The 144,179-nt window shown below is 44.5% G+C and overlaps 4 protein-coding genes across 4 annotated transcripts; 2 read left to right on the top strand and 2 right to left on the bottom strand.

Moving 5' to 3' along the window:
• Positions 1–23,876: 23,876 nt before the first annotated feature.
• Positions 23,877–112,522, top strand: LOC131264326 (kinesin-like protein CG14535). Its single transcript, XM_058266625.1, has 13 exons — positions 23,877–23,890; positions 27,941–28,025; positions 28,224–29,701; positions 61,200–61,383; positions 94,469–94,735; positions 96,799–96,892; positions 98,786–98,992; positions 108,954–109,148; positions 109,225–109,445; positions 109,526–109,895; positions 110,067–111,402; positions 111,483–111,587; positions 111,730–112,522. Exons 1-13 carry the CDS (start codon positions 23,877–23,879, stop codon positions 112,520–112,522), a joined length of 5,349 nt encoding a protein of 1,782 aa, XP_058122608.1.
• Positions 57,966–59,722, bottom strand: LOC131265737 (probable cytochrome P450 4d14). The gene is made up of 4 exons (XM_058268042.1): positions 59,560–59,722; positions 59,107–59,490; positions 58,398–59,030; positions 57,966–58,306 (listed from the first exon to the last, which is right to left on the bottom strand). Exons 1-4 carry the CDS (start codon positions 59,720–59,722, stop codon positions 57,966–57,968), a joined length of 1,521 nt encoding a protein of 506 aa, XP_058124025.1.
• On the bottom strand, positions 72,358–74,105 carry LOC131265736 (cytochrome P450 4c3-like). Its single transcript, XM_058268041.1, has 4 exons — positions 73,943–74,105; positions 73,479–73,862; positions 72,776–73,408; positions 72,358–72,698 (listed from the first exon to the last, which is right to left on the bottom strand). Exons 1-4 carry the CDS (start codon positions 74,103–74,105, stop codon positions 72,358–72,360), a joined length of 1,521 nt encoding a protein of 506 aa, XP_058124024.1.
• Positions 112,523–120,567: 8,045 nt separating the features above from the next.
• Positions 120,568–122,308, top strand: LOC131267249 (cytochrome P450 4d1-like). Its single transcript, XM_058270072.1, has 4 exons — positions 120,568–120,730; positions 120,806–121,189; positions 121,266–121,898; positions 121,968–122,308. Exons 1-4 carry the CDS (start codon positions 120,568–120,570, stop codon positions 122,306–122,308), a joined length of 1,521 nt encoding a protein of 506 aa, XP_058126055.1.
• The last annotated feature ends 21,871 nt before the right edge of the window (positions 122,309–144,179 follow it).

Genomic DNA, 144,179 nt, shown 5'->3' with positions numbered 1-144,179 from the left:
AAATAGCATATTTTTCAGTTCTAATATTGTCATTTATTAATTGAAGAAAAAAAAACACAGATTACAATCGTTTTTAAAACAAAAAAAACACCAAACATAAAAAATGAACATAACAACTTTTTGTGTCTAACACCATATAACAATACCGTAAAATGTATATACTTCCATTTCCTACAGAAATTTATATTGTATTTGCTCATGAAATTATTCTTCAAATAATCGTTAACAACATTACACTTGAGAAGCTAGATAAACTTAAACGTAACGTATTCCTGCACTCTAAAATCGCTAGTTATATCGATTGCTATTTTCCATGAAAATCAATGAATGATTGTAGGACTAAGGAAGGCAAAAACCATGCCGAAAACATAGCAGAAGATAAAGGGAAAAGTTATAATTTGAACAGATTCATCTTAATCTGGAAAAATCACAACCGGGCGGTGAACATGATCGATCGTCGTTTATCTGAGGTTTCACCCAACTAATAGGAGCGATAATGATGATGCATAAGAGCATAATTGATGCCGGATTGAATGGTTCCAGTTTTGCACAGCACCTCCCACCCAGTATTTCTTTGGATGATGTCATACTTGACAAAGGAAGAAACAACTACTTCCTTTTAGTGCGGGTGTGCGAGGGAAAACATAGATACTTTTGAAGCAGCGAAAAATGACCATCATTTGTGAGTTGTATCTTCGGTGACCGCGCGGGAGGAGGGCAAGCAATCCATCCGTAAAGTGCACAAACCACAGATTGGAGGGTGGAAACGGATTTTCCCGGTTCCGCTGGCGATTTTGGACGAATTCGGCCGAGGTAGGTTTCGCAGTACGGGGCAACTCAATAAGTTAAAGTGCACAACGTCTCGGTGTCGGTGTTTGTCTGTTTGTCTCCAATGCTTGCTTCGTTGTCAAGCCCACCGTCGTTTTGCGGCTGAAAGTGGTTGAGCAATTTGTTGGCATACCCGAAGAAGAAGAATTGCTTTCCGGCCCCTCCTGCGCTCGAGCCCATCAGCGCCCCGAGGAGTGGCTGAAAAATGGCCCCCGAAGGTGATTGGGATGGGGGAGGTCGTTTTGCCGGGAGATAAACCGGCCGAAAACGATGGCTGCAGACAAATTTAATAGATAAATGCTCCGCTGCACTTGTCTGTTTACTTACCCACCTCCACGAGCCACGTCAACGTTGGCGAATGGCGACGTTTCTTCCAATTCCAAGAGACACGTTCGTTCGCGGCTCAAGCGTCCCGGTCGCTTTAGTGCAGCCTTGGCAGAAGATTTTTCTTCAGGGGTGATGGACATTTGTTTACTGCACCCCGGACCAACACAGCAGCCGCAAACGCCGGCCCGACCTGAGCCCAAACAACACCCAAAACAACATTCGAACGACGCTCAAACACGTGACTTTCGTCGATGCGGCGTCACGCTAAGCCCTTCTTTCTTCTCGCGTGCTCGATGAAGATTAAATAAAGTACATACAGCATTGCTCCTCCATACCTCAGCCCACCCGGCCACAACGCTTTTCTTGCCCACCGTCGCTGCTCGTCGGATTCAAAATGGCGAATTACAGATCATTTCAATTACTTCCAATGGCAACGGTCTACAGCGGGAGGGCAAGTGTTTGCCAAAGTGTTTGGACAATGGTTTCCGACACGACACAGACACCGGAGTTCGAGAGTTTTCCGATCGGCGTGTGCACGGGATTAGTGCGTGAGTGCACGAGGAAAAAGCTACAAAGGCAAGCAATGTTTGTCGCAGTTTTTTCGAATGGAGTATGAGAAGTAATTTTTCAACATTCGCTTCCTTTATTGGATTATAAGATCAAATGCAAATAGCATTGAAAGAGATCAATGGAAATACATAACAAAAGGACTCCGACACACCGTCGGCCGGAAAAAAGGGGTTGGTGCAGTTGAAAAGAAATTAAATTTGAAAATTTTCCAAGAGTGGCGTTATTCGTTGAAAATTTAACCTGTACATCAGCAAACAAGTTCTTTTGAAATGTTGTGTATCACATCAAACCATGGAATACCATTCGGAAAGATGAAGCACCAATTAATTATCACTCTTGGCCTGTTTGGAGTCTTTGATGCCACACTTAATGCGTGTCCGATCATTTCGATTTGAAATTTATATCCCCCCCCCCCCCCCCCCCCCCCTCCTGATTCCCGTGGCCGGAATTCCAGGCTTCAAACCTCCATCTTATTTGGGCCCTTTTCGGCGTGGAGAAAGTTTTTAATTAATTCTATTAGACTTCCAACGCCATGCCGCGATGCCGGTTCCGACAGACCATACGTCATACGTTGTTTTGACCCAAATAGCATGTCACAGATATCGTTCTTTTGCAATCTGTTCCGTTGCGCGAGGAGTTGTTGCCGGAAAAAACTTCAGCACGCAGGAGCAGCTCGGAAGGAGTATGTTTTTAATGTGTGCGCAACGGGAAGCACGAGATCGATCTGAGTGCCAGCTGTGTAAGGCTATCAGCGCATTAAAAGGTATGAATTAAAACACCCCGCCACGAGGCGCAACCGGTCGCGACTCGCTTGGCAAACTATGCTTCACATACCGAGCGTCCGATCGCGTCAGCAACATCTCGCGATCAGCGAACCATGAATCGCGCTATCGCGGTTTCATCGACACCTTCTTTCTTTGAGGGGGGGATATGCGTCACGCTTACTGACCATCACTTGAGACGATCGAAGCAGCGGAATCTTTAATGCCCCGTGAGTGCTTGCACACATACAAGCGTCGCAAACGGCTTGCGAGCGAGTGGGGCAGTTTTGTTGCGGTGTGGGAGCTTGTATTTGCGTGCATGAATCTATGCTGCCAACGAGAACGGCTACATCTGTTGAGTGACTCGCAGCATACACAGCATACGATAATGGACCAAATGAACAGTGGGCAATGGGCAGTATGGCAATGTCAAAAAGAGACAATTTTTAATATAGGAATGAAATACTACAGAACTATAAGTAGTGTTTTCAAGTAAGAAATTTATTCAAATTAACATACAATTTCTAGATTTAATTCCATTAATATCAAATTAACAATTCTTTGTTCAAAAATTATTAACCTTTACGTTCAGAATTAGAAAAACACTTCAAACTTTGCAAATCTGATAAAGTCTTCCTCTAAATCTTCCAGACCCGTGTGTTGACACTTATCCTTGCTTGACCATTCCTCCGCGGTGCCAACCGGTTGCAAAACTAAGGTCAACCCATACCGAAACCCGGACCTGGCCACAGAGCAAACCTTGGTCCGAGATTTGCGATTCTCTCCTACTTCGGAAGGTGACACCGTCACAGCTGGGGCTGAATGAAGCTGCCTGCAAGCGAACATGCTCGACGTAGCGGCGTCAAGTCTTCTCCCCATCCCTTAAGAGTGCCGTAAACAAATTCTCTGAAACCTCCAGGAAACGGGAGGGTTTTCATGCCATGGTGTTAGTGAGTGCGACACACGAGGAACATTACGAACCTGCTGCCCGAAAAGAGGGGGAGTAAATAAAGGATTGTAGGGTGGCATAGACCATACAGACGAAAGATTTAGCTCTTCAAACAAATGATGTTTTGATGGGAAGGCCCTGATTTCAAGAAAATAAACAACATAAAAATATCGCAAGCAACGAAATAAATATTTTCAAAACAATCCATGTGTTGGTAAGAAAATTTGAATAACTTTTTTTTCTTTGAATTGATGTGTCTCGTAGAAATTTATGATAAACCAAAAATGCTTAAGCTCATTTGAATTCCCCAGTATCCAGTAAGTTGTCATGTTCATCTGAAGCCTAGAATTTTATATGAATTCGTAAAAAATATTGTTGCAAATTTTATTTGATTGAATTATAAGCAACTTTTCGTAACGCAAAAAGGAGTTAGATTTTTACAATTGGTCACCAACAAATCACCAAAGCAGCGTATATGGCGTATCAGCGTAATCACCAAATCAGCTGCACAACAGCAACATCCTACACCCGATATCCTAGTTCTAAGACTGTTTTGCTCTCCTGAAAATCCTTCACGTGTCTGAATGAGCCTCGCGATGGTCCATAATTCCTCGTTCTCTCCTATCTGGCCAGAACTGAATACCGACCGAAACCGGCATTTCTATGCTGCATGCTGCTGCTGCTGCTGCTGCCTCTGTTCGGAGTCGACGGGGTGACGGAGCATAAAACCATCATCAACGCAATCCCAGAAGGGGGAAACCGAGTGACTGGGTCGCGACGAGACGCGCCGAGAGGGAGTGAGCGCGGTCTCGGGAGGGAGTGGTAAATCTTTAAAAAGTCTGGCGAATGCATTTTAAATTAATCGCTCCGGCTCCGGCTTCGACAGTCTCCGTTCGACGGGCCGCCGGGTCGGGTTGTAAAAGCGAGTGTGCGTACCGTGCGTGTTTGTTGTGTGCGCCGAACAACGCGTGTTGTTATCGAAAGATCGTGATTTTGCGTCGTGCGTGCGTGCGTTGGTGATCGTAGTTTTGTGGGAATGGATGTATTTGAGGCGCGTTAGGGGGAAACACTTGTAGGTTTTGTTTAGTTTTGTTTTCATTTTGCTTCTGCGCACGCCAATTTCTGCCACCATGCGACATGTCTGTTGGCGCGAAAAGGTTTACGTACGAAGCGATCGGTGGAATGTCATCTGCAGCCGTTGATTATTGATCACGATGAGTTGGAGGACGACCGGGGAAGCGAAGGAGCAACAGGAGATGTTATGTGAATGCTCAACAGTGATTGTGCCGATGGAAAATATTGTTAAAAACCGATGATGGTTATGCTAATAAAAATGAAAAGATGAATAAAAGTGCCTTTGATGAGGATGATTACAAAATTGATTTTTGTCAAACGTGCCGCGTTCATAAAATTGGCGCGCCAGTGACGTGGTGATGGTGCAATGTGATTGGTGAAATTGATGTTGGCATTTAACTTTACGACGGCCATCGTTATTACAAATTTTTCTTCGTTTTATTACCGATATTATTTTTGTTCTTTTCATAGCACCGATCGGTCAGTGTCGTTTCTTTTCATTTGCGGTTTCATACTATATGCACACTAGTTGACCTCGCAGGCGTTTCGGTGAGGGCTGGAATTGGCGTGATTTTGTGAGTGATTGTGAGTCGGGAAGGGAGCTTCTACCATCCCCTATCCCCTTTCCTAAATGGGAGGTCCGAAAACGGGAGCCCAATAATTAGTGTACTATTTTATGTGAACGCTGCGATCCTTATCAGCAGCCGGATGGTAGTTTGGTGTTTCACCCAAATTAGTGGTTTTATGTTAGTTTGGGTTGCCTCTCCTGCTCGATATTCGTTTCACTGGTTCGAAGCCTTAGAGTGTGAGGAAGAAAAAAAGTGTGTGAAAAATAAAAGCAAGAAGTTGCACTGCAACTTACAGTCCTCGTTCAGCCAGAGCCAGAAGTTTATGCGAGTGGAGATAATACAGAGCGATAAGTAAAGTTTCTTGCGCGATAAAACTACTCGTAAATTGAGCAACGAAAGACGGTCGAAAAACCGACCCAATCCGGGGGAGAGACAATTTAAGACGGTCCGGATGCACTTTTATGTTTTCTCCGCTCCGTGCAGCGAAGTGGGATTGCATCCTTTTGAATATTTTACAAAAGGCGAGCTACAGCTCACACCCGTCTGCAACTGGCCAGCCCCAGATTGGTGCATTTGTTTGCATTACGAGACGACCAGAAAAGGAAAAGAAATTCGGAGCCGGCATGTGCCCAGCGCGCACGGACGATAGCTAACTCGGTGAGCAACGGGTACGTTTGTTGAAATTAATTAATTTTACTTCTTCGCGACAGTTCTGCAATCTGAACCTGAACTTGGTGCGAACACAAAAGGGAAAAGAAGAAGAAGAAAAGAAAAATACAATCCAACATCGGACGACAATTTGACGCAAGTTAGGGCGAGCGAACGTGGCGTGCAAAAACTGAACTGCATTCCTTTTCTTAGAAGCAAAGACGGTGCGGAATTATTAATTTTATGCTTTTGCGCAGAAGCTTTGTTTTAAACCCCCCCTCGCAGCCCGGTAGCTGCCCTTTGGCTCCAACGCTGGCGATCTTTTGCATAATATAGTGCTTCGGGCGAAGGAGCGAATGGCTGGACAACAACGCGTGTTATGTGTCCCTAGGGATCCGGCGGGCGATGGACAATTCCGTATGCATAGCTATGGAAACGGTTGATGCACGAACGAAGGATAAAGGACTGTTTGGAGGAGTTCCTGGAAGAGTTATTTGAAACGAATTCAATGTGGTTTCAAAAAAGAAATGATAGCCTTGGGATGCTTCATTGATAATTTACGTGATTCTATGTCGGTTTTGTTGATGTTAAACTACCGAGCTATTAAACATTGGCATTTAAACCACACTTCTGATGGAGGTTGTCGCATATTTTCAGAGTTGGAGGTAGTTAAAAATATTAAACTGACCAAATGTGGCTTGCATATCAGATATCAGGTAAGCGCACCAAAAAGATTTATGTTTGCTGTGGCACATATTCTGCAACCTGACAAGCTGATGCATTTCATTCCTGTGCCACTTTCTCACAGTCTTACACTGTGGGGACGTTTGAAAAAAAAGGCACCAAACCATAAGCTGTTACTGCCGAGCGTTTGCGAAGTGGATATGCCACGAATGTGAAAATATGTTCCCGAGGTTGCGATACATTATCGGCCAGTTGTGGAAGGCAGGTGCCAACTTGTCCAAGAAAGTAAGTGATACGGAGCCTTCTTACAGGCTCGTTAACAAGTTTCTGCAGCAGCCATCGAATCGGGCACCGTGGAGGGGCGGGTGGCCTCGGCGGTGGATTTCCCAGATGACCGACCTGAACACGGATACCGCCTCCGCAATAATAATGGCTAAACGAGAGAGAAAGAGAGAGAGGGAACCATGGAAGAAACGAACAAGTGCCTGTCCGTCATATCATATTCTATGCGCAAACGATGTTTATTTCCATGTGTATGACAACAGCCCCGTGCAGTGGCTATCGTGACGATCCGATCTAGTTGGACCGCTCCTCGCAAGACTCCATTCTTTGGGTTACCTTTCGGATCGACTGGACCGTGTGTGAGTGTGTGTATGCGCCATTCATGCACCAAAGTTCTTCTATAATACAACGGACGGGTTCTATCGAGGCAAGTCATGTGCTGCCCCGTTGCAGGTTGCTTTCTTTTTGCACCAGCCTGCACCAAAGGAATGCAAATGCATCCCGGCATGTCCCGGTGCAACCACACACACACAAACAAAAACACAGATCGGACTCGCACGACGCCGGTCGTAGTTGTTCGTAGATGAAGTTGGTAGTTAAATTGAATAAAATATGCACTCCAGGCCCGGGCGACGGTATAAATTTCATTCACAGCCCCACGAGGTCGAACCGAAGGGCCGATGGGAAGGAAAATTATTTTTTGCAGCATACTGTACCACGGGGGGCGGAGTGTGCTGGCCGGGGGAAACTATGCGAATGTTTGGACAGTGCAGTCGGATGGGTTTTGTGTGGCATTTGATTTAGCTTTAATAGCTTTAAATGCTCGCCATCAAGCCGGCGTGCCATTATTTCCGTCCGTTACGTCCGGGGCGAGTGTTTAAATATGCATATGCGTTATTGCCACTAGCACTGCACCGCAATGCACTATTTCAATCGATTGTTTACCTTCGGGGCTTCATGAATTCGTGTGGCGGGAGGAAAAAATCTTTTTAAAAAATCAACCCAATTCTAAATTCTTCAAAAACCCCTCAATGTATGCAATCTACATAAAAATACTTGTATTTCTGCAAAGCATATTTATTGGGAGACTCAGAATTGAATCAACCATATCTAGTTGAAATGAAATGATCGTGTTTGTGTTGGAATACGTTCTCTAGCACTTTTCAGCCGTCTGTGCGGCGTCATTAAAATATTTAAAAGGCATGCAGTCAGACAGTTCATTTAGGCTGAATGTAATCCTCTCATAAAAGGCTGCGAAATACAAATGAAAATCATGCTATCAATGCTCATATCGTACACCATTGGCCCCAGGTGTTTTCACCGTACTGTCAACTCCGTTTTGCCGAACCGACAGATGATTTCTTTAGTGCCGAACGAGCATTAATGGATTAATTTTGTGCAACTGGCTGGCTGTCGGATGCGAAACATTGACATTTCAGGCCCTTTACAAACGTTCAGTCCATGAACCCGGCGGTACCAATTCTTAGCGATACTCGTGGAAAAGGCCGGTCACAAAAACAAAAATGGCCGCTTAGTTCTCCAAACAGCCCCGGGGTCAGAGATAGTCCTTGACTCATAGCCCATTTTGCAACGCAGTGTAATCTCGCTCGATCGGGAGTCAAAGCAGATGGTATTGCTTTTCAGCGTGTGACAGGAGGGAGGAAAGTGGAAAACCCGAAGGACACGGTAGCGACGGGTTGCACCGCAAAACCCGGTCAAAGAACTCCCCTTCGGCTCAGCCGTGGGTCGGGGTAATGAGCTGGCGTCCCACTGCTCTGGTGGCGGATCCCGAGTGGCGCACGTATTTAAAACGGAACCACCGAAGCGAACGCCAGCGCACTATCTCTCATGCACCATTTCCCGATGTCGTACGGTTCTGCACCGGACAGAAGCGATCCTGAAAGGGCATAAGCAGGTGAACCTCAACCTCTGGTTCGATAAAAAGAAAGAAAGAAACGGAAGCTCATTTCAGATGTCAATCTTTTATCAGATGGCACCGGCACAATTTCCCGATGCCGGAAGCTATTTTCCTTCCATTTGTCCGGAACGGGAGCGGTGGCTGTCCCGCATCAGCTCGGCGTGTCGTGCGATGGCAAAACGTAGGCGCATTCAGATGGAAATTAATCCTTCCCTTTGTTGCGCGTGTGTGTTTGTGTGTGTGTGTGTGTGTTTGAGAGGGAACAAGAGATAGGGAGTGTGTATTTTTCACCGGTTGCTCGAGAACCGGTCCAATTCGTCCTGCGGCGGAACAGATAAGACTCGGAGTCGGGACAGCATCCATTTGTGGGCCGGTGTTATCGCGATGACGCCCGCTATCGCTTGTCGACGTGCCTAACGACATGCGTATAAGACCTGTCGGTGAGCTGCGGAAGGACAGTACCCACCGAAAAGCATGAAGGGAAGGACCGTGTTACGACATTTATCGTTGCCAAACTCGACATAAGTGAGCATGTGGGATCATTGCGAGGAATTAAACTGCAACTGAACTTTTGGTGACTGTTCATAAGGGTGTTAAACGATAAACAATTTAGCAAGGAACTGCTTGCTTAAAAGCATCTTTTGGTTTAAAATTGTTTGAAATCGATGGGGGTTGGTTTCATTATCTTTTGCCGTTTTGATCATATCATCATCATCAATCATATTACAATAGAAAAAAGTGATGATAGAAATTATAATACTCGTGTTTTGTTTTTCAGTAATAGCTCTACGTTAATTTTATGCAACTTATTTGGTATAATTCTAAATTTTCCACTATCTTTCCATCTTGAGAAAACATTCCCCCCTGAAAGGTACTTATCAGAGCATCTTGGACATCAAAACACATCATCTGACTGGCTTCATTAAGATCGTCATTTCCGCTCCGGTGCGCAATGGCGAACAGTTGAAAAATCGTGTGAATTTTCAAAGTCCAGAAGTCCTTCACAAAAGCCTCCTGGGAAGACATGTTCTGCTTCAACTTGTTCGAGCCCCGTTTTGACTTTTTGCTATCAAAATCATTCGATCGAAACCACAGAGCTTGACTTCGCAGGCCACAACATAAGTCAATCTTCAACAGGTTTTGCTTATTAGTTGCGGATTCGGTTCGGTTCGGTTGGGCATTTGACTTTTTGCCCTCCAGAATGGAAGCACACCAAGAACCAGCAGCATTAATGGAGTGATCATATTTTTCCCACAAAAATAAACCATTCAAAACAAACCACAACCGACGGAGGTGGTCCGTGTCGTTAATGTACTGTTGCGATGCTGAGCGGGTGGATGGATTTCATCACAGTGAATGTCCAGCTCATTTATTTGATGAATAAAAGATAGCTAAATGTAGCACCGGTCAGAACAATAGCGATGGATGCGTTGCTGATGGGATTTAGAATGGGGGTGAAGACTGAAATAAGGTTTCATAAATCATACATTAAATAGTATGCATAGCTGAAGAATTTTTTTACAATCGTAAGGGAAAGAAATTTGAGAAAAATGTGGCCTATTCCTAAATTACGCCTCCTGCTGTTCGTTTAGCATATTTTCTACATGTTGTTTTGAGACTAATTAGTAAATATTGTAGCTGAAAACATTCATGCATAAATTCAACCTGAAACATTCAGCGACAATACGGTTTCCATGGAAAAAGAGTGCAGGTTTTCACATTGCCCTACGCCTGCTTTTAATGTCCTCCGAAGCCTCCGTTTCCCCACAGCTCTCAGATGGCATCTTGTTGGCGAGTGTTAACAACTTTACGGCGCATAATGGAAAGCATGATTGCATTCGGCCCGGTTGATATAACACGTTCGATAACACGCAGCGACGGAGCTGGTGTCATCTGCCCCGGCCGTGTCTGGATTCCTCCGGTCCGTTTTAGCATACAAAGCGTGTGGATCATTAGAAAACAAATAAAATGACATAAAATGAAAAAAAGCAACCACATTCCCTTGGTCGTTAAATAACAATCGCTTCGCAGAAGGTTTTATGAGCTTCCGAAACAAGACGTTGATAAAGGTTCAACAAACAGTGGCCTCCCACCCCCGCGACAGGTGGCTTTGCTATCATTGTTGGACAAAAAAAGGTGTGAGAGAAAAAGGAAAAAAACCCCAAAAATGATTGGTCGTAAACTGGAAATGAAATAAAAGCTGCTGCAACTTTGTTCAACAACCAAAATAACCGTCGCTCATTATCGTTTGTACTACATCGCGCATTTCATGTTTTTCCGCGCAGATTAAGTCGTTCGGGGGAAAAAGGTATGCAGATCGATTCGGTTAACCGAAAGGTGTTGCGTTTTTCCATTGCACTGGCGAAACGATGGCGTCTTTTCTGCCACCACAACGATGGGACAACACATTTCATTATTTTATTCATTACCTAATTACGAATTTTCCATGCTTACACATTCCAAGGCGAGCGCCCATAAACGATCATGAGAAGTAACTAGTAGTCCACGGAAATGTCACGAGAAAAATGCACTCAATCATGGGGGAAAAATCACCCGACCGAAAATTGACACCCCCATTTGACGTTCTTTTGCTCTGGGAGGTGATAGTGTACTATTTCTCACCTTCATTTCATAATTGATGTTTTCCTTGCGTGCGATTTTCCCCCCACCAAGGGAATGAGGCGCATGGAATTCGAGGTGGGGAAGTCTTGTTGGGGATTTCCGACGACTTTTGAACTCAACTTGGACTCATTAGCGAGGTTGAATCAGAATTTCAGAGGAGGGTTTCTGTAGCACTAACACTAATTAGGAAAGTTTTCAACCTACGGTCGAGTTTTCCCAGTCGAGTGGGGGTAGGTTACGTTGGTTACTTGTGTGTGTGTTGATTAATTCAATTAAGAATGCAATTTTCTTCGAAGGTGTTGCAGGTTGATTCTATTAATTTTGCTGAAGGGGAACTTTTTCTATACATTTTGCTTCAGTAATCAGCAATATTGAAGGGTTAATAAAAACATCGCATCGGGACTGTAAAAAAAACTTCAAGTTCATTTAGTACTTCCAAGCCAAAAAATCGAAGCTTATCCTTCAGCACTTTGAGAACACGTTATCACGAAGAAAATCCTTACCGTAAATTGTGGAATCTCCCGTGGAACGGACCCATCTTCAACCGGCGGTAGCAGGATTTTATGCTAATGCAATGCAACACCGAAAGAGAAGCTGTTTTCCACTCTTTCTCGATTAACCCTGTCCACTGTCGATATCAATAAGCCATAAATAACTACAAATCAACCTTCCCGAACCCTTGGAGGCAGCGTTCGCGACAATATCCAACTGGAGTCGTTTCGTTCGCCGAGAGGGTTGAATTCCTTCTTTGCCCAACCAAAGTTTTCCACACTCAGCTTCCCCGGACAGCTTAAAAAAGGCCTCGCCACTGACCTAGACCACGCAGTAATGCCAGTAAATTTAGCTGTCACCGGACAGGTTACGCCGAAGGCGCCAGGGCGGTGCAAAAACCCGATGCCATGAAGCAATTTCCCATCCTTTTTGCTTTCCATCTTCCCAGCCGTTTCCTTTAATCGATACGATACAGACCGCCTGCTTCTGGGGCAATGTTTATGGCGGCATTATGTCCAATTTCATCCAGTTAACGGGCGCAAGCGTGAAATACGGTCGAGTGCGACGTGGCGGTCGCCCCGATAAAGGTGATTGTTTATGAGATGAACACGTTTATCGGGATAACACACTTTAACGGGGCCGAAGGGCTCGAGGGCACAACCGCTAGGCTGCTTGGGAAAGGGAAGAGATTGCGATAACCAGTTTTGGTTGTAAATAATTTTTCATCGAAATGAATTCCATTAATCGTACAAAAGTGTTCCTTAAAAAATTGAAATAAAACCTCCTCCGTGAAATCCCTTGTTCGGAAACAAAGGTTCCCTCTCCGTTTTGGCTCGCGAGAAGGGTCGACGATGTCTTCATCATGCGATTAAAATAATCATCCCTCGTCGGATCGGTGTGGCACAATTATTCGCCCCCTCAAAATGTGTGAATTTGTGTTCCTTCGGTCTAAACCCTCACCGATCAAATGCTTCAAAAGGGCTGCGAATGGGTTCTCGAGTCGCTAATAATAATTTATTTAATCTCGCTCACAACGTTCCGCGCGGTTCCGATTTTCCCTCTTGACCCTGACCCACCTCAAGATGGAATTGTGACGTTCGTCGTTGGTGCCAGTGCCGAAGGTGCGGTGCTCGCGTATAATAATCTTGTTAAAGCTTCCTTCTACTGGAATTGCTTACGTTCGATTATGTGCGCGGATGGAGGGAAAAAAATAAACCCTGCTTATGCGAAGAAACGGCAAAGAATCGACGGGATTGCCGGTTTCGTTGATGGAAAAGATTAATTGGATCGTTATCGATGATTGTATGATTGCACTCGAGCGAGGAAGGACGGGTTGTTTTTCATTCGAAGCTGAGGGCAGGCACATCAATGTGGAGACGGCGCGGGCTGCGGATTAGAATTAGTTTAATGATATTTTTATTCATAGCGACCCTTTATCCAATGTTGCGCGAGGTTTTAGGGAATTTATTTCGCCTTCCTCATTCCCTGAGAACTGTACACGTAGGCATTTCTCAACCGCCATGGACGGCGTTGAAAATTTATCGCGAATAAAATGCTCTCATATCGCACACAATAAATCCGTCAACAGCCACTTAGTCCTCGAGAGACCGCCATCCGAAAAAGGGCTGGCGTACTTCACCACGTTCAAAAGAAAGACTCCGGCAAGGAGGGAACTATTTCCTTTGTTTGAAAAGAACGCTTATTTAAACAGAATTTTTTAATGGAAAAGAATTACCTCTTGTGCGTTAAAAATTGGATTATTGTTCGATTTCGTCCTTTTCTTTCAATTTGATCGCTCTCTCTCTCTCTCTCTCTCTCTCTCTCTCTCGCCACGTCCATTTGCTCAGGTCCAAGCCTTTCCCGTTTTGACACCATCAAGTGACAACTTCCGCCGCCAGCTAATTGGCCTGCATCGAGCGCTCTCAAGCACTTCTAGCATTCGAACTCGCTTTCGTTTTTCGACTTCAGCAATTTAACAGCGTTCTCGCTTGGGAGGAAATGTGCATTAATAAACACGGCAAGAGACATGGCACCAACATCAATCGTTTGAACCTGAGGCAAAGGAAGGTTGTATGTGGAAACTTTTTGCCACTCGAAATATTTACCCGGTTCCATTTCCCCGACTTCGGCAAATACGTCCGCAAACCTGCGCAACACATGGTTACGATTGTCGGTGAGGCAGAAAGCGAACGGAAATAGAGGCGAACCCGTCCTCATTCTGATTCATCTCTCGCCGGATGCTTTCGCCATTGCGCTGCACTTACTCGAAGTAACGCCGAGTGGCATAAGGAACGTTGGTCGCAAGTGGTGCCACTTCCACTTGAAAACCAGCACCTTGAGGGCGGACGGAAGAATACCGTCCGGCCATATGTTTACTGTTAACGGAGACAAACCGTTCATCGAACCAAGGGTCGGTCGGAGTCAGCCGGCTTCGATAGATACTAAATTGGCGAGCCGAGAAGCTGGAAACGTGGAAAAAGAAAACCGTTCGCACGTATGCATAGACCGTCCGGTGCGTCTTGGGAGTGTTGCGCCACAAACACTAGGCTCTTTGTCCTCACCCGCACGACCGCATCCGTACCGACAATTAGTCACTGCATAATTGGTGATAAATTAAGCATGTAAGTGCTGGACGGGCGATTGCTGGAGCGCGCTGAAAGATCTCCGGACGGGCGAGGTAAAAGCGGTTCGGGATAATCATAGATTTCGGTTACAATGGTTGTGGTCGGTCGGGCCGCAGCTATTCATTATTTGTGTTGGTGGATAAACATAGGCGAGACACGGTTGGTTAGCAGGATATCGATGGTTAACCGATGTGCAACCATGCATCCTTTCCATTAGTGAGTGATTTCTTGCAACTATGCAATGTAAAGGAACCTTTGATGGCAAGTAACAAACCCTTCGACAAGTTTCAACGGAAAATGCATGGAATAATTTTTAACTTTTGTTTGCTTTACTGAGCTGTTTTGTTGAGTGTTCTCTTTGCTCAAGTTATCTGCATACAAAGGTTGATTTTATAACCCCTGGGAAAATCTTCTGTTACATACTTACCATGTTGCCATTTTTAGTGCGAAAACACCTTCGAAGAACGCTTTCTCCTTCAGCTGGGCTTGCTGACCGTTTGTGTCATTAATTTCTCTGCGGTGCATTTTATCCCATAATTTTACGCCATAAAAAAAACAGTGAGAATCCGTCATTTTATTGCCTCCGGTGTGGTGGGCGTAACGTGTTCGGTTCCCATTGGACATTCGCCACGCTTCGCAAATCCGGACGGGCACAACCGTTTGCGCACGAAACGTCATTCAAAAACCCGGCGCCGCAGCGGACAGGACTCAATTAAAGTGCAATAAAGTAAAGCTGAGTACCAGCCTTACGGATAGTTTTTTTTTAGTTTATGTCGAAGAAAACATCTCTTCGTATGCACACCACTACCGATAGGTTTTAACGATCGAAGGATTGAGTGCAGGAATCACTCGTTGGAGGATTATCGTAGCGATTTGCAGTCGTCGGTTTGAGATTGCTCAGTAGGAGACGAGGACGTCTTTTGCGAGGATTTCATTTTTTGTACATTGTATTAAAATGGAAGAAATTACTTACGATCAAACCGAAGGTACGGCACTGTAACGCCTTTTTTGGCAACCGAATGTTCAACCCCGTTTTTGGCAAGAAATAATTCTTACAAATCGTCTTCCTGGAGTGCACTTTATAAAAGCAATCCTGATCTGGTAATAAGCAAATATATATGTTTTAAAATAAACCAACCATTACCGAAGACCCTGAAAACTCCAAACTCCGTGAAGCGAATCCAAAGGTCGTGCCGTTAACTCCTTTCCCTTTGGGGCACATTCCACTCAAAGCATCTCCTCGGCGACAGGCATGAAAATTGCATTTCGATCAACGCGCTATCGACGATGCTTAACGATAAAGGTTAATCCACTTCACGATTGACGTGACGGGTGGCAAAGGAAGGGGGTTGGTTTGAATCGAGTTAAAAAAACCTGTCAGTTGGAGATCATTTGCTTGAAACAGGATTTTGCTGAACCCAATCGCAAGCAGCGGAATGGATGGAGCTTGATTGGGTTGCACAATGTCACATGTTTTACATCGAAACCGAAATGAGCAAAGTGAATAGCCATAATGTGAGTGAGTTACCCGCATGGGCAGTTACCGAAAACTTGTGGCAGATTGTACATTTTACTTTAATTTGTAAACAGATATGTTGGTGAAGTTAATCTTCTAGGAGAATCATTTACACAGAAACCTGATATGAAGCAGAAGGACATCTTCATTAATGTATGCTAAAGTCAGTGGTGGATCTACCTGTGAGCGGACTGAGCGGCCGCGGAAGCCCCGAAGTTTAGGAGGCCCCGTGATGAAGACCCCAGACCTCAAAAGTGACTACCGATTTTATTTATTCTCGCAGTGGTATACATACTTTGACCAAAGGTTTTGTAGATATACTTTAATATTACTTAACCTTTGTTAATTTTCACCGAAAGCCTTTGCAGAATAAGTTTTCATCAATCTTCTTTCCATCTTATATTTCCGTTTGACTTAAAATGCTCTTAATTTACGGGCCACCTGCAAAAGTTTGCAACCTTTATTAAATCATATGAGAGTGATTTAAAAATCCTTGAAAAATGAAATTATCACACGGTACCTATTTGCACCTATAAAAAAATCTGTTTACAGTAAACTACATTTGTTTTCACTTGAAAAAAGAAAAACATGAAATTTATTGCAGAAAAATATTATAATTAGTAGTTTTCAAAAGCTAAAACACAGAAAGAAAGGAATTTTATTAACTTGGTTAATGAAGTTTTAATATCTGATTTCCTAAAACATGCAAATTGTACAAAAGGATATGTAAGTTACCTATCACATTTTATTGTTGATCAATTTATTTATTTATTTTAGATTCTTTGTGTGAATTAAAAATTTACTATAAGCTATTTAACGAAGTTATGGATCGTACCGGAAAGATGTGTAGAATTTATTCCTATTGAAAAGCATGAAGCATATAGTCTACATATATGCTGAAAACATGTATAAAGGATTAAATGCTGTTTTAAAAAATAAGTCCAATTTTGACCATAGGAATAGAAACGATAAGAGCAATGGAAATGTCTGGAGGGCCCCGATTATCCAACCACTTGGGGCCCCAAACGGATTGATCCGCTTCCGGGAAAAGAAAATTTGGATTTGAAAGAATCCTATTCCTTTCATATGCGTCTGGATTTGCAAATGATGGATTATGGGAAATAAATGGTGCGTAAAACTGATCAAAAAGATGTGAAATGTTTAATACTAAGGAAACGTTATTGGAAATGGCATACACACTTATGAATAAAAAGCTTGCTGAAAAATACGATTCAATGTAAAACATAAATGGAGAAAAACCTTTGACTAACAATGATCAGATCGGTGCGCCAGGAAGCGATTGATGGCTCATGATTAGTTCACCCTTGTCCCTAGCGTCAATTGCCAACTGCATCCATCGGCACGTCGATAAACGATGACTCCGCACCAAAGATCCAATTAAGACGCATCCGCTGGGAAATCGAAATCTGGTACACGCACCCCGCCGTGGCTCGTCACTATTCTGTCGGCGTCTGTCCCACTTTCGCCACGAGCTTGCCTCAACGACATTAATATTGGAGTGTCCTGAGCGGAGTTGAATGGATTTGGACTCGAAAACGACACCCGATGGACACGTGCACGTGAAGATTAAGGTCCCGCTTCCCCGAAGGGAAGTGATTTCAATACCAATCGCTTGCGGTTGGTCCGTGTCATGGACTGACCTTACCATGACAGTTACGCTGACTGACGGACTGTCGAAGAAATGGTGCCAGAGGTTGCCCGAGAGCCTCGACCGAAGAGTGCAAAGCGCGGAAAGCGATACGCAGGAGCATAATTAGAATAATGATAAATGATCGCGATGCGTTTTCTTCGGAGAAGCGTTCCAAGAATCTCGCTCGAGTGCAGCAGTGTCGAGTGCTTCATTCTCCCGAGTCCGAATCTCCATCGGGCGCAACACTACAGCTCGTCCAGATTCGCATATCCACTGATTGATCAATCGTGCAACCGTTGAACGGTGGATTGATAAATTATCGTTCCGGATCGGTCGATAAGGAGGAAGCAATTCTAGGGTGGATGGGAAAAAAGACCCATGCTGCTGTCCGTTCGGTTGGAAGACAAATCGGAATCTGTTACTAATTGTTTTCGGTGGCATTCTTCTTCCAACTTTGGCAGCATCTTGAGTTCGCCTTGAGGTCGACGGGAGTAGGAGTTGGAAGGGAGGATGACGTTGAATTTGTTCGATAATTACTGCATCATGGCAAAGCTAATTTGAGTCAGATGGGGATCATTAGCGTGAACGATTAGCAGACTGACATAGATTTGTCTTCAACTCGTTTCCATTTCGATTGAATTGTACGAGACTATTAAATGGTCTCAGTTTGATTTAGCAATACGTTTTAACTTGACGAGGGTCTGGAGTGATTTACCGATTATGTATTACTTGAGCTGGCTGTTTTTTACATCTCAGAAAAAAATCTCAATTTATGAATAATGTAAGTTTAAAAAAATATGTTTTCATTTATTTAATGGCATAATTAAACCGATTAATACTCAGACTAGTTTTTCCAGAAAAACAAAAACGAAACCAAAGCTAATATCCTTCCTAATCCTCCTGCTTGCATTAGCGGATGGGGCGTGTCACGGTGTCATGGAAATGATGTTTGATAACAAGCAACGCTCTAATCGCTTTCCGGGTGTGACCCGACATTATCGGTACTTCTACTTCGGGAGCGGGCTGTCTGGGGCAGGAAATGAGCTGACTGGTTTTCGCACACCCATCATATCCCGCTTTGCGGTGCGCGTTTGTCAGTTGGAAAAGGTTGATAATACCATTTAATGAGGCCACCGGTTGGCATTAACTAGTTCCACCCATTATCCCCTCCACTGCCTGGTGCTTTTTACCCTGTCAGCGATTAGCGACTATTTGCCACAGTGTTTACGCGTTCAAGCTGATCTCCTGTAAAGCTCGTAAGGGCTTCGGAAGGGTGTAAAATTATTTTCCCGCCCCACCCGACGGAGGCGATGGATGATTAACTTTCCCGAATTAAAACCACCGGCAAGTGAGTGGATGTAAATCACTCGACACTGTGCGAACTGCACGTGACCGTCCCGGAACGGCCATTCATGCGTCCCATGCCATCCTGGCCCCATCAAGTCAATGGTTGCAGCAAAGTTGATGAACTTAATTTGCGGTCACAAGCGTACCTGCTGTGTGCGAAGTGTGCTTCGATGTTGTTTTTTTTGTCACAGCAAATGTTCAATTTGGTTGCAAATGTTTTCTCATAAATTCCGTTTTAATGTCCCCGACCGGGGTGGCGAAGGTATGCGCCGGTGTGGGGAAACAACCGAGGACACAAGCGTTCATCCTTGGTCAACCCGGGTTCCACTTCGGAGCTGATCCCATTTTTCCCCCCCAGTGAGACCAAACGGTAACGAGGGTTATGCAAAATGAACGCCGTTTGCCGAGAATTGGCTACGATTTGTAGATGGTTGCGTAAGTGGCCAAGCAATAACTGTGAAGTGGTTCGATTGGTGTATGCCCGACATCGATGGATTGGCAACAATGTAATTTTTTCAAATCGATTTTTAATCAGCAGGTTGGCAATCAGTTTTATGCCTATTTGAGCGGGTTTTAACGGTCGATTAACCTGAATACCAACTTGATTTTTAATTAAGTTGTTTGCTGAATCATTTTTTTCGAAGTATTACGCAGTTTCGTCCGTAGTTTGGCTAGCGAGATGCCTTATCACTATGTAACTTTTTATTTATGGTCACAAATTGTCGTGATTAGAGCACTCCCCTTTTTTTCAAACATCTCAACTCTTCCGCAAAAGCTTCACTGTTACGGATGAACGAAATGAATCATAAATCAAAAACAGTGACACTTATTTATGCTCAAATCATGCAGCAAAACTGTTATAACCTCGAAACCCGGGAGCATATCCATAAATTCTTCACCATCACCATCGTCTTGCGACAGTGCGAACAAATTGAGACATTTGCCAACAGTAGCGAGCCATATTCCGAGAAGACAGAGTTTATTTATCTGCGACTTCATCTTTGGCACAGGCCGTCAATTTCCACAACCACCCAGAACGACACGACAGTGTCCGACGAGGCGTCATTTTTCCACACCCCAAAATCTGTCTCTGTCAAATCAAACAAATGAGCCACCAGCCACGAACCACATGCGAGGAAAAAGGAACCACGCGTGGAAATAAAGCGACATAAATTTTACGAATAATTTTAATAACAATCCTGTCGTTATTTATCCACCAGTAACCAGCACAATCCCAACCAATAACGACCGTCGGCGTCATTTCGTATTCATTTCGGTGCGTTTTCCTTCCTTTTTGTTTTCCGTATTCGGCGATCTCCGCATTGCGATAAGATGGAGAGTGTCTTTTTGCGGTAATTTAAACTACTCGCATCGCCCAGCGCATCTGCATGGTAATATCAATTCTGCAATTCATTCAGAGGAACCTCCCAAAACAAGATCGATTTGTTCTGTTATTCCGTTGCCTTATGTTTATGTGTTTTTTTTACTTATTCAATACATCTTTTGCATAGTGTTCGATAAACAATCCGCTTTCTTGGCAATTTTTGGGACGTTCTACATTTCTGTCAGATGAAATTGATACAGTTCACTTCACCACAACACGTGCTTGTGCTTCGCCATCGAACACCAAGTCAAAACAACTTTAAAAAATACGAGTTTCCCATAAATTTGCATCGACGATTCGCGCGATCACACCATTCGGGCCGATCCGTGTAATCCATTAGCGCCCTAAAAAGCGCACTTCCACAAACCAAGAAACCCCACACCAACCATCGCTTCCCAGCGCCAATCAATCCTAACTGGTTTACGCGGGGGGTGGTGGATAAAGGAAAAGGTAAAACAACTCCGCGAACACCAGGACTTAACCCAGATTTCCAGCTTGACGGATGACTGTTTTGCGCCCTGGGATTCCATTTGGGCAAAGTTTTCCGTGCATTTATTTTGTATTCCATTTATTTCTTTTTATGTTTGTAAATGCGCCTTCCTCCCATTGAGCGTATTCGGTTTCGTGTCAAATATTCATTTAAATCGTCATTTTGGCCAAAGGAAAGAAAATATGGGAACAGGGCCGGGAATAGGCTGCAAGGTGACACAGTTTTCGTTTTCTGCGCGGACTTTTCGGAAGGCAATTAAAGTGTAATAAATACACATTAATCATGATAATGGTATGGTTTCCGCTGGACCATAAATAGAACGTCTGTCGGAAGAGAAATGAAAGGCGTATGCATTCGAGGGTGGTGTTGTTAATTGACGGGAAAACAAAACAAGCAAACATTCGTCTGTCGTGAATGACTGTTTAAGTGGGGCAAATGGTGAAATATACCCTAAAACTCAAGTAAAACACGACTTTGCGGGGATTGAATTGAACTGATTCTCTTATGTGCACGTTTGCTGAACTCATCTAATCCAAGGGCACTTGCAACTCCGCACACATTCCGCTGCAATTGACAGTCATCAAACATTCCACGAGCCTTCAATTGAAGCCGGTCCTAAATGGAACGGGCCGCGTTTGAAGGATGCCGCCGGATACCGCCAGATTCGATTATTGAGTCATTTGTCGAACGCCACCGGGGTCAACTTGCACATGAACTTACCCGACAGCCACCTCATTCCACCCGCCAGCCCGCCCCGACAGACTTCCAAACGCCCCGGGGAAAAGAAGTGCCGAAGCAAGTGATTTCACAGCTGGCAGATTACGTTTACGAGGCGTTAGAGAGTCTCGAGTCGAAAAGTTGGCCCAAAAAATCTCGGTCAACTTCTTCGCGTGTAACACCGACGGGTTGACCACTTGCCCGGCTCGACGATTCTCACGATTCGCCCGAATATTCGTGACCCGAAACCGGAATCTGGGCGGGGTTCGGTTCGAGGCTTCGTTCCCTTTTTGAGCGTTTTTTCCCTTCTTCAGACAAACTCAAACCTCGGTTTTCGCTCTCCTCCCGCTAATCGGATTACGTCTAAACATTTTAATTGACTCATAAACGTCCACTTTTGCCCGGCAGGAGATCACGCCGGGGATTAGCTATCGGTGGGGTCGTGTTGAACTGTTTCGAGGACCGGAGTAATCGGACGGATTTGTTCGATTGGAGTCGGCCCTCGAATCGAATAGTGTGATAAGATCTCGTTGGCTCGGTCGGAACATTGTCCGTTGTCTCGGGCCCGTCCGCTGGGAGGTCGAAATTAGACTGCAAGGGGACGGAACGTTCCCCCGAGGAGGGGCAGGGGAGCACGGAACCGGCAGTAGGAAACGCGCGTTTTAGAGTCGTCTAAATTGTGTTTGTTTATTTTACGGATGTTCGGATCGCTGTTTGGGCGGCCGAACACGCGCGCCAGCCTTTTGGTGTTTGGTGTTTTGGCGATCGGCCAGTGCAGCATAACGCACCATCACCAAACACACACAAACACATGCGCGCGCGAGATGCCAGTGCCCATTTATGCCGAAATGCGGTCGATGCAACGAAATCGAAACGCGAGTCTGGCATGTTTGCGGCCGCACGGACGATGTTGCAATCGCACAGAGAGATTCAAACGAGGGAGGCAACATAACAAAAATAATAAAAGATGACCAAACACTCTGGCACTGCTCGTGAAGCAGCGGTTTTGTGATTTCCCCTTTGGTGGCGGGATGCGATTTTCCATCTTGGGTGCTGGGGGGCATCGTTTCGGTGCGCATAAACTTTTGCCCTGCTACCCTCCCTCGGGAACGGAAACCGTTCGACGGCGTTGCGAAGGAAGAAAGCATAAAATGCAAACATCTCTTACTTTTCTTCTACGTTTATTGCACGCTCCCGGTTGCGTTTCATGCTTCGAATTTCCATATTTCTTCTGTTTGCTATTGCGCCTACGGCCCCGGTGGCTTACTGAAGGGGCACAGTGATTGTGTTCCGAGGGTTGGTAGTCCATTAATTGGTTCTTCTGAAAAGGATTTTTTAAAATTTTAAATAAGTTTAAAAGATTTTTTATGAATTTTAAGAAAATTCACAATTTTTTGTAAGTTTATATATTTCACCTTTCTCAGTACATTAGTTTTTCATTCATTAATATCTTTAAAAGGCGGAAATTGGTTTGTATGGTATCAGATTCCAATGGAGTTTCTTTTATTTTCCAGTTTTTCCAGTAACCGTGCACGATGTTAATTAATACAAGTTTTGCAAGATTTGCAAGTAGTTCTTGGTGCAACTTGCAATACCGAATCTGTTTATTAAGTTTCAATTGATGTCTGCACTAATTTTATGACGGTCAAAATTGAACGTTAATTATTATCTCCATCAAAACCAAAAATACTCCATCTTTCTTGTTCAACTGTTACTTTTGCTGTGCAAAAAATGCTGGCTTTTAATGATTATAGAATGTGACGTTTACTAACTACTCCTAACAAGTTTACAATAAATATATCTCTCCTGTTCAACTGTGTCAAATTAAATACTGTATGTGTTCTTCAACTAAACTTGTTCGTTTGGTTGCTCACAAAAGTCAGTATAATGGATTATCTAAAAGTTTTATTTACTAACAGGTGAAATAATTCAGCTTAAAAAATACTTCTGTCCGACGGTTGCGAGGCAGCGTGCAAGACAGTCTGTGTGTGATATGGGAAATAAACCGCTAAAAACAAATAACACATGCTCGGGCTAGCTTCTCGCGCGGTCCGATCGCGAAACCATCGAACTCGTCGAAGTGAGATGTAAATCACTGTCTGCCTAAATTAGGCCACCATCCGTAAACAGCCAGGCACGACCCCAACGGAGGACAGGAGAAACAGGGGCACCAAACAGCGGGAGGTTGGGAGTCCAGCGAAAAATTCCCAAAAGCGGCTTAACCCCAAGAGCGCGGGAACGCGGCGCATTTGTGCATTGTGCATTCGAAATGCACCGGTTACGGTATTGGGCAACACTCTTTCGACTCTGGCCATTCGCTTGCTAACCTCCGATTGCGGTCCTCCGGTAGGATTTAGGACTCGTTACCGATCGGTTTTCAACCACACTGCCCGGAACCCCGCTGAGATGCGCGTCAAAGCAAAATGACACTAATGCGGTGAGTGCGAAAAAGGACAGACCTTACGCGTATATTCATAATTTATCGCTCCGATTGGGCCCTCGGGGGAGATGCCCTTCGGTTTTTCGCAAACATTCACCACCATCCGAGACAGTTTGAAATCGAAGGGCGCCTGGATAACGCGCCGTGCATAGGTGAAGACGAATGGACGTCCCTTTCATTTCGATTAGCTTGATCCACCGAGCCTCCGATGGATGATAGTAGCAGAGTGCCAGCAAAAGACCGGAGGAGGTGATGCAACGCACCTTAGAAGGACTTCAGTGATCATTAAAATGGTTCTCGGCTCGGTTCGCAACATTGTAAAACCTATTCCAGTGTGAAGTGGAACCGGGACCGTCAAGGGTTGGCTGGACAGGACAAGCTTCTTCATTGTTGAAATCGTTGCTCGACAGCTTGAATGAACGATGGTGGCAGTAATGAGCGTTTTTCGTTGGAATGGTCTAATAAAATTAAAATTGATGACTGGACGGATCACGCTGCCGTAAATTGGCTTTGACGTAAGCGATACGGTGTGCTTCTTGTTCATTTAATAAATGCTTCATTTAATGTCGGAAAAGATAGCTTTGCTTATTTACTTGAATCATCGAACCAATTTCGGATTTTGTTCAGGTATATTAACTCAAGTAACACAGTTTTGTTAACAATATTTTATTGATTCTCTGAATTTAAAAGAAAAAAGTACACTAATCAACTTATTATGATTTAAAATAAAAAAGTTAATAGGTGTGACCCTTAACGATTTCATTTCATACTGAAATTGTGCAACTAGGTCATTAGTATAATTTAAATTTTTTGAAAAACGTGTTATGATATGTAAAAACCTAGCAGAGACCGAAGAAACCAACATAAATAACTTTAAAAAATATTAAGCAACAACATAATTTATCTGTCTCTGTTTCTGATTGAGCATTATGTACGGAAACAAAAATATCAAACGACATCGATTTCTCTTCCCACAAGGTTTCTATCCGTCTGTGTACAAGAAATGTTTTTCTGAAACGTTCGTGTTTGATAAAGAGAGTATAAGATTGGATCCATCATCAGCACAGTTTTCAACCCGAGGATTTACATTACTCGATTCTTCCTCTTCCAGAACCAGGAAATGCCACGGCCTAGCGGTCGCACAGACATGATTAAATAAATGCAATAATTCCCCGAATATGGGCAAAGAAAAATGATGATGAACTCCTTTGAATCATTCACGCGCCCAGGAAGCCCAGCCCGCGGAAAGTCCGGTCGATGTGATGGTGATTGATTTGTTTACTCGACAGAGAAGCAAACTACCATCCCGTCGGCAGCTCATCCTCCAGCTCCAACACGGTCGATCGTCGTCCGTTTGATCTGGCTGTATCGGGAATGTTTATTTACCATTCCTCTGCAGCCCCCGGCGAGATGCTTCAGGAGGTTCGCTGGCTTCGGTAGCGAATCGAGCTACTGGAGTCACGTGAGCTGTGAATTGAATGTTGTTTTTCGTGTCTGTGGTGTTCACTGTTAAAAAATTACGTCTACTCAAATCATGCTTTTTTTTCTTTCAACTGTCCATACCAGAGTGAACCGTTTGTTCATTTGTCATATCAACCCTACAGCGTGTCTGTTGGTGCAAAATACAAATCGCTAAAATGTTTAATAAGACATCATCATGCCGAGCGTAAAAAAAGCGAATATTAATTCTTCTATTTGTTGCCCCTAGGGTTTAGACCCCGTTGTAAGCGTGAAGTGATCTTTTGCAATAATATCGAGCAACCTTCGATGCGAGCCAATCCGGAATGGAGGTCATGTTGAGCCCAGGGGTGTCATGTTGCCACATCAGGGGAGGACAGCCCAGCATCGACTAGGGAACGCCCCTTTGCTTAGGGTTCACCATAAAATTGGACTTTTTATTGATGGAGAAGTATTTGAAGTGAAAAGTAAACGGACATCTTATTGTGTTTGAATAGCAGTCGAGTGTGTATTGAAGAGTTTGTTTTAGAAAGTACTTTATTTGATTTTTGATAATCAAACTTTAATTATATTTTTCTTTTCGGTTTTCGTTTTCACTGTTTATGTGAACCCCCATTGCCAGTCCTTCCTCAACAAAAATCCTGTTGCAAACCAAGCAGTGTCTTAATTTTATCACCAACATCTCAAACCGTGTCACAAGTAAGGCGCGAACGATTCCCAACCATCGTCACTCGGCGTTGCGCATTAGGGAAAACATATGGCACTTAGGCCACATAAACGGCTGATCGCTAAACCACCTCCATTAGCCAACGACCCCCCCGACCGAGTAGAATCCGTCGTCCCGCCATCGGACGACGGGCGGGATACATTTGGACGGCAGCAGACACCCGAGACGGAAGACGGGCTTCCAACACTTCAGCACTTGTCAAGATCGTTGTCTTTGGCGTCTGCTTCGTGACGGCGAGGGTCGACCAGGGAGCACGGTTATTCGATATAGTTCCGTGAACGTAGTGGCGCGGTGCTATTTTCCGAAGGAAAGCGGACACAACTCGAAATGGAACAGAAGACACGATAAACTTGAAGCCCTGTGAATGGGCAAAACGTTTTGGTCGATGATTGATTTCTTGACATCCAGTCCAGACCAGGGAGGTCAGGACCTGTAAGTCTCCCTCGCCAGTCGAAAGAGGTCGGAAGGTTTCTCACCGATCATTCGTTTTAGTTTTTCGTTCGCGCCTCCATTCCCTTTCAACAACGGATCTGATCGGTCACGCTTTGCATCGTCGGGGGACGTTGAGCCGGGAAACAGTGAAATTTGAGTAGCACGATCGGGTCTAAGGAAGAAAATAGGGAAGGGTGTTCGAGTAGCTGGGAAAATGGGAAAAATTGGGAAATCCTTTACCCAACACGACCCGCGTCTTTTGAAATAGAAGATAATAAAATAGTATTCCCGGTCAACGGTCTTTTTTGTCTACTCGGATGATTCATGCTCCGTTCACGGCACGAGACGTAACGCGACGGAGTTAATCAAAAGCACGTACCGTGCCAGTTGCTCCATAAATCAGAACACGATATGGTAGAGTTTCTTAGTGCCAGGTCTCTGCTTAGCATCACTCTCTGTCCGTTTGCATACGAATCGCAAGCAGCGAACGAACATACTGTAGACTATTGCATGTGTCTCTGTTCCAGAATAGGCAATAACGCACCCCTTCTCCTGGCAACTAGATGTTGGAAATTGCTCAACGGGAGAATGGTTGGGGAACTAATTGAAAAACCACTCGAAACATTCCCGACCTCTTCCTTCAAAGATCGCTTCGAACGAGGGTAGGCTCGAGTGTGATCGAGAATTCTGCCTGATGAAAGTGACAATCGTCCTCTACGAGATCTGGAGAGGGTGTCTCGTATGTGAGGAAAACACAGTGTGAAGCAATCGAGTTCTGTGAATCGAATCATCAAACTAGTGCTAATCTGGTTTTTGTCAATCACGATAGACCGAGCGTGGCTTAATCTTTGAAAGAATGAGGAAAATTTAAATCAAGCTACAAAAAGAAGACAAGGAACAATTGTTTCTTCGTAATAAATATTTATTTATTAATATAATAATAAAATTTCCTTAATTTTTATCGAATCAACAACAAATAATGTTGACCTAAGTTTTAAGTTATTGGAAAGATTACTTTATGTTACCCTTTTTGTTTACTCTTTTCAGAATACCTACAACTCTTTTCATTAATTGAAATGGACCGAAAAAATGGTCCAAAACATTCGGCTTGTAACAGCAACAGAAGGAAGCAGTCAACCAAAACGAACACAGGATTGCTTGCAACCGAATCAAAAGAGTAAGTTTGTAAATGTTATAAAACACGCAGTTTTAAAGTCTGTTCTAACTGTGTTGTTTTGTTAGTCTAATTTTAAAATCTAATGTTCAGTAATTCGTCTTCAAAGCAACGATAAAAAATGGCCCGCACTCGAAATGTTGAAAATCAAACGTTACCGAACTCACGTTGTAGATTCAAATTTCGGTGCGCGTCAATTGCATACCTTGCAGGCGCAACGATTTTCCTCGCTCTCAATACGTTTCTTTCACTCCAGCTCGAAAACGGGAGGAAAAATCGACTGGAACAGCAATGTATCGCAGCAGCAGCAGCACCAGCAACAGCAGCATCCGTCCAACTTTGTGAGTATGCATATTTGTCAGGCGTTATTGTTCGACGCATCAAATAATGTCGACCCGTCTCTTGCGAGTCGGACTGCATTCTTGGTGTACTCGAGCCGTCCGAGGCACGGCACGGTCGTGATTCCTTGCCACCGTAGGCCTTTGACACGCCGCTTTCCCACATCCCGGTCGTTTTTAATTAAACTAAATTCTTTCCAGGCCTCCGTACACCGACCCCGGCAGCTTAGCAGCATTGCGGCCATCAAAAGAACGGCCAGTCAGAATGCAGCCGATGGTGGAGAGCCGTCGCAGTTCGCCATCTACGGAACCGAGACGGATCGGACGCAGCTGCATCATCAGCAGCAGCGTCCTCAGCAGCCGAAGGGAGGAAAAGCCTTGCGCTGCGAACCGTACGGAATTAACCTGCTGGCGCGATCGAATGCTAAAGTAGCCGGGCTACCGTCGTCCGGCAAGGACCCGACGGCGTTCGGTAGAATTCAGCGTCCGCTTGACTCCGGTGTCACCGGTGAAAACAATGGCAGAATATTTAATCAACCTTCGCTTCCGCTGCCGGTGCAGATTCCGAATCCTCCTTACGCTCACGCGGCCCAAGCGTCATCGGTAACGACCGCTGGTCTGGCAGCTTCGTCACATTACGGACACCATCACCAGCAGCAGCAACATCAGCTACAGAGGTTCCCAGCAGCGCCACAGCAACAGCAGACACCGGTATCACAAAAGACTGATTATCCGCTGCAGTCTGGCGCCATCAGACAGGGCGTAAATCAAAAGTGCTCGAGTTCGGCTGCTGGTCCGCTTCCTCCCGCGCCCACGGAATGGCTTGTAGATTCAACCCGACGGTCGGCCTTACCTGCAGCGGTCGGTTCCAGCTCCGGCAGCCTTCGATTCGCTGGCGGTAAACTAACTCCAAAACTGCTGAATGACATCTACGAGAAACACTTGTTGAGCCAGACCACTTTCGAGGTGGGCTCGGCTGGGACGAACGGTGCACTTTCGAACAACTCGCCGGCCAAACACGGTTCCTCCGAAACGGCGAGCCGAACGCTAACGAAGAGTGACACCTGGTTGCGTGCAGTTGCTGCCACCTTCGGAGGCTCACCTCAGACAGGTTCCATCACGAAGGATGGCTGCGCGTCGACAGCGGCGGTCGCTCATAATTACGATCATGCCCGCAACACTCCACCAACCACCACCACCACCATCAACACCCGACCAACCGAGGATAATTTGTATGAGTCCGTGCGAAGCAATTATCATATCTACGAAAAGATTGACTCGCGAAGATCCTCCCACAGTGGGCTTCCTTCCGATGGGGCCACCCTCGAGCAATACGTTCGTCCCGTCGCACCTCAGCCCACGGGCCCGTTGCCACCGCCCTTGCACCCGCGCCCGAAATCACATCCAGCCGGAGGAATCGATCCGCATGCAAATGATGAACCGACCGGTCGGATTCCGCCCGCTCCACCCGTCCGACAAAATGCGACTCCGGTGAAGATGATTGCATCGGGCGGACTTGGAAATTCAACCCTATCGCCGATTCAGGAAAGGCCACCGTTGCCTCCAACGTCGACGAATCGGGCGCCTCCACCAACACGCAGTGGAAGCACACGAACCGACCGAGTCAACATTGCGCTCGAGACGGCCAAAGCCATCGCAACGGCAGCATACATCGAAAGGTAAGTGGATGCTTTTTACTCTTGTACCTTTCACTTTTTCTATAAACTCCATGGTTAAGATTTTTGGATTTTCAAACATTGCTGATTGACAGTTTCAAACGTTTGCTTCTTGGTGTCTCAAATGAAAAAATATTTTACTCGGATTGCAAAGTTTGGGGATCTTTTCTTCATCTTCTATTTTTATAACGCTTCTATACCTCAAAGTAGAATAAATTCCTGAAGGAAAAATTTAAAAATTTTAACTAGTTATTGATGCTAAATAAATTTTCTTTTGCTTCATTTAACTTAACAGCAACAAAGACAAAATATTGAAAGTGTATGAATTTACTTTGTTTATTATTTCAAACAATCTGTTGAATTAAACAAGAAACTTTAATTTAAGTTCAAGTTACCATAGTTTTTGGAGTTATCAGTTGCTTATTGAATAACTGTTCATTTGCGAAGAGTTAAAAAGCGTGTTTATGGTGGAAAGTAAAAATTTAAATTAGAAAATTATATTTTAAGTTTATCTGTTGTTTAAGTAAAAGAAGTAAGAAAGTTTCTTAAATTAATCCTGATTCACCAGCTCTATGCAGAGAACGTTTCGTTCCATGTCATAAATCTTCTTCTGTTTTATACTGCTCCCGACAAGCTTATGGGCAATTCGCGGTAAGAAAATCTGACAACCCGACCACACTAAATGCGCCATCAGAAAGCCGTAACGATGGCAACACCGGCCTAAACCATCATCGCGCGTAAATGAATGCGTTTCGATGTTTGAAAGCACATAATCATGTTACACCGCCGAAAAATCCGCCGCCCACGGAGCGCGACTTTTCCACGAAACACGACAAAACGCGCTAAAGCGGAAGCCCATAACTCAGTTGCGATTAGTTTCGGAAAATTGAAAATCGGTATGCAGGAGAGAAGGGACAAGGAGAAGGTATTCTTCCAAAACTAGAAACAGAGGGCTATGGTATACAATCGATCCGCGGTAAGGGCGTGATACCTTTCACCGAGAGAGGTGAAAAATACTCCCCGGGAAACTCCCCGACTCCGTTTCGGGAAACAAAGAGACGACTGCTTAAGCAGTCCAAATAAATAACGGCTAATGTCGGCTCATAATGCTGTGACACTTCAACTCCGATACAGATTTGTAACCGCCCAACCGTGACGGTTCGAGATTGCCCACTGTTTTCCCAGCTTCGACACGCGCTTCCAGCAGGCAATCGTGACGACTTTTCCGAGCGCCCTCCCTTCCATTACCTTTGAGGAGGACGAAGCTGTGCGTCCGAGTGACAAACCACAAACAGAATTTCCCGCGTCGTCCCCTTCCTCCCGACCAGCTTCACGCTAACAAGGTTCTAATTTCGGAAAAAGGCTACATTAGTGTCACTTTTCCTGCCCGACACGACCCGATGTTCCGCCCGGCGACCAACAAACAGCACAATAAATTTACACACTGTTCGATTCAATTAGTTGCACCGGTGGTGGCGGCTTTCCCGAGCGTCGGGGAAAACCGTTTCCAGATTTTCCAGCCATGCGCTCGGCTGGGTAAGAATGAGACGCCTTCTGAAACGAGCGCTAGCAGGTGGAAAGTGAAAATTGCTTTACCACTCCAACCATTTTCTTGCACCCTCTTTCGGGTCGTAGATCCAGATTGGTTGCACTTCGTCGGTCGGCTGCAGTGAAGGAGTCATAAATCCGTCGCGATGGCACATATTTCATGACGTCGGTGGATATGTTTTGTCATCGGGCCGTCACCGTTTTTCACAATTCTTGTCACAATGCGGGTCGGAATCGGGTGGCTACGGCCTGGCAGGGTTAGTACAAACAATCCATTCGACCCGACCAAACGTTGACTAGCTGAAGGGTTTCCGTTTCAGAGCGAGCTGGAGCTTCGAAGGAGAATATTTTCTGCATTTCAAAAAAATATTACTTTTTGCCTTTATTGTGACTTAAATCTTGTAAAATAATTTTAACTTAAAAATTAGTATCTATATTTTCTAGGTCCATAAAAAACTTACCAATTTTATGAATAAAAAATATAAGTTTTATTCCACCGCATAATACCTCATTTATGTGATGAAACATAGAAATGCAGCATTTTTCTGCTTGCAAAAGAAAAACGATGCTCAGAAGCAAATTCTCTCCGTTTAAGCAAAGGAGATCCAATTTTTAAAGCGACTTTCTTGTCATATTCAAAAGGACTACAGAAACGAAAAAAAACATAACACAAAGAGGACATCTATCCTTGCGAGACATCACGGTACGCAAAACGCACCGGCACATCCTGACAAATGGCGACGTCAGGACCGGTTTCGCGGTCACCGGTCCCGTTTCGTCCGTTGGTGGTCGTAAAAATTGTTTCATGAACGTCAAAACAAACTGTTTGCTGGACAAATTTATGGCGATGACGATTTTCTTTAGAATAGCTCGGAGGAACCAAAAAAAAATTAACAAAAACCAAAAAGAGTCTGAAAGGAGCCCAACGAATGATCTGATAAAAGTTTGCCATTTACACATCTCGGTTTTCATGGTCGTTTTTTGCATTTACCGTTGGCTACCGGCAACGTAAAATTCGTTTAATCTGTAATGTGCACGTTCATCCGTTCGGCGTGGTTTATGGTACAGTTTTTTTTCGGAAAGAAATCCCTTTTTGAAGCGTCCCCGAGGCAAGCCGGTATGAGTTATGCTGCGGCGACAGCATTGTTTATTGTGATGTCATCCGTGGTGTGCATAGTTTCATGACCGCAAGGCCATATTCCTCTGCTTGGAAATATTTATTTTATCGCTGGTGTATAAAAATATTTGGATTACAGCTGGATTACCGGATTTTTATGTGATATTTGTAATAAAAGCGACATTGTTCGTACGGTCGCTTAAAAAATGATCAGACTCCAAATGAGTCACCCGAATGCAAATACGTTGGAATATAATTTCTATAAATAGAAAGCGCATACAATTTATCGCATGTCCTTAACCACTCGAGTAGTGCACTTTAAACTTCTTCCTGGAATGTGCCGCACTTCCTTTCGATTAATACATTTTCGGTGTTCGGTGTTCCATGAAATGAAGAAATAACCCCCACTTCCGCCTACGCTTTTCCCACTGCATTACCCTCGTCCCCGGTGGAAAAATGATGAATGTTGTTAATTGTATATTTTATGGGCACTCAAGATGAGTTTGTTTTGTGTGCACACATCTCGAACGACGGGGTGGGTCGATAGTTGGTCGAAAGGTCGGGTGACAGAGTCCCGCGCGAATGATTTACGATCCCGCGCCGCATTTGGCATATTTGTTTTGATGTTGTCTTTTCCACAAACGCGCTGGATGGCTGTGTCTGTTCGGGAAAAACATGTGGTGCGCATTCGGGACGTGTGCGACCAGTGTTAAAAATTAATTACGGCCGCGTGGCGCTAGTCGATCGCACCATGTTAACATAGCGCGAATTAAGCCATCCGAGCAATGGGTTGAGCTGCGCATTGTCAGTGGCGCCTTTTTCATTTGAAATGCCTGAAGAAGATACGCAGGAGATAAATATTCCGTGATCAAGACAGCGATACCAAATATTAGACCTTATTAAAGCTGACATTGTTGTTGTATCATGCTTTCGCTTGGAGTTTCTTTCGTTAAAGAAAATGTTATTCCAAACGTGGTCGAAAAAAATCAAAGAAATTTTATTTTGTTTTTGTCGTCAATAAGCGTACACATATTTGACTCCTTTAAAACAGACTTCAAATGGAAATACTGCCTGCCTGAAATCGATAAAAGTGGGAAAATATCGCCTTACAAATGCTCATGTAATTCTTTTGTTTTGTATGTTTTACAGCGTACACTAATCAACAACATAAGGGGAAATAAAGTACATTTGAACCCGCTACACTTTTCTATCGTCACTCGTAAGACCCCAATCAACATTTTACCAAGAAACCTGAACTCCCATATTGTCCCATGTTGTCTCATTGCGTGAGACTTGCCTGGATGTTGGGGTACCTATTTCCAATTAACTACCCAAAACATGACACCTACACCTACGATAACATGCTGCAGCGCATGATCCCCTTCGAGTTTTACGGGTTTCCGAAATTAACCGGTAATCAATACTTTACACCCTTTTCATGAGAGTTAGCATTTGCCGGCGTACGTGTTAGAAACATTTGTTTTACAACCGCTCCAAAAACAGGAACAATAAAAGTAGCTCCTGGGTTTTCCCTCGCTTTCGATGTTGATCAACATTTCGGCATTCGATTTTTCCCGAACCCTTCTCGTGCGTTGTTTTTTTTCTCGGCTCTCCGGTTGTGATGTCAAAAGACGGGAAGCAAATGGTTGCACACCGGAACGGAAAACCGATACCGTTCATGCGTGCCGCCCGGAGCGGTGGGGGAAATGTTTGGAAACTGCATTCACCATTGCACCGCAATCCGTTTCAAAGTGCCGCACAAAGTACATATATGTCCTTCCTGGCACTTCTGCGGCAGGGGTTAACGGTTGTTTTGCTGTGTTTCGTCTAACAGTGAAGAAGTTTTCCATCGACGAATGAGAGGGTGTAAAAAAGTTCACCACCTTCGCTACGAATTCCTTTTCCACCATCAACCGGTGCGGGATCAGGCTTCGATGCGAGAGCGAAAAAAGAGTTATATTTTCCGGCCGGTGTGGGGCAGAAGTAGAAGTAAAAGAGAAAAAGCAACACATAACGGAACCCATAAATCCGAATTATCGCTGTGGTGAAAATTTATGGTACACTTTTGCTTCAAAAGTACCACCCGAATAGGTGTTCGGCAGCATATGGAGGAGGAAGTTTGCTTTGGAAACCCATCGGGAAGAAGAGATGCCACACAGTGTATGTGTGTGTGGTGGAGAGAGAGGGAGGGATAAATACAAAAAAAAAAAATGGGAAAGAACCCGTCGATTCAAACGAATAAACAAATTTACGGCAAACAGTTGTTTTTGTCAAACTGATTTCGAATTTATATTTTTCCTACTCAGAGGTTTAGCGCGATCGTTTTTTCGTCTATCCTATGCCTCACTTATTGACCCTGTGTGTGTGCGTGTTTTTATTTCACCTCTTTTTTACACATTCCAATGGTGCTTGTCGAACGGTTTTATCTACTTGACAGGTGCAATCGTGCAGGTTGTGGCAAGGGGTTTTCCCGACGGTCCCGACGGTGAACGATGGTTTTATCCGCTTTTCATCTGCGGTTGTCCCAGCAGCAAACAACACGATGGGGGATGGGAGGTAAAACACCATCGTTAAGGTCAGCGTAAAGTGGCACTTTCTTGCAGCGACTTAGAAGTGGACAAACGTGACTGTATGCGGATGTTTTTGGAGAGTGTAGCACTTTCTCATCTTGGAAGTACTTTTCGAATCTAATGATACGTAAAAGTAGCTCTGATTTTCTGTTACCAACTTACGCAACATGCCACTATTTTGAAGTGGTGTTATAGTTTAAGGCCGAAATAACATGAATAAGGGTTTGAAAAATCGATTTTATCTTTCTACACGTATTCCAAACCATTCTCGATCGAACAATGTTCGTTCCCTATTCTCATCATCGTAATTCGAAGGCACTCTTTTCCATTGATGGGCAATCCGTTCGAAACGACCGCAAGCGGTTCTACACTCCCACGGGTGGCTGTATCGGAAAATCGGGCTTTTCAGTGCGATGTAAAAGTGGAAAAATAATTTAATGCCCAACCATCACCATCATTCGTTTCCCAGCGTTGCATCATAAACACAAATTCCCGTACGTGCCCAAAACGCGCGCTACTAACAGGAAACCCAACTCCGAATCTCCCAAGGTGGTGGAAAATCCGTGCCCTTCCGAGTGAGTCACGTCGGCCTCCCGTTTCTTAGGGTGAGAGGTTTTTTTTCTCGTTCCATTTCTTGCGTTTTAAAATTGACACGTTTCCTTTTATAGCATCATTTTTTAAAACCGTACACCATATGTGCGTGCGGTGTGTGATTTTCCCTTTTTGTCCCTCGAAATCATCTCACTTTGGGGCGGCTTCCGAAAAGCGCTAAAGCCGGGCTCGTAAATCATGTCACGGGGTTGCCTTGGAGAGCCTGCAACTGCTTGCAGGCATTGCGAATGGGTTCCGGTTACCTCCTGGCGGCTTTAAGCAGTCGCTTGGAAACGCCGAAAAGTAGTAGAAGTGGTTCAACGAAGTATTTTTATGGGTAACTCTTTAGATTCTTAAACTAACTTCCAGTTGCAGCTCATGTTTTCGTTGGAGTTTGAAGGTAGATAAATCTATTTTCACATTTAAAACAGTGAAGTGCAGTTGGACACGTGTTATTGCTGATGACTTTTCGTTGTCAACATCATTCCATCATTGATGGGTCTTTAAAATCGCAAATCGATATTATTTTATATATCCTTGAGAAACTGAGACAGTACATGATGCACCAGAATGAAAATCATTTCGACAACACTACTCGGTAAGATAAAAGATCAGTTCCATCCGTACAATTAGCTGCAGTAATAAATTTTTCTGCAGCGCAATAAAGGAGGCACGTGAGCCGTTGGTTAAAATCGATTTTTAAATAAATACTAGCCCAGTGTCCCCAAACCTTTTCGTAAGCAGATCCAAACACGGCATAAAAATAATAGTACCACTACAATACTGATTCCGAAAAAGCGATAAAATTCAAGGTGCAGTAGATTATTGATTGAAGAACAATACCATTTGTCTTCCAGCTAACCAAACAGCCGATTCCGTTCGAAAACCGCAAACGTTCGCGTCTTTACCAAGCTGTGAGTTTCCGTACCATCTAGACAAACCTTATACCGACAAATCTTCTGCCGACTACACCTTATGATTTGGAAAACAACTCGTACTCTGGCTTTTGCAGTGGTACAGTAGACTGGTTCGCAGACGAATCGCTATTGCCCAAGGCAAAGGTGACCGATTCGGATGGTATTAATTTAGCAACAATTAAGCTCAGATTTATGACTTCCCAAAAGGGAAGAAATGAACTGCCACACGTTGACCGTCTGCGTCCCGTCCCGAGTGTCGTTTTGAGATTCTTTCTATTGCATTTTTTTGGTTTTAAGATGGTGTTTGTGGTAAACCCGTACGGTAGCGGAATGCCCTTCATCGCTCTGGCCGAAGAATGGTCACTAATCCTCTCCGAACCAAATGAGAAAAATAAAACAAAAAGTGGTGGGATGCATTTTCTTCTACCGAGTTCAAGTGCCTGTAGGAAACGAAAGACTCAGGTTGAAGTGTAAATATTTACGCCGCACGCAACAATGCACGGCCGGCTGCAAGAAATCGCATCGGGTGGCAAAAGGTGGCCTATGTTGGCGTCCACGTCGGACAGGTTGCCAACGAGTCGAGGGGAGAAGAGAGCTCGGAGTTTTTAAGGCCCTCATCAATTATGGTATTTGGTGTTCCTAAGCAGCCCTTTTCCGGGGGTTTCTCATTCCGACCAAAGTAGGTCATTGTGATCCGGTTGTTTGTGAGCTGCCTGCGAATGGTTTCGTAAAGATGCTTCACCCGGGATGCTCACGGATGATGGCAAATGCAACTCTTCGCCTGGCGTTCGTCGGATTTTCGCCATTTTTCTTCGCGCCCCCAAACGAAAGATAATTATCCGGCGATCATCTTTTTTTTTATTTGCCGAGCGTTTGTCATCCTGTGTATTTTTGTATGTTTCAGTTCACGTGCAGCTTCCGCGGTACGGTTCAGAGCCCACCCGAGGACCACACTCGTTAGTCTCATTTTTCTTCATTAATTAGTGATATAATTAATAGTAGCTTCTCGCATGGTGTACCCTAATGTGGCGTCTGGCTTTTTTCACCTACCGAAACGCATTATTCTACCATGTTCCACGGACGAGAGTTTTTCACGACGCATCTTCTTTGAGCTCTTGCAAGCAAAGAGTTGCGAAGTTGTATAAATTTCCCGCTAGCAAATGAAACGTAGCAACGAAGATTAACGGGCCCTTAAGGGAAAACGAAACGAGTGATTAAATGTGACCAGCGATGAAAATACGTTTCCGACCAATGTTGCCGAGTTGGTGATAAAAATTAAATGCGTAATCTTACAGAGAAAAACAATCTGTTGTCTGTACGTCTTGGTTTTAAGATGTAAATTCATTGTTTTTATTCTTCTAGCTACGTCAAATATTATCCGGCTTTAGTAGATCTTCCAAGAATTTTCATTGTTTATTTATGTTCCATCGATGCCAGCAAGTGTAATCTCTCCTTCTCTGTAAAGTGCGATCCAGTCCTTAAGTATGAAGGATGAGGTATAAACTCTCCATGTAAAGCAGCCTGCCACACGCCAACGCAAATGATGATGACCGGGGTAAAACAATGCGGGCCACTTTTGCGCTGATTGCTCGTAAGAGGGTGTTCGCCGGTGGAAACGCTTTTCCACGGAATTTCTCTATTCCTTCGAGTGCGCATTTTATCTGACCAATTACGGGCACGAGTTGTACGGGAGTCATTCTTGCGCATTCTTCCATTTTCCGCCTGTTCCGGCCCGTCCAGCTTTTCGAATCCCTTCTTAGCCGACATTCCAAGAGCGCATTCCGTCCGGAATGGCGAAGGGGATGTGGGAGGCGTAATAATCCATCACCGGTGGTGCCATTTCCAAGGACTTCCAGTGAGTGGTAGATTCGGGATTTGTTCCCTGTTCCGGGAGTTCCTCTGTTGACGTTAGCGACTTCGATGGATGTTTACAGTTTTTCCTGCTACTCTCCGCGCATCACGTGGGTTTGTTTTGCTTTGCGAACAATAGAAGTTTTCTCGCCACCACTGGGCAACACATTCCATCGGACATCGGCTTTCGGTTGCATTCGTTCTAACGGGAGAGAAAATACATTTTTCCGAAGACGAAGTTGTCGCGTGCACAGATTTCCCTTAAATGTTCGTGAGAGAGATTTTCCACCCTGCAACACATTCCTTCGGCAGACTGAAGCATCGCGCAACATGAGATGGCGAAGGAAAATGTATCGCGATTTTCCGAACAGAATTCCCCTAACCGTAAGGGTACGCTTGGTTGTAGGGAACGTATCCCAACGATACGTTTTCCTGCTCTTTTTCTCACTATCTCTCTCTCATTCGCGCGTACTGCTCGTGACAAACCGAGCGAAGGATCGCACCCATCGACGGGCGTCGTAGGGTCGGAAAAACCGGAACCGGTTTGGTGTCACCGCTTCAGTTGCATTCGAGACGCGCTCGTCGTAGCATTCGTCCTGGAGCTCGGGTTTCTGCCAGGCATCGCGAGTGTCGTATTTTTCGTTCCGTTTCCGTTTACGGCATTACACGGGGACGTTTACTAGTGCAAGTTTGAATGTTTATTAGGAAAACCTAGTGCAGTAAACAGTTGGTGCAGTGTTTGAAGAAAGTGTACGAAAGCATGAAGTAAAACTGGGAGTGGAAATCAGTGAAGAAATTGCCACCAAATTACAGCCGGAAAGGAGGATAATAATTCACCGCTCGTTCGAAACCGTACGGTCGGAAAACGTGACCAACGTGCTTTCCGACGAAAAGTTACATTTGATTTCCGCTCGGGACTCGCACGAACGATTTTTCGGTAAGAGTATCCTTTCCCCACCAGACGCCGGTTCCCTCGAACCGTTGAATAAACCGTTGTGGAACGAAAGTCGAAAGATAGTTCCGAATCTATCTTGAACCCATCCCGTAATCCCTTTTCGTGAATGTAAACGTAACACTCACCCTACCGATTTATGTGTTCCTGCTTGTGTCTATGAGTGTTTGTGCGTCTGTTTGCACGGATGAGAAAAGGTGAAATTTTGGCGAACCAAATCGATCACATAATTCCAACCGTCTCGTGTGTTCCTCTTTTCTTTTTCGGAAACCAGTTTCCACCCAGTGAAGCTTTCCCTCCCGGAGAAGTTTACAGAACGTGACCCAAGAGGGGGTGTGTGTGTGTGTGTTTGTGTGTCGAAAAGGAGGGAAAAGTTGCAAAAATTTTCGTTAGCAAATGATTTCCATCCGACTGTGGGAAGCAGGGAACCGACCTCTCCCCATGCAATCGGTTCCGAACGTGAAAGCCGGTATAAATTCCGACGTGCGGGTTTAGGTTTATCTCGCCATTCGCCGGCCGTGGCAGTAGTTCTGGTGTAGCTTTCCGGTGAGTTCAAGCTTGAGGCAAGGCACATCCGGATGAACCCGGAAACAACCGGAAGGAAGCAGCAGCAGCAGAAGCAGACGAACCGGAGTAAGCTCGAAATTCGCTACGTTTGATGAAACGCTTCAGAGAGTGACGATGACGATGGTGATGATGGTGATGTTGATGGTGTTGGTAGAGTTGACGATTTGCTACCACTTCCCGGTAGCGCTCGAGGACGCTGGCAGAGGCACTGCGGACACGGCCGCCGCGCCACAAGGATAACGATGATAACGACGCGCCGACCTACGAGGACCTCGATTACAGCGACGTCGATGATGATGTCGATGATAATACCGTGTCGTGAACGAGTGGAACCCCCTCATCCCGAGTGCTGATTACGTTGGCGGGTTTTAAAGTCGTGCCCTCGTGGAAAACGCTACAAGCTCGCCGCTTTCCCGAGGCTCCATGTGCTCCCGGGTGATTGTGCGGGTGTGTTAAAGTGCGATCGCAGAGGTTCAATCTGCGTTTTGTTTTGTTTTTTGGAAAGGAAAATTTACCACCAACCGGTGAAAACAGTGGAAGTGATTTGCCCATCTCTCGTGTCAGTACCAGCCACAAAGGCAAATGAGAAGCCTCTGGGAGAATATATAAAGTTACCGAAAAAAAAGGAAATCAACCTAAACCCATTTCAATCGATTGGCTCGAAGCAAGCTTTAGCCCAAGCCCAAGTTCGTTGTGGTTGGAAGAACGCTCGCGGAAAAACGAGCGTCTGTTCTCGGCACGTGCTTGAGTCAGTGTGCTGCTGCTGTGTTTGTTCACTCTCCACCGTATGTTGTTGTTACAGTATCCATCCTGGACCGGCCCTGGACTCAATTAAAATCATTAAATTGAAGATAAACGGAAAAAACCCGCGCGGCTCACGGGATCGCAGATTGGTGCCCGGAAAAACCGGTAAACCGGTACCCGCTGGAATGTGGAAACGGTGTAGAAAAAGTTAGAAAATCATTATCTACGGAAGAGAGCCGAGGGGTAAAAACACAACCAACAACCAACCTCTGGTCGGGGCTTAAAAGCGAAAGCGGACCCGCGCCCGGATTCAAGTATAGATAGCAAAAACGATCGACAAGAATCTCGGGTCGGTGAAAAAATAACTAACCGGGAGATTAAGCCACCGGCAGCCAGCGTGAACCAGCGAGCAACGTGTGTTTTGTAGTCAAGTGCAGCTTTCGGGAAAGCAGTAAGTCAGAAAGAGCTTGATTTTGGTTCTTTTTTATTCAAATTTGTTAGCTTTTCGCTACATTTTCTACCCCCACTTGGTTGGAGTTCAGTTCGTTTTTCCGTACGTCGAGAAGTGAATTTTCTTGTACTTGCAGTTGCTAGATTTACAATGGTGTTTTTGCAACATTCAAAAATTCGGAGATTTGTGCGACTGTTCGGGAAAATACTTTCGGTGGCCTTCTTAAGCGAGTATTACTTGTGCATATTCATCACGGACGGATTCAAGAAGATGGAAATGGCGTTTTTGTTTTGCATTCGATTTTACATTTTATCCAGAGCTAAAGCTCGTCCGAAAAAAACTGGTTTTAATTTTCGTTCTGCCATTCCATTTTTTGACCAACTAACCCTAAGCCCCCGGAGATGGCCCACTCTCGGGGCGAACTGTTGGAAAACTTTTTGCCCATTCAGACACAGTCGGATGTAACATTCGGGGTCCAGTGAAGGGTGCTTCAATCCGACAGAGGGTGAGGAAAATGAAATCATTTCCGTTGGTTCGTTTGTTCGGTTTTTCTCCGGTTGCCGGCCGGCATCTTTCATTTCAACGGATGCCAAAAGGTTGAGCAACAAGGATCGTCGCGCGGAGGACGTTGCCAGATGATGATGATGATGATTATGTTGATGATGACTATGGCAACAGGGTCCGGCAAACAATGCATTAAAAATAGCATTATTGATTTTTATGTCTACATCGGGGAAATCGTTTCCATCATGGTTTGTGGTAAAATAAGTGATTTCACTTGCAACTGGCTGAGATGGGAATATAAAAATCCATTTGAGGGAAATTTAATCCCAAGTAAATTAATTTTTCAGGTCCACGTTGCTGAAAAATTGTTTTATTTATCACATAACTTGGTATTGATGCCACTATGTTGCCTCAATAAATATAGAAAACTTGAAACTATCATTTTAAGACTTCAAAGCCAAAGTCATCTTTCTTTTATATTATTGTCAGCATATAATATTTTCTTTTTGTAATATATTTCAAGAGAAATTATAAACAAAACGCTATCAGTGATTGAGATTATGAAAGTATTTAAAAAAATTAATTACATAATATTTGATTACGAAAGAGATGTGAGTAAATAAGGTAAATGTAATACAACTGTAACATTAAGCACGATTTTGAAATCATCTTGCTCCAGTAGGAAAATGGAAGCTTTTACTTATTAAAACACTAGCACTAGTAGATGAAAGACGTGTTAGCCTTTATTTACAAAACGACTGCACCATTCATCGAGGTGCTATGATACCCTGCAAATACGTACGTGGAAAGTGTGGGTTCCTTTTTCCGTGCTTTATTTATTTTTTTCAATTCCACTCGCCATTTTATTTCCGCTCATCGTACGAAAAGCTGTCAACATGCAAAGGATAAAAAGTGAACGCAGGAAGCGTATCTCAGCGTGGCAACATTTATTCAGCCGGGCATTGCGCGAACGGTGGTTCCCGTTTTTCCGACCGCTTTCCACAGCACACGGTCACACACGGAATCGATGACTTACCCGGTGCATTCGTAGGGGTGTTCGCCGGCCGGTGAATAAATTTTCCCCCCAACGAAAAGGTGCAACAGAGGGAAGGGAGCTTGTCGATAATCCTGCCGGCGTAGTTTATGTGTGTGTGTATGTGTGTATGTGCGAAAACGCTTCTGAGGGGAATGAATGGAAAGCCGGAACCGAAACCGGAACCGTTATCAGATTGCGTACCAGGCGGCAGCGAACCTTCGGATGGAGGCGCAGTCATAAAAGTGTCCTTTTGGTGCTATCGTAAATGAGACACCCTAATGAAAGGACACTATCCAGATGTTATGGGCTTGCAAGCTCTCCGACGTGACGATACTATGAGCCTCGCTCCCTGTCTGCGGTAGGGGAGGTGGTGGAGTAATAATGAGCGTCTCGGAAAATATCGATTTTAATTTATATTCACTCCGGTCCTGTCCACCGGTCCACCTCCGTCCCGGCCGCACGGCGGGGGAAAACTGGAAAATGAGACCACCCTGGCGCGCTGGCGTCCAATAAACGGCCCACAGTAGACCAATCGGAGGAATGCAAATATGATGTATGCGGGCATAAAAGCCCGGTGCATGCCAACCGCCGGCGCTTTGTATGAAGCGGCGGTCCTCACGAGGCATGCATTATGCGACCACTTTCACACACCCGCCCGTCGCCTGCCCTGCCGATAATGGTGTAACGATAATGTCGGAAAAGTGGTTTTGGCATTGCATGCCGGCGAGGTTCATTCGAAATGACACGAAGAACGGACCCGATGATGTTAACCAGTGCAGTGTTGCAGTTTCCCAGGCTTTGGCGTTCGATTGGGCGCGTGTTTTTCCATCGCTACTGTAGGGTTGGAATGCACGATGAATATTATAAGCATGCCCGCATTTATGCCGAGCAAATTTCCATGTCAGGCGATTGGTTAACTGTTTTGATTCGATATCATGACCATTGGCGAGTCAACGTGTGCATGTTGTGACATTTTAAACACAGGTAGCATTAGCAGGAATTTTATTTATGTTCCTCGATTGAAAATTATGCCTGTTAAATGTCATTCATTCCTTTTCAGAGATGTAGTTATGTCTATTAATTTATTTATTTTTACCATCGTATGCTAGCATTTTTATGCATCATAAAAAGCAAATATTTCTTACCTGGGACAAGCAACGTACACATACCGATGGCATTTACAAGTCATGCTATAAAGGGCTTCCGATCCCAACGAGAATTTTCCAAGCACAACATTCCATCCTCGAAACGACTCGTAAAGGATTATCTCCATCGTTGAACGCGAAAACGATAAATGATATTCAAACGTCAATGCTTGATAGCAGACATAAAATAGTCAAGAAAGAAAATTTCTCCCGTGGAAAAATATCGAATGCTCTTTTGCAGGGCAGTGTGTTACGTTTCACCGAGACCGGAATCCAAGGATAACATATCATCCGACTGTGTCTTGTTCATATATTGATGGTCTATTCCTGAGTGTTCCCGGGGGTGGTTTCTCGGATAACCCGGAGGAAACGAGCGGGGAAATGGTGCCAAGAAACACGCTTCCAGCGGGAGAAATGTTCCCTTTTCCGCCGAGTCGTGACTGCTGAGCCCGAAGCCATTCCGTACGAAACATATGTTGCATGAAATTATTATTGCTGACTTTAGACTTTTGACTGTCGAATCCGGAACGTGTTCCCGTGGCCTTTCCTCCGTTCCTGGGTATCCGTAGCGCAGTATTGAAACGGTTACGATCTGCAGCACAATCCCGAGTGAAAGATAGAGACCGGAGTACCGCAAGTGAAGACACACCACCGGAAGAAGATCGGCTAAGTTCTTGTGTATTTGTGTCACGGTTTTTTCCATGTGACGAAGCCGCCGGGAGGGAGGATGAAGGTGGTTGCGGGAAATGGGGAAACCTAGAACATCCTTCGCCGGGGCAACATATCGGCAGGGTTGGGGTGAACGAAAACACTCTCCACCCTTGGAGGCCAAGCCGAGAGTCGAAGCCACCGTCTCATGCAGGAATTTCAAAAGGATAATAGGATTTTATTATTTCCAAGGTTGCTGTATATTAACATTTTTCCAGCCACACCGCCCTCCTGCCCTTCCCATGGTTTGAGAAAAGAAGACACTTTCAGGGCACTAAGCATGAAAACGGCAAACGAAAGGTTTTTCCTCCTGGGAATGGGATTTTTGGAAGGTTTTCTCTGGAATCATCTTATGCGCCGTTCCTTCCCTTGCACATAAGAGGCCTTACCGGGTTTTCTGACATGGTTGGGTATTTTCTTGGCCTGCCAATGTTGACGATTCCTACCCTATCATCTCTTTTTGCCCGACTTCGGTGCTCCGTTTGCAAAGCATCTTCCAGTTTGTGTCATGTGTGCTTTATGACTTCTTGCAATGGGTTTGTGGTATTTGAATTTTCTTTTTTCATAGGAACATATTTTATTAGGAAATAATTTGGCTTTATCAATTTAAAAAAAAACGCTTCGCTCCCCTTGCTAACTTGGAATGTCTTGGACCCGTTGAATGAACAGGAAGGGCTCAACAACATTTATTGATTGAGTACATTCCGCAATGATGTGTGTTTAATAAAGTATCGTTTCGTCTGATGAAAATTGTTGTTCCATTTACTCAGATTTTTGTTTCTGAGGTGACTTATCTTAGGAAAAATAATAAATGTAAAGTAGCCACACTTTATTTGCTTATTGATTCCTTGTTCAGAATATTAATTGCTCTTCGCAAATGATATGATGATGTTTATGTATTTTATTTTCATGCCTCAATCGTAGATGATGGTATGAAAAATTATTCCGCCCCGTGCACTCCGAAGTAAACGGACGTTGGTAAACGTTTATGATTGCGAAAGTGGCTGGTCTTTCACCTGAATGCTCTTAGCTTGCTCCATATACGTCTCAACAACGTTTCGCTTCGACAATAATTGGCTCCAGGAAATGAACCAGACTGGCTCCTGTGGAAAGGTCAGCTCGAAGATGGTGCGCTGAGTCAGCCGTTATGGACAAGCTGCTCCGTTGAAGGCAAGAAAAGAGATCCGAATGTCTTAAGAAATAGAAAAAACAAATCCGTTTCTCTCGCAACGGTCGGGAGGTGAATGTGAACGCAGAAAGGCATAAATAATGCGTTTGTTTATCGATTTTCACCAACGTTTTCTTTTCCCTACTAGAGGCGGATGGATGAAGTGTTTTTCTCCGAATAGAACACCTGTGAGCGGCACTTTAGTATAAGTCAGCTAAGAAAGCACGTTGTTCTACTTCGAGGAAGGGCATGTTGCAGCAGACATGTTTTCTCAACATTTTCTTTAATGGCAAACAAATAAATTTCATACAGAAAAATTAAACAAGAGAAATATCTCAAACTATTGCAACATAATAATCTAATAATATGGCAATGAAAATTTTTAAAACGAAACCATCATCTTGAAAGTGGTTTAGAATTGACTTAGAGATTAAGTTTCAAGCTGGCTTATAGATCCATACATCCAAGTAATTCTTATTCGTGTTAAATGCTCCGACTAATATGTCTTGTTTGTTTATTAAATATTTTCAATATTCTAAAATCTTTTTCCACACCAATTTCTAAACCCAAGTACATTTTTATTGCAACTGAATACTGCTGGAAAGGCAACTTAAGGCAGATTTATTGCATTGGCTGCGTCGAAATGCCATGTTACATGCATCTACCGTGTCTCAGCTATCATAATTTAAATGGAAAAGAGAACGCACAGCCATCAATCGCAACCAACCATTTTTCCAGCTGATCTCGGTTTGGGTAATAAATTCTAGCTGATAATTGATAGGTAATCAATTTTGATGCGTACGGTGCATTAATTCTACTCGGCTGCGGTAACACCCCGTGACGCCAATTTCCCCAAACGATGCATCCTGTCCGGAGCAAAAATGTCAAATGCACTATACACGCAAAATGAAAAGAAGCGGATGGAAAAAAAAGATGGCCCAAAAAACCGTTTTATGTCGGATCCGTTTCCCATAGAGGCAAATTTTCACACGCTCCCCATAAAGGACCTGTGCACGGTCGTTGTGGAAGCAAGCGGGGGAGGGGGTAAAAATAGATTATCACATCAAACGGTTTTCCCCATAAATTGAACAAACAAAACTTGCCGCTTCCACACACCCACAGGCACATTCGATTCCCATGACGATGGCGGCGCGTTTCGGCGTTTTGCATTTATTTGCACGTAAAGTTTGATTTTCCGTACGAAATTTATTTATGCAAATGTCGGTCGGTTGGATGATTCGCGTGGGTTTTTGGTTGTTCCATCGGTTTTCGGTGGCCCGAGCGAGAGAAGGATAAGCGTGACGCAACAGTGCATACCATACTATTCCTGGCCGCCCAATGAAACGGACTCGATTTTTGCATACGAAATCTTTTTCCACTTTTCTCGTAAACCAACTGAGTTATTGTTTTTGCGTTGAGTGTGTTTTCTATTTTTGTTTTTTGTTTAAATGGACTTCTAGCGAGAGTTTGTTTAAATGTATGGTACAACCTTAGTCGACATTTTCAATCGATTTGAACCACGGTTGACGCTTTCACTCCGACTCAAAACGGACTTAAACACTGCTGCACTTTTTTTTCCACCACGAAATGGATGTGGTTTTTCGGAAACTTTAACCGAAAACCTAACAGGCCAAACACAGACCTTTCCGTGACGGGCCAACGTTCGCTGTGGCAATCCGGACCGTGTTACAACAGACACACCTTTTCCGAGGACACCTCCAACGCGCGGAACACGCGAGAAAGTCAATGGACCGGAAATGCGTTTGCGTGTTCCGGTTCGTGCTGCGGTCAGTGGTTCTGTCATTCGGTTCAGCGGTTTGGAGCGCGGGTAAAATGGGGATTGATTTTTGGTGACGGTCGCCCCGAGTCGGTTTCGGATCAGCAAAATCAAACAAAATTATTTCCGGAACAGGTTGAACCACAATTCGGTAGCTTTTCTGCCTGTCCACGGTACGCGATTGGTGTGGTGGAAAATGGGATGGAAAAAATATTACCATTGCGTTATTGTTATCGGTCATTCAGGATAGTGGCTTTAAAATAAATCTGCCCGGCAAAATTACGAAAAATGTTGTTTGAAAGCATCGTTTTATCTGCTCTGCCTCAAGCATCCAAACTATTAATTGTAATCTATAAATTTGCTTCACCACTTCCCGTGGCCTATGGTTTTCAAATCGAAACCCGATACATCATAACTACACTATCCGCATGACATGCCAGCAATTATAGCAAACGCGGCGTACCTTCAAACTAACCGCTAACTACATAATCGCGGCCAGCAGCCAGGTCTAACCTCCAAAGTTGCGTCGCTACTTTAAACGTATCACTACAAAATTAACTTAAGTGAAGTTGTCACCATAAATTACCCGTAACAAAAGTCGCGCCGTGGCGCTCCGGTGCAGGTGCTGCACCCGGAGGACTTGCGCTCCGACAGCGACGCCGACGACCGGTTCGTCGAAACGGTACTAATTTCAATTAGCAGGATTCAATTAACGCTAATGAGATCACTCTCGCCAACGCCGCCATAAATACTTTCGCTGCAGCACGGCGCGCGACGAGGGCGACGACTCGGAAGAGGGCACCGAAGCTAAAAGCGACCTCATCAAGTGTCCAAAGGAGTGAGGTTCTTGACTGACGGGGCTGGGCACGGGGTGAGGCAGCTTGTGGGAACGGGAATAAATCAAATTTACTGGCTGTAAAAACAGCGTACCATCACCATCGGGGGGGGGGTGGCGGGTTCGGATGACATGGAGTGCCGCCTGGAACTGAGCTGCCTGGAAAACCGATCTACCAGACGGTGAGGAGAATGGGCTAGAATATCATCCATCAGATTCGGTGCCCACTTCCAAAGGCAGCTACTTTCTTTGTGCCATTTACAAATCTGCTGAAAATCACTCGTTTTTCCATCGTGGCGAGGAAAAAAAAAGTATAAAGCGCAAACAAACGAGCAGAAGTCGTGAAAAATGATCTTGAAGCAAGAAGTCACTTCCTTGACGCCTCAGCACATAAAATGGGAAAAAAATGCAAGAAATAATATTAAATCGCACGCACATTCTCCCGGTCCAGCAACAATGTCCGGTGATGTGGTGATGGGTACAAGTGTTTTCATTATTTTTAACAACCGCGCTAATACACCCCGACTACGCAACGCAATTTTACGCTGCTGCGTGTTTGTTTAAAAGATAAACCGGTGCCGGGGCAGGGAAAGTCAAACCGAGCGAGGGTAAAAGGCGACTGATGTTGAAAAACGATCACGGGCACACGGACGGACGTACAGCTGGGCGGATTTTTCACGACCGAACCACGTCAAACACGATCGAAACCCGGGTGGAACTCTTTTCTAAACATAATTAATTTTATAGCCAATCATAAAATTGATTAAATTTATCCCATCCATCCATCCATCCAGCCCGGCGTTGAGACGTCGATTTTCCAACCACCTTTTCCCAAGCAGTCTTTTCAGCACTTACAAACACCCGACCGGAGGTTTCGACGGGAAACATCCATCCGCTTGTTGCTAATGGTGTACTTTTTCATTATTGCGCTCCTCTTGTACCTATTTTCATGACTGGAAAAAATGATGACACACACTCTGACGTATCGTAGCGAATGCAGTGGAGGCGCCTGGTACCGGGTGTTGAAATGTGGCAAAGATTTTTTTCTTTTTCCCACAGCATTCGACCGTAAGTGTCTCCCTCAACACCTCCGGTAATGTTTCAGGTTGATGAGGTGCTATATCGGCGCAACGTCGATGAAAAACGGGTTTAATGGTACTCTAATGAGTTCGTTTTTGTCACACGCGTACTCAGCGAAAGAAATTGGCGATTGATCGATTCGATGGGAAATCGAGTGGGAAAAACACCTCGAAGAACGAAAAACACATGCTCGAATTGCGTGTGTTTCTGTTAGCTCCCCCGTGTGAGTGGAAATGGATTTCATCTGGCAGAAGATGATGCGACCTTTCGAACCATTTGGCAGCTGCTTTCACGGCTGACTCGTGTTTATTTTTCAAAGCGGACCGGGGAATGCATTGACTGTGTCAGTGCGCGGGAGTTGGGGAAATGGCTTTTCACTGGCGAAACTGAACATGGACACATATGGCGGCGCTGTTCATCTCGGTTTATTCATCCAGACGCAGACACAGCGTCGATGGTGGCAACGCCATTTGGATTTATTTTTCTGCGTCAACTGTCAACACTTTCCTTTTTTCTATTTTGAGTGGGGGCAAGTTTTCTTTATTTTTCACCCTCTGGTATTCTCTCAATGAATGTGTTATGCTCGAAATAATGTTCTGTCAATTCGCTGGAAAAAACGTGCACGTCAGATGTCAGAGGGGTTTTGCTACAATTCGACATTCGACACGTTTTTCTTTTATGTCGCAAAGTTGCATTGCTTTTGATGATTGAATTTATAGCTTCCTAATCCTTTTTCAAACACATGAACACGTTATCAAAAAGCTCTTACATACTCGTTTATTATTATTAGTGGTACTTAATCGATGGAACGAAAAACATTTTCCACATTTGCTCCACATCTGCAAACAACATTGTTCAGCACTGCTCAATAAAATTGTTATTATTTTCATAAGTTACGCGAACTTTCAAATTGATTTCCCAGCATTGCTAGTAGCTGTAGATCAAACATTGTCCTACCAAAACCCATGAACTTGTTTCAAACATATTTACCCAACTCGATCGGTTCAGGATGTAAATAAATCAAATCATAACGAAAACTCATTTATCGCACCACCAAATATTGTCCCTCCCCGGAAACCTCAACACCCTCCCTACGTCATCTCCCGACCGTTTGGGAGGAAACTAAATAGTGAAACACATCAAAGGGATCGCGTGCGCACCCGGTTCTGCTTAATTAGTTTGCTATTTAATTTTGGGTGCCACTATCACTCACCGCACGGTGAAAGCAATTCAATTGCTTCGCCCTCAAATTAAAGCACACCGGGGACTCCCGTTTTGGTGGTCATGCGTAACATTTTCCTAGCACACTCGACTCGGTCCCGGAGAAGGTCCCGTTTGGTAAAATCCTTGGAATCTTTCCCACGGTCGGTCGGTATTTTCACCGCTTTTTCCCAACCGCGTTTTACCGCACCAGGAACCGGTGGCCGAAAATGGGATGAAATTATTTATGTTTAATTTGCACAGTCTCTTCAGAGTAACATCCTTTTCGGGGCGTAATTACTCACTATAATGATGGTGCTTCGGTGCGGAGGGCTTTCGGCAGCATTTTCACTTCCGGTAGCAACCCCGGAAAACCGGTTGTTCCTAGTGACATCAAAAAGCTTCCGGAATTCAGCAAGAGGGGAATGAGGGAAGAGACCATTTCAAAGACCTTGCGAAACATGCTCTTTAATGAGTTTGAAGCAACACACATTTGCCACGCAACTGGGACTATGTTTTTCTCTGTGTTTTGGATGAGATTCAGGATGAACTCTCCGCGGATTCAAAGGACATCGAGGTAGAAACCTAACAACCCAAAGGTGTGTCTTATTTCCCCTCACGCACAGTTCACTTCACGGGGTGAGAAAAGTCTGCAATGACACTAGTTATAGTTGTCGTGTTAGTATCTCTGAAACTCCCGCGTCATATCACGCCCTGGAGTGTGCCAAGATCTACATAAACATTGCCCAAAATAAACAAGGTCCCCACGTTCGGAACCGGGTCTGAATCAGGTCGCTCGGGAAGGAAAACCCGCAAACCGGAAGCGAACCAAAGACGACATCGACTTTACCCCAAACCTTCGCTATGGGGGTGGTGGAAATAAGGCGGGCAGGAGCGGGGCAATGGAAAGGCAAAAGATAGGCGACTGCGTTAAAATTATCATTTATATTCAAAACATATTTCCAACTCTCCAGATTCGCATAAAATAAATATTTTTCCGTACACCTTTACTGCTCCTCTCGGTAGCGGGGGCCAAGGAAAATCGTAGGCAGTGGGCTGGAACCTTTCGCGGGGAGGGAAAATCGGGGCCAGAGGGTTCCCTCTTCCTTGGGTACGCAACGCGAAACTAGAGCACCGCTAACGCACCGGCAAAGATTTAGGATTAGGGCAAAGTTGGCGAAGGGTGTGAGTGAAGAAAACGCCAACGAGGGGTTTGGGAAAATCACACCAAAATGCGGAAAGTGCTGTGGCCTCGCCAGTGCCGTGATTTTCTATGCAAATATAATTTTCACTACGCTGTGACCTCATCCTCATCCGTGTCGGTTGTCGTGATTGGAGACTCGATTCCATTCGATTTGGTCTGACGATTTTCCGGATGTGGTGGGAGGTTCTTTCGCTTATTTTTTTCTTTCGACAGGGTGGGGGTGCAGTATAATGTGAAAAATAATTTCGTTCATTTATTATGCGCTCCAGTTCCCGTCCGTTCCCGTTCGTTTGTTCCGATGTACACTGCGGTTTCCTTTCCGCCATTTTTGGTTTCTACTGCTTCCTTCGAACCTCACACCAGGACACGTTTTCCCGTTCGATCTTCATTGTGTGTCACCAATGCCCGCATCCTCGTTGACGGAGTGACGAAGGGTGGCTTCTGTTTTCCTAAGCCACGCTGGGGAAGCCACCACTAAGCAATCGTTTCCCGGGTTGTTTCTTTCCGTTTGACGAAAGGAAAAGTACGGAATGTGTATCCACTCCATCTTGTAACGGATTTTCCCTCGAAGACATTCGCCTGAAACCGATAGTGTAGGCGGCGGAAACTGGGAAGTGCGGTTCGGATCGGAGTATAAAACAAAACGGATACGAACCGAACGGCGACAGTGGGCCGCAACCGGGACGGAGTGACAAACTGCCAAACTGTTTTCCTGTGGAAATCCTCCACCACCAACGCCATCAAGTGAGGTTTCCATCAGCCCCTACGGCGAGTTAGCGTGCCTTTCTTGCTTGCTGTGTTGTCCGGAAAATGGCAGACCCAAGCCATTCTCGCCCGCCCGCAACGGTGGTAATCTGATTTTATCGTGGAAATTGAGATTTAACCGAGAATTATCGCATTTTTATTCAAATAATATTTTCCAGATTAGATAAATTTATTGGCTTTTGCTCACGCTGCCTAGGAAGTAAGAAGGAGGGCGGTCCCACCCCATAACCGGAAGTGTCACATTTAGTACAATGTTGCCGAGGGTTCCAGAGGGTGTAGGAAGCACAAAAGCTCGTCCCTTTTCCGGACTCAAGATTACTGCTCGAGGGATGAAGTGTGAGAACGGGAAAACAGCCGCGTTACCATTTCGATCCTGTTATCAAGTGAGGATTTTCCACTCCACGCCTCATCCGCGCATATGCTCCGCTGCGTGCATTCGGTGTATTGTTGTTATACCCAACAGCTTTGCAGCTTTTCCGCTTAAAATCCGGTCCCGAAGTACGAACAACTTCTGCTACTTCAACTGCTACTGCTGCTGTCGGTGACACGAACACTTCAAGAAGTTTCAATAAGAAGCGCCTTTTTTCCGGGGAACCATTATCACTTGGCTGCTGGTTTCGGGCGCGCGCATACACACTCCCCTTCTGCCCACACGGGAAAGGTCCGCAAGGGGAGGAAAAATTTGAATATTTCAGCCATTACTTTTAGCATAAAACGATTATGTCCCTGGTGGAAATATGTTACTTTTTCGGAAAGGCACTTTCTCCTTCAACTGACAGGACCCGTTGCTACCCGGTGGACGTGCGATTGTTGTGATTAGGGCAGATTGAGGGAGCACTATCTGCGAACGAAAGAGAAAAAAGAAAACATCGGAGCGTATGCTTTCATTGTTACTTTTATGCGCCCCATAACGTACGGCTTACGGTGAGATCGGATTGCTCTCTGGGACGTATGTATGCATGCATGTTTGGATGTCAGTTTCGAGTGGGGTTGTCGTACGTCTTTCGGGCTGAGAATTTTTTTTTAAGTTTATCAGATAGATTGAAAGCAATTTAACGGAAATGAAAGATAAACCAGAATGTGTATGGGTTCTGCTCGATAAGCCTTTCTTTTCAAAGCATAAGCAATTTCATGCTTCCAGCAAAGCAATTCAAAATAAACTTATGCATTAATTTTGCTTTGAAAAACACAGCATCAAGGTACCTTTTTTACATTTATTGGAATATATTACGATCTAAACTTATCGAGTACTAATACTAATTAATAGTAATTAGTAATTATCCTAATCCGTATGGCTTTAGTAAAGATAAAAAAGATCATTTTTTTTCATCTGCATAGGAACAAAGATTTTTTTTTTTAATCTAGTAAAGCAGCAAAAAGTAAAAGTTGAATATTTGCCCCAACTTTTCACGTAGAATTTTCAAGGATTATTTTCAAATTTTGTACAGTGTGATAATTAGCAAAAGCAACTAAAAATTTAAAGCCATATGCTTCTCTTTCCAGTATTCCTCTTTAAACACCCCAAATATAAGCTTAAATTCAATCAGAACAAGCTTTTGCTCCAGTTTCACCATCGGTTTCCGACTGCCCACCGCTTACCGGAGATGCTAAACAGACCGAACATAATCCATAATAAATTCATGGAAGCAAAAAAGGATCATGGTGAAACTTTTATCAACTCTAGCCGTCCGGTTCGGCAAGGGTGAGCTCGCAGCACTCTTCAGCTCCGAGTGACGGGTCTAAAGTTTTCCCATAAAACGCTCATTTACCGACTATTGTTTCATAATTGATCCCCAAGAATAATCAATTGCGCCGATGAGAGATGTCTTTTTAATAGGGAAGCGGTCAAACGTAGACTAGCTAACGTGTGGCAAAACGAAGTTGACATTTTAATAAAGGTTAATAAGTCAGGATGGTGTCGGATAAACTTTCAACCTTTTTCTTATTCGGAGGCGGGTGCATGGAAATGCCTCCAGTAGGTAGGAAAATGTCTTACGGGATAAGTGAGATGTTACGCTCGACAACATGCCTCCGAAGTTCCGACGTCCGTCGGCTAATTGACAAAAAAGAGGACAGCTCAAAGGAAAGCGAATGGAACGCATTATCCAAATGTATTCAGTTCGCAAAAACGTACGTGTATGAAGGGAGGCGAGGGAAGTGTGGAACGTCGTCCCTTGAATCGGAGGCCCTTCTCATGTTACGGAATTTAATTACTTCTAGAAACTCCCGAGACAGCTCTTATACGCAATCCTCCTTTAAAACCTTAGGCGAAGAGTAGTAAACGTTCTAAGAAGCAACTGGCAAAAGAAGATGTCCTTCCTTCGGCAAGCAGGACACCTCAGTCGAGAGAATTCCGGAACCTAACACGTAGCCCGATGGGCCGTTCGAGCACATTAAAATCAGTTTCCCCAAAATATTTCCCACCTCCACGCTCGGAGGATTTTCCCAAACGTCACGAAACCTTTCCACTTGATCACGTACTTTTCCTTCCCGGGCCCGTCGCTCTTCCCAGTACACTTTTCCATCTCGAGGGAAGGAGCCATCTGCATAGAGTCCCTTTACCTAACCTCTCTCTCCTCCCTTCCCTCATCCTCGTAGCTTCCCCTTAAACTCCCCAGAGGTGTTTTATCCCTCACTTTTAGAAAGCAATAAGCACTTGCTTCCCAGTGAACATTTCACCTATTGTCTTTCTCTGAATGGACGAGAACAACAGGCACATTTTGAGGAGGATAGCATTTTCCGGTCACTTCAAGGTGTGCAGACCGAAGCCATTGGGACCGTTGAGGAGACTAAGGTCCCGTTACACACCGTTTTTCAGCATACCCGAAAGGGACGAAAGTTCGCTCCTTGACTTGCAATTACAAAGCTTTTCATTTTTCGTTTATTAAATAAATGAAGGGGATGCTGGAGAGTTTGCCTGCTTTCATTTGAATTTCGTCTCGTCCCTCGGCCACCCTCTAGAGACACGTTGCCGTTCCCCACCGTACGCCGGGTCCTTACGAAAAAAAAGGCCAACGAAGGTGAAAGTGAATGAGAAATTTCTCAAACATGTTTTCCTACCCATGCCTTCCCATGTCTACACACAAACACACATTGCAAACGTTGGTTGTAAATGAGGAAAAATACCATCATCGTCAGCGAAGGAAAATCAGCTCCACTGAAGTGTTCCGGCTGGTTTCTTGTCGCGCAGCATGCAGCCGCGCCCGTTTGCTGGTTTGCCTCGGTTGGCAACAAAAGGAACAGAATAAAGACCAACTACCGGCAACGGAAAACCGAGCGATGTCGTCAGCGGAAAACGACAGTTTAAGCAACTCGTGTTTTTGGTATGCTGCCAGTCCATGTCCACGTTAGACCTTCTGCTCATTTCAGCATGCCGTAACCGTTGAGTGCTAAGGGTGTTTCTGGCTGTGGGCCGTAAAATAATTGTAATGAAAAGCGTTTTTGCGGTGTAAAGTCTTAATAAGGGTTCACGAAATAATCGTCAATTTTTATGCGCACGTGGTCGGGATGAAGGGGGTGTTGTTTTTTAAGAGATTTTTCTGCACAGCTTGATACTCTCACTAAACGATGTCATAATTGAAGAGAGTGTAGAAATAGATGTTTTAAAATGTTCATGCAACATCGATGTTCACTTTTATAATTCATTTATTTTGAACAAGAAAAAGTATACTAGGACGTCCTGTGGAACCTTTCAGAGTAACTCAACAATTTAAACATGTGTAACTAGAAAGATTCCATGAAACAAAATTCCCTGAAAAATTTACAAAACCTATAAACACTGTTTGAAGTTTTATAGAATTCTTTTTACTTCGCTCAAAACAGTCCCCAATGCTAGACTTACAGCCGCCAAGGATTCAGTCGACAGTTTAATTATAAAACCCGCCCAACCTCAAAGCCACCCGACAGGAGATAACGTCCTTTAATTTTGTCCTTTCACTGCGGTTTCCCAACCTCTCTCGGATGTGAACTTACGATGTGCGAGTACAGAAAGGAAGCGGACAGAAAGAAGATTGTATTGTAGAGATATATGGGAGCAAGCCGGCAGTGCATTTGTAAAGCCAGTGCCTCCCATCCGAGTTGTTGCGAAAATCATCCGTCACGTGTAGTTTTCATCATTTTCACCAAAGCGAAGCTTAAATAAAAATGACTCCGAAAATGGTTGGATTTTCAGCATTTTGACGAGTTTTCTTCCGCTCGGAGTGTTCTGCCGTCCTTAGGGATCGTCCAGGAACGTTGGTTTCCCATCCAGCTTCAAAGGACCCAAGCCTAATGTACCGGGTGAATGTGTGGTGTGTAGCTGGTAAAACCATACAAACACTCACCCGAGCACATAAATTCATGTCGGATTCTCACGCTGCTCCACTACTACTGCTGCTTCGGTCGTACATCTTCCGTGAAATATTTCGCTCGCCCACAGAAGACGGATTGACCCCGCGCGCTCACTTTGCACCAAATCCTCCACCACAATGTAGCATCGGCTTCGCCCACGAGGTTTATTTCATACAGACCATTCCCGTGCGCCGTAAGCGGCATTATTTGTTATGTTTCATGCTTCTTAACATTATCCTTATCGGCTTAGTGGCCCGCTGAAAGGGAAACGAATGGCGTGCCGCGGCGGGAAAGTATAAAATGTTCTACTGGTCAAAGATTGAGCAGGGATATAGAAACCAGGCACAATTTTCCTCTACCCGCCAACCTGGCAAGGGCTTTCGGAAGCGATATTGCTTGCCACAAAACCTTCTTAAAATCCGGCTCCAGTTCTCGGTAGCTGTCGTCCTTTTGAGGCCTTACAGAAGAAAACTCGGAAAAGTTGTTACAAAAACATTCGGTTTTTATCACTCGCCCTCGTTGGGAAAAAAGTTTCGGCAGTCTCCCTTGTGCTTGGCCACGCTGCACTTGCGTTCTCAGTGCACAGATTTTTGCCCCCGAGAGCAGAAAACTTTTATATTTTTTCGGAGGACAGTTTTTCCTTCCTTTGAGCCTTTGTAGTGCGGCCGGGTGCCAAAAAGACGGACAGGACTAACGAAGAAAAACCCAAGTGTCAACAGCTAACAATTGTAGCATTATACGGGGAAAAAGAGTGGTGAGAAATGTTGAAGAAAAGTTTCTTCGTTCCGAGGAAGAACTTTGGCCCGCCACCAACTGGTTCGGGCTGAGCGGAGGTGGCGACAACGGCCACCAGAGCTTCGGGCGGATGTTTTGAGGTTACGCTTGTTTTTGCTTCGTGGCGTATCTGTGTCTTGAGCTTAACTACTTTCTGGGGGTGACCGCAGGAAAAGAGAACTAAAGTCTAGGAAAAGATTTTTCTTTTAACGTTCTATTTTTTTATTAATGTTTTCTATTGAATAAAAGGAAAGTTGAAATATTTAAACGAAAGCATTGTTTGAATAAAATTACTATTGAAAAAAATGTTTCAATAGAACTCAGTGAATTTTCACTTCTTAACGACTTATTTTATTTAACAAATACATGTTTTTCTATTAATTTACAAAATATTAAATAAGTAACAATTCTTAGGCCTAGGAATAAATTTGCATTCACACTCTCTTAACCAATTTTACCGGGATGCCACAAGTTGGTCGAAGAACGAGATCCGCCTTGTATCGAACCTGATCCGTCGTCTCGCCGGGCAGGATCCGATAGCTGGCCAGCAGCTTCACGATAGTAACCTTCATCTCCAGCAGGGCGTACTTTTGTCCGATACAGTTTCGGAATCCAGCACTGAACGGAATGTAATCGTACGGACCGCGCTTAACGTCGTTGTCGTCGGAGAACCGTTCTGGGATGAACTTTTCTGGCTCGGGGAAGACTTTGGGGTTGCGGTGGATGGAAAAGATGTTGAGCGAGAACGTTGTGCCAGCCGGGATGACTGTTCCATCTGAAAGTATTTCATCAAACGAGTTGAATGTTAGTTTAATTCTTAATGGATACCATGAATTTTAGGTTCATCATCGTTTTGAGTCACTTACTCATCTCCATGTCCTCGAGAAGCTTCCTTCCAATAAACGGTACGGGAGGCACGATTCGCAATGATTCCTTAATCACCATGTCGAGATACTTCATCTCCTGCAGTAGAGAGCTCGTAAGCTCGGTGGACTTTGCATTCGCTCCAAGCATTCCATCGATCTCTTCGAACACCTTCTGCTGGATGTCTTGGTGCTTGGCAAGGTTCAGAATGGTGAATGAAATCCCGGACGTCGTCGTGTCGTGTCCTTCGAACATAAACGTATCCACCTCCTCCCGAATGTCGGCCGTGCTCAGTGGTTTTCCATCGACCTTCACCTTGAGCAGCTGATCGAGGAACGTATCGCGACGCTTCGAGTACAAATCTTCCTCATCGGCATTAAACTCCACCTGACCGACTGCCTGTTCCGCTTGCAGCTGTTGTCTTCGCTTTTCGATAACAGTGTTAGTAAAATTGTGCAATTTTTTGATAACTCTTCCTTGCTCCCGAGCGAATGGATACAGGAAGAAAAGTGATGGAAACTGCCGGAATACACTGAAGACACGACGGAAGATAAACTCCGACATCTGCTTAACGCCCTGAGCGTACTCGTTGTTGGGGTCCTCCTGAGCGTTAATTTGAACGCCCATAGAAGTAGCTGCAATTTGCGATAGAACACATCGATAAGGAACTCGCGATATGACGTTCATTTCACCTTTACACACGATACTTACTACAAATACTATCCAGCGCGTACAGCGTAATGTAATCGTAGATATTGAACTCGCCCTTGCCGGCCCGCGCTTCCAGCTTGCTCACCAGCACGTCCGCTTCGTGGTTGAACACATCGACGAACTGATCGAGCATTTTGAAGTGAAACGTGGGCGTTATGATGCGCCGCCGCTGGAACCACTTTTCACCAAACGAAAGAAGCAATCCCGTGCCGAGCCATGGCTCGAGGAAATCGTAGGGAAAAGATTTTTTCGTTGTCTTTGCAAGGACCACCTTTTCCACATTTTCCGAACCGGTGATATCCATCACAAAGTCGTTGAAAGCACCCATCACTGGCACGTCGGCACCATACTGTATGTGCATGTTGTAAAGCATATCGAAAATTTCTAAAATAGTTTAACAAATTTTCTATTAATCATCTTCGTAAGTAAACTATTGCAAAGCTCCACACTTACCTGGGACTGACTTATTTCTAAACAGGTAAAAGCAACCGAGAAAGTAATCCGGATGGGGTCCTTTAAAGTGGCTGGATACTTTGAACAGATGCTGCCGCTTTTGGTGGTACTTGAACAGAAGGTAGCTTAAATAAACTACCACTATGGCTACGTAGAGCATCATCTTGCTGCGGAATGTGTCTTCTTGTCCAAACGTTCACAACTGACTATAGCTCTTAGCCAACAAACACTCCACTGGGTGCGGCACTGCGACACTGCTTCCAACGATTAATGATTTCGAGGTTTTAAACCTTCCGGTATCAGCTGGCTTCAATGTTTCTTATCAGTAGCTCCGCACGTGTTGGTACGATTTAAATTACGATCTTTTAACCTGCTTTTAGTTTGTGTAAGTCATGCTTACCTTGCAATTTCAATACGATAGTAAAAGTTACGAAACCAAAACAATGGCAAAAACAATATGGTTATTGTAGTGTTCAAGAGTCACAGTTGTATCCAAAGGTTCAAGAAGATAACCAGCAAAAATTTCTACCGATCACGTTGATGCAACGATGATGTTCCATTTCTTGTATTGCGCCGGCAGTAAAAGATGATATATATAGGCAATTGTTAAGTCGTATGTTTCGAATAATTGATCTTAAAAGAATGTCATTCCTCTAGGAATTTCATGAGAAACACTAGTGGCTTGTTTTTTCCACTAAAATATACCTCCATATTTATTACTATCTTTTCATAAGACTATGAGATACTAACTACTAACTTGATGCATCGCCGGCTCGGTGAAGAAGGTATTGAAAAAAAAGAATTATAGTTTCAAAATTTTGCTTGAGAGTTGTTTTAATTCAATAGTTGCAATGTATGTTTTAATTCAATATTTACAATAACAGCATATTTAAAATAGTTTATGTTTCGCTTATTACTCCTGTAATGTATAAACCTTGTTGTATAACTATGGTGGATACACCTTGACAAAAGAGAACATACTTGTTTTGTTTGTGTTAGTAAAACTGAGTTTCAGTTGTCAAATTTAGATAATTTTATCCTAAAAAATGATCAAACAAATCTTCTACACCATATGCAGTGCTTAAACTATGTAATGTGTGGAAAGTTTCAGAATCGTCTGTTTAGTATTGGTCGAGTTTTGAGTGTACATAAAACTCCATACAAAAACAATGCTAAAATATGTAATAGGTTGACATATAAATCATTTAACAAAAAAAACGCATACATTTCACCAAAAAGAAAAACAAAACTGTCATAATGGAACAAGCTATGCATTGGGAAATATCGGAAAGTGCATATGAAATAAGTTAATTGATATTGACTACCGCAAACGCCTTTACAAAATGTCATTGTCAAAACAAAAATGATAACAACAACGCAACATCGTTGCTGTATTTTTGCAAATGCACGTCGACAGCTCGAAATGAAAAAGAATGCTATTGGAAAATTAACATTTGATTAAAAAACATAATTTTTCATTTCCACAATGACAATCGCACGCAATGGTTTTGGTTCAACGCAGATGTATTTTTTTCAAACCGATTCTCACTTCCTTCCGCTAGTGAAAGGGATTCGATTAACAATCCTTTTTCCTTCATTTCGCTTATGGTTCTCGTTTTCTATCTCTCTTTCTCCGACAGAGCTGCACAACGATTGGCTTCCGGCGGTAACAGTGAAATTGCAGCATTGACTACGAACGCCAACGGCCCCACCGAAATGAGTGCGAACGGCGGTTTCTGTGGAGCTATCCAGCGGACGCCACCGCCGGTTCCGGCCGGACTGGCTCGCCGGATGGCGAATCGGGAAAACATCGGCCTCGGCAAGGTAAGCGCGTTCGACATTTTCGGTACTTTTCTGTCCGGCAGCTTTTATTTTGTTTTGCCGCTGCCGTAAAGCATTTTTCGCTTCCGGGGGGCACTGCAATATGTTATTTTAATGACTGAAAAACTGTTGATTCGGGTGCAATATATCGAAACAATATTCATTTCCCGTAGTGATTGCTATGCTTCCGGAGGCTCAGTGATTCTTTAAACGAAAAAACACGCAAAATCGCTACTGTAGTTTTGTTGACTTATTTGGTAATCAACTTCGTATGAAACTTTCAGAAATGTTTCATTACTTATTTGATAATTTTGATAAACCTTATTTCATTCTTGTATTGTCATTTTTTGCAGAATCTCATAGTCTATGTTTTTATTAAACGAAAATTTCTCCACCTTATTTTTAAAGAACAACTGGTTTTGGAAAAATGATGTGCTCAAACCAGCGCAACGTACGATGTGTTTAAATTTCTTCTGCTCAACGAGCCCATCACTCACGTCACTTCACATTTCCGTGACGACTCCGAAGCTCCGTTTGCCATCCTGTTTTTTCCTCGTGAAAATTCAATCCACCACTGTTTGGAAGAAGTTTGGCTCGGAATTGCAGCCCTTCTATGCCTTGAAATACTTTTCACGTAGGGCTGATTCAGGAAAAGATTTTTTTTTCATTTCGCTTGCGGTACGTGAGATTTTTCCTTCGAGCAACGTTTCCTGCCCAAACGCAATCCATTTTCCACTTTCCGTGCTGCCCAAGCAGCGAGCGGTTAGAGGATCTAAAATTGGATTTAATCGATAGCTACAGTCTTTTCCTTGGTGGAAGGCTTTGCAGAGTCTTGCGAAGGAAGGATGTTCGATCGAAGGATAATTTATCCTTTCCTTTATCACTTTTTCAGGGGTAGCTTTTCAATTTAAATTTATCGCTTTCAAATTGTTTCCTTCGGCTGTTCACGGAGGTTTTAAAATAAAACACCATCTCGAAAAATAGACTAGAAAAGAACAATATCAACAATTGCTCATAACTTCACCTATTTGGTCAGCAGTTTGGTCCACATTTGTTGTCAAATAAATAAACCCAACCGGAGAAGCAGGATAAATGTGCAATTTCCTCTCCATCCACATCAGCCTTGGGGTTATAAACGACCAGACAGTGGCAGATGAAACCTGTTTTTCCATCCACCAGCAATGCATTTCCAACTCCCACTCCTTCCGCGCCCTCGTGCCACCACATGCGAACACAAATAACCGTTCCACTAAACGTCCAACCCGCCAACCATTCCGAACGCCCTCGGTATCAATTGCTCCATTATGGAACCGTTTCGGTATCAATTGTGTTGCGCTGACCGTCTTCCTTCGTCCTCGAAACCACACCGCCCGCTTCGGCCAAAGTACCGATTCAATTTCCGGACTGCATTCGATACATTGGATAGGCCACTTTAGCTTCGGCTTCTGGGGAAGGACGGAACATGAAGTTCGGGGAAGCAGAGGGACGTCTGCAGATCTACCGATGGAGAAAAAGTTAGATCCATTTAGATACTCGAGACAGCCACTTGTCGCATGGTGCGGAAGTCGTGTATTGGTTGGCAAATGTTGCGTTATATTGACTCTTACATTCGTTTTATAACCCCTGTCCAGGCTCTAAAAATAGCATGGATATATTTTCATACAGCATTTTCTTAAAACTAAACAAGCTGTTATATTCTTAGAAAAGTCTTCTCTGGCCCGGTTTAAGCCTGTTAAACGTGGTTTAAAATAATTAAAAATGTTTGAACATCATTTAACATGCGGCGTTATTTGGATATCTATTACATCCATTAATTTTGTTAAATCGTCAGAAGTACCTCGAATCATTTACTCACATATCTTTATTGTTACTCCAGATTATCTTAACTAGCAGGTGCATAGGGGTTTTCCATCTGCAATTGGCCCCTGTACCTTCCAAAGTGCAGGAAAAATGCCGCTGATACTTCCTCGATTTAATTTGACAAATTTCTTCTGTTCCATCGTATCGTCTCGATCCTTAGCAAGGTCAAACACTCACATACTCTTTGAGTTTTCCTGCCCAAAAGCTCGAGGCGACAAAACATCAACTTTGTGTGAGTAACGTCTTGCGAGACGTGTTTGATTATGGATGTGGTCGTTTGGTCGAAAACTTTCTTCCCGAACGTCCCAACCAATCAGTGCTCCAGTGGAAGGAAGTTTTGTTGCCCCCAGGGCAAAAACCGCCGGAACGCCGGAAATAGAGGCGTGCGCCGAAGAATTTCAAACCAACACAGAAAACTCCGGGGCGGAAGTCGCACGTAAAGTCCATACATTACCGCAAGCAAACTGGCGCGGCTTCAGGTCGGGTCGAACCTTTTTTGGGGCCGGTTTTCCAAATTAGGCTAGAAGAAGGCTCGAGCTGACGGTTGTTTTTTTGGGGCTCGACCGTGTCGAAGGAAAAAATCAATGACCCAGATCTGAGGCACCCAGATTCGGGCGTCCGGCAACTTCCGCCACGAGCCGACTGAACTTTAATGTCAAGGAACCGTTCCTTTCGCCGACGATTTCTGACGCGATGCAAAGAGGGAATGTTACGGTCGGTGACTTAAATTGCGAACGAAAAGGACGTTATATTGAGTGAATCGATTCGTTTCAAACACAAGGAAGTAACCTTCCTCGTTCGCGGCGAAAGAAATCCTTTCCTGATGGCCTTTTGAAGCCCCCTTTTGGCCACTTCCATTCTGTCCTTCTTGTTCCCCGAGCTGCCCCATCGATTGGCCTCGGGGTAATCAATAATCCTGTAGCGAAATAAACGTTTTCGAGAGGATTAAAATTTACCCGGCCAGTACGGGTGGGCAGCCCGGGAAATCGTTCAGTCGTCAGCACGTCACTCGGGAGTGGTCTGATGAATGCTTAATCCTGGAATTGATGCGAAACGGCATCAACGGGGACGATTTATTCAGGAGAAGAGAAAAAAAGGTGGTTCAAATGAAAGAATGGCACGGTGAGTTCTCCCTCACCATCCAGCTTTTCCATTGTGTAGCCCGATGAAATTGAGCCCGATCCGAGCCGGTCTTATTGAAGGAGCATAAAATAAAATAAAAGCTCCAACATAAATTGATCTCCACTTCCCGCCAACTTCGTCACACCTTCCCCCTTCACTACGATGAGGGATGAGGTGTCGATGCGGTCATTTTACATTTTTCATCACCTTTTTCCGATTCCATTCCGAACACACACCCTCGAGAGGGATCAATGAGTCGCACCGAAATGGGGCTGATTTTTTAATTTCCGATCCGATTTGGAAGCCGAACCCGAATGTCCCCCCACCAACGCGCGTCCTTTCACCCCTGCGTCAAGTGGGGAAGGAAAAAAAAGGCCCAATAAAATTCTGACCCGTAGTCAACGTAATTGGTACAACCGTGTTGACCCGTCGTCTATGGAAATGGCCACCAGCTTAGCATTGCTCCGCTGGCGTCCCGGGAAAATCGGCGCCCTCCCCCCACCGGACGTAAGCTCGAAGCGAGCAGGCTTAACTGCGGAACAATATGGTTAAGTATTGCCGGGAAAGCGCCAAACCTCCCGCGAACGCAAGACCCGCTCGGCCCGGTGAATGGATGACTGAATGCGTGATTAAATATAATTGAAATAAATATTAAATTATTGTGAAATTATACTGTAAACAAGAGGCGGGTCGCTTGCCTTTTTTTCTCTTTGTTGTATTTTGTTTTTTGTTTCGGTGCCATTTGCTTATTGTGCGTGTGTCCTTTTTGTCGAGTTCTCCAGTACAAACCGAGCCATTTGCATTATTCAGCCCTTATGCCAGGAAAAAACGGGGACTGGGAGCGATGGGTTGGGGTTTCCTCTCAATTGTTCATAGGGTGTCGAACAGAAAATATGTAAACCACTCCACAGCTTTTTGCTGGCGGAGTTTTCCGGCGCCGGGCGCCCGGATCTGGTGGCGGATGCATAAATGCTTTATTTATGATTATTTCCACACAACCGTTAGCTGCGTGATTATTGGTCTGATTATTGATGTAGTTTTTGTTTAGTGGGCGAATAAGTGTTCCATGATGCCATTGCCGAACCGGTTGACTCACGTCGGAAATGGGCTGGAATTCTTACGACCACCATTCAAGAGTAATCGGGTGATATTTCCATTATTGGCTAATCACCTGATCGAATGGAGGTATTAAGTGTTTTTCGTGATTGTGGGTAAATTGTGTGCAGTAAAGATAAATATTTACATTGATTTGTCATGCAAATCCGGTGGCTCTAATTGTGACATTTCGAATACATTTTGGACATGTTTATTTCAGAAAAGGGGAACGATTGCCGTGTCTGATTTTCTTTACATGCTTTATTTTCAAATCTAAACCCGAAACTATTACATGTTGATTTATTTCTCCCCATGAAACTTCGCCTGGTGAAAAGTTGTAAAATTAATTGGCCAAACAATTCCATTCGAAATGAATTCCAACCCGGTGTCATGTTTAGAAGAACGTCTCCGACACGACGTGCCGGTATATTCCGGTAGAACAGGAACCATGATCCAGCCATCTTTCATTGCTTCCTCCGATGGCTCGTATTTCTTCTTTACTCCATTGTCTTCGTCTTTAACTACATTTCCAGCCAGTGTTGTGCCACTGTTTGCCCGGCGTTTGTCCGAGAGTTCGAGTTCCAGTTGAGCTAATGATTTGTATCCGTTTCTTCCCCCTTACTCCGGCTTGCTTACTTTGGATCCTTCGGAAAACCTCTTTCTCAGCAGCGTGTTCCCGGGCTTCGGTGCGAGCTTTTGGTCTCGTGTAAAACGGTCATTTCGTTTCCGGAGATTCTACTAACGACTTCCGGTTGAGCGTTTATGTGTGTGTTTGAGTATGGTTTGCTCGGGAATGCCTCAACAGTCTGCATGCTGCAGGAATGCTGCCTTACTCCACGGTACGGAGAAGCAAGTGCGAAACGCTTCGGAACCTCCAACGTAACGCACGCCGTAAGAATGCGAAGAAACGGAGCTTGTTTGCCCAAGACGGTGGACAGAGAGTTACACCCGCTCGCGCGGACGGGGTCAGTCGTATAAAATATTCCTGGAGTTTAAACACCAGCACCGGAGAATAAATTAGGAGCAAACATACGTTTCCATAAATTGCTAAACTTCGGCCGGGCGTTCGGTCTGTGCAAGGGAGTGGCCATTTCGTTGGACCATCCTGCAGCATTCACTTCAACCGTACGTGAGGCATTTCAAGCGCTGGCTAGTCGTAATTTAACCATGGCACTATTGTGACCATTCCTCCTTTCGCCGGGTTATGGTCATTCTTGGGCGTTCGGCAATGTACTCGCAAATGACCCGGAGGAGCTTGAGCAAACAGTAAATTTGCCACCAGCATTTGGTGCAAATATATGACCAGCCATGGAGCTTTGGGGCGGACGAATAAAGCACATTTACACAGCTGTACAGAGGTGTAAACATTATCTTCAAATATTTACGATTTTTTAAAGATTTGTTTGAAGAAGTAATCTTTCGCATATGTTTTGACAGTTCATGGTTGAAATTGAGTGTATTTCAAATGAATGTATTTTATTTGCTTCAAAATTTACGCGATTTTTAATCATTAAGAACAAATGTAATCCATTACGCTCTTTGAAGACCAGTACTGATTCAATTTTATCATCTGATGTTTTGATATTTAAAAACGTTGATGAAATGCCAACGCATAAATTAAATATAAACAATTAATTAAGAACATTGTAATTTTGTTTAGTATATCGTGTGGTTCAGTACAAGCATAAGAAAAACGCCGTCCAAATATATGAAATGGTTTTTCTTTAAACCAAATCTGAGTGTAAAAACCTTCAAATTGTGCGAAAGATAATTACCTTAACGAGTAGCAGTGAAAGAAAAACGAGTGCACGAACAGGAAGTCTTCAAAATAATTACATCCGTAATCCGTTCTGGGAGCAACGGTCGTTGCAGTTTAATAGTAATTACCACATCCTTGCTCCTTTCTCTCATGACGGACGGTGTTAAAGATGGTTGCTGGGAAAATAAAGGATTAGGAACATTTCTCCTTCACGAAAAGTGTGACCTGAATGAAAGTCAACTCCCAAAAAAAAACTACAGATGATAACAGTTTATTTGCTGGACCTTTTTAATGCCGTCCCCTGCGCGTCCAATACAGTCGAGTTTCTTTACTTTACTAATATTTTTTTATGATTTTTCAGTACTGTTCAATTCTATTTATCTTTTTTTTCATCGGGAACTTGTCCACGTAATTTCGCTGTCACAATTTTCCGCACCGGAACACGAAACGAACAGCATTCCAACCATACCTTGCTGTTATTGTAGCAAGTAAGTTGTAAAGCTAATTTCATGCTTCCGAAAGATGTCGACCGAAAGCACAACCACCACATTCACCACTCAGTTGCCCTGAGGCCCTAGACTTGAAAGTTGTGAGATTCCCAATCCCGAAGACGATGTCTTCATCGAAACGAATGTTGCCAAAATTCCACGTTGAAGCAACGTTCGGGTGGTGGAAAACGAAAAGAAAAAATAAATTGTCAGCTAGGACCACCCTAATAGCCATTCCTCGTTCACATTTTCATCCCGGCAGAGCAGGTGTAAAACAAGTGAAACATTTTCTTCATTTCCCGGCTGCCTCTCGACAGGTTGATTTCGATTGGGAAACTTTATTTGCCGCTTCCGTTCGGTTCGGGCCCTGTACGCCAAACCATAGAAATAGAAAAGCAAAAACACATTACATGTGAGCGATTTTCTTTTACTCGGTTTCTTTAACCGACCCCGACAGCGAGACTCGCGAGAGGAAAATTGGAGCATTTAAGGAAAGGGAAAGAAAAAAAGGTCCCGAGCCCTCCAAACAAAGCTCCAGCGGACAAGGTGACAGACTTGTTAGGAAAACGTAAGCGAACGCCTGCGGGCTCCCGCTGTTGACGTTTGTTAACTGGGCAACCTGGGACTCGGTTCACTGCACCGGTAGCTGTCGGCCATTTCCTTGGAAAAACTCCTCCTACCCGTGGGCCGGCACCGCCATTACCTGCCGGGGCTCCGGCACGGTCCGTCGGTTGTGTGATGTGACTTGGCGTTGGCGTCCTCGCAACATAACGCCATTTGCTAGCATCACCGACATTTGCTCCCCGGTTCGGAATGTCTATTTATTTATTTATTTATTTATTTAGAGGAAGCAACTACAAAAAAAATCCAGCTGAGAATCGACCCAACGGCAAGCGGACGCCAAAGCTGACACCAGCTTCTGCAGCAGAAGCAACCGCCATTACTGCTGTGCCCAACTAAGTTTCCATTTTGTACATTTTTTTCCTCATTTTTGTTACTTTCTACGACACCGCTGCTTTCGTTATCCTTCCTCGTTTGCTTTTTTTCCTTTTACGGTTCAGGTCTCACAAAAGGCAGAAAGAAGCGAAGCTGCCACACAAACGGATGTCATAAATAATTTATGTGATTTTCAATTTGCTATCTGCCACACAGTTTGTAAATACCCTTCACGACCTATTTCCTCGTAGCATCTCGGGTTGATTGGGGCACCGAATGGGGACTGGAAGGTCGACCCTCAGATGACAGATGTGGAGCATCCTCTTTTGAAGGGATTCTATGCCCTGGGAAAGCTTCTTCTCTAGCCCCGTTGGCATCGTTGGGCGTTCGGCCTCGTTAGTTCCGGGAAGACATAAAACCACCCAAGATCATTACAATTGCGTTTTATTATTTCAAATGCCTCGTTTTAAATTTTCTTTTCCATTTGGGGACTCCTTTTCCTTACCGATTTATATAATTAAAACTACAGCACCTAAAGTGAGGTTTTATACTGCAACAACCCAAAAAGGAACAAACGCTCTCATCGAGTAATGTGTTCCAGCATTAAATTCGACAATAAAACTGCGTCGTTAAAAGTTCGAAAAAAAGCTTCCCCACTGTTCCAGTGGGGCAAGCTCCAGCAACACGTTTTCTGGCCCGGAATGCGGTCAATCCGTGCTACATTCCAGACACTCATTTGGTAGTGAAATAAATTGGTCTAGACTGGACCATTTTCCGGCCATACTTTTTGTTACGGGCTTCCCCCTGGGCCGCTCGTCCGACGCGTGACGGCCATATGACCCAGATCGGAAAAATAAACCACACCGACCAAGGAGGGAAATTTCGATCAGGCCCTCCGTTTTCGGGTTTTACCCCCGAGAAAAGTTTGAAGGTTTTAACTTTCTGTACTCCCCGGTACTGCTTGGAAAGAACTTCCCACAAGTCGAGCCTTCACCTACTTCAAATCAACTGACAAAACAGCAATCGCTAGGAGTCGAGCATCGCGTAATGGTTCACTGTTGCTGTGGCGTGCGGCTTTTCGGTTTCGCACTTTAGGGAAGTATGTGGTGGAATTTCCAACCGTTCTAGGAAACTTCTCACGTTTTCCGACCCGTTGGGAATTGTTTTTGCTATTCGTGAAGGGAACACTGTGCTGGAGGACTAGAAATGAAAAAAAAAGACTTACACTCACAGTTTACCACTTCCTAGCCAAACGGCACCGGTAAATAGTCACTCAATTAAAGTTATTGTTATGGCGCGTTCGTATGCTGAAAAGTCGTTAGCAGTCGAATTTATGGACGACACATCAGCACATCAGCGAGCGGCCGACGCGGGTTTTAGTACCGCACGCCACAGGACACGCCCGACACACGCAAGAGCAAGCGGTGCGAGTCCTGCGGTGTCTCCGGTGGTGCCTTATGCCCGAAAATGGCAACTCCGAATGAAGTACACTATCCAAAAATAATAAAAATAAAAATAGATCGGTAGGAAAACATAGGACCACGGCGGGATACTTTTGGAGGTAAACATACCCAGCGGGATAATTCGGGCGGACCAGTTGTTCAGCTCGTGGCAGGCAATCGATCCGAGGCTCCCCGTGACGTCCTGTGGGCAAATAAAATTGAAGAAAGCTGCTCCTGCGTGCAGCCACGCTCACCGTGGGTTACCTTTACGACTTTCAGGGGCGATAAAAGACCATACTCTTAGGAGCAGATTTGGATCCTGCTGCGGTGATGATGATGCTCCCTCTGTGATTCGCTATCTGAAAAGAAAAGAATTCAGAGGAAAGGATGGAAAACCAGACAAGAAAAATCCTACCTTGATAACATTAATATCGATCGCAGTGGAATCAGTAGAATCAGCTCCAGGGAAAGGAGGACGGTATCTTTTGAGCTACACAATCATCATTGGCCTGATCATTACCACGATTGTTGGAGTTTATGATGCGGGGGGATAGGGAGAAATTCTGGAAATTAAGGATATCCTGTCCCTCCCTGCCCACCCTCTCCAAAGTTGAACAACGAGGCAAACAATTGGACCATAGCGAAACGTCCCACCGGCTGGACAACGACATCGATTCGCACGTACTTCACACAATGACCCGTTCGGTGTGTTGGTTAGCATAAATTGCAATGCTACTGGACGCACTGTAGCACTGTCCCACTAGACCAGTCACAACCGCATGGAAAGGGAAGATGACTCTGTTTTCTTTTTCTCCTGGCTTCATCCATTCCAATACTACGCAAGGAGGGTCGGTTTTGCGGGGTGGCGGACCATGTGGGGTTACGCAACAATGGGCAATAAAGGGGCACATTATTACTCCTTCACAATATTTATGCACACCCACCACATGCCTGCGGGGTGGTTGACTTTCCCCTTCGTGTGGGAAAACAGTACCTTTCTCCAACAACTATCCCCTGTGCCTTGTTTCTTTCACTTTTTTTTCTCTCTCCCGGATGAGCCCCAAATATGTAACAGGAGTCTCTCGTCCTTCCCTCTGTAGTCTTCGAACCAACCTTTCCCGGATCGCTTCCCCTTGATCCTGCCAAGAATGTGAAGTATTTCCCGGAACGATATTTTTCCTCTATTTATTTATATTAGCCGCTCATAATCATGTCTGAAATGTCGATGTTCGCACTTTCCGGTTCGAGGGAAAACCCAGGGCCCCGGTTGGGTTGGTGTGTTGTTTGGTGGGCATGGGGAGCAATGGTTTGGCCGATGGTCGGTAAATAATAGCCTTCGCAATGGCATAACGTGTCGCATGTCGGCTCTGGCCCCAAGCCAAAATCCGATGGTGGTTCATTTTTCCAGCACCGCTCCACCGGAAGTCAACAACAGGCCTACGGGAAACGGTCGTTCGGGACCCCGGAACGTTAGGATTCCCGGGAAAAAATGTCCCGCTTGTCATAAATATGTGCCAGGTGTAATAAGTTTTCGAGCGTAATGTGAGTTAAATTGTATATCCTCAAATGACGAATGCGCGTGACGAACACTGACACGATCGATAGCGATGCGTGACACTACCTTCATTTCGCTTCCTGTTCGTGTGGGGAAGGGCTCGTCATAGCGAAAAACCACCACTAACCGGGTAAAGAAAATGGGGTCTGGCAGGACTCTGGCAAAAAAAAAGACACAACAACCTGGGCCGTCTGGCTTTTCGTGTTTGCGAAAGCTTAAAGCTGCGGTGTGAGTTTTCCAGTTCCGATGGAAAACCGAACCGAAGCCTCTTTCCACCCCTGCGGCATCGAAGCGGTTGTTCCATTCCGTAAGTAATGGATTACGAACAGGATAAATCAAATAAAAGCATATTTATCTTCCCGCTGGTACGGCCCGGTAAATATTGACGCTGTTTCGGTGAAATTATTCCTGTAGTAAGGAAAAATATAAACAAATCGACCATGTCGGGATTCGAATTTTCCAACACGCTACCAAATGGAAATGGATGAATGGCTTTGGAAAACTATTTGTTCGTGCTTTAAACATATCATTGAATTTATTGATGAGCTTTCCAAAATGTTTCATTAGATGCGTTCATAATTTATTTATACAAAACCTACCAATTTATAAACATTGTATTTGTACCTCACGGTGAATATAGTTGGTTTTCCGAAATGCCGAAATATTTCATTTGCTTGGCCAAACCAGGCGCTGCTTCTATCATTCATCCCCACACGTCCATCAAATTCTTTTCTCCAGCTTCACCGGAATACCCTCCGTCGGGCGAATCACCAGATCCGTCTTGTATCGGATACGCCCGACAGACTCCCCGGGCAGGATTCGGTAGCTGGCCAGTAGCTTCACGATGGTAACCTTCATCTCCAGCAGCGCGTACCGCTGCCCGATGCAGTTCCGCGAGCCGGCACTGAACGGAATGTAGTCGTACGGGCCGCGCTTGATTTCGTTCGCCTCCGAAAAGCGCTCCGGATCGAACCGCTCCGGCTCGGGGAAGACCTTGGGGTTGCGGTGGATGTTGAAGATTTTGATTGAAATCGACGTGCCCGCCGGGATCGTAGCGCCGTCTGTTCGGGGTGGAATCGAGAATGAAGATTGAAAACATGAATGTGAAAGAAAGCAATGAAAAAAAAGTGCAACTCACTTATCTCCATGTCTTCCAGGAGCTTTCTGCCAATGATTGGTACCGGAGGGACGAGCCGGAGTGACTCCTTCACTACCATATCCAGGTACTTGAAGTCCTGCAGCATCGCGTTCGTTAGCGGAACCGATTGCTTCTCACTTCCAAGCATTCGGTCGATCTCTTCGTACAGACGCTGCTGGACGTCCTGGTGCTTGGCGAGATGAAGAATTGTAAACGAAATGCCGGACGTCGTCGTGTCGTGGCCCTCGAACATGAACGTGTCCACCTCCTCCCGAATGTCGGCCGTGCTCAGTGGTTTTCCTTCGATCGTCACCTTGAGCAGCTGATCGAGGAAGGTGTTCTTTCGCTTCGAGTACAGCTGGTCCTCGTTCACGTCGAACTCCAGCGTTCCGAGGCGTTGCTCCTGTTCCAGCTGCTTGCGGCGGCTCTCGATCACGGAGTTGGTGAAGTGGTGCAGCTTCTTGATGACGCGCCCTTGCTCGCGTGCGAACGGATACAGGAAGAATAGTGCCGGAAACTGGCGCAACAGGCTGAACACGCGTCGCAGGAAGAAAATGCTCATCTGTTTGACGGCCTGGGCGTACTCGTTGTTTGGATCATCCTGTGCGTGAATGCGCACTCCCATGGAGGTTGCTATGCAAAAGAAAGCCAGTTTTGAAATGTTTCCACATTTAAAAGACGCCAATTTGCAAGTAACACTTACCACAGATACTATCAAGTGCGTAAAGCGTCACGTAGTCATAAATATCAAACTCGCCCTTGCCAACGTGCTTCTCCAGCTTCGAGACAAGAATGTCGGCCTCCTCGTTGAATACGTCCATAAACTGATCCAATATCTTGAAATGAAACGCAGGCGTGATTATCTTCCGGCGCTGGAACCACTTCTCGCCGAACGAGATCAGTAGCCCGGTGCCGAGCCATGGCTCGAGGTAGTCGTACACGAACGACTTCTTGGTGCTCTTGGCGAGCAGCACCTTCTCCACGTTCTTTGAAGTGGACAGGTCAAGCACCAGATCATTGAAGGCACCTATGATGGCCACATCCGGTCCGTACCGTTTGTGTAATCCAACAACGATATCGAATATATCTACGGAAATATTTCAATTAGGTCAATATTCATCTAATTCCAGAACCAAACATTGTGTTTTCAACGCCTCTCCTACTTACCGGGAATGCTCTTATTTTTAAACATAAAAAATGTGCCCAGAAAGTAGTCTGAGTTGGGCCCGCCAAACTTATCGCGGATCGCGAGCAGCTGTTGTCGGTGCTGGTGGTATTTGTACAGCTGATAAGCGATGTACCCGAGCAGCAGCGTGACTAGCCAAAACATGGTGAACGCGCGCGATGAACTCTGTTTCCACAACTGAAGAAGGTGTGACTCCAACGAGAATCACTCATCAACTGAGTCTTGACGCGCTTGCGGGGATGCTAGTTAACCTGTGGACTTGTGGTTTAATTATTCTTATCACCTCAACGGGGTTCATCTTATCAACTTCCTAACCGAGAGTGCAATGGAACTCTGCCATACTTTTACCTTTTTTTTTGAATCCGTCTTATCGCTCAACTGAGAGTACTTTAAACCTCGATTATCGAGCAATGATAAAAGTCCAGATAAAACATCACAATAAGCATTAATTAATAGGGCCACGATAAATCGAATGTGTTGAAGAAAACAAAGATCAACAAATGATGTAAGCGGACATCCCAGTGCAATAAAAGTACCCCAGAAAATAAAATATTTAAGGGCTATAGACCATCGGTGCAAAGCAGATCCAGCTTTTCTTTAGTGTAATTTTTAATGCAATTTTTTATGTTTGACAAAATCATGTTCAAATAACTTTTGTACTCTCTTTACAATCTTACCACTTTCAGTTTTTTTCCTTTTTCAAAATTATGTAAAGTGGTTTTTTTGGTTTGCAAAGCATTTGGAGCGTTTGGGTTCTGTTTCTTTTCCTAATCAAATTGATCTTGGTAGATTTAGCTGAAGGAAAAATCTGTCAATTTTGTAGTTTTAAAATGTTCATTTTTTTAGATTGATACCAAATTAATTTAGGTCGTACGATTTGAGTTCACTTTAATCAAAGCCAATATCATTAATTATACTCAGAGCGAATTTGAAAAAAATGCTTCATCATTATTCAAAAAAATTAAAGCAAGAGAGATCTTTGTCCTTGCTGCACTGCATTATGATTTGTCTGTAGGAAAATTTCCTTCCCATTAGTGGGGAGACCCATTAATTTAGCAACTTCTGAAGCACTCTCAAGTAGACACGGCTTTAATCTTTTCCACCGTAAACCGACCTTATTGCAATGCATAGTAGAAGTAAGTAATTTTTTTAAGCATCGCACACGCCAGTAACGACGATGCAATGATACAAATAATGCTTAAAAACGCGGAACACGATCTCATTTGTACACTTTCGAGAGCATAATTATCCACAATCACTCGACGGATGCGCTCGGCGTTCGCATAAAGTACGCTCTTAATTTCACTCAGCTCTGCCACTGCTTTATAGACCACTAAATAGATTTTAACCATTTTTACAGTAAACAGTTCGGAGTGCACGACGTGCACAGAGAGAGTCCTATACAATGGGAGCTCTTTGAAAATCTTGTGCTTGAAAAAAATAAATGAAATACTGCTGCTTGAGCATCGACACTGCTACGATTTCCCTATGCGATGAAGGCGGGAAAGGAGATTTTTCTCTTTAATTTTCATTTTCCAGCTGCCTTTCATCTTGCACTTGGTGTACCCGATCTTGCAATCACAAAGCACCCGAGCGAACTCACACACGCACCCACCGGGAACACTGATACCGAACGTGTTTACTCCTTTGATGATAAATGCAGAGCAGCAAAGTGTGTTTGCAAAGTATCCCCGCCCTCTCACAGTCTGTTGTCCTCGGCTGGTAAACGATAGGCCTGAAAACCAAACCGCACACAACAACAACAAGACACAAACAAGTGTGCGATATACTACACGGCATATTGTGGAAGCCAGGAGCGAATAAAAAAGAAAATCCGAAGATTGAAAATCTGGCCCCGGTACATCTGTTTGTGTTTTTCATTATCCATTATCCGGTGAGCGTGTTTGACGAACGGCTCCAAGGAACGGAAAAGTGTGCATCGGAAAAAAGGTCCCACCCCGAGGGAAACCGCTCCGGGTAACAAAAAATGGCATAAACCTGTATCCTCATTTTTCAGCCCCAACCTCTACTGTTAGCTTTATGTTTTTTTGTCCATGCCCGATTGCAGGATCGTTTTACCTTGAAAAGAAAAGAAGTTAAAAAACATGAACCACCAAACACAACCCATATCGGGGCGGCTTTCGGAATATACGGTGGGTGAAAAACCTCGATTTTCACATTATCCGGATCCCTTTGTTGCGGTGCGAGATGATGCGCTTGCTGCAGTTTGAATCAACCGTTTTTTGTGTGTGTGTTGATGTGGTGCATCGGAACCAATTTTTCTTTTGTTTGTTCGAGCCGGCTGTTTTCGGTGTAAAACTGTTTCAAAAATGCACACATGAACGAGCGAACGAACAGCGAAAACAAAAAGTCATCAACACCTTTCCATGCGCTTAGGTCCTTTCGGTACACAATGCTTAAACCGGGGCATGTATTTTTACAAACACGCGGGCCACGCTGGGGTGATGGTGACGTGGAAGACACATCGGAATGATTTGTGGCGAGGATATTATTCACGTTTGATTTACGGCGCTTCCGGAACGGCAAAACGGTGTTCGATATTAATCCGCAAGCGGCTGCATCATCAGCGAGTGCACGGATCCGTTTGATAATAACGCCCACGGTTGTATCATTCCCCCCGGGGATGAATGCTTTTCCGGGTTTAAAATTTTCCATTATGGTAGCACACGGTTGATCTTTGTTTTGCAAAGGCTGCATTGTGCGCGGTGGAACTTAAGACATCGGTTCCCGTTCCCCGGAAATTGGATGCCGTTGATCAAACATTCGGCGGGCAAGCGATAATTAAAGCCAGCCATAAGCAATCAGCCGTGTGATGCGCTTTGCGAGTGGGATCGGCTTGAAATATTAATGATGTTCCTTCAGGGGTAAACATTTATCCGAAATCCGATGATCTCTATTTGCATAAGTAAAGGATGGAACGGTTGTTTATCAAAATACCGGGGTGAAGTTGTTCCAAGATTGTTTGTAGCTTGTTTACATGTCCCTGATTGATAAAGAAATCCTTTGTCCATTCATACCGAAGGCGATGAAGTCAACCGACCGACTGTCTGCAGCTAAATCAAGGACTTGTGCAGCTTTTGTTGCATGTTTGCCATCATGAAACCAGTGTAGACTAAGATATGGAATTCCTTTCATGCAACAACCCCCCCGTCACCCTTTAAATGGAAAACCGGAGCCGGCTTCTGCGACAAATCTTCCTATCGGAAAATTTGTCTAATGTCATGTCAAAGTGGATCGGTAACTAGAACTTGCCTCTTGGACGGCTGGCCAACCGAAGAAGCGAGCTAAGATTGAAAGGATTAGAAAATAAAGGATATTTTCCACGTCATCTCCACTGCACTATTGGCCCGCCCTGGCTTTTGTGATAAACTCGTGCTCAGCTGGCAAATGTTGCATCGCTCCGTTTGTTTGCCATTCCCATTCCATACTGCGTGGGTTTTCCTGAGGATCTCGTTTGCTTTTTCATTATTGTCTCCGAAACCGAACTCCGTAGCCAACTGCCAAGACGGCACCACCATCGGGTTCTGCAAACTGATACACTTTTCTGATAAGTGGAACGGACGGAGCGTCGCCGAGGGAGGCGGGGATGTTCTGGAGAATCCTTCTGAAAACATCGTCCCGTACATCGGTCACTCGGGGGGTCAGTTTTGTGCAATCAGTGAAGAAGGTCTTGAGATGTATCCTCCGAGCATCTTACCAGCTGGTGCCCGGTTGGCTCGGTTCTATTTATTACTCCTGTCACGGGTCAGCTCTTGAATGGGGAACCTTTTAACTAGAACAGTGCGGCGTTCACGAGCAAAAAGGGTCCGGTTGCCGCAGTGGCCTGGTTTGTTCCATCCAAGAGGACGTGTAGGACACTCGTTATTGAAATTATCAATCCATAAAACAATCTGCACTTTGTGGAAAACTATTGAATGAAATCGATCAGATAACGGAGGATGCTTTCAAGAATATGTACAGTTATTTCTAACGACTCCGAACGCACGTTGCATCATGAAAATCTTAAGAATATAGTGCAGCATCAGCGAGAGTTAAGACAACAATTCCGTTCATCGGAAGTACTGTTTGTAATGACTTTCCGATTGAATTTCATAATCGCTTGTCTCTTCAGTAATCTGCATATCAAACAATAACTTTGAGTAAATTTAAACTAATTTCAATTTTTTGTTTTTCTATTTACAGGTAAAATAATAACGTTGACAAGAGAAATTTAAGACATAACAATGAACACCATCAAATTTAGTAAGTACATGAAATGAATTCAATATGGATAGCTTCAAGCTTAAGGATCGAGAGAATGATTTAAATTTCTCTTCAATTTAATCGAAAGTTCCATTTCATGGCTTCTGACCCCAACAAGCATTCGCGCCGACCAAAGATTATGCTAACTCGCATCCAACCTTAATGAAGCACAATTTCTCGGTACGAGCCGAAGTTCATTAAAACGGAAATGAAACCGAAAAGCCGAAGAATGTCATGCTCCCAATCTTCCAACTGTCACCTTGCGCCAGAAGAGTGGCCCCAAGGCACACCACCAAGGAAGGATATACATCACCCCTCGCTATCCTATCCGCTTCCTTCCACGTGCCGATCAAACCAAAATGCGCACCGCACAATTTTCCGTCCGGCGCCTCATTTTAATTGGATTGCGTTTAATTATCCATTAGCCAAAGTTTTGACGGTAATTTCCTGGCCTGGTTGCGACATTGTTGTTTGACCGGATGCCGATTCTGGCCGTGAGATGGCCGTTGCAGAGCCTACCTGCTGCTTCCAAGCCCGGGGTAGCCAGTTCCAAGACTAAGACATCGTCGAGGTCGAGTAGCTTCTGAGTCCGTGCAACGATTAACCCTCGGGGGACACGGGTGAACTCTTGAACTAGCGCAGAAGTCCATTGTTCTGACATTCGTGGAATCGCTTCCCCGCGTTCCGATGGAGCCTACTGGGACATCATCATTTATACAGACTCCGGTCATACAGGTCTCCCTTTTCTCTGTTCCGATGCGGTTGCTAGAATGGAGAAGCCTTTGGTTGTGACAATTTATATCGGACCAGCCCACCGTGCCCATCCCGTGGTTGCCCCGATGATTGCGGATGGGCTCAAAATCGATTTAGATTAAATCGATAGAAATTGATATATTGGCTAAATAAAGTCGTCCTCCGTGCACTCGTCTAGGACGTCCACTAGTTTATTATCTTCTGGTACGAACTCTTGAGAGTAAAGCCGGCGGTACTCGACACTCGCCTATGGGGTGACAGTGTGCCCACAAACCGCAGCCAGAATATCAATAAGTTGCACCTTCATTCTCGTCGTCACACACTCGGGCTGTGGCTAAGTCGGCAAGAAGATTCGCCGCACTGCAGCATAATTTGTGTCCGGAGTTCGCTGGTAGGGTTGGAGTTCGTACAAGATGGATGATTTTTTTCTCTCCCTCTCTCTCTCTCTCTCTATCCACCTACTTTTGCCACTTTAGCATCCTTCATCGGGACGCACGTACTCGAGCTGGGATGGTTCATCCTTCACCCGGCGGAACTGAATCGATCTTCTGCCTTTGCTGACATGGTCCACACGACAAATGGGAGCTTGAAACTTCTCTTTATGCGCTGTTCCGACGATGATCGATTCAGTGCCGAACTTCGTCATTGTTATTATTATTACGTTGATTCCAATTTAACCGAACACGCCGAGAAGGACGATTCCAGAAGCTCGCCGCAGAAGTTCGGTCACTCTTGAGCAGTCATAAAGTTAGCCCAGTGGAGACTAAACTTAGGAACGACCCTTAGGCTGCCATTAGTCGGAATCATGGGGTACCGGCGGGATCCTTCCGTTGCTCGTTGACCTCCAAGAATGCGCTCGGTTAAGTGTCCTCCGGGTCGGTCCGGATAATGGGGGTCATCTGGAGCTAGCAAATCGAACTCCGTACGAGCGAACCCCGGACATGACCTCATAAGACACACCCACTACCCGCTTTTGATGGTCGTCTAATGATGGCAAATAAATTTTGACATGCGAAAAGCTCTCCCTCTGTCGGCAGTGTGTCTTTCCCTCGCCGCACGAGGACTATTTTCAGTGATTGGGAACAATCGGGACGATGGAAAAAAACCGGTCCAGCTTCAGAGAAATGCAAAAGAAACGGCGTCCTGTGATGGGGAAGGGAAAGCAAACATCGCCCGGCAATTATGGGTGGTGACACTCCACCAAAAGCGTACGTCAGAGTCGATCGGGGGACAGGCAAGTGGCCACAGATAAGATGGGCGAGGGGTATGCAAAGAACGTGATCAAATGAAGTTGGCTCATTTATCTCCTCCGGGCGAACTTTCTGAACTTTCCTTCGGACGGAATGATGCTCTCGGATGTGTTTTGGGATTGTTTGTCTGCTAACGAGCACATGAATGGAACGGCGGGCGGTAGGTGGTCGGAGTTTGTGTGCACTGTGCGTGCATGCCGAAGTGCACCATTGCACTTTTCACACACACACACACACACACACACACAGAAACTCTTTTTCACTCACTCCGATGACCCGTTTCAACCTTCCGAGACGGAACTTTGATGATGCGGTTTTGGAGTCGTTTGGAAAAGTCATAATAGGATTGAAGTTTTCCATCCCAAGGAAACCGATGTTCTGGTTTGAAAAACGGGACAGGACAATTAGGAGTTTGCTAACATGCTTTGCAGTAGATATACATTTCTGCTCTCAAAAGGAATAAAAACCTTTTTCTGTGTCGTTTATTTGTTTGTTTGTTTTTGTTGTGCTTTTGTACATCACGATTTTCAGCAAAAAACAGTACAACTTTAGGAAACTCTCCAGGAAAGCTGAAAGCAGAAGGGTTACATTAGATCTCCTCTACGCCACGTTCGAGGAGAGTGCAAGCTAATTGCTCTAAAGTTGGCTAATTAAATAAAGTAATCAGCAAATGACAACGATGGTCCGGGGAGTTACTATTGCAAATTAAGGAAACATTTGTATCACTCTGATTATCGCCTTCCACGCTTAGAACTTTGCCCATTACTGGAGAAAAGCTTAGACAAGCTTGCATTTAATGCATTGAATTGCTTCACTATGGTTTACATTAAAGCTCTAATGGGATGCACAATTGAAGTCATAAAACTCTCACATAGGTCTAAGAGAGAAAAGTATAGCGCACAACTTATGCTTCAGATGTATCCAAAATGTCAACTTTCAACAGCACCAATTTCAACTGGGAACGCTATGTTATCCATTTGCAGCCGTTCTGAAGCAAGATCTGGGTAAATTAATCTCCATTGTTCTGCACATTTTCCTGTCGAAATGAACGAAAATCTGGAGCTACTGAAATGGAAAAGACTTTCACTCGTAGCGAGACACGAGGTCCGCAGCAGGCATAACGACAATTAGCCATTCTCTATATCGTGATAATGTCCTTGTGGCTGGATGTTAGCGCAACCGAAAATCCCCAGGACAACCATTACAACCCACCACGGCAGTCCGCATTCACGCGTTCCGTTCGACGTACCCGACTCTAATCCTATCGCTTACAGCTGAGCACATTTTAATCCCCGTCTGTTCCCATATCCTTTTCGGGTTTGGATGTTTTTTTTTAACAATTTTCATTATTCCGACATGCCCAAATAGACATGGCAAAACGGCCCTAAATGAATGGACAGTGAAACACTCGATGCTCGCACTTAATCGCACAATCTCTTAATCTCCTCCAATGTGTTACCCCACCCCCGCGGGCCACCTCATTGCCACTAATGTTCTAATCCCGCATTGTTTTAAATTAATAATCTCATTTCATATTCCCGTTATGATTTCATTAACCGGCATCTTCTGGCGGGCTCGCTCCGATGCGCCAGGCGGTCTAATCTACTCGCCGGGAAGTTTTCCTCGGGCCCATTCCCATCCCCCTCAGCCACGCCGCGTACTTTCTTCCCGATCCGTGGCACGAGCCGTTTCTCCGGGCACATTATCGATACCATTAAGGGCGAAAGATGGCCACACTGCGGATGCGTTCCCGGTTCTGGCCGGCCGTAGCGCCCGAAACTTGCCGCAGCGAGTTCCCGACCTTCTAACGAAGTCATTAGCATAAAACCGTAATGTGTCCCAATTAATCATAATGTGAAAAGTCTGCTTGTCGGTGAATAAATTAGGGCTCGTCCTAACGGGAACGGTGCAGCCGCGATTTCCCCAGAAGGACCTCAAGGTGTGCGCAGATGTAAGGGCCGAAAGGCTGGTTTGCGTTGGAATGTTCAATTCACAGCGCGCTATGGAGAAAGTTGTCTTCAGGGAATCAGAGTCTCTGGTTGTGCTAATATCTACTAGTGACTATGGTTGTGAAAATGTTGTAAAAATCAGCGTAGACATATTGTAGGCAGGTGTAAACAGGAAAAAACTTTTAATGCTCAAGTCAATGGCAACCAAACATATTCATTTAATTAGCTTAAGTCACATAAAAAATAAGTAGAATATTGCAAAAAACAATTTTTTCTTGTTTATAATAAAAATAAAAGTCGAAAAGATAACGTGTTTTAGATGTTTGTAATTTAAAAGCACAAAAATTGTTTTTCCACAAATTATTTTTAAAAGCATGAACTTTTGTATATGTATGTTTAACACTTCACTAATTCATTTCACACCCTCTTGACCTTTTGTTCCACTCGTTGTTCCACTTCAATGATGCAAAAAAGGTAATCTTATCCGCATTGCGTCCTTCGGCCAGTTACATGTTCAACGATTTGCGCTAAGACTTTTGCTTTCTAACGATGGGAAAACATAACGCACTTGTCGTGCAATGAACGGCATACAGCTAATGGCATCGCGGAATTGAGCGAATACCGCCGACCACTCAATCCCGCACACCGGTGCACACGTGACATTTTCCGAGCCATTTTTCCCACTCCACGGGCATCCCCAACCCGGCACGGTTGAGCGTGGCCTGGCCTGATTGACGACGTACATTATTCCAATTGTCACACTTAATCCGGCTGGGTTTTCGAAATCGATGGGAAGAAAATCGCCCGCCTCGTTCGCGAAGGAGTTTTGCAGTACGCCTTTTTCGAGCGGGCGGTAGCTTGGGGGTGTTTGTGTTCATGGCTGAGAGAGGGAGGCAGTACCAAACAAACAGAATGCGAAAGTGAGGATTTAGTGTGCTTCATGGCGCGAAGTAGGAGTTCGCATTTCTATCGTCGCGCGTTGACGCGAATGCGTGGAATGAGCCGACATTTTCACCGTTCGGTGTTCAGGGCTGGAAAAGCGAGACGTGTACCGATTTTCTTCAGCCCCGCTCGCTTTCAGGGGGCCGCTCTCCCCATTCGTGTCTAGTGAAAATGTATTTTTGTGTACGAAGCGCTCGTCACACAAGATGCCATACGCCATCGAAGCCTTCGGGTGGTTGGAGGATTGTCATACGACTCGAAAGTCGTGAATTAAATGGAGGCGAAAAGTCTCTCGACTTTGCACTTTTCCCAGCATTTCTTCCCCCTCACTTCTTCCTTCCTACCACCCACGGTAGGAAATTCTTACTCCCTCAAGCGGCTGACACATTGCCACCAGTGGAAAACTCGCACATGCCGTGGCTTCTGAGTGCGACGATAACGATGACAATTCGAGAATTTTCCTCCTTCCTGGCACTGGGTAACTGTTTCGCGCTGGATGGATGAATGGACTCGTATATCACTTCGCGGTGCCGCTTGGTAAAGTGAGCCTTCGGCAAACAGTTTCGTGGCCACAAGTGAGTGCAAATATGCCACGAATGACGCTCGAGAAGCGTACCGGTTCCGGTTCCGGTGAGCTGTGAACGGGTAATTGTTCGTGCAAGATGTTGAGCAAAAATATGTTTTAAATTTAAATATTCAATGTTGTAGTTAGCTTTCGTTCCAAAATTTTCAATAATTTCGATTGAAACATAATAAATCTTTCTATTTCTAACTAAGAATTAACAACTCAAGTTGAATATTTTCATGTAATTCCATATCTCGGAAGCTCACTTTAATCTGCTGTTGTTTTGTCAGTCGTGAAATCGTTCAGCACACTTCACTTTATTCATATTCATGTTCTAGGACAACTATCGCACTCGTTCCTCCAATCGCACTCTTCCCTCCAGTCTTCGAAATGACTAACGTTTAGTCGCATTGTTAAAACTCCCATCCGGAACGTATGGAAATCCGCCACAAGCCGCTTGAAGCGCCAAGCATCGAGCAGAACAACGGATTATTCAAATTACCCTTCCCGAACCACGAACGATGCGGCACGTGCTCAAACACCACCACCACCACCAGCGCATCCCACGGCCCCCAGTGCGAGACAGACGTCTTAAGACCATCAAAAACTTCCAGCTTCCGGTGGATGGGGAAAACCTACGAGGGCTGTAGTGCGACATGTGAAGGCACGATTTTCCGTCACTTAGACAATTAGATATGACACTGTTTACATTCTGAAGTATTATTTATTCCCGTAATTGAGTGCAAACAGATCGCGATAAGTCGCGCAAGGAAGCAAGAAATGGTAGTTGATACGGTAGGGTACGGGAAAAGGTGGAAAATAGAGGGTTGGTATCACAGTGACAGATTCAACCGTACGGTTTCGAGGCACTTTTGTGCTTCGCGTGATTTTACGTGCAGACAATCTCCCCAGAAGATACATTTCTTCCGATTCTGTTACCGTTAATGAAGGTTGATCCACCTTCACATCGCCCCAAGGAAGGGAACGTCATCCGAGGCTGACTTAACCTTTATCGTGCACCTTCAATTATTCGTTTCCTCTCACAGCTCGAATCGTAAATTCCGACCGCAGTAACGCAGTTGAAAGTTTCCCAATTCCATTTCTGATTTTACTTTGGCAATTACATTCCTCATCTTTACCCTCGTGATGGGACCCAACGTGTCATACGGATGACATCACGGGAGGAACATTGTAGTACCAACACAAGCACTCGAAATTTCCCCCCAAAGCACCCGCAACATTCACAACAATTCAGTCCAGTCCCGTACAGACTGTCCGAGGACGGCTTTGCCAACGGAAAAGGGAAATTAATTAGAAATAATTTATGGCCATATTTGGTCGACCGTTCGTTGACGGGTTTTTCCACCCGGAGGGGCTTTTCTTTTTCTCCCTCTCAAGCCATCCCTCACGGCAGAACGCTGAAATACCATTGCCCCAGTGGTGTTTTTTGGCCCGTCCTCTCGTTCATTCTGAGGAATCCGTGGGCAGGGAAACGGGAATGGAAGTATGAGATGCGGGAAGGAAAACGCACCATTTTACGACTATTCACGTCATGCATCATGAACACTATAAATCCTGCCCGGTGTGTATTTGCTTAATTAAACTTGAGCACTTACTAATTCTGACGCATTTCTCGGCTGGAAAAATCGGAAAGTCGGTGACGTCGGAGTTCGAGTGGGGAGCCCTAGAAGGGAGGGTCATAAGGGGCGGAGGGACGGCCGTATGCCAGGCGTAGATTAACGGTTGGAAGATTGGGGAAATTTACCCAACAACGCCATAAGCCTCATCAATTTGAAAATTCCCTAGCCAGACTCCCGGGACTCGGTGGGGCCGAAGTGGAGGATTACTTGCTGTCAAAAGTGACGTTTGTATGGAAAGCTACCAGCGCACTTCTCTTCCGGCGGATAACAATCGGTCTCCCACCGAATTCGGCCTCATATAACTTTCCAAAGTGTCCACCGCCGGGGGGTCAATTTTAAAAATTCATTACCTTGAATGACGGACTTTTCCTGCAAATCATCATCAGCATCATCGTCGTCCCTATCGTCAAACTTGTCGGGAACGTTCTTTTATTTACGGCACATTAAAACCGACCGGGATGCCAGAGTCGGCACGTTTAGTCTCGGTTTGATTGACCCGTTTTTATCTGCAGCCACTCGGGCTTATGATTTGCTCGAATGCTGGCCAACCGACGAACCCTGTCGAGTCCTTTAAGGCTTTAAAGGGATCATTGGAGTAAGCAATCGAAGAGAAAACTTTTTGCCGACCACACCCCACGGGGGAAAACGCTCCAACCGTCCATCAAAACCCTAATCCTTCAACAAACCCGGAAGCGCACCTTTCCGTCCGCACGATGCACGGCGGTGGTATTTCCGCTCACTGTTTTGAAGGATAATGCTTTCATCTTCACAAGCAAATTCTACTAAAGTTCACCGTTTGATCCTGGGAGAATGCGCAGCCATCATTCTAAACCTTCTCGCTGTCCCTCAATGGACGTTCCATCAAAGAAAAAAAAAACAAAAACCACCTACCCCGGTCAAACATCATTGAGTTTCAAATCTGCCGAGAATGAAGATAATGCCAGTTTTCGTTAACTCGCTTCCTGCCGACGCTCCGGATCGTGGCATACTTCAGATACGCAGACTTACGTGGAGCGTGCCTCAAGAGCGGAATGTTTGCCCTCGACCAAAACCCGCTGGGAAATGTACAACTTTGAAGACAACAATCTCCTCAAGACGATTGTTTGATAGTTTGGACTTTAGTTTTCGTCCTATGTTCAAAACAAACTTCGTCAAAACAAACAACTCCATGGAAGCGCAATAGTAGTGGGAAGGTTAAGTAATTGTGGGTTTTTCATACATAAAAATGAATGAATAATATTTTTCTAAAGCAAAACAAGTAATACATATTATTATGCATTATTTTCCTAATAGACTTTTTATACTTAATTAAAAATCGTTTGAACACAACCTTTAAATATTCACCAACGTAAAGCATTTTCTGTACATTGATTCGTCAGGACAACATAGAACATTTTCTTCCCATTAGATTCTTAAAACCTCAATATGGATTAACTGCATGGACGAACTCATCAAATTTTCATCGATTATGCAAAATTCATGCCTCCACCATGGTACCACAATCTCAGGCTCAGAATTTCACCACATGCAGATTTCGTTAAATATTTCAATCCGATCTCCAAAGACGTCTAAATAAGACTAGAGAAGTTCCGAAAAACGACGGTAAACTCACTCATTGATTATTTTAAGAACATTTCCCGAGCTATCGTTCGTGATGAGAACGCTGTTCCCCATCCTTTGCGGATGCCTCGATATAAACACGACATCGCTTTAGCTACCCTTGAATAGGTAGATCGTTATCCTGATCCGTAGGGTGGGAATTTGGCCAGACCAGATGATTCTAGGGGTTCCCATCACCTTGACTTCGGGTGCCTCACAAATCTCGATTGTGCCAGGTTCCATTATCCTTTTACGTACGCATCGGGGCGTTTTTCTCCACACGGTACTTTTTCTCTAGAGGTTTCTGCGGCTACGGATGCCATGTTCACCAGTGTCGGATGCTTGTGCTACCAGTCAGCTGAACGTTACCAACGGGAAGGCATGTTTCGCAACGGTACCTTCGAACAACGGGGAGAGTTTTCATTCACCCTCGAAGTTCATTCAATGTGTGGGAATTTATCTTGCCGAAAAAGCGGGATTTACCTGCCGTTACAGCCTCGTAAGGTTCACGCTCGCACATACACTTTATATGCATCAAATACCACAAAACCATCCCGACGTACCTAAGAAAACCCCGTTGAAAGTTTGTCCCGGGTCCGATGGAAGGAGCTAAACTCACCGTGAAAATTGCACTCCCTCCACATGCAACGCAATAGTTTGATTCTCACGTCGACTTTAGACACTCTGGAAAAGGAGGAATTTACATTTTAGCAAAATCCTTCAATTCCATCCAGGAATCCATAGTCAATCACCTTAACTCGCCCGGCGTCCTGATGAATTGCATACTATTAAATGCGCTCGCTTAACGTTTCTTTCACCCGGAAAACCAATCTCCGGCACCTGTGACGGATAAATCCGATTGTTTACACACCTTTAAACAGCAACAACAACGGCAAGACCGGTGGCTGAATGGTCACACTCGACCACAAGTAGCTGGTTGGAAAATGGTTCAGCACGGCATTGACAACACCAAAACCGGTGGCCAAGCTTTCCCGAAGCTATCCTACGAACGAGTCTTTCTACCCAAAAGGAGCAACCGAAGCACAGTTCCCCGTTGTGCCTTCGCTTTTCCGCGAGCTTGACGTCGTTTAGATAAGCCGAAAATTTATATTTAAATTTCAAATTAAAGGTTGCAGGCCCTCGGGGAAGTAAAGCCGAAAAACGGGCTGACTCTGGCTAGAGCAACAATCCGCCTCCCCTCCGTTGTCACCATTCTTCCTTCCTCCTTATTATCGCTCGACTCCCTCCGGTCTGTGCCTCCTAGTATGCCGTGCCACGCGACAGAACCGCCTCTGTCGGCCTGATTCAATGGCTGGAATATTTGATAAGATCGCTACGGGCTAATTTATACAAAAGTTCCTGCCTCCTCGGAAAGCCCCCGTTACACCTGCCGGATCAGGTATTGGGAAGACTTCCGAAATCTTCATCAGGCCATACCGAGGAGGGAAGTCGTTTTCCTCCCGCACCGCACTCTTCCAGAACTCGTTGGATGTCTCCACGGCTTGCTTCGCATTGGCGTGGAGCAAACACGACGTGGCATATCACTGCGAGTGGATCGATGCCAACGGGGCCTACGGCGCACATTTCACCGTGGCGGCCTTTGCGGCATACGGGATTTGATTACATTTAGCTTCCGCTTCGATGCTGCCACGTCTCGACAGGGCGTCTTGTTAACTTCCAGATTTGGTTTTTAAAAAAAGTTACCGCAAAAGTTTTCTTTCCAACTGAATCAGGAAACGCTCTGAGTCAGGTACGTTTTTGTAGGACCTTTTTTGCCTTAGGTTGAACATATTCGTCTCCAACAAAAAGATTTTAAACAATTCTAAAACAATACTTTAAATAACTTTCGTAAAGGCATGTTCTGTTGGTTCACACTCGTCGTCAGCTAGCTTCAGGAATCAGGAAAAATTTAAAAAGAATAAACGCATTCTTTCAATACGAAACATGTGTGCACAAATGCATTCACCTCAACAAAAGCAAGTTCATAAATTAGCCACGAGCAGTGGAGAAAACACGGCGCTTAACACCAGTGTGTTAAGCAGCTTTTTCGAAGCACAAGAGTTAACCAAAGAATCACCATACATCACTTCCCAAACCATCCCGAACTCTGACTCGAACCAGACACTGGAGCTTTCAGCACCACCATGAACTTTCGACATGTGTTTTAATTATTATTTATGATTTCACTTTAGTAATAATAAAACAAACTTGCTCTTGCCAGTAGCACAGTTTAGATGCCGTTGGGAAACCTCAACTGCATATTTCACTCTCTCTCCCTCGGTTGCAATGTGTTCTTTTGTTCGAACTTGTCTAACTTGAACTTACTACACCAGCTCCGAGTACACCAGCTCGGATTCTTGAGACGTAAGTTTGGGACAACCTTATAAAGAGCCGAAAATATTGCATCATCTCGCCCTATCTGGTGTAACCGGGCGAAAAACGAGACCACTCTACTGGTAAAAAGTTCATAATAACTGCAGTTCTGCCATATGATTGTGAAACGCGTGGGCAAAGTTACTAAAGAGAAGTTACTTCTCGCATTCTTTTTTCATGAAGGTTTACATCCGCGCTGAACCGGGGAAGCTTTTCATGAGAAAATTATCTTTACTGTTTATTCAAAGTAAAACCTTCCTGAATATTGTTTAACTAAGGAGTTTCTGCTCGAATTTGTGCTCTCTGTTTTTTTTTTGTTTCGTCTTGTTGCAGCTAGTTGAGTCGAATATATCTTCCCTGGTAGATTTCACCAAACTCAACCATCCTACGAACTACAGTTTGCCTGGGGCGGCATTCTTCTAGCCGGCCAAGGGAGCAGATAAAGTTCTGAATGGAAAAGTTGATCATAGTTCCGCAAAACACAGCCATGAACCAAAAATTAACGGATAAAAAATAATAAGCTCTAAAGAAAACATAACAACGACCCAACCTTTCTGAATGGGATATTTAGTTCAATCTGATTGTTCCCTTTCTTAGCATCGTTGAGGTACAAGATGGTTATGACATCATTCTGCCCCAACTTTAGCATGTAAAGTTAACATTGAACTGTGCTGTAATGCAAAACAGGATTATTCTTCTCTTTTAAAAACTTTGCAGGTAATGAAATGAAACCAATCCAATGGTAAACTCTGTTTATAACTCGTTTACAACAATTTAAATCGATTTAGGAAGTGTTTTTTTGTCAATTCTTGACTTGGCACTAACCTTAACCTGAAACTCATAATCCGGCATTCGCTGCCAATTGTTTTTCTTTATTTACAATGAACTTAAAATGCACAACGAAAGCACAACCAAGTACCGTGATCGTAATGTCATTCTAAACTCGTAAACTACCAACTCATGATTGACACAGTTAGCTCCGTTTGCGATACTCGCAAATTGAAACCCCCCTTACAACCACCCTCCGAGATGTGACATTTTGAAGATCTTCCCACCAGAAGTCAATTTTCTGTTGCCTCCATGCCCCTCCATTCCACCAATGCAAGCCACGCGAGCCAAAACGCCAAAGGTGTGACGGAAAAGTTCGAACCACTCACTTCAAATTAAATAAACATCGAATTAAATCTCCAACCTTGGACGGTCGGTTGTGTCGTTACTCCGGTGTCTCGGAAACTCTGCAGTTTGTGGCTGTTTCGATTTCCTGCAAATCATCGTTTTGTGTGAATCGCATACTTTGGCAAACGGTGAAACAGCCCGACCGAAGGGTGGGAGGAATCCATTACTTTAAATTTTCTTTTACGTTAAGGTGAGTACGACTTCGTTGGCACGCGCGCTTTTCGTATACTCAGTCCTTCGTGGGTACTTTTTGATGGTGTAAGAAAAGAAACAAGTAGATTTAAAGGACACCTTGTCAGATTTGAAGCTCCATCCTTGCCTACTATCCAACATGTTCTACTAAAGGTTACCTGTTTTGGCCACGGTCTTCTAAATGTCACTGTTTTCAATTCTCGACGTATGGTCGCGCCGTTTCCAGTGGCATCACAGCGTATCGGTAGTTTTATTTCTTTCAACTTCTACTGGCTACGTAGACGTTTTCCATAAATTTATTTGCAAACGTGTCACGACGTCAAATCACACTTTCAGTTAACAAGGGCAAATAATAAAAAACTTAATAAAAGGCAAAGTAAAGGATTATCGAAAATAAATTGCAAAGTTGCCCAGGAATGAAAGGTGTAAATAGGAAAAACTAAACGAAATATTAGGGAATTGAAAAACATAAAATGAGAGTAAAATATATTTAAAATGATGAAAGGGAAACACAACGAATAATTTCTGATTGTTAGAAGTGATTGAAGGAAGAAGATTATGTTAGAAAAAAGCTCTAGAGGTTGCAAAGGAGTGCCATTGTATCTATAGTTTGCCTCAATACCAACAATTTTTTAAAGAATCTGTTGCACTTTTCAAAGACAGTTTGCAAAATACTGCTATTTTTGCAGATCTGCTGAACATCCCAGCACATGAAGGGCTTGTTAGCCTTTTGTATGTGCATAATCAGTCCTCGTACAGCACCGCCCCCCCCCCCCCCCCCCCCCCCCTCCGGTCTCGGTTTTTCATTATTGTTGACCAAAGTCGAACAAATTGCAACGTGATACATACAATTTCCTTACAACACATCCCATTCACCACTACAGCTATTAAACAAAGAAAAACCAGCAGTAAATTTACAGAACAAAATCGTGCTACTAATAACGCCAAAGTTCTATATAACACGGAGAAACAAGGGCCTGGCGCATGCAAGACATCCATTTTTACGAGTACGGAACAGTTTAATATGGACGAATTAGCAAAAAACAAACAACATATCCAGACATGCATCAAAATTTACTCTGTTGAACACTTAAGCTCGCACTATAATCTACCCATACTTTGCATCATTCTTAAAATACATTCCACTGGTATTCACTGGAAATCAAGTTTCCGATGAAACTAAGGGTGGTCTGTAATATGTAAGCTAATGCACGAACTTAGCTTATGTGGTGGTAAAATGGTATGTTAGTATTCTACCCTCGAGTTTTTCTCACCACCCTGAAAAAGTCGAAGACTGTAAGACTGGGTCTTCCTGAAGGAATTTCCATCGAGTGCGTTTATTACCGTAAACCACCCCCGACCCACGAACACAAAAGGGGGTGCATTCCTTGAAGATTGATCATTGTCTGAACTACGCTACATTGCGCCGCTACACCGACAAGGGGATGCCAACCCCTCTAACAACTGTAGGGAAAGCCACCCCAATCGGGAGCGTTGAAGAAGAAAACCCACAAAGTTAATTGAATTAAGTTAATTATGTGTGGACAAATCAATCTATTTCGTCGCATCGGTGGGATGTTTCTTCGGCTAGACAGGCGTAGTCGGAAATCGAATCCGAGTACAGTCTTCTTGTCCATTTAGCTGATAATATGTCGGCTGTTTAACTGAATCACCCTCGCCTAAAAAGGCATTGTTCATCGATGGGCGGTTCGCGTCCCGCATCGATCCGAAGGAATTCAGGGTAGTTTAAAAGGGCGGGTTATCTTTCCGGCTTGTTAGGGTCCCTTACGTACCGTGTCTCGTGAGAGTTGCATCGTCCGGAAAGCAGAGATGGGCAAACAAATGGTATGAAAAATATCGTTCGATCATGCAATCCAGTCTTACCTCGCTTTCCACTCCACAGCCTGGTGATGTGGGGTTTTACGATTCAGTGAATCAGTTGAAGCTACGCGCATCAACCGCAACCTTTAAGGCTACCGTATCGTAAAACGTTGCTCAAAGGAAAAGGAATCATACATTTCGTTTGCGAGACAGTCGATCGATGCATCGATTGAGACGTGTTGCTTCGGTGGTTGAGGTAGCTCAAGTGTGTTGTGCGGTATCCGGTAAAGGAAGCATAATTTTCAAGAAGCCAAGACGCCTTACCAGAAAAATTCAATCCACCAGACGGCTTTTTCTTCCAAATCACCTGTTCCTGGTCGAACGATAAAACGATAGGCGACCACCTCGCCACCGAACTTCATCCATGAGAAGGTGACATAAAATTATAGCCATTCATATGTAAACACTCTCTCGTAAAAGTAACGCCCATAAACACGACCGTAAACAAAGCGGCATAAAATTGCGCCGCGATTTCTTTCGAAACATTAACGATGGCGCCAGTTGATCAGAGCATATTCACGATGGTTTGAACGCCGCCGAACGCTGTAGGTGTGCCGATTCCTTTGTGCCGATACGGAAGTAGGAATGGGGAAACAAATAAAACCTACATTTCATGGCCATTTTGGTTGACGGACAGAAAGAAAACTCGTTACTGAGGTTTTTTCTTATGCCTCCGTCAGCTTCAAGGTTTTAAAGGGTGGGAAACGAACGGGAAACTCACGTTGTTTCTTCGAAGAAATATGTCACTGACATCCTGAGGTGGCATTAAATCCAGCAGGTGGTATTTATAAAATCATAACCATAAAGCATAAGCATAATTACACCAATCACGCCACACGAGTGTCAGTGTGTTGGGGTAAAAATTGCTTCGGTAAAAGGAGGGAAAAAAGATTCCTTCACATCAACTACCGTGAAATAATCATTAGAATGAAGCCTTGGTTTATCGCATTTGAGCTTGTTAATTGGCAACATGTTGGTTATCGCAGTTCATGAAAAGAGCAGCTTCGCTCGATATTTCTCGAGTAATTAGTGAGAAATGCTAAGCTCGCTCCTGATAATTTTCAAAAATAATTGAAGGGTCAGTTATTTTTGCAATAAATTACATTTTTCTAATTCTCTTGACAATGTCTTTCAAAGGATAATTTTCTTTAGCTTGAAATGGTGGTTTCATGTTTAAATAGAAACATACAAGTTTTCATATATTTTTAGTGTTATAATTTTTTTTTAACTTTTCGTCGTTTGGATCATGTTCTGCTGCGTATAAATTTACAATCCAACGCCTCTAAAAAGCGGCACACTTTCACCAAGCACTCAAACACAGTTTTCTACTCCCTAGACCAACCCTCATCCCTTCACTGGGTGTAAAAATGGTGAGCAGGTCCTCGGCTGGGTCATAAATATCGAGTAAAGTGGTTATTTTTCATTACCAAAACCACGACCCACGGGTGCCGTCTGGTCGACCGCTCTTGGCCAGTTTTTGCTGCCCAAAAACAGGGCATATGAAATCATTTCCCAGAAAGCAATCGAGGGTTCCTCCAGTGACCAAATGCCTCTGGGGAGAGTTCCAGCCGAGTTTTGCTTCTAAATAAATAAACTGTCACCGAATAGCAGTCCAGTGCCCTACCCGGCCGACCCCATTTTCACCGAAACTTTCCCTCCGCTTCGGTAGGTGACATTAATCGTATAACATTTTAATTCGTGAGATCACACGCGGGGAATCTCAGCCGACGTTCCGGTACGGTTTGCCAGCGTCTGGTTTTCCCTCTCGAATATCCTCGATTTATACGTGTTGGTGTGTTTCCCAAGATGTCAACCCACTGTTATCCAGCGTTTTTAATTGTATTTGTATGCGTGTTCCCAACGCCCATTGTGAGTGAAAAAGGTTTTCACCCCTCGAATTTTCACTTTCCATCCATCTCGCCAGGTCAAAGTCATGCTCCGCGTGTCCGATGACCCACCGCGGCAACCGGGCGACACGTCACAGGACCAGCCGGCGCCAGGATCCACCACCACCACCACCACGGCCACACCCACCTACTTGACCGTGGACAAGAAGAAGCGCCAGGTGACGCTCACGGAGACGACTGGACTGCACGGAAGCGCTGCGACCGCTCAATCCGAGCGAGGGCCGATGGTGTCCGCACCGAAAATGTTTGCATTCGATGCATTATTTACGACCGAAGACTCGCAGGTAGGTGTGCCCCACGGCACGGCAGACGGGATCGAAATCTAATCAACTAATCAACCGGCGCTCTTTGGTTTGCTTTGCTTCTTCCTTTGCTCAACAAGAGTGTGCCAAACATTTGCAGAAAAAAGGGTAATTTCAGAAAAGAATAGTACACAAATGGTGATTTTACTTGTTGATATAATATTTATATTCCTTTTTTCCCTTAACGAGAATGAATTACTTTTGCCTTTTCTTGTAATTGTTAATGTTTTTAAAGTTGCTAAATCGGAGAGCACTACTGTACAAGTGGTTACGGTCCGCAGTCCAGCACATGATTTTTCCTTCCAAATCATTTCCCGCTTACGTTTAGAGAACGTCCACTCTTGCCCTAGAACGCACATTTCGACCGACGTCAATGTTCTTACCGATGCTCAACGATATTCAATCAAGTCAACCAACAACCCCTCGATGCTGACCCTCGTATACGAGTGTAGCTGTGTGCGTAACTTGTCCTGACCACATCGCCAGTTTACTTACGGTGCATAATTGATGTGCCCACTGATCACACCTCGGCAAAGTTAATGGGCTGTAAACTGCACGAGTCCCGAAAGTGGTTCAATTCCACTCTTCCACATTCTTGCCCTCTTGCCCTCGTTTCCGGATGGGGTAAAAACCCCTCTCCCCTCGGGTACCGTACCGGCAGCGAAATGGTTTTTCCCTTCAACGCGTCCAGTACCGAACCCTTGCGAACGTTTCGCCTGAGTCCGGGTGGAAAAAGGGCTTTTGACGAGCAACGGTACGATGGTATCATACGTTTGCTCGATTTGAGATATTATTTAAAGCGAAATCGTGTCCGGGTCATAAAATGTGCCGGCCAGAGTGTTTTGCGTGCCGCCCTCCCCCGCGTGCGCCGTTCGTTACCGTCCATTAACACTGTCAAAACAGTTGAACGTTTGCATCGATTCCGAGGGGACAGCAATGATTGCACACATCAATAATCATCCGGTTCCGGTGGACCATGTTTTCGGGGCCGGAGTTTGGGAGCATTCTCGCGGCCCGTCGATTGATGTAATCGAAAATTCATGTTACTGGCGAACCATTTTGGCAACTAATAAATCACTGTTCGAGTTGTTCCTGGACTCTGTAAATCGAGTGAAATGATTTAACGAATACATTTCTGGAAAATATTACTTTAAAGAATTCCCAGAAAACAAATAACTCAAAGGAAAATTTCAAAATTTCATCAAAAGCAGTCTAAATTTGTAGTTTACAAATGATAAATTAAAGCAAACATTTTCCAATACATAATCCTTTCCATTGGTAATCGCGACAGTAAACCATTGCTAAGCCCTGAGTGCTACGAATGTCATCAATACCACATTAAGCACGTTCATCTATCGATTTCCAGCTTCCCAGAGGTTTGAGAAAAGTCCACAGTTGCTATACCTGCAATGAGCCCGACAGAGTTATTGCATGCCTTTCCGCTTTCTTCCCTTGCATCCTCGAACTAAGCTACCAGCCGGAGAAGATAAGGCGAGACATTATTGCGGTAACCTTATGGAACATTTTTCATTTATGGAAAGAGCTGGAACTCTTTGTTCTCCCCCACGCTCTCTCAAAGCCCCTTTCATCGGGTCGGTAAGGTGTTTTTCCCGTCGTCGCCATCCACTTCGGAAGCATCGTTTCGCGTCCAGTGGAAGCGATATGATAATAACGTTCCAGGGTGACAAAAAGTTGGCTAATGAAAAACGTGATCTTACTACAAAATTGACACCGCCTGTCGATGTCGGCAAGGTGTGCCACGGGATGGTTCTCCCCTGCTATGGTTCGATGGAGGCTACAGATGGTGCAAACTTTCCACTCGCTTCCATCTTTCCTTGGGATGTGTGGTTGGGGAAATTTCTGATAGCCACTGCTAGCAAGTATTACCAATTTTCGGGGATTAAACTGAAAGCTATAATCCTACCGATCGACGACAGTTTTTACCGACTGCACTTTCCAATGGGCTGTTAAATTAATGCGCTGTTAATGCATTTTCTGTCTTTTTTATTGTAACTTTCCCTCTTTTCGATTCTCTTTACTTACAGCAAGACATATGCGGAACGGCGCTCTCGGAGGTGATTCCTGCCGTCCTGGAAGGCTCCGATGGATGTTTGCTTTCGCTAGGCTACCCTGGAGCAGGTGTGTTTGATGTTTCAACAAGCAAATTTCATTTTCCCAAGCCGAAGCAGTGTGCAGTTTTACTTTGTAAATAAAATAACCGACTAGAATGCAGTTCTCGACCGTTCCGCAATAAAAGATCCTAGACGGAGAACAAACTCCTTTTGTACTCTCGACATCGAAAACTAATCCCCTTTTACGTCCATTTGCCTTCCTGCCAAACTACTTAAAAACTTGTCTGAACTGTGGACGTGTAAACGGCTTAACCATTTCACAACAAAGTGCCACGCAGCATCTGCTTCCGGGCGAGCTGTGCATCGACAAGATTGTCCACCGTTGCTCGAGTGCATCTGCAGTCGGCGACATAACACTGCATGCACCTTCGTTCGCTCCCGTACCACTCTGATGGGAAAACTGCGGGAAAACTCCAGCAGCTCGAGGCTCGAGCAAAAGAAGGACCCTGTAAAACTTGTCCCAAACCGTCATCGTTGACACTTTGCAACGGTGTCTGTGCATGGTGTTATGATTTTTCTCCATCGCTCCCGAACAATTACCGGCACCAGAATTGTAGATGAAAACTGATTTTCCTTGCCCCACGGAGTAAACTGAGGACGGAGGCGGACAGAGAAAAGTTTGATCGCAAAGTTTCACCCAACCCGTGAAGGATCGTACGAAGGCTCTGGAAACCCAAGCCAATCGCAAAACGACAGTCACATGAAATGGGAATGTGCAAGATGCAAAACCTCTTTACTTCAAACTTCCACAGGCTCGTCCTTTTACTTGTTTCTTTTCTTTTCTCTTGTTCTTTTCGTTCACAAACACGAGTTTTCATAAGTTTTTTTCCTCGTACATTTCTGTCCTGCTTTCTGCCACGCAAAAGTTTGTCACAGCGGCCATTACACTTGTACACCGCTACACGCGACGAACCTTCCCGTCAAGCCGGCTTCCACTTAAAAAATGTGCGACCGACGCACGTGGCACATGGTGGAGGCGCCTGGTGACCGATGGAAATTTATTCCACTTTCTCTGCAAGATAAATCGCTTTCCCATTCCTCCGGGCGTCCGCAATGAAACAAGGGATGAAAGAAACAGAAAATACACAGAAACAAAACATTCACCAAACAACGTACCCGGTAGGCGTAGGCCGGACAAATTTAAAAGGGATGTCAATATATCGCTTCCGGGATGGCGTGTGATAAAATACACGACCTAATAGATCGATGTTGGGCGCATTGTACGTAGACGCGCGTCAAGTTTCCCGATGTTGTGCCAAACTTTTTTCCCCACTTTTATTGCATTTTCAAATATTTGTGTCGATTTTCCTCGGATGCTCGGTTTTGCGTGTTCTGTGGTGGTTTTCCACCATTGAGGGCACGGTGGAAATGGAACTGTCTCCTCAGGCACTTTGCTCGAGTTGGGAGTTTTCTTTCCTATGAGTAGATTTTGTTTTATGTTTCCCATTTTTTCCTTCGATCTCACGAAGAACGTGAAGCGAACAAAATTGTTTCATTTTCCCCAACTCGACTCTGTCCGTAGGCCTTTTGGGGTATGATAACGTCCGGATACGAGATATGCACACTCGGTGTAGTGTCACGTAGAGTTGAATCCATCTGATGCTTTAAAAGCAATTTGATTAGATTTGATTTGTAGGAAGAGAATTTCCACTTACTTTTTTATTTCCTTACTATGTATTTGAATATGATTTCGTTAACATCAAATTATAAGAGAAAATTTTAATAAACTACACTCGCTTCATTTTACAATTACTCTAATTATTTTTTTTAATTTCTTCTGTTCATTCGATACTAGTCTACTAGTTTACATGAAACTACTAGGCACATGAAAAACATCACCGTAATAAACATACGCTGCTCAATCATTGTCACGGACTTAACACGTACTCTTCCATTGCAGGCCAATCACGCACCATGTTCGGCACGGTGGCGTCTCCCCCGGGAGACCTCGGCGCGATCCCGTGCGCCATCGCGTGGCTCTACAAGGGCATTAATGAGAAACGTCAAAAATCGGGCGCTCGGTTCTCCGTGCGCGTCAGCGCGCTCGGCGTGAACGCGACCAAGCCGGGCTCGTCGTCGAGGGACTTGCTCGCCGGACATGCGACAGGTAATTAATCACTTATCCTACTGGGGCTTCCTAACGCCAAGCTCACAGCCACTCCGTGCCATCGATTTCCTGTGGAGGTGGAGAGGCACAAAAAACCCGTGGGTGATAGAACTAGGCCCATCCGGGAAGCCACTGGTTGGAGCTTCCATTGGGGCCTTTCCATTGACTGAAGGCTCATAGCTGTCGACGTTGGTCAGCCGGACGGGCTGGCGAATATTTTCCATTTTCGTTAACACATGTTACACCATAATGGAAACCCTAGACAATAGCAACGGCTTGCTTTCTCTAGTAGCAAAACCTTGTTTTACATTTATTATCCCTCCTTTCCAGTGCAAATTGTTCGTAATAATCGCTCTTTGATGGCTAATTTATTCATCGTTGACTTGAAGCTGGTTAAGCAAGGATGTATCGTGTCAGCGTGCTGTTGACAGGCTTGTCATAATGAAATCTCAAGCGACGACAGCACCATGTCGGAAGACATCAGATAGTCCGGTCTTTACCCTATCAACGCGGTAGCAACTGAATGGAGCTTGTGGGAATTTGGAACAATACGTTCGACAGTCTGGCAATAATCAACTAATGAAAGTGTGACCTGATATCATCATATGCCAATCAAGACATAAAGGAGAAAATGTCCTATCAATGAGAGGACTCCAAACGTCTCAAAGCGAAGGAATAACTTTGTTCCACAACTACAGTTGGAGCTTTTCAGGATTGAGTAGATTTTCTATGGTACATCGTGTACAATTACCTAGGGACGAAACACTTTACATCTGGCTCATTGTTTTTGACTCGATACCTATAAAAGAAACAACAACGTGTCCCTTTCCCCATGGTTGGTAAGCCCATTTCCAATAAGGTATCACATTTCTGTGGCATGTAAATGTTGTATTTGTCAGAAATTTGACACCAGCAACGCATGACGGCAGGGCTAAACCGTTGACAAATTGTTAGCCATAGGACTCCGCATCCCCTGGACCAGTCTCGGGTTTTATAGCCCACACTGTCTGCTACATGCTACATGTCCCATTTGAAATGGGAAACTCAACGACAACAACAACCTGGGACAACGCCTCGCCCAGCCAAAGCTGAAACTTCAATGGGGTGTTAAAGTATTTTTTTGCTTAATTTTATGTTTCACCCAAAAAATACACACCCGCTGTAAACCGATGCAGCCAGCTGTACTACCGTTGCGGGTGGCGGGGTGGGGGGAGGAGGGGGGAGAGGATGCCAGTTTCGAAATATTTGTCAAGTGTTGCAACATGATGGAGCCGTCCTTCAGAAGTAGGAATACGGTCGGGTACATGGGCACCGGATGGACATCAAAAATATTACGCTGACACAATGAACCGGAACGAGCTTCGTACGCCGTGTGGGTTCATGTTCTGTCGAAAACTGTCACACCGAACACGACGCCATGGCCCCGGCCCGATGTTGTTCCGATGCTGCAAACGGGCTTCCGTGTACCCTTCCCAATATCGGTCAGCGCTCGTCTGTTTTATCTATGCCTCAACCGTCTCGCAGACTCGAAAAACATGTTAACTCATCCACCAACACCACCGTCCGACCCGGTACCGGTGTATCCCTTTCGATGGGGGAAAAATCCGAGCCAAAAAAGACCCCTCCTACCTACACCGCCGCAGCAAACGTTCGTGCGCAGTTGGGTTCGGTACGGTTGTTGTTTTGCCCGAAGTGAAAGTACCTGATGCCGCCCACCGTCGACGGCCATTGACTTCCGGAGGCGTAGGAAGTAATTGAAGGAAAGTGTATCCGGCTAACATCATCGCATCGATAAAACAGAATGCACACGGCACGACGGACATGAACGGGACGCGCCAACCACTCACTGGATTAGTGACAACCACCGCCGGCAAGCCGACCGACGAAGTGGCAAAGATAAAAGTGAATTTTCATGTATCCTGTTAATCATACGGTTTTTGGGGTTTCCCGAAAGCGTTTGCGTTTTTCCCCCTGGCGCTCGGCAAAAGGATCAAGAACGGTTCCATTTTTTTATCTTTTCTCCTGGCTGACAACTTTGATGGATCAAGCTACAAAATGGAAGTGAATAGTGTTTGATTTTCCGGTGTACGTTACAAACTTCTTCCAAGTATTTTTATAACGCTTAACATCGAACATAGACAACTTCATTTGGTTTATCTCATAACCAGATAGTGCATTTCTTAGTTCATCTCTAGTGTAGGTCAAGATCTTCTCGGAAAATCCTTTCCTGCTTGCTGCACTGCAGGGCTGAAAATTGCATTTTGCAATTTTCATAAATTACGTATGCTTTAATTTTCCGGAACACATCTCGAGGGAAGGATAGAAACTGGTACCAATTTCACAGCAAAGAAGAACTTGCACGGATAAAGAGTATGCTCGCTGTAAACGTTGCTCCGATGCCTGTAACTCCCGGTCGGTAGCAAAAGTTAACCTCAAAAAAACAAGGATGAAACTGGAAAACTAAAATGAGCAACGAGTGAAGCAGAAAAAAAGCCCCAGCTTAGCTAAAGTGGTACGTCGGTGAAAAACTGCAACTAGCGCGCTCACACAACTGGGAAATAGAACACACACAAATGAAAACGGAAAAAAACGATCTCAATGTGCCAGACGAAAGATTAAAAGTTTTTAATTCCAAAGTCATGTTTTATTTTTCTCCCTTTTCACTTGAGACCCCAATCGAACCGGGAAGGCGGGGTGGCCGGGAAAATATAGCATCCTCCTGGCCGGGTCGGATGCTATTTTCCCTCGAAACCCCGATTACTACAACTTCCCGACACTACGATTCGCTCCTCCATTCCAACAGCAGGGCAAGTTTTGTTATTTTCAATTAGTTTCTTTCGCCAAGACTAAATACTTTAAGCTGCCTGGCGTGCCAAATGTAGGGACGTATTGACGTAAACAGCTGGTTGGTTTGTGGAAGTTCAAGCCGTACATCGTTGTATGGAGCAGACTCCGAACGACTCATTAGCGGTGGTACAGAACCCTCAGGCATGGGTTAGTGTTAACCTGTGGGAAAATTTAATTTTTCCCCTAGCTTGATTCCACTCAAATAACGTTGTTTCCTATCACTCATAAACAATTATTGTGTCTTTGAAATATTTTTAAATTTAAATTTCAAAAACACATCTCTTCAACTTTGGCACCTTGATCTTGTAATACATTCCCCAACATTCCAGGCGTATCATTTCTCAAAAATTAACACAGATTAGAACGGAATAAAGTCATTCGCCACCGAGCATGTGATCCGGTCTTCCGATGTTCCCGGGAGCCATTATTCATCAATTCCCAGGAAACCTTTAAACAAACCGTACCCGCACCGATGAAGGTAGCGAAATGAATAAAATCAACATTTTATTTCATTACCACACCTTCAGCCACCCCTCGCTGCTTCTCGAGGCGCCTTCCTTCCGGCCTCCGCTCCGGTACTTAGCTCCGAACAATAAGCATTATGCTGCCAATGATAATCCCTTTCCTATTCATTTATGCATCCTTCGGCAGGGCGGCCTTTCCTTTCCCCGCTCGCCCCATCGGCATCGTCGCCTTCAGGCACCATCAGTCGATTAGCTTTTATGCTGCCGCTATGCCACGTTTCCTTCTCTGTGGTAAAAATCGCTCCAGTCAGAACGGTTGGCAGTGTTTTCCCTTTTGTTTTACGCCCGAATCCCGGTTTTCCTCGGGCTCGGGCCGACGTTTTCCCTCGAGGGTGCGAAGTAGGGAAGAAACTTTCCAGAGTACCACTGTGAATGTGTCTTTGTGTGTGTGCGCGTGTTATTGTGTGTGGTAAAATTTGAATCCTTCTTGTGTACGGTTTCTGCTAGCTTCTCACACCATTGCCGTTTCTATTCCTGCTTTTAATTGCGTTTTGTCTTCATTGTGCTCGTGATTCCCGGGGGTCCTCCGAGCGAGGAAACTCCTACCTATTGCACATTCACAGGCAGCTCAAATATTCTTCAAAATTCCACCCAAACCTCGCCGGAAAGTGCGTCCGGTATCCGTGCAATCAGCTTCATCAGAGGACCCTTTTAACGGTAGTAATGTTTACTACTTTTCGCCCACTAGGAGTATTGCTCGGAAGCCAAATCCTTTCCTCTTTTTTGTGACAATCATTTCCTAAGCAATTGTTTTATATCCCCCCGCTTCACAGGGCCGGTCAATGATCAGTCGAAACAATGGGGCCTTGTATCCTGAGACCACAGAAAACTCCGGCAAAATATTAGCAGCTCTTTTCTGCTACAACCGTGAGGCCTCTGGCTTTCGCCCTTTACTACCGCGCACCGTAAAAACAACAACGGAGCGCGAAGATAGCGAAAACAGATTAAAACTCTATAAAATATCATCATCCAACTAATGACAAACGATCGCTCCAAAAGTACAACAACGCACGGCGAAACTCGTGCAAGTTTATGAACATAATTTTTACGATTGCGGATTTTACGACCGTTTACATTTCGGCGAATATAAAAATGCAATCGGGTTGGTTCAATGATATCATTTTACTGCCCACTTTTGGCCAACGTAAACCCAACAAATGATCTAATAATGTGGTCTTCGGGTTCGTCGGAGCCCAGAAGAGTCGTGGTACCTCATCAGAAGCACCAGGGCATAATTAAAACGAATTTATTGTTTCGCCAGACATTTGAAGTTTAACTCGGCTCTTTAAATGCCGATAATTGTTTTTGGCCTCTCAAAAATTTAAGATATTACTAACGTAGACCGCAGAAAAGCAAGCAAAAGTTTGCAAGTGGCTTGGAAATTATTATGGTGATAAGGGTTTTGCATATTATAAAAAGAAAAAGATCGCTAAAACTGTATTTAAATCAGTCTTTCAACTTTCATTTCAACCTTTTGTTATACTTACGATTTGCGAACATTGTATGTTGGTATTTAAAACCAAACCCACAACAAACTGGAAAAGTATATATTCCCCTTGCTTAAATGAATTATGCAGCAAAATCATACTTCAACCGCATTTTCAAACGGTTACAGCGAGCGTCGGTTCCCAAGGATGGCTGAGAGTTTGCTTACTGCTTAGATCCCACAGGACGCGAGTAAGGTAAAAACCAACAAATTACTCAACCCATCTGCTTTCCAGGGTGGGCGGCTGGGGAATGGAAAAGCCACCAGGGTATTTGCAGCGGCACGCATCCGGTCGAAGCTCGGTCGGAAGTTCATAAACGGAAACCACTTGATACGGCGGCAAAGCTAAGCTCCCGCAGTAAATGATTAAGAGAGCCGAGTTTGAACTTCGCAACGCCGCATCGGAAGCCGCCGGTTTCTAATTCTGTCTCGGTTTGGGTTACGGGTAAAAAAAGAACACAAACGCTGCAAGGGTGGAAAACCGCGCCGGAAAGTAGCTCGTTTCAACATCCGCTCGGTTAAAATCCGTACCGAGGCTCTGGGTGCGTTCCAAAGCATCGTACCGGTGGTTTGCGTGAACTGCGAAATGATAATAATAATGAATTCATGCGATAATAAAATATTATTGCAGTTCGCTTGTTTCCGCTTGTTCCGCCGAGCGTGCGGACGGTCGTAAAATGAATCGGATTTTACGTGAAATGGGATTTTAACTCGTGCTGCACGATTTTCGTGCTGTGTTTATTGTTGACGTTTAGTAACGTTGCGGGCAGTAGGCGTCTTTTTTTGCACCGAATTATCAAAATGTTGTCGATTTCTGTAACAAAATGTTCGAACAAACTTATCGGCGGAAAACTAAATCATACAAGCTCCTTTGCATCCCCCGAACAGAATGAATAGACACAACCCAAGAGTATATAATAGTAAAAAGTTATTCTAAAGGTATATTTTAGTAAGAACAACGCTCAAATTAAAGTTGAAATACTCAAAGTTAATATCAATTTAAAAAACTAGCTATGTCTATGAACATTAGAAACGATTTGTATTACCGAACATCGAATAGAAAATACTCATTTTCCTAATCCATAGGATAGATCTGAGCTGCAAAAGAGTGAGATAAATATTTGACAATTATTCGCATATGGTGAAGGTGGTGGAGAGTAGCAGTAGATAATTGACATTCCAGACTCGGCCACTAGAATGGAGTACGATGACGAAATTCCAATTAAAATTGCTCCACCGGAAGGCAAATCCAGGTCTGTCCAACTGCACCAAGGCAACCCCCGGAGGTTGATCGACCACGTACGATAATTTCTACGCGTTAAAATACTTGTACTCGGTTAGCACATTCCTGCGAATGAACCAATCCACCGCGTGCTAACATCAAATCAGAGCCCGAAACATTGAGCCTAGCGGCACGTCACGGTAGAGAGAAGGAAAATCCTTTGTGTAGGTCAACGATTGGTGGAAGTAAAAACAATAATTTAATTTAATTATTTCAAAATGAAAAAAGGGTTGTATCACAAACATCTGTTAGAGGGCTGAAAAATAAAATCGATATTGTTTGCAAACCACAACCCACCACATTGCAAATACCAATGATCTTGTCGCTGAAAACAACCGTAATTTGCCATTTCGAGCACAAAACAACCGGATACGAAATCCGGTGACATCCTGAATTGACCCTCATTGTCAGGAACAGCTCAAACAAGCTGAAACATCACCGCTCGGACCGGGCACGAGGGAACCAGGGGATTAGCGTTACGCACAATTTCGTTAGATAAGCTGCCCACACCGTTCCAACCACATCGACCGAAAGGTCGAGTCGGGAGCCAATGAGCCAACTGAAGAGAGTATAAATTAATTGTTTAATAATTCACTAATAGCATCAACATTTATCATTTCCCTGGATGCACCCGGTTGGCCAATGCTCCACCGTCCTCTGCGTTCGGTTCCAAAGGCAAGAGGACAAACCCCCCGGAGGGTGTTCAATCGTCGTGTCGCGACATACCTCCTACCAGGGCAAGGCCTCGTCCTCTGTTTGCCCACGCAATGCATGCAATCCTGCAAAATGGCAATCGAGATTGCATCGTGTGTTTTTGGAAATGTGTCCACTCCGGTGCCCTACGGTGTTCTTTTGTCTCTGACAGTACCGTGGTATCCTGCCATTCCCGGAACTGAGCCGTAAATAAAGCTCTCCCGAGCGGCAGCGGAAGCTCAATGCCGCGGGTGGGCACTACGGCGCAAATGGTGGCAATCAGGACGCTTGAATAATTATTGTATTTATTCGATTTCATTACTGTTGACATCGGTTTTTCGGGGTCGACGCCGCGCTGTGACTGCGTCGCTTCGGAGGCGAACAACATGCCACGAAATTGTTTGCGACAACCCGGACACGGCGGCGAGTGGCAATCGAATGAAAGGAAATCAACCGCGACAAACTGGTTAAATGCGAACAAGGGGACCGGGGTGCGGTGCTCGGGCGGAAAAACATGAACTAATTCTACAGGAATTTAAATTTGGAATCTGTTAATTTTGCTTCGATGGGAACGGGCTCGCAGGAGAGTTGTACTTGTTTTCCTTCCACGACCAACCAAGACTGATTTCAGTCCAGTTTTGCTGAATGGTGAATTGAAAAATATCCTTCCATAGCCTTTTTTCAGCATCTTTTACTATTCAATAATTCAAATGAGCCCCGGAGTGAGTTATATTCCCAACTCATTATGGTAATGATTTGCCTATTATCATACTGGCGTCCAATCCCGGCCCATTCCAAGCAGCAGAGAGCTCAATAATGGCCGCAGTTTCACCGATAGCCCGGAAGAGCTCAAATTGGCCAAACAAAACCAACGGAAGCACTAGCGGTACGACAAAAAGCGTCGATTTGTGGATCGTTTCTTCCCCCTTTTCCTTTTCCCTCGTGTTCGCAGCACCGAAGGAGCAGAAAAGCGGCCAAAGAAAATGGATGAAAAATCAAACCCCCCGAAACCGATGGAAATACCATCAGTGTCATTCGTCTGCGCGAACTCCATTACCCCGGTCGATCGATTGATGGAGGAGGCAAGGGGCAGGATCCGGAATTCGGCCAGCGACGGAGCGAGTCCAGGCGGGTTCCGGGAGGAAAATGAAGATTTATATCTTTTTGATTTGCTAATGGCCTCGGATCGTTCGCAATGAAATCACCGTTTGATAGACGTTTGACTTTTGGTGCAGCGTAGTCAACAGTTTTATCGCTTCCGGAAGCGTTTAAAAAATTGTTGCAATTTTCCTCGACACCATTTGCTCCCCTTTTGACTTATCCAAGCCACGATGGCACACGACACGACACGGGCAACTCTTGCAATTTTGTCATTTGACAGCTCCATTTCTCTCCGTCACACACACAGACATTTTGATCGCTTCATCGATTTTATTTCCCATTGTATGTTCAAGATTTGTTCTTGTTAGAGCGATAATTTTGCTGAAAATCCAGGATGTACGGTTGGTTTAAACATTTGTTTCCGTTACTTTTTGCCTACGGAGTTCACTCTTCCATTCCAAACTAAATACATTAGTTTAGCCATCTTCCAGAGTTCGTTGTCCGGTAATATTGATCCCAACTGTCGCCATTGGTGACCAATGCTCTGCTATCATCATCAATCACGTAAACAAACAACTCAATCTAGACGACAAACGGATACCGGACGTACGAAAAAAGGAAGCGACACTCGAAAGAAACGACACACATCCTGCAGATGGTCCCACATGTGCAACGAAATGTCTGGAAAATCGCAAGTTATGTTTTGCACGATGGCATTGATTTTACTTCTCCCGGCCTTGCGCGCCCCCAGCGGTTCTTGTGAAAATCCAACAATCCAATGTTGCCTTTCAATCAAATCATTTATAAACGTCCAGTTTGGTTGTTTCGAACAGCACACAAAAAAAGGTTACAGTGACAAAAACTTTTCCTTCCCCCCAAACATCCCGAAAGCTATCCTAGGGATTTCTGGATGAACGTTGTACGCTGCAAAGATCCAGCTGTGTCCCTGTGCTCGAGAGTTTTTGTGTTCCGGTAAATACTGAAGACACCATAGAGCGCAGGCCAGGAATGTTGAAAAGGGGCACACGACCCTCGTTAGAACCCTCATAATCGTCAAACGATTTAGTCTTTTCCACTCTCCACCAAGGATGGCGTGTATCCTTTTTCGTGTGTGTTGCGAGCGAAACCTCGAACCAGTCATCCTTTATTCGGCTAGAGTTTTCAGAAAATTTAACGAACTCCAATGACTTGGGACTAATTCGGTCGAGGTGGGATGGGGTGAGCGTGAGGTTTCAAAAAGTTTGCTGGAGTAACAGTAATTGACCCAAAAGCAGGCCAGTGAGGGATTGTAATTCATCTGCGCCCACCGCTAAACCGATGAGTTACACCGGTTCCCCAAACAAAACCTGGTATCCCTTTTTCCACCCAATTCCAGGATCCTTTTCGATTTCGCTTAACGATATAGCGATTGATTTGGGAAACATTCCACTCACCTGACGCCCCGAACGAATGGTCCAACGGAAAACACAGGCTAGTCTACTATCATCGCTCCTCCATCCGTCTATAGGCTTGAAGCTAATGTGAAAAAACCCACCTCCCTTCGGGACTGTCACCATGGCAGAGAGAAAAGAATAAAAACTAAACAGTTTGGGAAAGGAGGGTTGGCTTGAGTATGTGTTTGGAATTTTGATAAGGTTCATTTAAGCGAGCGTAGAGGCTGGCACAGGTTTTCCGGACGACAAATGTCCTGCACGTGATGATGTCGCTGCGGAACCCGGAAAAAAAAGGGTGGAAAAAGAAATCTGTCCAATCGCACGTGTGCTATAATCGATAAACCTTACGTGAGGGAACCCCTCCGAAACGCATATGCAGCCTGTGCCCCAGCCGAAGAATTGGGACAATGGGAACAAGTTTCAATTTCGTCATAAATCGATTACGATAAGGTTGGGGAGCGTTTATCAAACCAATGCAAAAAATAATAGCCCAACTTTGTAGGGGAAAACAAAAAAAGGGTTTTGTTTTTCGCAATTGATGGTTATTGGGAAGGTTCTTCATACCTTTTCGTTTCGCTCTGCCACTCCTTTCTAGAATCGGACGATTCCCCCGGCATGTATCTGAGGGGAGACTTTCTCGGCAGGCCCACGGAACTGCGTGCACCGACGGCGGAACGAGCGGCCCTCTTCCTCGACCTGGCCTTAACGGGACGATCGCAGTGTAACTTCGAACCAGCCTTAATATACACCCTGCACGTGTACCAGTACAGCCTGTCGGGGAAGCGTGGTGGTAAGTGATGATGAAAAACTTAATATACTAGTACCAAAACTCACCCCGTTCCTACGTACTCTTTAAAATCCAACAGTCGAGGGAGGAAGAAGTCGCTTACATCTCATCGATCTAGGAGGCTGTGCCAATCGGAACGGAGGTCTTCCACTGTCCGGCATCGGGAACGTTCTGCTGGCGATACTGAGCGGCCAAAAGCATCCTCCCAATAGGGACCATCCACTGACGCCGCTGCTTCGCGACTGCCTTGCTCCCATCACCTGCCACGTGGCGGTCGTTGCTCATGTTTCACACTCACAGGTACTTATCGGAAAACTACTATTCTATATCCTTCCAAGCGTGTTTCATCGAAACACTCTTTTATCTATATTCTTCCGCAGACTCATACAGACACACTCACCACCATCCAACTGGCATCCCGCATCCATCGGATGCGTCGAAGACTGCGACCACGAAATCATCTGCTAGGAGACAAAGGACTGAACAATGGGTCATCCGGGCATCAGTCGGGTGGTTCGTCCGAGGGTCCCGATCCGTCCAGCTCGGACTTCTCGCAGGACACGGTCATCTACATGGGCCCTTGCGACGATCCGACGGACGGGGAACATCCGCCGGTCTACCTGCCGAGTCTCAACTCCGGCGACAATCGGTGCGCGATGAACAAGGTGCTCAAGGGGACGGTGGCAGAGAAACCGGCGACCGCTACTCCGTCTCCGAAGAAGAAGACTTCCGCTGGGAGCACTTCGAAAGGTATATTGAAAACAGATACAATGTATATGTCACGGTTGATATGTCAGATTTAAGATCGGCTATAGTTCTTTTGAGGAACTTCATTCCTTAGTTCCAGGTCTACTTTGCTATCCACCACTCCTAACCAACTCCATTTCATACACTTTTCAATTTCAAAACCAAAAATCGCAGCCCAGGCAACGAGTAATCCTACAACCTCGTGTGGTGTCGGCACCGGACGCACCGATAGTTTGAAGCGCAACCAAATGTACAGCCACCAGTCACAAGCGCTGGGTGGCCCTGAGCTGGTTTCGAACGCCATACAGATCGCGTCCCAGCACGCCTCGCCCAAAGTGATAGCGGGAGCCTTTAAGCATGTGTCTGGCGTCAGTAAAGGCTCCAATATCCCAACGCCAAAGGGGTCGCCGATGAGGCGCTCCAATGTAGGTCCTGCGACAAATGCTGGCACCGTTGCTGCCGTTGGAGTTACCTCGGCTCGCGAAAGTCCTTCGCGACAGATCAGCGAGGAGAAGTGGATCGATGGGCCACGGGTTTCCAAATCGAAGGTCCACGAAGCGCGACATCTGTTGCGGGAAATCAACCACGTGAAGAAGTGCGAAACGTGGGTCGATGGTCCGAGGACTCACGGTTCACAGAATCCTCAGGGCTCGTCAGCTTCCGCCGCAGCGGCTACAGCTGCAGCAGTGGCCGCTGCAGCAGCAGGTAACGCCGCTGGAGGATACGGGTTCATGGATACGCACAAGAAGAATATGATTCGTCAGTGGGTAGAGAATCAATCCATCCAGCTGCTCCAGCAATCCATGTCCGCAAACAGTTCCCCGATGCACTCGAAGCACCACGCCACCTACAGCCTGCCAAAATTCAAACCGAGTCGCTCGGACGAAGATGGGTTCCTTACGCTCGAGATCGACCGGGGCGAAGAGCTCGTTAACCCGATAGCGATGCGAGGATTCACCGCGGCGTCCACAACCGCCGCCAACAGCTCCGAGAGCCACGTGCGAACCGGACTGAAGCAGGCGTACAGCCTGGACGCCGAGCAAAACCCAGTGCCAATGGCGGTCCCGGCCGCGCAGCCCGTCATCCAGCCGCAGCTACATCAGCCGGTATACGCCTCGGTTTGCACGGCGGCCAAAACATCTCACGCGACCACCACTAACAACGTCGCTTCCATGGCGGGTTCAATTCACGACAATCACTCCGAACGATCACGCGCTCCATCGCAGGCCAGCGATAGGGCGTCCCACACGCAACAGCAACAAACGGATCCCGCTTCAGCGCAGGAGGAGGAAGACCAGGACAGTGGACCCTCGGAAGTTCCACCGGCGTTGCCCTTGATGGACCCACTTGGATCCAGGGAAATATCACACGAGAGTATTCACATGCTCTGCTCGAGGCACGCCTCCAGAGATGACGCCATGAGTGTGCACAGTCACAACAGTCACAACATCGGTATGATGGACTGTGGGCTGCAGGTTACCGAGGACGAGATAGCCAAGGCCATGAAGGGGTAAGTCAGTCAAGATTTTGGTGGTACATATCCTGTACTCATCTAACTGTTTTTATGCTCCTTTTAACCTACATCTTCAGAGAGCATCCGTTAAGTGCCCTCAGTCACGGAGAGCTGTCTATCGTCTCGAGCTTCAATGTTGGAGGTGATGTCTTTAGTGATTGTGTTATCGGCGATAGTATGAGGTAAGTGGGGGAGATCACTTTGAATTACCTAGAATTTGCCTTTACCTGTTTCTTGCCTTTACCTATGTCTTCCCTTCTGTCCTACCGTCGTTCAATTGGTAACTGACGCTTCATATACCAAAAACGTACTCTTGCCTAACAGGAGCCAATTCGACCAACTGGCGCGATTGCGTGAGATATTCACCTCCCAGCTAGCGATGGCCGAGGTGACACCTTCCTTCCGGCTTGGAGATACCAGCAGCGTCTACAGCGAACCGGCGTACCGTTTCAACGCGGGCCCGGCAAGTGTTTGCAGTGAACCGGCGTACCGTCCACCGAGTCCTCGCTGCCGGGACTGTCGGCAATCGCTTACGATGTCCCGCACGCCCAGCCAAAGTTCCCTCCCAAGTCTGACGGGGATTGTAGCGATCGCTGGCATGGAACAGTACGCTTCCCTACGCCATCCGGATGGAGCCTCCGATCCGAACCTACCGAAGTTGGAGAAAACAACTGACGAATACCTGGACGTGGAGGAGCTACCGCATGGACATATCCGCGAGAATCCGCTGGCCGAAATGTTGTGTAACATCGACGAAGACGATGGGCAAATGAAAGGACCCAGTGTCGCGCTGCTACCCCAACAGAACCTTCCAACGCTGCCCCTGCTGCCGCTCTCGACACCGGAAGCTTATGATAGTGGACATGATTCAACGCCACGCACATCGAAACACTCCGGGATCTCGCGACGCGCCGAAAGTGGCTACCACAGTGTCGGTACGGTGAGGGACAGCGATGAATCAAGCTTCGGGTCAGCCGCATCGCGGGCCCACCAGAAGTCCGGTGCAGGGACGGGGAAAAAACGCAACCGGGCTGATAACAAATCACTCTGCCACTGGCTGCGGAATCCGTTCAACTGTACCTACCCGGACACGGAGGGTGAAATCAGTGACTTCTAGAGCCAAACCGACCGCCTAGGAAGCGCTTTAGCTAATTTTATGATTTCTTCAGGCTTTCTTCGAGCAAACCTTGGACTGTACCGCCTCGATCGATGTGCCCCTCTTTGTGTGCTTTGGAGCCTTGAAAAATGCGATAACTGCCTAATGCTGACAATAAACCCAAAACGATCGCTTAACAACCGATATGGAACCAATTCGACTGTACAGAACAAAATCTTACTGATCCGCTAAGACAAGCTACTCGCTGAAGCCTCAAGTTATTTTTCCCTTATTCGCTTAAACCTCAGAAATTCTATGAGTTTTCAATTAAAATCCCTACAATTCTTTAATGGACCTTTTTAGACCTGACCTGACAACTTCCCGTTCTCTACTCTCAGCCGTTACGCAGATGTCGATGAGGATTCATGCTTTGATCGTTTGTTATCTAAATTGTTATCGTATATTTACTTCCACGAAAAAAGCTAACAAATTTGTTCATTCCCTCCTCTAAATCCTGTCCTCCAATCGGTATCTCATCTGATTGGATGATCCACCGCCTGTAAATTGTACAGACTAGGTTAGGCTAAACCCAATCGATATCGATAAAAGACTCGCAGACTGGAGGAGTACTGTAAATTAGCCTAATTATACCATGGCCATGGTGCATGGCAGCGCGGGGTTTTTCCCTCTAAAGTCTTTACATAATTGAGCAGCTTATGGGCTATTTATTGATCGAATGAAGTGTTCCAGTGCAACTACATCCTGGTGGGATTTTACCCGCCTCGCATTTACGCATGATAAATGGCGCTCGCATTAACGCTCTAATTGGGGCACAAATTAAGGCTCACCATTTTACGCAAACCGTACGCAGCTAAATGGGCTATTGATCTTATTTGCACGATAACGCCTGCTCACGCTAGGTACGGTAGGGTAAAAAGATATATAATATTCGTGAGCAACAATCGCGAAACAAATACCAGTAACAGCAAGAGATAAAAGAAAATCTCATGTTGAAAATCCGAACATAATCAGTGAAAAAAGGGAACCATTTCGATTACAAGCAGTTGAATGGTGCTAATCTATGTATTGCCAGCCCATAATTGTAGCCCATTTAAGTTCGCGCGTACTTAAGTAGCGAAATAAAATAAAAATAGTCTAAATAACTATGTTAGGATGTTGCACTCGGATGTTCAACCGAAGCAGCAATCGAGAGGGTATAACTTCCAAAAAGGCAACGAAAAACGCGAGCAAGAAGTGAGAAAAGGCACCGTCACGAGAGTTGTAAAAACGAATTTTAATCCAACAAAACCGTGGCTTTCCATGTTCCCCGGGCCGCACAAACAGAGGTAGAGAAAATGTTGTCCTACAAACGAACGACATTTGTTTTACAATCAGTATGTAGCTGCTCCAACTCTTGGGAGAGATGCAGAGATTTTCCCGGTTCAGATTACAGGTACAATTTTAGAGTATTTTACAAAGGCTGCAGGTGCAAACAGGGCCCTTCCAGGCATGTCACTAGAGGCAATGCCGTAAGTATATAGGCAAGGCAGCTGCTGCTCTTGGGCTGCTCGATGGTGGAACTGCTAGCTATCCAAATCCATGAATATTCTACGACCGTATATCATATATGACCGTGTACCGTGTATCGATATCGATTATGACAATTATTGCGGCAAACTACATTGTATGGACATATTGTATAATCTTTTATTATTGCTTTTACGGATACTCTGGGGTGAGGGGTTTTGTGCCGATGACAATTCATCCACGCGGAAAATCACTACCGGCAATGCGAAAATAATCTACAAAATAGAAAATAATTTTATACAAAAAACACTATTTTGTTTCATTGTTCAACAATTTTGAAAACATTAAAAATATCACAAATATACGAACAAAAGGTAAGGCTACAGACAAAGGTATCAGTAGATCAAACGCATATCAAACATTTTCGTTAAAGCTACAGAATAAACTAGTCATCAAATGTCAACTATTCACCTGCTGCAAATGTGAACACAGATGTTAACCCGGTTTTCCTTTCGTATGCTAAAAGAAAGGGCACCATTTGCTTCTACCTTCATTTCATGCATCATTAACGTCATTAACGATGCACGTGATTTTCTTCCTCTATCTGCATCGTAGGAAAAGTTCATCAGCATCTATCCAGCCGTTCCATCTTCCCCGTGCTGTCGATAGTAATTTGCCAGCAACACCTGACACGCGCAAAAAAGACTCACCGGAACCCGACTCCGGTAAGACAATGCCATTCGACTCGAAGAAAAATGGGGAGAAAAAACGACAATCGTAAAAACTTTTCCAACTCGTCCTTTTTTCCCACATTAGTTCACCCGGTGGAAGTTCAGGTCAGTTGCCTTTTGCTGGTGAGGGCAGCAAATGCCTTCAGGCATGTGGTGGCTTGAGCCTTTTTCCTTCTCGAGTGGCCTCGTTTTGTATCCTTTCTGCTATCTGCATTCTGGAAAAGGCAATCGACCGTAAACCGGGGGGGGGGGATACCGGGGACTTTAGGAGGGAAAACTACGACGAAGCACCGTCATAGATGTCGAAGAATGAAGCAATCTAGAAGAGTTTTCATTTCATTTACAATTTCATTCTATGAAACATACTTGAAGACGATCCAAACATTCCACGCGAGTGACCTACATTCAAAAAGGGGGGAGAGAGTAAGCTACCATTTTTGTGCACCTTTTTGTTGACGGAAGTAATACTACCCTTCTACAAACAGTACCTATTTGTAGAAGTCTTTAAAACAGACGATTCAACCTGGGAAACCGGAAGCAAAATGGGTGCGAACGGGGGTCTTTCCGACGACAATGACGGAAGCACGAATCCGGTGTAATTATGATGGAATTAAAAGTTAAACCTTACCTCCGTGGAACAAAGCGAAAGTTTGCCTCTGCCCTTACGGGGTTGGTCTATCCCGACACAAAGTATCCTTTTCGGGAGAAGAAAGTGAATAAAATAGAAGTAAAAGTAAGGAAATGGGGATGGTGAGTACATTTCCTTGAAATAACAATTTACAAAATGGTTAAGGATTTGTAACCCGTAACTAATTAGTCTTGAGTTAATGAAAGAAGGTAAGCACTGTAGAAATGTTTTAATTATATGCAATCAGTGCTTTGCTTTGGTTTTGACAAAGAGTTCATGTCACGGAACCGTTTCACTGGAGTGATAAAAATTATGTTATTTAATTTCTCCAAATTATCAGCATGGTTATTTCGCTGTTTTAATGATGCTACTACAAGAGACATTTATTCAAAAATGTTCATAATTTGAAGGACCAACAAATAACCTCAATTTCGGACCCGCTCCGGACATCGGTGGGAAGACAAGTCCTATTACCTGGACCAAGGACCATTATTCCCCAAAATAGCTCCCCCTGGAGTCATTCTATCGTCATAAAAACGGACAAAAGTCAACTGCCTCGGGATGGCCGTAAACTACTTCCAATATCAAAGGAACAGCCCATTTGAAACCAAGTGTGTGCTCCAGCCCGGCGAGAAAGCGGAATGAGTAATGAGGACCCCGCCTGAGGGCATTAGATACCAACTTGAACTGCTTAAGCTTAGGTCACTCTCCTCACAATGTTTATGTAACTTTAATGTTTATAAACAGACCGAAGTTTGCTTGTGGGCTTTATTTTTATTTCTATATTGCATTGCTCCTATCAGTACCGATCTGCTCGAGCGTTGTCCCAAACCTTACCGTTGTCGCATGGAAAAGTTTTCCACAAAAATGTAAATACGATGCCGCTCGAGCGGGAATTATGCTCATTCGCTTCGAGCCTACCGTCGGGTCCACCTGTTATTACGTTTTATTGTCATCCCGAAAAAGAGCGCCCGGATCCTGTACGAATCATGCAGGTCTTCCGTATTCACGACAAGAATCCTTCCGGTTTCGGTTCCCCTCCGGAGTCTCCCGAGATGTAAAGTTGAAGAAGCATAATGCTGAGGCTAATAATAATCATAGTAATGGTTTTATGTTAGGCCTTGGTCGGAACACGAGTTCCTTGCCGGAAGCGGTGAAACTTTCTTTCTCCTCTCCCTGATGCATAAACCGGGGGAATAAGATAATATCACGAAGGGTGAAGTGTATGTTTCTTAAAGGTATGGGAAAATAGAGAAATAGGAAGCATATTGTTAGTCGACTATATCATTGCAAAGGGATGGAAAAGCCGTACAAAAAAACTGAACTGAAACTCACAAAACCAAGTAAATCGATTTACAAAACCATTTTTTTATACATGAATAGAATAAGGAGCCATTTCGTAGTTTTTCTGTTTTTCTAACAATGTCTTAGTCATGTATGAAATACTTTCAATAACAAGATCGAAAGAAGGAACCATATTGCTTCAGCATCATCACGAACCGGAACCAAATCTTCTTCCACAAAAGCAATTAAAGCTTCTTGCATAGAAAGCTTCAACTTTTCCCAATCCTCACACACACAAACGTACATAATAAAATCGGATCTAATTTCGCAAACGTTATTTCAGTCACATTAGTTGTGATCAATGTGGCGAGGATAGTAATTAAGAGAAACTTTCCCATCTTTATGCTCGCTTCCGTCGCTTCCGGTTGGCCTTTGTTTCCGGCATACGGGGCAAATTTCTTACGGTAAAGCGTCTGGCTCCTCGGCCGAGACTAGTCATCATCGTGAAAGATAAATGATGTCACCGACAGAAGAAGTGACCACCAAAACGGAACGAGAACCCAAACCAATCGACATCCATCCGGTGCTAAAGAGATGAGATCGATAGCTTACCGCTTCAACATTGGGCATCCTTTCCTGATTAACGAGGAAATAGGAAGGCGAGGAAGAAAAACTGCCACCGACGACATGTTGTTCATTTGACCGTTCTTTATTTCTGTGCGTCCCGCCGTTCAGATTGATCTGGATTGAAATTAGATCACGGAAAAGAATGTGATTACGATAATAGGTACTCGATTGAACGAATTGGTTGGCTTATTGGCTTCCGATCGTGATTGGAGGACAACTTCTGTCGCCGACTGGATGGAGCATGTCAAAGAGTGGTGTATTTGTCTGAGTTTATAAATGAAACATCCTTTTTCCATTTATCAGTAACTTCAGAATTCAGTAAAATGATGGCTTCTTGAATTTATGAAGCATTTTAAATTAAAATGTCAATTCAACAGGATGCATATACCGATGAATCTGAAACTGATTTTTGATGAGGAATTCTATAACTCACAAAACACTTCTCATCTTCGCCCCATTCATAAACATCTATCCCCCAGTGCATCGAATCTGAGTAAAAAGGTGAAGTTTACAAATGATTACAGTTAAATACTGTTTCGAGAATTGGAAATACCGGAGATTTGAAAAAATTAGTTTAAATGTTTGGAGAATTGTTGGAGGTTCATTAAAATAAAAATTGTGTATGGTTCACTTGACCTTACAACTGAGATCAAGTTTAATTTCAATCTTACATTTCAGCAAAATGCTTTTATGCCAGTGAAGTTGTGTTAAAGTTCAAGTTGCCGTTTTTTTCATTTCCAATGCCCCGTGCTCCACAAAAACAAGCTTTTAGCAAACGCCCATTTCAGTATGAAATATTAAACGAAAACTTTCATCGTCATTAGAACTCCTCTTCTCGCTAACTCCTCAAATAACACGTTCAGCAATTCAGCGTTCACGGTGGACATCTGTTTACTAGCGCGCCATAAAGTGAACCCCTGACTCTCCTCCGTCCAGATCATAGGCGTACGAAAGCACTTTTGGTTTCACCCCCAACTGCCATAAGTATCGTTCCCATTAACACAATCCGTGTACAATCCCCCGCTAGACGCAGCACTTCTAGGATCGTTGGTTGCAAAACAATAAAATTAAAATAGATTCTAGCTCTATCTCTCCGTTTATTTATGCTTTCAGCAACTATTAAACGCAGCACTTCCTTCCCCGACTAATCCGTGCGGATTTGCTCGAGCGCCCGTTTGCACTTTGCCGGTTTCGTGGCGACACCGTTCGACGCAACCATCGAGCGGCCGAAGATGAAGGTTTCACGCTCTTTATCCACCGCTCCCGGCCAATGCCGGGCAGCGGCATAACGGGCAGCTAATGTTTCTGGCTCCCCCTCCCAGAAATGAGACAAACCATCTCCCAGTATAACTGGGGCAGGGGGTAAATCTCGCTCGGAAAATCTAAAAACACAACACCCTCTGGGGCTGGTTTTTAGGAAAGGACATTCTGTCACTCCCTCCCTACCGTGAAGCTCGAACGTACGTTACGTTACGTTAACCATTTCCGATACAAACCACCGATAGGTGGAAACGAACGAAATTGTTACAGCGGAATGATGGCAAAAGATGCCTTTATTGCCAACATGCTCCTTACCATAGTCGCACAATGTTTGCGACCGTGCCCGGTTCAGCAGAAACGGGGGAAGTGGTGGGCCGAGAATTAAAAGTGTTCTTGAGGTGATTCTGCGGAAATGGCTGTGGTAAACACCGTAACCAACCGACCGCTTTCCCAAAGGCGCCTTTTCACGAGCTAAGAACATGTGCACATGTGAATCAGTGGCCACTCTATCGCAACCTTCGGCCCATTCCTGCCACCTAGCCCTCACGACCGAAAGTATCACGAAATAAAAACCTAACGAAATGACATTAAAAACATGGCTCGTTAAACTGCTGAGCAGTCGAGATTTTTTTCTCTACTTCTTTTTGTTCTTTCTTTCTATTTCCGAACATTGGAGAACATTTCGCTCTTGAGGAGTTTATCGCATCCTTTCTGCTCGGGCACTATCTTGTTCCGATCTCGAGTGTCCCACACTCGGAAAAGGAATCAACGTTCGGTGAGTCAACATCGCGTAAGCTTGGGGCCAAGCTGGAACCAGATTCCATCCGACAGGCTCCGCTGACCAAGGGCGCAAGGGTCCGATTGCCTCACCAACGCTGGAACGACAAAAAGGATTATGTTGGATTTGGTTTGTCACGTTCCGGTCACAGTCGCAATCTCAATCTGGGCCAAAAGTGCCCGGCCCCAATCATTCCCGGGTGCAGCCGAGGGTCCTTCGCCAAGCACAAGAGCAGCTTGTTTGGGTCAAATGGGAGAAGACAAGGGATTTGGCCGGGTAAACATGGAGTGCCGGCATTCCTGTAGTGATTTTTTTTTTCCTATTTTTCGTCTGCAAAACGTTAGTAAATCCAACCAGATAACGATGTTACGGGATGACGAATCGATTTCTGCATGAAAAAGAAACTGAAACACACTAAACCAGACCTTTTTTGTATATCATTGTTACTTAGCATTTTTGACCATTTATTAGAGTTATCATTACAAGTACAGAAAGATTGCTAAAGTTTCATACCACGTAGCGTAAAGAATGCAAGATATAATATTATTAAATTAATAATATTAAAACTGTAAATTTGCACTACAACCGATTTGACCGCTTATCAATTTTCGGTTTCGAATACCTCAAAAATGGTTCAATAAGCCTTGTTCTAGAATCGAAACCTATTTTTTTTAATTTAATATTATTTATCAGCGTTATTTTACAGTCATCAATTATGAACCTAGATTTTAAACGACCTTTTTCACATAAGAAAGGAAGGTGTATCAAAAAATAAAAAAAAACAGTGAATAATCGATAAATATCTACTAAACTGCTGTTTACTGATCACAAAAACTTCAAAAAGATCCTAGCTAAACAATAAAAAATCAAACAAATTGACCGGACATGGTCATGAGAATATGTACATAGCAAGGCAATGAATTCTATTGTTAAATTTTGATTATTTTCATGGTTTGTTTACCATCATACGAGAATTCAGTTTGCCAGCACGACCACCATTGTTTCTACACTAACACAAAACAACACTCTAATCGCTAATCAAAACTGTAGCGTAGCGTTTACCAATAGCGCAGATAACAGAACACAGAACCATACATACATAAATGCGATAAGAAGTATAAAAGAGACTCGACTGTGAAGTTTAACCGTGGGACGGTGTGTTTTGATTCGCGTCTGCAGTACGACAGTGTCTATCGGCTGAGATTGAGCGGAGTTCTTATTTCGGTGCAAAATGTTAGTCCTCACTGCTATTGTGGTCATCGTCTTGACCTACGCGCTCCTAAACTATCACCGGAAGCGGCAGAAGATTCTTGAAATGGCTAGCCATTTCAATGGGCCTTTTCCGGAATACTTTCTCGGGTGTTTGAACATGTTTAAGGGCAAATCGATCCCTGGTGAGTATTGTAAGTTTGCCATTCCTCATCACAAACAATGTAATAATCTATTGCAACGGGGTTTCCTACCGTAAGAACTGTTCGACGCCTTGTACGAATGCCATAAGTCGTACGGTGAAGATGTCAGTTTGATCGGTCCCTTCAACGATTTCGAACTGCAACTCGCTAGCTCCCGCAACATTGAAAAGGTGCTCTTGACTAAGACGACAAAGAAGTCGTTCCCCTACGACTTCCTCGAGGCCTGGCTTGGCACGGGATTGCTTCTTTCGTTCGGCGAAAAATGGTTCCAACGGCGCAAGATCATCACCCCGGCATTCCATTTCAAAATACTTGACCAGTTCATGGACGTGTTCAACAAGGAGGCGGACATTCTTGTCGACAAACTGGCCCAGCGAGTGAACCGGGGAGAATTCGATATCTACGATAACATCACCCTGTACGCACTGGATAGCATTTGTGGTGAGTCATGCAGATTAACGTTGTTTTTTGACCGAGGATTACGCCTTACTCATGTACTCTTACCGTTTCTGCATAGCAACGTCCATGGGAGTTCACATCAATGCACAGGACGATCCTAACCATGAGTATGCGCAGGGTGTCAAGAAGGTGTCGGAGTTTATGTTCCGACGAGTCTTCAGTTTATTGCGCCAGTTTCCGTCACTTTTCTTCCTGTACCCTTATGCGCGCGAGCAGGGACGGGTCATCAAAAAATTGCACGACTTCACCAACTCCGTCATCGAAAAGCGACGCCTACAGTTACAAGCTGAGCAGGCGATTGGTAAGGTTGAGTTCGATCGCGACGAAACCGATTTGTACTCCAAGCGTCGTGATACGTTCCTCGATCAGCTGCTCAAGGTGAAGGTCGATGGAAAACCACTGAGCACGGCCGACATCCGGGAGGAAGTGGACACGTTTATGTTTGAGGGTCACGACACTACCACGTCCGGGATCTCGTTTACTATTCTCAACCTTGCCAAACATCCGGAAATCCAGCAGAAGGTGTTCGATGAGATCAATGGAATGCTTGGCGCGAATGCTAAGACGACGTTCCTTACAAGCGCATTACTGCAAGAGATGAAGTATCTCGATATGGTCATCAAAGAGTCTCTACGACTCGTTCCTCCCGTTCCGTTTATTGGTAGAGCCCTTGTTGAAGACATGGAAATGAGTGAGTTGTGCTGGAAGGAAAGATTGATTAAATTTTGAAACATTAATATTAATTGATTGCTTCGATCAGATGGAACTATCATCCCGGCGGGAACCACGATCTCCCTCAACATCTTCGCCCTTCACCGCAACCCCAAAGTCTTCCCCGAGCCGGAAAAGTTCATCCCGGAACGCTTCTCCGACGACAACGACATCAAACGAGGCCCGTACGACTACATACCGTTCAGTGCCGGATCGCGGAACTGCATCGGGCAAAAGTACGCCCTGCTGGAAATGAAGGTAACGCTCGTCAAGCTGCTGGCCAGCTACCGCATCCTGCCCGGCGAATCCATCGATCAGGTGCGCTACAAGGCGGATCTCGTGATTCGCCCGACTTGCGGCATCCCGGTGAAGCTTGTGAAAAGAAGTTAAACTGCGATCCAGGAATAAAGAAAAGCTTATTAGCTCCATCCTCCCAGATCCCCGGAGAGGTTAATGGATGAAGCGGGAAACTTTTACCTCTCTTTTTTCGATTCGCGGTAAACTTTGCTTCGCCCTCGATAAGACTTTGGCATGGCCTCTCTGGTACCTGGAGGGAATATAATAATTTAATTAATCAATCCGAATCCCAACTATTCCGACGTCAAAAGACTTCCCATCGCGTACGCAGCGCTGTCGTACGTTACACGTCGTTGGTGGAAAAGTATGGCAAACTAGTAATAACCGCAAAAACACGACGCTCACGCGGACTGGGACCGGGAGGAGCGCACTACAACGGTTTCGTAAATTAAATTTATCAACTTTTTTCCGCAAGTTCCATTTTTCCCATCACCGAGCTAATATCGCTTCTTGCACAACGCACAAAACCAACTACTAAGCTCGAGGCTTTCGGACAGGCGAACCTGCCCGTGTAGCGCCTGTTTGTGCTTCAAATTGGTCAGGTTGTTAGGTTTTGCTCTCGGGCTCGGTCAGTCGTCGCCGGCCTCGGTTGCGTGCGGCACGTCCGCAAAAACTTGTTTCCCGGCAGTTGGTTTTTTGTTTCTCCTTACTTTCACCCTACATATCGACCTAACGCCCAACGGCAAAAGCGGAAAGTCATCAAAGGGATCCTAGTTTGCAGTTTCATCTTTTTTCCGGCTTCCGATTCGTCTCCTTTTTTCACCACCACCGACCGCCAACCACATTCCGCATTCCGGTTTGGCAGATGAATGGATGGTTGATTGAATGAAAATATTGTGTATTTCCGCCTGGAGTAGCTACAAAGTGTGCTGCTGGCATGTGGCCGGCCCCGGAAATCGATCCTCCCATGAGGCGATGCTCGGAAGTATCACGATTCTGCAGGTGTTTGTTACCAAAAAAAACAACTTGTATCCTGTACATAATTGTCATATGTTATCCTAATGATTATGTAGCCTAAAAATGTGTTTTAATGTTGTATGAAAAAATAAAATAAAATAAAAAGAGAAATCAAAAATAAAATAGTAATTCTTGTACGAAAATGGATTTCAATAAAACTATTATAAATAAAGATTAAAAAAAAGTTCATAAGCTGCATTCCAGGTTGTGATGTTTTTAAAATCTTTTATTGCTTTCTCCAGCCCATTTCCAACACCTGCTAAAAAATAGTACAACGAAACAGAAGAAGATACCCTACAGAACAAAACCAAACACTGCAGATTGATATAATTGTGTTGGGCGTGCCGAATGCCCGGTGTTTATCAAGAGCATCTCCCATGATAAGCGACAGCAAAGTTTCTGATCCAATTTGTTTGATTATGATTGGATCGTAAGTAAGTCGAAAGTGGATAACATAATTGTGGATTGTTTCACAGTTTGCTCGCGGTGAAGAAAGTTTTGTTTTTTCTCATCCTTCTATTAACGTTGAAATTCCAAGCGTCAGTGCAGTCGTGCGTATCGAGTACTACGTAAAAGGCTTACACACACGCACACATTCGAAAAATGCCGCCATTTTCTAAGCTTTCCAGAACGCCGACGAGCCATTTCGTGTAGTGAATATTTTATTAGTGTTCTACGATAACGGTACTCACTTTCTTAGGCATCTTCTAATTCTTCCGTCCGTTTTCTCCACGTGTTGGTAGCTTTCAAATACAACCTCCTTCCAAGCACTATTTCGGCGAAGGCTCCGGAAAACGAACAGTTAACCCGGACGCGCTAAGAACCGCTTTTAACCTTTCGCAATGCAAACCCCAAAACTCGGCAGCACCAGGTTTGGTTTAGGTTGCAAAATTTATAGCAAAGGTACATTTTTTGCATTATAGATAACTTTACCACCGCAAGCACTGGCACGCAACCTTAGTATATACCCGAAAAAGCTGCCTCCCGCCGGGAGGTCCTGGCAGCATTCCGCGACGGCTTACAGTAAAGCTCGTTCTCTGAATCTCGACTCCATTCTAGCCGGGATAAATCTGCATCTTCTGCCCATTTTCCCATGCATCTGGAGCGACCGCTAAGAATCTGCAGGGTTTACAGGATGTATTTGTTTATTATTTTCTCACCTGAATGCAAGCGCCGGATCTCGAACGAACGAGTGCAAACATCGTCGACGATTCAAGTGCAGTGATGAATGTGCAATGGTAGTAACCGTCCGTACCGTAGCGTGCCATGAGCGGTTTTGTCGGGCTACATGAATATTGCAGATAAGTGCAGTCGTAATGGGGACGTACACACATACATAGTGAGAAAAGGATGGAAGAGGACAGCTCACCTGTAGAAACATTGTATTATACGCTCGATCTTCGAGAATGGTGGAATGTCCCGGTAACCAGTTGGATACACTTTTCGTGAGATTTATTGAAAATAGGAGGGATTTCGGGTTTAATAAATTCTCTTGAGAGGAGTCTTGTTTGCATTTCAAGTAGTATACTTGACCTCAACAAAAGGTGTTTCAGAGGCATCGACTTTCCAGACTCTTGCTTTTGTTTTTTACATGTAAATTGAATTGATATTTTGAAAATGTGAGATCAATAACCTTAGTCGAATACATTTTCCACAGTGTTTAACATATTTTAGCGCATTGCCCGAGGCTTTTAGTGAATTTATCTAACTTATTAATACGATTTCCGAAGCTTATTAGTGACTCCAAACAATCCCGTTAAACAAAATATATTAGAAAGTATTGATGCATAACGAAAAACTCATTTTAGTATAAAAAAGACAACCTTGACAAATTTACTGTTGTTAGCAGTTTAACCATCATACGTGAAACGCCAATCCTTATGTTCATTTAAACATCCCATCCCTATTTGAACAATCCTGCTAATGGCAACACTTGCAGTCAAGTGCTTTCAAGGGATGTACTTTTTTATGAGCATTATTTTGCCCACTTAACCCTGCATTGTCACCTTTCCATTTAAAATATCAAATATTTAGGATTGACTCTGGACAAAAGGCTGACTTTTCGATACCATATAGATAATACGGTTATCAAATGCGAAAAACTATTTCGTGTACTGTACTGTTTCCTAAACAGGAAATCAAAACTAAATTTTAAAAACAAATTGCTGCTCTACACTTCCTTGATCAGACCAATTATAACATACGCCTCCCAAGTCTGGATAACATGTGCCAAAACGCACCAGAAAAAACTTCAAACCGTACAAAACAAGTATCTAAAGGCAATATTAGATGTCCCACCGTGGTACCCAACTCTTCAAGTTCACAGTTACTGCAACATAAATACTATCAAACAACAAATTAATAAATTATCATCCAACTATAGTAACAGAAATCTCATAAACTCAAACCACCCAACTGGTTAAAATCAATACCCCATACCATACCTCCCCTCCTCATATATCTCCCTCGTCCTATACACCCCCTCCCAATCCATCCATTACCGTTATGAATTTCCCTCAAACAAAAGTATACACTTAAGGCAGATCACGATCAAGATCCAATCAAATACTAGTATAAGGTTTTAGGATATAGATTGAAGTAAATAACTATTTTTTTTTTTTCTTTTGCTCGTCATGTGGGTTTTTAAACTAACCAATTTTCCCACTGAATTTCATCAATACGCCGTCAGGCTGCATACCATTTCCAACTGACTAGCTCAAATGTTATTACAAATAACGAGGAAAGATGTGATCGAACCCGTTAAAAAATCTGTCTAAAATTGTATTATGTACCATACTGAATTACAACCAAATATACGGTTTCTACTACTACTACTACTCACCTTTCCATTTCGTGCTCCGGCGCACGGTTATGCACAGAAAATCCGTTTCACGGGCGTCATTGCGAGGAAATAATACTGAGCGTAGGAAACTGGGCCAGCGTCATCCGTCGCTGGCTGTTTGCTGGCAGAAGTGTAGCCTTCGACCCGCACCTCGAGCGTACTCCGAGAAAAGAAGGGCTGTCGACTTCTTAAGTGGCACCTTAGAGATTCATAGAAGTGTAAACAACAGTCGTTAATAACAATTGTTCCACCCATGTCGTCGTACTCCTGCGCCCCGTGCTAGCGGTTCCTGATTATTTTTCTGCTCCATCTGAAGATTGCACCGCTCGATGGCGCATAAACGAACGCTTTTTTATGATGATGAGCCTCGTAAAAGGCAGCTCTATTTTCGTTCTCTGCCCCCGACACGCGTTGCTTTTCCGCTCAGAAAATTTTCCTCCATTGAGCAGGCCGACAGTTTTCTTCAGCTTTGGCTGACCACCCCGGTGGGAGGCATGATTTTCCCGGGCGTAGGAAGACCGGACGGACACCGGCTGGCCAAACGTGTCTATCAGAAACAATTACGTGCCAGCTATGAATGCAGACTTTCGAGCAAACTTTTCGGTGGGCGCGCGTTTTATTAATATTTTTATTTCAATTTTATGCAAATAATATTTGTTTCCTGCTTGCCGCCGTGTGCGGGAGCGCTTAATTGGGGCGACCATTGGGCGGGGGGAACGGCGAATGCCAACGTCGTCCACCTAGCGCATGGCGTTACGAGAGGAAAATGAATACGAAACAGATAAAGGAAAAAAACCCACGTCAATCCCGACGTTGCCTTCACTTATCAAACATTATCATTCGTTTAAACACCGTAATAGGCACTTAATTTTTGTTTTCCCTACATTTCCTTTCCCCCTGCAGTAGGACACCCGGATGACCGTTTTCTTAAAAGAATAGCCCAACTTTTGCCCTTTGCTCCACTACTTTGCTCCTAAGGGTAGATTGGTCCTTTGGTTACCTTCGTCATCGTTGTTTTTTCCATCCCTAAACAAAAAAAAATAAAAGACGCGATGCGGGAAAAACGAAAAAAAAATACTTTACATCAAGTGAAAATGAAAACTTTTCTCTATTACGATTATTGCCTACTCCCCCAGCGGGTGAAGAAGATTTCGCATTACCGTTGCATCAAATTACAGGACACGGTATATTTCTTTTTTCCTCCCATCCATTCGCACTGCGTCCATTAAAATTTATTTCTATATCTGTTGTAAGTATTGTACCGCTCCCTTTTTGGGGATTTTGTTTAACTTTTTCTTTTCTCTTTTTGGTAATTTATTAAGCCATCAGGCGAGAAGAAATATTGCAACTGAAGATGAGAAAACGGAAGGCGCATAAAGGTTTTCTTCTTGAGGTTGATGCCATTTGAATTTGAAAGCGTTTTCTTTCGCAAATAAAATTTTCTGCGGAGGAATTCAATCTGGAGTTCCTAAATATCTTCTCACTTTTTATTGATTTAATTCGTTGTCTCAACGATTCAAGTAATTGCTACCGTATGGTACGAGTCGCTTACCGACTTTCGCATAAAAAAAGAGAATTTCCAAAACCATAATAAATTACCAGCACACCAGAAAAGAGCCGTTACGCAGATTAACCCCAACCATTTATCAGTTTTTTTGATTCAATTCAAAAGGTAATGTTTAAAAGAATTGGCTTTTGTTCCGATGTTCACTGTCATTCCTCTTTCGACCCGACCCCCGCAGAATGGCACATCTGCGGAGAAAGGTGAAAGTTCCTAAATTAATTAACAGCATCATAACACTCATCCTGCTGTAAGCCGGTGACAACGGTGCTACCCGTGGCCGCCGGCTGCCGAAAAGCCCGATGGCCGGGCGGGCGAAACTTTTCTGCCATCCCGTGTGATTTACGCGAATCGCAGCTGACAGTAGTCTAGCGTAAATTGCGTATTTTATTACATTTTGATTTATTTCCACTGTGTGGCAGTGTGAATTCAACGCCCCGGTCCTCGGAACTCGTAGCGGCTGCTGCCGTCGGTTGGAAACTTACATGAAATTTCCCAACCTCTCTCGCTGTGAGGAAAGATTTTCCAGACTCAAGCAGGTCATAGCCAGGCCGCCGCTCACGGATGCTCTTCCCGCCATATGGCGAGGTGGTATAAAAACTTGCTCTTCGTCACTTTATCGAGCGATTAAGGCGAGAAGCAGAAAACATCCTGCTCGCGGAAAGATAAAGAGGAAGAAACGAAAAACCCAACGGTCCCCTGCGTCCACCGGGGTTGGTGTGGGGTTGGAGTTTTCACGACTTATTAAGCCCGGCTAAACGGGGCACCATTTGCCGGTATCGGTGGCACTACTTAAGCCGAATCGATGCTTCCAGTACAATTGTTTGGGTCTCTCGTTGGGTGGCAATAAAATCGGGCATCGGATCAGGGATGTTCCGATCGTAATATCCTTCGACTCAACGCGCCCGGCAGTTGGCACCGAGCACTAAAAGCTATCAAATGATTGATAAATAAAAAGAGAAAAACTCGCTTTTACGACGCTTGCTTTGGCCAATATTATTGGGACGAGGGAAATGGTCAGCCAGGCACGAAGTACGACGAAAGGTAGGGAAAAAACAATAAAACACTGATTTTATTCTGGCCGCTGCTAGTGTTGCTCTATCGTTTTTTTCAGGGAGATTTGTAAAATGTTTTTTACTAAGAGGGGTATTTGTGAACAGTTCAAGATGGAGGGAAAGATTCGATACAGTTCTGCAAACACAACTTGTGCAGCTGTTAACGAAGAGTTAAATAGAAAACAGGAATATTGGAAAAGAACAAGGAGATAAAAAAATGTAACCCCCTGCATCCCGTTGAAAAGTCTGATCCATGAGAGCTTTTTTCAAATGAAAAATAAATTTACTAGTCACTTAGTTTGAAAGACTTCGTCAAACGTTTTTAAATACATTTGGTTTGACAAAACATCAAACAGAAAAACACTCAAACAAAACAACTGTAATGTTGTTCTAATGGTAATGTTTCTTCTATAACAGTTCAAAACTGTAGTCATTCCTAGCAAAAGAAAATAATTAAACCAGTAATGGCGTGAAACAGAAACAGCCCAGGAAAAGGTGAAAGGTACACGACGGTTCCACTTCCTTATGCTTTCACAAATCTTTCCCCAAACCATCCATCATCTTTAATGAACGGTTTGCGTGTCGTGGCTACCGGGACCTCAAGTAGTGATGTTTCTTGTTCCTTACATCAAACCCGTCACGGAATATACTGACGCATATATGCAGTCCGAACGTGTTACGTTTTGCGCTAGCTCATGTATCATTGCGGTTGGGGAGGACAAAAAAATGTTAAGAAAAAAAACCATCAGCGGCAAGATTTATGCGCCACCACAAAGGGCTTCAAACCTCATCGGATCATTGATGAACGGTTGCACGTTTGCATGTTTGTTACCTGCACCACCACTCGCCCTTTAAAATGTGTGTAATTGAAACCCGTTGGAACACCGTTGACCAGGGCAAGCATCAATCATTTATGCAACTGACCCTCCGGGTTGCTGATGGTTAGCGTTCCACATTAGCGTCTCGGAATTTTCCACTGTGCACGGTAAAGACGAGAAAGTAAAGGCGTAAAAAGGGCGGGCACGAACACACACAAACATATACCCAACTGCATTCATTAGGATCGATGGCAATCGGAAAACATTCATCGAAAGTGGAGCATGCACAAGATGGAAAACGCTGTGGCACATCCAACCACGTCGTTTTGCACGCCACGGGGTGGTCGAGTGTTTTTCTGCCGCCTTTCCGGAAACGTTAAAGCCTCCCAAAGACACACACACACACACTGGCTGCTCAGTGGGCGTGAGTTATGGATTCCATTTACGGAATGGCTATGAAATGTCAAAACTCGACTTATTTCCATTACTTCCACCGAGCTGGGAAAGTGTGAGCCCAACCATCCATGGCATTCACGTGGCGGTCAATGAACGTTTGCCAAGTTTTCTTTCTTTCAGAAGTAGTTTTTCTTCCTTCGAAATGAACGATTGCGGTCACTTGGAGTGCACATAATTAGGCTAATGATTTGAAGTCCCAATGGGAGTTCCGCAGATGCCTATGTAAGGCAGAAAAAGTTTGAGAGACGAAAACCAGTGAAACCATTGATATGCAGTGGATTAGTTACAGCTGTCGACGACCACACCGTATGTAGAAGGCATAAAATATCCAATTGCTATAACAATTGCCTCGAAAGGTTTCTCATGCTTACATGCTGCTCGTCATGCTGGGTTTCCATCCCGAAGATTTTCAACAAAAAGAAAACTGAATTAAATGAATTACTATGAATTTAGATATAGCATATTTAAAAGATATACATGTTATAAATAACTAAACAAAACTTAATTTTAATTTAACTAAACAATTCTGTTATACCGTTCTGTTTATCTTTCTTTATGTGCGTAAGACATTATTGACGAATATATTTAATTGCTTAGCTGTAGATTATACACTTAATGACAGTTTAACAAACTTAAAAAACTTTTGTTTTGTTGACATCTTTTCTCGTAAGAAACAGTTTATTGTCACTTGTGTGATGAAAAAACATTCACTGAAAGTGTTTCTTTTGTTTTCTTGTCCCAGAACCTCTAAAAAATGATCTTGTCAACATAATGTCATATTTCATCTGATAAAAGTGTGCAAAATATACCCATTTAACAAACCTGTTAAAAAGATAAATGGATGCATGAATAACTATTAACAAAGTTCAATGCATGCGGTACCGGTGTTGAGTTGATGTTATCATAACAGCATGCAATTCTGTTTTCATAAACATCGTCACTTCATATCCTGAGCTTGAACCTTTCCTGTTGGTGCTTTTTTTACCTATCCGTTGCTACACTCTACCTTTACACAACCCGTGTCGGTTGAATAGGTTAACTTGACTTTCCCGAGTAAGGAAGCGCATCATCAAATGTCGCCCGCACGTCACGAAGATCATTTTACGGTCGTCACATTCACACACACACATTAAGTGTCACATGCACACGAGCCTTGGCGTTTACGGGCAAAATAATGCTTCCAGCTCGTAAAACGACAATAATGTGCAGATCAAGCGAAGCCTCCCTATATTCCTGCCATCCCCCCTCCAGCACGAACGCCATCATCGAAAGTCATGCACAATTCATAAGCTCCACTATGCGCTCCATTTTAGCGACATTTGCCACCGTATCGGGGGGTCTGTCAGGGGTGGATGCCATTCCCCATCGGCTTCGGCCAACCATGAAATTTATGCTCGTCTCCATCGAAACGCGAATTCCACCGCCCGTAAACCGGGAAAACGCCCACCATATGGCCCAACGCGCATCGGACGAGGAAAAAAGGAGCGACAGAGTGTACAAACAAGTGACAAAACGATAATTCAATAACCTTGTTTGCCCATATGAAATTATAATTTATGATAATGAAGTGAATAAATGGAAGATGGCAAGCAGGAAAAAAACCCTTTACACATACACACTTGCCGCGACCATCAAAAGGGGGCTGTTAAGTGGATCCATTCGGAAAACGTAAGGCAGGGGGTAAGAGAATTTTTATTGACGCTCACTTGTCACCTCGACGCGGCAGAAAGAGGGACTCATGGGAATCCACTTCGCGCTTCGTTAATGAGTTTGTCCAGCGCATTATGAAAGTGATCTATGGGAGCACATTTGAGGAGTCGACTCATTTTCAACCGGTTCCGCGCTAATCCGTGAAATTATTCCGATTGACCAACATTAATCATGTCCCCTTAATGATAGAAAGTTGACAAAAGTGTCGTTCAAACAACCAGCAAAAAGTCTTTCAGAGTAAACGTTTGATGTCAAAGAAGAAAAGCGTCCGCACTAAGTGAGCTACCTCCGTTGGAAAGTCACAGAACAAACAAGGATTCTATTATCGAAATTAAAATCTCCATTTATTTAAAAAAAACCGCAGTGAAGAAGAAAAGCCATTTCACAAAGTATGACAGCAAACATCGTGTCCGCCCGCCTCGTGTCCTCATCTTTCTTCAAACCTTCGTGTTTTTTTTTGTACTGTGAGCGAACCGTTGTCAACGATTGACAAATTAATCGCCACCCAGCGGGAGCTTCATTGCAGCTGATAACATTATCACGGTGAGGTTGAAAATTACAGCCATCCTTAAACTCGCTTTCATTTCCTTCTCCACCCAGTACAGGTTTTTGTCATAATTCTCCTTCTCCCTTCACACGAACTAGATGTAAAAAAATAGAAACGGGCGAGTTTTCCCAGCCCGGAAAAAGTGTAACTGTCTACGGCCGCCTTTGGTTGGCTCGCACCGGACCGAATGAGTTATGGCTCCTCCGTGGGACGGTATTAATCAGTTTCCCGGCCAACGGGAAAAATCTTCAATGTGGGGGTTTCTAAGGGACGGAAAGGCGTGGACCGACGCTGCGGTGATACGGCAACGATTCTGCTCTATTGTAAGGATTCTGGCCGGCATTCGCCATGGAGAGACTGGGAATCTCTTTCTCGTTCATGGGTCACCAACTTAAAGGGCGACGATGATAAAATTAGCAACGGCCAGTTAAGTCCAGCCGTGGCTCACTTCTCCGTTTCCCATTCAATTGCACTAACTTTCAAACTGCCTTCGCTTGTTCAATTCAACCATCGAAGCCCTGCGCGTGGATTGTGGAAAAGGGCAAAAAAGAACCGGAGCAGCATTTTTCACTAATTAATAGGGATTAAAAGCAGCCAACCCTCGCAACCAACCAATGGAGCACGTGAGAGAAGCATTAGCCCCAACCGGCTTAAACTCGAACAGTGTACTAGAAATTGGAACAATTACTCTTTTCAAATTAGGTCAGCAAGATGAAGCCGCTTTTCGTGCCGCCGACTTACAGGATCGTCTAAGCAACATTTTCGTATTCTACAATCGCAACATTTTCCCAATGGGAGTTTTGTTTTGTTTTCCTACCATTAGAAAGTTGTTCTTTTTCGTTACTTTTGTAACAACTTGTTTCCCTTGAATCATATCGTTCGCTCATCAAAAGAACGAACAATCCCACATCTCCACAAACGAGCTTTTGAAGGAATGTAGAAAGAAAAAACATGGCGTCACTTACGCGAGCGACTCGGCCACAACAAAGATGCGGCAAGGATTTTCATCAATGATGTCAAAGTGTGACGGCCGCTGAATGGGCCAGGCACACACCGTTGTCACAGTACGAGAAACATTGTTTGTTTGTTACTTTTCCTTCCCGCGTTCGTTCTCAATGTCCCAAAGGGATAAAAGTCTTCCCACGTTGTGTTTGTGCTTTTCCTCTCTCCAATTTTTCCTCACATCACATGTGACCGATGAGGAACGAACGCATGGTGAAGGATCCGGTACGGTAAAAACTTTTCATTTTCAAACACATTTTCATTTCCACATCAAAGACCGACCGGAGGCACGAGAGTGAAGTTCGCAACCGAGCGATGCACCAACCGAGGATCAGTTCTTTCAAAGGGAAAGTATCAGTTCGCTAACAACGACTTTTTCTCTTCTGCCACGCGTGGTGTTAGGAGGAAGTTCGTGTGATTCAGGCCAGCTCTGAATATGTGATTTTTTCCTCGTTAAAGTTTTCTTTTTCCTGTTTGTTCCCTTTTTTCACAATAATATTATTTTCGTCCCGTTAGGAAACTGGAACAGTTGAACATTGTTGTAACAGTTTCTGTTGCTTTTTTCCCATTGTTCCAGTTTATTCTTCAAAGCAAAAGTAGCGCAGATTAAACTCCCTTCCGTAGTTGTGGCTGGTCAGATTATTTTTAATCTTCCACACAACTTCGTTTTAAAGCATTTACCTTTCAAAATAATTTTACCATTTTCTACCCATTTTCAAGTAACCTCAATGTGTCCCCTTTAGAAAATCATGCCCATAGAGTTTTGGGAAATTATCACTCTCGGCAGAAATTTAATCAAATCATTCCTTCACTAAACCCTCAACCGTGCCCAGTTAATTTGGCACGAGAATAGAACTAATTCCAGCATCCTTCCAACTCAACGTACCACCGGCATCTAAATGGAATGGATAAATTCCTTACCCAGGAACGTTGCAACCAGACGAGTCATTCCTTCAGTCAGATCCTGGTTGATGGTTTGGATGAACTTTTTTGCTACCTCTGTGTCTGACGAGCAAGGTAAAGTGATTGACGCAGTGCATCAGAAAGGTATCCAGTCTCTAGGTTGATGTACTTCAGCAGAATCATGCCATGTAACCTTCACTCATTCTTCGCTGTGCAAACGAAAAGCTAATTTTCTCAGCTAGGTTTCTATCAAAGTGAAAAATGACACACAAAAATCACTTTACCACGGGTCAGAATTTTAAATTTTCTTTGTCTGCTTTAAGGAGCAGTTCCTCTGGTCAGGGGATGAAAAGCCCAAAGCCTAACCACAATCATAACTGGTCTCCTAGATTGCCTCAGACGATCCCGTTAAAGGTCCGGGGTCCATAAACGAAGACCGTCACTAAACGTTTGCCTTCCGGATCGTTACTTTCGGTGCACCACAGTTCCATGGAAACCTTTCCAGGGCACTCGTTGATGCTCCTCCGATAAGGTCCGGTTGGTGGTTTAACATCAAATTGTTTGCGGTTGCTGCCGACGGAGAAATCACTTTGCAGCATGCTGGGAACGCATCGAGCGCCCGGGGTGTGGTCCGGGATCCCGGAAACCCATCTAATGGCCAGCCAGACAACGACCAACCGCCAACTGGTGAAAGCATTAAGCCATTTGCGGTTTTCGGTTTATAAATGATAATGATGACCGAGCTTTACATTTCTTTTGTTGGTTAGTCAAAGTTGTTCAAGTATTATCCTTGTTGCGATGAATATTTCCTGACGGATTTCAATTAGATATGCATATTTTGCGCACACGTTGAGAGGTTGACATGAACTCGAACATTGAAACCAAATCCTTTTCACTTTGCCAGACGTGTACCCTTTCGTGAGGAACGTTCATAGCCACTGATTTGTCAGTCAAAATGTCCAATTACACAATTATAATAACCTTACCTACTCTACTTAAGGCTGAAGCTCATTTACGATGTTTTAAATTCCACCCAAACCAACTCTCCACCCACTTTACTACTCATGAAACATTATATCAAAACTTGTTCCAACAATGAACTCATGGATGCGAAAAGGAGTCCACAAGTACGGAACCAGGATCTAATGAACAAAACTCCAATGAATAGACCCGATCTGTGGTCGTATTGCGTTACGGTGTAAAGTCGAACCCGTAAACCGAGTCCACTAATTACCGGATATTGTTTCGTCCGGACCGAGCCGGAACTCTCAGAAACATTACTAGTCCACAACGGGCAGTTAGTCGATGCACAAGCCAGCAGGCGTGAGGTTCTAAATGTGATGTTAGCAACGTAATGATATCGAAAATATGTAACTAAATTTCTTCTGGATTAAGGAATGCTTATACATCAGAAATTCTCGAATCACCTACTTGTTAGAAATAAGATCTCGTACTGAGCCTAAAGCTGGATAAATGTACGGCAATAATTCGATATTACGCGAGCTCATACTTTTACCCCCAAACCACATTAACCGGATTCGGAGTGCTTGATAAAGACACTTGCTCATTTTCTAACAAAGCAGCTTCCCCCACTCCCCTCTAACTCCGCTAGGATGAAAAGCAAATGTTGATCCAAAACATTTCCACAGTAAATCCGCCCAACAATCGTCCTTCTTGTCGCTTTTGGCTGCAATGAAAACGGATCATCCCGGGACGGACCTTCCCATGGCAGCACACTTTCCGATGGCAAATATTTGTAATGTAATTTAAATTATCTTCCATCCCGGACCTCACTATCGGTAGGAGATTCTGCCAATCCCGAAGAGGTACAGTGAAAGATGATAAAGCAAGCGTGCCCTTCGCGGAAATGGAGGCTTAACGTTCCCACGTTCCAGGCTCCGGTAGCAGCATTCTGGCAGCGCAAACCGTTCGATTGCCACAATGGAATCGAACGGAAGTACCATTGTCGATAGTGTTTCAAATTTGTAGCTCAGTGCATCACTCGGTTCTTCGGTTTACAGGAATCCGCAGGCCGCACTTAAATCTTCCCGGCGACTCCTCCACCCGTTGTCGTTTATCTAGGCAGTGGTGCTTTCCACCCTGGTTTCCGTTAAACTTTGACAACGGCTCTCGCTTCCTGTAAGGTAAAGAAAATCTTCTGTCTGCTCCGTCTTCCGGTTCGGCTTCGCTGGCTCGTGGGGTTTTAGTGGGTTCTGGTTTGCCGGCTCTATTTGAACTGTAACCGAAATCTGTATTTAAATGAGAATTTCATTGGTACTATTTGCATTCGACTCGAGCGTTTCCAGCGACTACTGGCGCTCCTGGGAAGCGGATACCAAAAGGAGGGCCAAGTCGAGAAACAGACGGTAGACACGGGTAGCCAGAATCGGCCATAAACTTGCGCTTCATTTCCTCCCTTCCCGCACTCTTGTCTCGTTTTCGCAACGCGCCAGCGCGTTTCGCCTGCTTCTTGATTGTTCAAATAATCTCTCACTTTGTAGCCAGACTGTAGGTGGTGTCCTGAATTCCTGGCCTGCTAGCAGAAGAAGCTCCGATCGGACCACAGCGCGGAAACTGCGCCGAAATACCGACCATGGCGAATACCAAATTTGTTTAATTATCTGTGAAGAATGCGGCTTCAGGTTTTCCTTCCGGAAGGCAAGCAACCTCCCAGAGCGCGCCTCCCTCGGCGCAACTTCTTGCGAAAGTAGAACTAGGCAGCATCATCTCGAAGAAATGGCTACAACTGTCATTGACCACCTCGCCGCTCGTCGTTCACAACATCCAGCGCCCACCGTTGAAGGTTACGCTGTCCAATTTATCGGTTAATTTCATTTGAAATATTCCCGCCTGAAATCTGCAGGTTTCCCTAGCGAAAGGACACCACTTTCTTGTTCGTCGGGTTTTTTATTTTACGATTTGCGGAACTGTACTACATAAAACAAAAGCAAAGCCTCCGGGTGGACGGTTCAAAATAAAGCGATTGCATCCAGTTGGGGCTCCTTTTCCGTCCTCATTCCATTCCCATGTTGGGGAGTTTGTATCCGTCGACGTTGAAGTTCAATTCACGGTAATGGTAAAACCTTTCCCCATCCTAGCCATTCGTTTGGGAGGGGATTGGGGAGTTGGAAATATCGGCGGGTAAAATGGCAACGTAAAACAGACAGACTTGCACCTCGCACCCCCGTTTATATCCAAGTTTTCAGGCCTAGCGGCCCTTCTGGGATCGTTTTGGAGAAAACCTGTTTCGTCTGTTTTTTTATGTATTCTTCGTTTATCTCGGCTGTATATCAAAACTACGTGAGGATGCTGTTGCTGAAATATGGTAATTCTTCGATTTTCCATCCTCGGCATCTCCCCGCCCTCTTCGGTGGCTATGCCACGCACACCGACAACTGTCGCTTCAGCAAGTCGGTTGTGTTTCGATGGCAGGTTTTTCTTGTCGATTTCTTTGCCTATGCAAATCGTACCAATCATTCGGTGGCCGTTTTCCGGCAGCTTTACGATTTCGAGGCACTATGGTTAAGTACAAGCAAGGTTTTGTTTACATCACAATAACATAGTTCTATTAGAATACATTTTACAATTTACAAAAAAAACATTATTTAGAAAAATCCGACCCATTCATATTAGCTCAAAAACAAATCTTTCAGTTTTTTTTCAATTCGTTGTGCCAAATTTCAAATGTAGATAAATATAAGAATCTTACAGTTTAAATCCATTGAAAATTGGGAATTGTTGAAATATTATTCCAAACGAAACGTACACACAAATTTAGTCACTCCTATATGAAAAATTCTAACGATAAATAAAATTGTTCCAAGATTATCTATAGCTAAAAGAATTGTATTATATAATTTTAAAACTTCTAACAATTTTTTTCATAATGACGCAAAAAAAGAAAACTTTTTAAATTTAATTTAAAAACGGTGTATTGATCCGTACACCCACGTCTCCTTTGATAGGTTTTGAGTTTGAATATAATTTGGTTGTTTTAAAAGTAAATTATATTTTTATTCAAGTTATTTAGGTATTCTTAGGATAACGTCAAAGCAGTGTACGTTTTAAAACTTAACGAAAAAATGGAAGGACACATTTTTGACCAAATTTTACCTTCAACTGGCTCAAGATGCGTCACAATTCTTTCCGGGATCCGATAGCGTGGCAGCTTCTGGCGTAGGCAAAATGACAATTGATTGGATTCGATTTCGTTTCCTTCGTCTTCGGGGCTTTTTCGCTATCGATTACCGATATCTCGCGCACTCGCTGGCGCTCTCGTTCGAAAATCTCGGTTGCACTTGGCCCAAGACTGCTGTTCCACCCGGCCAAAAACAACCACCCCCGGTTTCGTCCGTGATCCTCCGTCTGGATGTTTTTCGGGATGAACTTTCCATCGAACTTTCGCCCGCCTATCCCACCCTCCGCTAAATCGGGCGATAGCGATACCCACTTTTTTTTCCTCCCTTCCACCAGTACCAGAAACCTACGCCATGGACACCCAAATATGCCGCCCTCTCATGTTTAGCTGCGCTCCAACACCAACAGGGGAAGGAAAAAAATCGATGAAGCTATAAATTTAAAGATTTTCATATAAATGATGATGGGAGTGGTGCGATAACGATTTGAATATTTCGCTTCACAATCTCGGGCCTAAGTCGTTCGATTAAACTTTGGCAAAACGCGAATTACCTTTTGAAGATGCCGAAATCTCGGATTTTCGGGTGTTTACGACCGAACGGCATCGGGCGCACCCAAGCACAACGGCCGTGGAATGCTGGGCGTGGAATATTTATGCGCCCTTTTTCTGCTGGCGAGTGCACGAGTCGAAGTCGATGAAAATCCCGCTGAAATCACTTCATTCTTCTTCAAACGGTCCATTAAAGTGCGCCCACCGTTAACGCGGGAACTCGCGTAAACCAAAGTGCGGAAATATACAGCGAAATCCGTTCGATAAATTGAAGCAGGTGGATGTGGGAGGGAAACGAGGGAAGATGTAAAGTCTGCCCATGGAAAGGTGGGAAGGGTGGATGTTGGTAAGAACTTTTTAGACAGACAGTTTTGTAAATCGTTTCCACCCGCGGGGTAACCGGGTTTTCCGCGTGGCAGCGGAAAGCCGGTAAAAATGCGCATCCAACAAACAATCGGTGGAAAATCGGACTCTTCCCGCCAGAATCTCGACGGCAATGGAAGGAAAGGATTCTCCGCAGCACACCGTCGTTCGTTATCCGGTTTCGTCGAAAAGGCGCCCCATGGTACCGGTTGTTTGACGACTTCGGAAGTTTCGCTACGACTATCCGTCGTTTTCCCGGTTCGGTTTCCATTTCTTTCGCCTTGCCATCGCTAGGGGTAAGATTAATTATTTGCTTCCAAACTGCCTGCACGGAGCTGGCAAATTGAACGTGCATAATTGAATTACCTACTGACGGAGCTCAAAAGTCTACGCTCCTGCCGTATTAGTCGAATCGAGTTTGAAGCATTGGAAAGCCCCGTTTGACTGACGGTGGCAGCATTGTAAGTGTTGAATTAATGAGCATCTTTATAATTAATTACCATTTTTATGGAGGGGGGAAACAGAAACGTTCTAGTGACAGGACGAATTTAACCGACAAAACTGTTGAGAGGTCTAATCGAGGATCATTGATATGAAATGTTACAACATTAGTACTACGAAAAGTTTCTCCTTCCCTTTCTCAAAACTATTGAATATTTTTTGTCTCACGAAAATTTGTTAATTTTGCGTGTATTTTTTGAACGATGTTTTTCTTCCTCTCAAACCTGAAACAATGGAACGACGAGTCATACTTCCTGAGAAAACGTAAAAACTTATAATTTATGTTGAGCAAACCCCTTCAACTATGTAATTTAGTGGTTCGATTGATTCGACTCGACAAAGCTCGTTGGCTCTTCAGCCAATTGTGGAAGTTTGCTCATGCAAGTATTAAACAAAAAGGAAAACGGGAAACACTTTTTCCATCATTCAATCTGTGGCGTCTTTACAACGATCGTTCCGTGTTAGCACTTCAATTGAAGGCCGTGATTGTTTCCCCTTCTCACTGCGGCGGGGGTCGGAAAAACCCGACATCACCAATGCGACAGCGAAACCAATCCCGAGAACTCAATGAGTCGAGCAGCACAAACCGAAAATCCACGTCCCGAGACATCCGAGGTGGACATAAAAATTCGAAAAACTTTCGCCACTTTTACCAAACAGCACTTCACAGGCACAGGCGATCCGTGAAATTTGTCTTCATCCGTTTCGGAGCCGGAGTCGGTTCGGTTCGAAGCTGAGGTGGGGAAATTTTTCCATCCCAGCAATGGAGGCGCCTGGTGGCCGGTGGCATCGGGCCAATTGTTGAAACCACCACGTGCTGCATCGATTGAAGTTGACGAGGTAATAACGTGAGGGTGCCGTCGACACCAGTGGCATTCCTATGGCCGTTTCCTGTGTGTCATGCGTCTCCTGCTCCGTTGGCAGGGGAAGGGAGTAGGAAAGTGTGTAATATTAATGGGAAAACTTTACCACTTAATTCGATTCCTGTTCGCTGATCGTCAATGGTGCCATTGTTAACGCAAGCCGGGCCCGCGTAGTTCACAGCCCACGACAACTCACTCGACGAAAATGTGCAGTATTGAAAATTCAAAAAATAAAATTCCACAGGCATTCAGAGAGAGAGGGGGGGAGGCCGGATGAACCGTGAAACGAACTTTCGTGAACAAACGCGTCGATTCGGTAGGGTTGGGAGCTGGTGGACGCAGAGCAGAGCAAGAAAAACTATTTTTCCACCTCGTCGGATGGGACCTTTAATTCAGTTTCGCTGCTTTTCCATCTGGGTGTTCCAGCGGAAGTAGGGTGATACTTCGTCTCATTCGGGTGTAACTAGCAAAATGGTGCTCGTTTATGCATGAACTGCTGAAACATGTGAACATTCCCACCTTCCCTTCCCACCGCTCCCGAAAAACTACCGGAGAATGAATGTGTTTTGTATTCTGCAACCACTTTTTACATCTTCCACTCCCAGACGCAACGCTTCCCGTCGGGGAAGCACGTTTTGATCGCAGGGAAATAAAACAATATGCTTAACAAGTTCTGCTGGGACTCGATTTCTTTCGCAACAATGTTACGTGGGAACGTTGTAAAGTGAAGTTATATGGATTCTCTATAGAAAACGTGACTGTCAAGGGTGTGTGGGGGGGGGGGGGGGGGGCAAAGTAAAGTTGGAACCTCTCAAACCGTCCACCTAAAAAGTGCATCATTATGGTCCGAGGCAGTACCTTAGAATAATATTCTCACAGACTGTAATTAATCCAAAGGCATAGGAATGCGATAACATAATAAAACCACATGTCAGCCCAACAAAAACCGAACGCAACATAGGCCGCTCATAAACACAACGCCTGGTCCATACGCCAGCCCTGTCGCAACGGATTCTGCCGATGCAACGGACCACCGAACCGTAGTCCAACCAGTCCAGCCAGTAGGGCCCGGATTCGAATGGTGGTTTTAATGAACATTTGCACAATTAGCACAGCGAGGTTTACCGTTGAGTGACATTATCTAACTCCATTACGGTCTCTGCCAAAACCACCGAACCTGCGAACTCGGTGTTGGTGTCCAATGTTTCAGTTTCCACCTCCATCGCCGTCGACGAGACAACGGACCAACGGTATCCGCCAGCGGTGGACTCAACTGGGAATATGGAACGCGCGTCAGGTTCGTGTTTATGTAAGTGCAGCGGGAGTCCCACTACCGCCAGAAGAGCAACAACAACAACGGATGGTCGAAGTTGCTGCCGGGCCAGCATCACTGATTTCACTCGCATCCAATAAATGTCATCCCGATGTGGACGTCGTGCGGCCTACTGCATCCTGTTCCTGTCAGCCACCAGCAGCGTGCGCCAGGTTCTGTTATCGATTCCCCACGGGAAGTGAAACGACGGTTTACAAGATTTTTATGCGTTAGTTTAGTTTTTTTTTCTGTTGGGAAAATGTTGCACACACATTACTTATAGTTAAAGTTGTGAACATTAGTAATATTTTGTTTTTAAATGAACGTATGAATGATTTGTGATTATATACATCACTAGGCTCGAGCAAACAGTTTTTGAACGACCTACAACTGTTGAAAACATTTGATTTTTAATTACACATTTCATTGTTTATTGTAAAAATCATTGTTGTGTGGTCAGTAAAAATCAAAGAGTTCAAAAACTCTGTCAAATAACTTACCGTTTCATAGGAGTTGCAAACTGAATCGATGAAAATATACCATATCAAATCTAGCCTATTTATGTTTAGTATGTTGAAATTTAACTCTTCAACGTTTCCATTGCAGTTTCACGATTGTTAAAGAAGCTTAATGAACTTTCTTTTAATATGTTTTCATTCAAACCATCATTGTATAAAGCAAAACTTTTCACATCATCCTTCATCTAAATAGTAGTTTTTATAAAGTTTGATTTCAACCTTTTACTTTCGATGCTGGTTTAAGCTACCATCCTTCCACATACACACGGTTTACTAACCTTGAGCATTTTTTTGTCTTTTTAAAATTTTCTCCCAATAACAATACTACTCCTGTTTGGATACACATGTTTGCCTTCACAATTCCAAGTTCCAACAAAGGCGAACGGATGAATGTTTTCATCCCACCCGAGGTCCAAGCCCATCGGTGTAGGATTTCAGCAAGGACATGTTTCCGACAAATTTGGGGTCCACTCCATGTATCAGAAAACCAAGCGGCCGATGAAGGACAAATTTGGCGTGGTTGATTTCCTTCTTTTGCGCAAACGAGAAACCCTTACCCGACGAGTTTTGTCCGATGGAGTCGGATTATTTTTTCTATCAGCAGTAAAACTATTCGGACAACAATGGAAGTCGCGGCCGGGTTCGCTGTCTGTCTATTCATCTGTCTGGCTGGTGGCAAGGCTCTCCACGGAATGCGTCGGGCGAGCGCTAGTGAAAGGTCCACTCAATCCCTTACGACCTGGCTGAAGGGCTGAAGAGATACAAATCGCGCGCGAGGTCAGAGAAGCCCATGCTGCCCAACCGTCAGTCGGGTCGACCGTATGTCAGCTGGCCAGTCTTGCGTGAGATATAGAAGAGGAGATACAAAGCATTGAAAATACATAGAGTATTTTTTTTGCTTATCATCGTTGTCGTATTTCATTTCGGATTTTTCCATTTTCGGTGAAATTTTGCATGCATGTATGGGTTTGAAAAGCTTCCAGTTTTTTTTTGTTTTCTTTCCGAAACACCACGTGATGCGGGGAAAAACCGCACACGCAAACCGACCAGCACAATGGCTTTGTTTCTCTTTCTCTAGCCTACCCTTTGCCTCGTCCAACCCATTGTGCAATGCAACTGACTGACGTCCGATAAGATTATGGAGGCAATTGTACTGCTTCGTGCTGGCGGACACCACTTTTAAACAAATTTTCCCCGTCTGAGTGATGGGGCCCAAGGGAGGACCGTAGGAAAACGCACCGAAAAATGAACGATGGCATCGGAAACTCCAATTTGTTGGTCACCTTCCAATCGTATGAATCATTTTAACACGGACCAGAAGATGATTTTTTGTTTGCCTAAGAGCGCACTCGATTCGTTGGCATGTTTGTTGTTCAAATTTCAAAAACCAATTATTCAGATATCATTACAAATTGTACAAACATGTGAAGTATGTACTGTATAAGTTTGTATGGATAGGTTATGTAGTTGTTTAGTTCAGCAGACTAATGATAAATTAAATGAACCATTTAATTAATATTTAACCCCATAGGCCGATAGAATTATTATTTTCAGGATATTCATCTTGAGCATATAATATTCATTTTTAGACGAAGAGTTTGTGACGTTCGTTTGGTTGGAGCTAACATTAAATATTTGTGAATTGATAAATTGATTGCTTTAAACTTTGTCTTTAAGTAAACTCACTACTATACGGTAAAAAGCAAACAAATTTTGGAATTGTAACCCATTTTTTTTATTTCAACATATGCCTTTTCCTTCTCCTTCCCAAGAGTGCTACAGCATCCACCACCCCAACCAAACCGATTA

This window comes from Anopheles coustani, chromosome 2, assembly GCF_943734705.1.
Source record: "Anopheles coustani chromosome 2, idAnoCousDA_361_x.2, whole genome shotgun sequence".
In the NCBI taxonomy this organism is placed as follows: domain Eukaryota; kingdom Metazoa; phylum Arthropoda; class Insecta; order Diptera; family Culicidae; genus Anopheles; species Anopheles coustani.
This window is presented reverse-complemented; position numbering and strand designations above follow the sequence as displayed.

Coding starts and splice junctions, on each gene's coding strand:
- LOC131264326 (XM_058266625.1), top strand. Junction 29,702..61,199: donor ACGGCAGCATACATCGAAAG/GTAAGTGGATGC, acceptor TTTCTCCGACAG/AGCTGCACAACGATTGGCTT. Junction 61,384..94,468: donor AAAACATCGGCCTCGGCAAG/GTAAGCGCGTTC, acceptor CCATCTCGCCAG/GTCAAAGTCATGCTCCGCGT.
- LOC131265737 (XM_058268042.1), bottom strand. CDS start 59,722: ATGATGCTCTACGTAGCCATAGTGGTAGTTTATTTAAGCTACCTTCTG. Junction 59,491..59,559: donor TAGAAATAAGTCAGTCCCAG/GTAAGTGTGGAG, acceptor AAACTATTTTAG/AAATTTTCGATATGCTTTAC. Junction 59,031..59,106: donor CGCGCTGGATAGTATTTGTA/GTAAGTATCGTG, acceptor CGCAAATTGCAG/CTACTTCTATGGGCGTTCAA.
- LOC131265736 (XM_058268041.1), bottom strand. CDS start 74,105: ATGTTTTGGCTAGTCACGCTGCTGCTCGGGTACATCGCTTATCAGCTG. Junction 73,409..73,478: donor CGCACTTGATAGTATCTGTG/GTAAGTGTTACT, acceptor TCTTTTGCATAG/CAACCTCCATGGGAGTGCGC. Junction 72,699..72,775: donor CCTGGAAGACATGGAGATAA/GTGAGTTGCACT, acceptor CACCCCGAACAG/ACGGCGCTACGATCCCGGCG.
- LOC131267249 (XM_058270072.1), top strand. CDS start 120,568: ATGTTAGTCCTCACTGCTATTGTGGTCATCGTCTTGACCTACGCGCTC. Junction 121,190..121,265: donor CGCACTGGATAGCATTTGTG/GTGAGTCATGCA, acceptor GTTTCTGCATAG/CAACGTCCATGGGAGTTCAC. Junction 121,899..121,967: donor TGTTGAAGACATGGAAATGA/GTGAGTTGTGCT, acceptor TGCTTCGATCAG/ATGGAACTATCATCCCGGCG.